At 39.0% G+C, this 125,337-nt stretch overlaps 2 protein-coding genes across 2 annotated transcripts; both read right to left on the bottom strand.

Annotated features, from left to right (window-relative positions):
• Positions 1 to 21,485: 21,485 nt before the first annotated feature.
• LOC306748830 (noelin-3) lies at positions 21,486 to 26,946 on the bottom strand (the record flags this gene model as incomplete). Its single annotated transcript, XM_079232056.1, has 4 exons — positions 26,791 to 26,946; positions 25,560 to 25,779; positions 23,319 to 23,425; positions 21,486 to 22,163 (listed from the first exon to the last, which is right to left on the bottom strand). The coding sequence occupies exons 1-4, from the start codon at positions 26,935 to 26,937 to the stop codon at positions 21,486 to 21,488; spliced, it is 1,152 nt and encodes a 383-aa protein (XP_079088182.1). The 5' UTR covers positions 26,938 to 26,946.
• Positions 26,947 to 39,626: 12,680 nt separating this feature from the next.
• col11a1b (collagen, type XI, alpha 1b) lies at positions 39,627 to 117,067 on the bottom strand (the record flags this gene model as incomplete). The annotated part of the gene is made up of 68 exons (XM_079218519.1): positions 39,627 to 41,001; positions 41,093 to 41,277; positions 41,920 to 42,153; positions 42,363 to 42,431; positions 42,591 to 42,703; positions 43,839 to 44,097; positions 44,421 to 44,474; positions 44,588 to 44,623; positions 44,704 to 44,757; positions 45,081 to 45,188; positions 45,925 to 45,978; positions 46,472 to 46,525; positions 46,758 to 46,865; positions 48,500 to 48,553; positions 50,434 to 50,487; positions 50,968 to 51,021; positions 51,293 to 51,346; positions 51,522 to 51,629; positions 52,850 to 52,903; positions 53,136 to 53,189; positions 53,322 to 53,375; positions 54,044 to 54,097; positions 57,278 to 57,385; positions 60,443 to 60,496; positions 60,822 to 60,875; positions 61,613 to 61,720; positions 61,824 to 61,931; positions 64,305 to 64,358; positions 66,506 to 66,595; positions 67,001 to 67,108; positions 67,346 to 67,399; positions 68,410 to 68,463; positions 68,607 to 68,660; positions 69,044 to 69,088; positions 69,420 to 69,473; positions 69,772 to 69,816; positions 71,206 to 71,259; positions 74,116 to 74,169; positions 75,196 to 75,303; positions 75,406 to 75,459; positions 76,300 to 76,344; positions 76,449 to 76,502; positions 77,503 to 77,547; positions 77,657 to 77,710; positions 78,074 to 78,118; positions 78,941 to 78,994; positions 80,279 to 80,323; positions 80,415 to 80,468; positions 81,220 to 81,264; positions 81,358 to 81,411; positions 82,104 to 82,157; positions 82,260 to 82,313; positions 82,690 to 82,743; positions 82,932 to 82,985; positions 83,643 to 83,699; positions 85,208 to 85,291; positions 85,824 to 85,898; positions 87,960 to 88,022; positions 88,406 to 88,447; positions 89,493 to 89,558; positions 90,699 to 90,995; positions 92,671 to 92,769; positions 92,869 to 92,958; positions 96,269 to 96,397; positions 106,750 to 106,912; positions 108,050 to 108,263; positions 110,404 to 110,568; positions 116,953 to 117,067. The coding sequence occupies 67 exons, from the start codon at positions 117,065 to 117,067 to the stop codon at positions 41,131 to 41,133; spliced, it is 5,460 nt and encodes a 1,819-aa protein (XP_079074645.1). The 3' UTR covers positions 39,627 to 41,001; positions 41,093 to 41,130.
• Between the last annotated feature and the right edge of the window lie 8,270 nt (positions 117,068 to 125,337).

Below are 125,337 nucleotides of genomic sequence, written 5' to 3'. Positions count from 1 at the left end.
AAAAGTAATTTAATCTTGGTTGTCTGTTTTTTTCCAAAACACATTTACTATTTATTTGTATGCCCTGTTTCATACATTGACATGTTATGCTGTTCTCCAGTGTCAGTACAAAATAGTGCAAAATATTCCTCTTGAAAGATCCAATTAGGGCAGGTATTTATATAAATATAGCTGTAGATAAAGAGGAATTATATTTTGTATCTGACCAAATAAAACTTAAACATGCTTTCTATTTTATGTTCTTGTCAAGCTGATTGTTACTGCATCATCATTCTCAAATAAAACCATCCAGAGTTTCCTAATGTAAAATGCATGTGTGCAGTATTTCTTGAATATATTCCTCAAATAATTAAGCCCTCTCTTGCTTCTCATAAAGCCACTGGATTCTACTGCATTTAGTGAGATGAAGAGTTGATGGCGTTTCACTCTCATGACCGGAAATAATTTCACTGCACTCCAATGAAAAGCTAAGAAAACTACTGCAGGCCAGTGGGGGGACTTTATGCTGAGGACGAGGCGCCACTTTGCTGAGTGGCTTGTCACAACCTGTATTTTTCTGACACACAGTCCAATTACTGTTGTCCTGCCGCAAGTGATGGTGTCATTGCCTCGGGCAGCCCACTAGCCTGAATCTCATTGGCCACCTCAAAGAAACAGAGGGGTGATGGCAGGGTGCAATTCAGAGCTGCTAATGAATTCTCTGGTGTGGATCTCATGCTCCTCTCTCTGCCCATATGGTCATCTGGATGAAGCTGATGAACATGAATAGTGCCGCTGTGGGAGAGCAAATGAGTCACACTGTAACAGGCTGTGAAATGTGACTATACTGGTGAATACTGAAAAGGACTAACTTGGAGCACAATGTTGTATCCATGTTATCAGGACCAAAACCTATTGAATTATTATTGTAAAGTGCACAAATATTAACACCATCCTGGTTTGATAAGGTGAAACACAAATATAAAATAAAGTGTGAATGACACAAACAAATACCAAGTGAGCAGATCTTTAATCACTTAAATGCAGTAAAGTAAGACTTCAAGTGAAAATAATGGGATATTGAAGTGCTTTTGTCTACAACGTACTAGTGGAGCTGAATCATGAAGTCAGTGCATGTACTCATTAATATCAATCACACAGCAATATATTAAATGTTTGCCACCATATACTCGTCACACCTGGCATGGTTACATACAAAGCTATAGATTAGTGGTTAATCTGAGTATATTGATTGAATTAAACAAGGTTGAATTTGGTTTCTTTCTCCCTTTGCTGGCATGCTATAAAGCCGGTAATAAAATAGTGTTTCTCGATTTCATGGTCAGGCTCACGTAGTGATGTGAAAGTGGGTAATCAATGTAGCAATACAACCTAAGTGATGCAAGTGTTCTAAGGAGAACAATATGAAAGGTGTTTTTGTTATAACAAAGCTCTCCGTCCGCATGTTACTTTATGAATCCAGACAGACAGAGTTCTTGCTGTCAAAGTGTGAGGCGTGGCTCCTCAGGAGGGTTGGGAGGCCGTCAGGGGTCGGCATAGGTGATGCAAGGTGTGGGACAAATCAGACAAACTACACTGCTGTTATCTTGATGTAGAGAGAAGAAAGAGTTCATCCTACAACACTGATCCCAAAGGACTTGACAGGACCACAGACTTAATTAACATTGCAGCCTCAGCTCACCCTCAGAATCACCCTCCATAGTACCTTCACCTCCTTATCACATACAGCTAATCCATCCATGACGCCCAGCTTTAGATCAATACACATGCAGTTGATTATTGGATCAACTGTGTTTATGGCTAAATCCATTCTACACAGCAGTGATTGCTGAATAAAACTGTCTTGTATCTGCCTCTCTTCCTGGGTCAATTTTTTAGGCTTCAAGTTAAATGTTCTAAAATGCTTTCATGTACATCACATTTAATCTGTATTAAATGTGAGCTATAAACATAACTGACATGACATAATACAGTATTGATTTCTGGTCATTGTTAACCTCATGGAGAACTCACCTACATTAATGTCTGTAGTAAAACGTGTTGTTATCAGTCTTCGTGTTTGCTGAGGGACGTCAACTTGGAGGGATTTTAAGACTCCATAAGACTCACCTGCATGTTTCCAGCTGGGGGAGCTTCCTTTTCTATATTAATGTGTTTCTTTTTCTTTTTTTTGAGCACCCACTGTTTTTCCCAGGCCTAATACATTTTAGCGTCCTTTTTAAAATAACCAATTTCATGGGCCTTTTTATAGGCCCATGTATAGTTTTACTCCATTTGTCAATAAAACATACTTTTAGTACGGTAGTCTCTGGCTCTAGAGATGATCTCAAACAGCCGTTTGATATGATGTAATGAGTGGCACACACGTGTTAAAGGTGCACCAATTACATGTACTAGTCACAAGGAGTACTTTTTAACCTGAGAAAACAATATAATGTTGTTGTTGCTTGGGGATGTGGAGTTGAAAGAAGAGGACATTTATTTTGCAGGGAGAGATTTACAAGAAAAAATGCTAGTGAGTTGCATTATGGGAGATTTACGATCTGGGGTTTTACCACAGTCTGCTCCCTTGATTTAGAATATTCTTTTCCAATGAATCTCTCAAAGGTCCCTCAACTGTATTGAAATACAAACATAAACTGCTGGAGTAATAACCCTTTAATGTTCGCAAGACACGGTTCCTGATTGTAAAGTGGCCTATAAATCCAGCTTTGGAAAAATTTGAGAGATCAGTACACTGTTTAAATGTTAGCTATGATAATGTTGGTGATATTAAATGCTCCATCATGTTCAATGATGTGAATTATTGTGAATTAGTGTATTTCATGCAGTGAAGAAATTAGAAGGTGGTCTGTTAGTTTGCATAGAAGTGTTGGTGCTGTTGTGAAAGTGATGGGTTGGTGGACTCTTTTCTGAGTCACATAATTTAATACTTTTTTAAATAATTTTTCTATTTTTACCTTGTAAGCCAGTGCAGCAGATATTTTGGGTCATACGTTTAATTGGGGCCATGGTTGAGGGATGGAGTCCAAAAAGGTTACTTGTGGGTTTAAACACAGAAAGCAGTCAAAGAATAAAGTTTTGGATGAGAGGCAAAGTTGCTGCCCAAGTTATGAGCCAAAACGAGGGAGATTGTGCATTGAGGTTGACGTGTGTGTTCTGTGAGAGAGTGAGACAGAGAAAGATAGATATAGATTCACATGCACAAGAAGGCCTTGATTGCATTGGACAAGCTGAATACACATTCGGCGGCATTCAATCACTTTACTATTCAGGTTCATAGATGACTCCAGCTTATCTGTATGTGTTGGTCTGTGGTCAGTGGTATTGTTTGAGTGTTTGAGACAAAGATGAAAAGCATGAAAGGAACACCTTGGAATTGCTTCTTTGTAATGTTTTTTCACTCATTTCTGCAAAGTATACTTTTCCTTTTCCTTTTTTCCTCTTTGTCTTATCCTGAATTGCAACATCTGAAACCAGTAAGGTACCAGCATACGGTTGCGAAACCTGGCTGGTTATCTGTGCCTGAAATGTCAGGTATACCCTCTCGCTGGAATCTCTGATACATTTCTTTTACTATTTTTGATTTATCCAACTCATCCATAAAACCGTGATAAAAATAAACTAGTTTAACACATGCAACTGTACTGGTATGATGACTGAATGTATTAAGATGAACTAATCTTTACAGCGAGCCATCTGAACCTTACAGGACAACAGTGTTGTAGAATCAGCTTGGAGAGGGACATGCCTGTCGATAAAGTCTGCACTGTACAAATGCTCAGCTGTTTCCGAAATGAACTCGATAATGCTGTTTTCCCTGAGAAGGCACGAATCATCACCCATTTGCTGGTAATTGATCAGTTAGTGCGCTGACCGAATCAAAGGACGTAGATGGTTCACAGTGAAAGAGCTGCACGGTCATCATTTTGTTTTCTGCCTGATCCAGTAGATGATGAGCACACTGAGAATTAGTCAAAGTTTTATGCTGTTGGTAAAATAATTCTGTCCTGCCTGTGACCCAGCAGCAACCACATGAGGGCAGCAGGTTTATGAAAGTACCCCGGTTATGTCTTTTGTCAACAAAGTAAGGTATCTCCGCATAGGCCTCCCTCTGTTATCTACTCACTTCTGTGCCTGTGACCTTCAGGAGGTGTGTTTGAAGTCTGAAGGATGTGCGGGCTCATAGAAGGAATTGCTGATCAGCGTGCTTTTAAAGTGCATCAGAACCGTGCAGCCAGCCTGCATCTTCTCGCCTCGTACGTGTGCGTTCTCGTCTCCACAGGAGCCACTCTTGAGAAATCTTGAACAAATATTTCTCTCTCTCCCTTCTCACACCCACACACCATTATTCATGCTACATAAAATGTTCTCCTGAAACTCCAAAAACATATAAAAGAAATATGCCGCTGGCTTTTTCACACTTCAGGTATCGCACTGGAGTTGATCAACAAGGGAAGAATAACATATACACGGGATTTTTATGGGAATTTGATCACAGTGCAAACATATCATTTTGTGGACTAACTACTCTAATTTCTTTATCAATATTAATATACTGTATCGCTTGTGAACACTTGTCTTTGACATCTTCGGTTGTGCTCTGTACTCGCCTGAATCCGAGACACTTGGTCATTTGCATTTTGAGTGCATACTGTAGATAAAAATGAAGTCACTTGGGACTTAATGGAAGAAGATGAAGTTCTGCTGCTGGTTTAGATTTGTGAGTGAAAAAAAAGGAAAGTAAAATAAAAAACTTCCTGGTGTTGTAATCAGTAACGACATCTCAACATAACTTGAGAGTAGACTGATATTGTTGGTCTGGATGTGTGGGCTCGTGTGGGCCTCAGGGACTGAAATATGCCGGTTCTAATCAATAGCAGAGTTGACTTATCATTAGTTTGCCATTCCTGCACACTTGCTGGTGTGAATTCCAACTTCCTAACTAATGTTCTCTCAAGCTGTCTCACCAGAAACAGAAGAAGAAGAAAAAATGAAACTGAATGCATTACATTTTCTGGAATCATGATTGCCATAAATCCCAAGCCAAGGTGCTGTGGTGATATAGTGAGCCATTAGAGATATGACAAATACATTCATTAGCTTCCTCGCAGCACCTCCGCTCCATGCTGTTACTCCCAGGGGGGAAGTGAGGATAACGTTGTTGCCTCAGTCTAAAGGCTGTGCTATCGACCCCAGGGGTAATGGAGGAAAAGATGATTGAGAAAGATTGATCGACATGGCTCACCTTCAACTGCTATTCTTGGTCTATTGATTATGATTATGAAAAATGGGTGACAGGAGGCAAAGGGTGGTTTTGGTCTCATTCAGGTCAGGGAAATAAAGAACAGCTAGTGTCATGGAAACCTGTGCCAGCTTGATTGCAATTTTACTGGATGTCTACAAAGTTGCCTCGGTAATAAACAGTCAGACTTTTGCAAACACTATGATAATTTTTTACTTTATCTGTCTTTGTTTTTATTTGATCAGTTCTAGAGATTTTGCTTTCTGGGTTTTGCCTTTTCTGTTGTGTTTTTCTTTGCCTCGTGTTATTAATTTAGTTTAGTTAATTTCCTGTTTTATTTTGTAAGTTCACTCCCAAGTTTCAAGTTGTTTAACTTCCTGCATTTGTGTTTTCTCATCTTTGTGATTGTCTGCCCTGCCCATTTGTTCCACTTGTTTCTAATTACCCCGCTCTCCTTGTGTAATTAGTCTGTGTTTCCCCCTGTTTTGTTGTCAGTGTCGCTCCTTATTAGTTGTGTTTCCTGCGTTTTTCCCCTTGTGATAGTTTTTCTCTGAATGTTTTGATATTCTAGTTCTATTCTACTGCATTCTTGGACTGTATGCTTTTCTTGTCATTAAATCATTGTAGTGTGCCTGCATGCTGCCTTCTCATCCTTATCTATATTTGGGTCCAGACCTGTTATTACAGAACGTGATAAATCAAAGAACCTGTATGTATTTAATAAAAGTCTAAGTCAGTGTGGACGATCCAGTCTGATTTATTGCCAAAAGAAATTATAATGTTAAAAGTCTGTGGTTACATCTCACACATTTGATCTCTCGAGAACTATATTATATATTCTGTATCAGCTTGTTTTAACTCCTCATAGTGAATACTTTTATTCAGATTTCCCCCAATCCATCACAACATATTTAATTATTTTGGAAACTGTGGGCTCTCCAGTAGAATTTTGAAAATATAGTGTTGTGTGTTTCAGTAGTGTTGCATCAGTTTGTGATGACTAGTCCATCTGTTAATTGCTCCATATTCATTCATCAGTGAAAGGCAACAAATCAAGCTAAAAGCACACGTTCATTCAGGAAGACTTGTAGTTTATTTTCTAAACATCTGCCTTTCACTCCTCTCACGCATGCTCAGTCTTAATTTTCTGGCTGTTTAGGGCTGTCAATCATTCTTCTCTCTAAGTTATACACTTAGTGTTAGCCTGGCATCTTGCTGCCATCTCTTTTTAAATATGATTGTGTCTCTACCTTCAGTACCTTCATGTTGCTGTTAAGCACCCCTCCACCTCCCCATTATTGCCAGGTCTTTGCAGATTCTTCATCTTCATCCGATTCATTATCTTCATTAATTCATCATTCTATCAGCCTCATCAGCCACCACCACGGTCTGGACTCCATGGGGGGATTTATCTGGCTGCTGCTCAGGGCAGAAGCCCTATATTACAAATCTCCTTGTAGAGTCAAAGCACAAAACCGTCAAGACTTTATCATCACATATCATCTGTTAATAATACAAAAATATAATTTTCTACATCTGACTTGGCTCTCCCAATTGAAATGCAGCTGTCACACAATCTTCTACCAGATATTACCCATCAAGCAAATCAAGACAGTGATGGTTAGTTGATGAGATTAGCTACCTAACACGCATATCTATCCTGTTTTAATATTATAATACAGTATAGGTCAGTCTTCGAGATTGTGTTGTTACCTGACACTGTATGAAATGTTCTAATATTGTAATATTGCAAGCCCCATTTGATAGATCAGGAAATGAAAAATAGATTAGCTGAACCATGAAGGCAATTGTGGAAACTGTGAATAGCTCCCTTTTAAAGGTCAGTCACACCTCATTTGCAGAATATAATTGAATAATTTGCCTGGCGAATGCATATCTCATGAATGTCTAATTGATTTCATTTTAGACCATGAGAAATGAGAAAGTCAAAACAAGAAAATGTGCACTTTTAAAAGCACTAGGTATACACACACATCCACTAAATCACATGAGTTGATTACCAACAGTTTTTGAGACAAAATCAGTCAGACAAAATATAGGATAGTTGCTGAGTGACAGATTGTATAAACAGCTGATCCACACATCTACAGCCTGCTTCAATCTGTCCTAATGCAGAGCAAGCTGACAGCAAACGTGTCTCTCCTAACCTGCTGCAGCAGCTGAGGGTAATGAAGGTGGTGCCATCCACACGACAAGCCCTTAATGTCGAACACAATAAGGTTGACTGCCTGCAGTTTATTGCAGGTCACTGTGAACTTCTACTGCATCTGTGACTTATACAAAGTGCTATTTTCCTGGTTGAATTAACAATGCTAGCAATGTCGTGATGAATGCTTGAAGAGAAAACTTGCACTGTTGACTCTGCAAAAAGAATAGTTACACATTTTGGAAAATAGGCTTTTTTTGGCCAGAGAAGTTACTGTCTGTCCAAAAATCTAAAATATCCCTTAAAACTACAAATTGTAGCTTTTACAGTTCTGTTTGTCTGAATTAGACAACTAAGATGCTTAGGGCCGGGTGTGGCTCAGTAGTAGTTCAGGGTCAACCTTTAATTGGAGGATCGGTGGTTCGATCACCAGCTCTACTCATCCATGTTGATGTGTCCTTGGGCAAGACACTTCACCCGAAATTGCTCCCACAGGCTGTACCTGATGTGTATGAATGGGCATGAAAGATGAAGGCCCCTGCCATCAGTGTATGAATATGGGTGTGAAGGATGACACATAGTGTTAAAGTGCTTTTAGGGGACGGAAGTCTAAGCGCTGTACAAGTTCAGTCCATTTACCATCACGTTGATTATTGAGCTTTAGAGGTGTTGGTAGGCGGACTTATGAACTTTGCAGAGAGCCAGGTTAGATGTTTCTCTCTGCCTACAGTCTTTATGCTAAGCTAAGCTATCCACTGCCAGCTTTAGCTGACTAGTGCACAGAGAAAGTGAATAAGAACATTTTTATGTCTGTCTGTCTGTCTGTCTGTCTGTCTCTCTCTCTCTCTCTCTATTTGTGTGTGTGTGTGTGTGTGTGTATGTGTGTGTGTGTGTGTGTGTGTGTGTGTGTGTGTATGAGCACATCCCTGACAAAGTGATTTCATAATAGTACCATATTTGTTTTATTGTGCTCTTTCTCTCTCAACCCTGGGAGCTCTTTCCTTTATCTAATATCTTCCAACACCCACACCATGGCCTCACCAGTCCTTGGAACAGATCAATCTCTGAGGCTTGAGCAGTAGAAAGTTAATCTGTAAGAGGGGCCTGTTTATTTATGCTTCGACATGTTCAGCTGTCAGTCAATGATCTCGGTGCATCTGTCCCGACAGCTGTGGAAGCTAACATCCTTAATGGCCCTCCCAGGACCTGTCGACCGCAACCTATTTATCATTTATCAACCTCATTTTACCAAAATTATTGAAAAAGGCTGAAAGTTGACCTAATAGGTGACAAGAATTACAATTTATATGACCAGGGATCGGCAACATTTTTGATACAATGTTCCATTTGTGCTTTTTCTTGTTAATCAGTTCAATTCAACATTAAGGTTAACATTACGTTTATTTATAACAAAAAAAAAACTCTCTTGCACACGTATTGCTAGTCTGCCATTGGTTAAGTTAGCTCAGGTTGCCCCATCCTGTTTTAAGAATTTAGTTTACACACATATCCTTGAGCAATTTACAGTCTACTGTAAATACAGCATGCGGGTTATGCCACAATTTACTTCGGTTCAACAGATATAACAGTTTATCTGTTTCCTGCTTTAGTGATCTCTCTTTTATATGTAGATAAAAGTAGTTTCTGACTTGGAGCAGAGGGTGGAGGACTTGACTGTACAACAACAAACATGGTGTGATGTGTGTATCTCTCCATAACGTTAGGTAGTGGTGTTTTTACTGAAGCAAAACTTATTGTTACTGTAATACAACAATATAACCAAACTGCATTGAAAATGGTCAGGCAATGAGACATTTCAGAAAGCAGTGACACTTTCACTGCAGTCCCAAACTCTCTAAATTATTAAAAAATAAACTAAATATAATAAAATAAGTACGAAGAAACAGAGTAAACCCTGAAATTGAGTAGTTGGAACGAAATATTTGTCAGTGTCCATAAAAAATTAAATCATTATCAAGATAGTTGCCATTCATTTTCTGTCATTCAACTAATAATCATTTCAACTCTAATTGTATATATTGTTTGGGATAGTAGTTTCATTTATAACAAAGTATCATATTGTATACGGTCTTCTATGTTTTGCATGTAGACATCTTAAAACTGAAAACCAGTACTACTGTGGCCTACCAGTGGAATAGAAGTATGTGGCATAAAAACAATGTATGACAAGCAAAGTACAAGTCATAATTTTTGTTTTGTTTTATAAATTCTAGTGAAGCTACACTGAGCAAGGCGGGTGGATAACGGATCAGTCTGCAACGGGCTGTCTATACACAGTACTATCGTCTGGACATAAGGAATCTGTGGGATATAGCTGTTGTATTAATCTATCTTGGATAATAGACAAGCAAATACATTTGAGAGTGACAACATTGTTTAATAATCTTTTGCTTCCAGTACATCTCGATCATGGATACGTTTTTTAAATAAACCGCTGCAATTGCACTGGTCTCAAGTATCTTGCGTGGCTGATGATTAGATGACAACCCTGCAGTAATAGACAATGACTCTGTTTGAAAATAATACAGCAGGGTACTGTTGTATTCATCAATTCAAAGTACTAAGAGCAACAACAACAACAACAACAACGGAGCAGAACAAATGTACTATATTAAGTGACTTTGTGTTTTAATGGTATTGTCATGTGTGGGGAGAACATCACATTGTAAATCTGTAGCCATATTGGAGCTAATAAAAAGGATGGATCACTGTAACCCGAGTCAATACATAGTCAACAAGTCTAGGCTGTGACAGGTTTATTGAGCCCATTCATTCAAAGGAGACACACCCTTAGCTGCTGTGCACACAGATAAGGGATGATTGCAGAGGAGTGCAGCCAAATACAGAAATGCAAACTTTGGAACAAGTGACATTCAAAATGAATACAAGTCGTGTGGAAGGACAAACAGCCTCCATCTATCTCTATCTATCAATGATAGAGTTTCTACCAAAGCTGTTGTCTTACGCAAAACCTGATGAATTCAGATAAAGTATTCTAGTTTATATTTTCACTACCCCACCATGAAATATCTAAGACAATCTCGGATGGTAACTCTTGCTTGTGGGTTCAGTAATTTGGTTTTGTGGGGCGACAGACCGGACTTGACAGTCTGTAACAGCTTAATAATCTGTAACAGCTTGAGGCGATGTGACATTTATGCTGCTCACGATTACAGTACATGGTATTTGTACAAGTTTTTCTATTTCTGAAGGAATGTTAGTCATGTTGTTCATGTGATGAGAAAGTGATGCCTTTTCTATTTGTTTGTTATTTGTTTAAGGAATGTGTATTCTATTGGTAAATACCTCAAGCTTTAGAGGCAGGCTAGTGATTTGATATCCACCGTGCCAAACCATGCATTCAAGTTGTACATTTTTCTCTGATAGAACTGTCTCCAACTGTTAAAATAAAAAAATATATATTTTTACCCTTTTAATCTTATCATTGTTTATACAAAGCTGATTGGCCTGCAGTTACAAAAGAAGAAACAGACAAAGCGTTGCCATTTTAAAGCAGTTTCTAGAGGTTGTTGACATGCTTGATCAACAGTTTGTAGGGATTAAGGGCATGCAATTCAAAGTTAAGGATTGTTGAAAAAGCAATGCTCCTCAGAGTGTAAATTGTAAACAAGGTCAACTGAGACATGGGCCCTATTTCTCGTACCTGGCTAAACAAAGTCAAGCAAATGTCCTAATCTCCATCTTAAATTAGCGAGATGATTGACATCAGGCTACCTGGGTTTCTTGACGGCTGATCCGCGCTGAATCGGTCTCGTTAATTCTAGCCAGACGTCAGTCATCTGGATAAATGCGCGCGCCCGCTCCTCTTCAGAAGGGATAATAATGGAGCACTGACACCACGATGTTCTAACAGTACAATGGCAAATAAACTCAGAGGAACCTCTTTTTATTTCTCTAATAAGAAGCAGGAGATCATCATGAAGGCATATGAGGAAGTCAATACCGTAGTCATTCACAGCAAACGCGTTGCGAATATTCCAACGTTTTTGCAACATTGTTACCGTGAACGCAACTTTAACAGCGACCCCGCTGCGAGACATAAGCGTCGCAAATATATCAGACAAGTTAAATGCGTCAGTGTTGAGAAAATGTATCGGCTAATTTGAAGTGGTTCATCACCCAAATCAATCAGATTATATTTACGAATAAATATATACTTATGAGGATATATGTACTGTATGCACGTATGAATCATGTACTATATATGTGTAAATGACTTTGAATATGTGTATGGGCGGATCAGTATGTATGTATTATTCATAATCAGAAATTCAATCAATTGAAGCAGTGAAAATAAATGATGTGTGATTCTCTGTATTCTCATCACGATCACCTTAATCATGTTCTACAATAATGATTTGTATGGTGTACTAATAACACTGTCATATAATTATGAGTGTTTTCAACACATCCATAAGTTTCTTAAGAGCTAAATAAACTTAAGAACAGCGCAGCATGCAGCGGCTGATAGTCTGTGTCTGAGTCGGGCGATCAGCTGCGCCTGTGGTGATCAATGTCCGCGGCTCGAGAAGCTCTCGTAAATAAATTATTTCTTGCCGGCAAAATCTATATCGCCGCGTACAGGAAGTCATGATAATGTAAAGGATGGATCCTGGCGATCTGAAAGAACTCTCTCCCTATAAAACTAATATAACTAATATCGCTCCTTCATCAATGAGGAAGGGAGCTGCCTTTTTTGTCCGTGGGAGTGTCCAGTTTATCCAGTGAAGTTCAGTAAGCCTGCCCGGGAGCAGGTTTACATTTTTGGATGTGTTGCTATGGTGATTAATCTAAACTTGCTTCGAGAAACCGAGAAAGCCTGACCTACGTCATCTTATCCTGACAATTAGCCTGCTAACTCAGTAAACCAGCTGCGAGAAATAGGGCCATGGTTAGAAATAAATACTTTAAAACAAAAACATTGTGGCTTGTGTGAAAATCTCTGTGAAACAACTATAATTCCCAAACCAAAATCCAATCACAAGGGTGTATCGAACAAGAGCAAGTAATCTCAGGTAAAGTAGGCGAAGGTTATTTAATTTTCAACCACTGCAAACACCTTACAGAAACCTGAGGAATTTGACCTATCTGAGTTTTACAAGTAGTGATATTTCATGTAGAGTCTCTCGTTTGTGTGAAATACACAATAAACCTTTATCCCAAGGAAGGAATATGCCAAATGAGATTTATCTTGGTGAGATTATCCTACTTAAAAACATTCTTCGTGAAAATTAGTGGGCTATATAAATAAAATCAACACAACCTGACACAGAGCCAAACCCTGTGCTCAATTATAGGGTGAGTGTATTACATTTGATCTTTTGGCAGAAAGGGAATATAATGGTTATATAAAGTATGTTTTCTTCAGAGTATAATCACAGAAGAATAAGAATCATTGCGCTTAGAATGGGCCATTTATATACATTATATGAAGAAAAAAAAGATGATTTATTTTAAGTTTATAGGTCCACCCAGGTCACATCTTATTCTGGCTCTTATAGTTCCTATTTAAATTGTATTCAGTTAACAGTTTTTTTGATATTGTTGTCTCCAGTGAGTGTGACATACAAAAGGAGGCCTTTGATGGAGGCTAAACTTTGTCTTGTTACAGTCCTTCAAATTTGAAGTCTAAGTGTTCCCTGCCACCAATAGCTGTTCACTTTAATGAGTTCAATCAAACACCTGACATGATTGAAACTGAATTGATGTTTGAAAGCAACTTCTTCATTCAGTTCGGTCGGAAATTAACACAAGAATTGAAAAACTGCTTTTGAAAAATACAATTTCTCAAGGAGGACATTTTATTAGTTTGTCTTTGTTCCCGATATTTTTGTCAACATAACGCCATCCATCTTAATGCTGATATGTCTGTTTCGCTGCTCTTTTCCCCTTTTCTGCATTTCCTGCCTGTGTTTGGTGCTTGTGTAAGACCAGCAAGGAATGTTTGAATCCCACTTTAACAGGGATGAGGTGATATGTCTGAGCTCTAGCTCACAGCTGTCAGAATGATTTGTAGCATCGCATGCTATAATCAAAATGATCAGAAATATACTATCAGCGAAAAGGATATTTCCAATTTCCCATTGTGCTGAACATATATCCTGAAACTGACAGCCAAAGTCATGCACATGATTGGTTCTCAGATTTGAGGTATTATACTATAACAATGACACATAAGGGTTACCAGTAGATACTCATTGGATGATCGTGGATAAGACCGTGTTCATCAGAATCAGAAACCGTTTATTTACCAGGAATGTTTACACAAACAAGGAATTGTTCTTCTCTGAAAGGTGCATAACATTAGACGAGACAATCAACAATCAACGACAACAACAGTGCAGTAGATATTAAATTAAGTATAAAAATAAAGTACTCCGACAAACAGCTAACAGTAATGTAAAGTCAATTGTATGTTAAAGTATACTGTTAAAGTGGCATGTGTATTTAAATATGAAGTGTGAAGGGATGTGCAGGGGAGTGACCGGTAAGAGGTAGTCAGTGGGGGACCCGGGCTCTGTTGATGAGCCCGACTGCCGACAAAAAGAAGCTGTTGGTGTGGCGTGAGGTCTTGATCCTGATGGACTGCAGTTCCCAATGGAAGCATGGAGACGAAAAAAAAAGAAAGGTGAACAAAAAGAAACGTGCGCGTTTAGCCCGATAAAATACAATTACACTACAACATTACGGGTAAAAGATGGAACATAAAAAATGAAGGAAGACATAGCAAGATGGAACTTAACTCCTTTCCTAAGTCTCACTGCGAGGATTGAATCCATTAAAATGAATGTACAGCCCAGACTATATATATATATATATATATATATATATATATATATATATATATATATATATATATATATATATATATATATGCATATTTTTTTTACATTCATCAAACATTTTGTTTTGACAAAAACAAATAAATAGATTATTTAAAATGACTTCTCATCTCGTGAAGAAGACGTTCAAATCAGTGAATAAAAAGTATAAAATAAATACAAAATTTGTTGCAGCAAAGTGCTGTCCCATTCATATTTACACCAGTTCAAGCCCTCACAGCCTCTCACACTCAGCCACTTAGCATCTGACGTCAGTAAGTCCCTGAGGGTTCAGGGTTTGAGGGTTCAGGGGGGACATTGAGATTGGGCCTTGGAGCTGATGTTCAGCTCCCACAGCGTCGACGGGGGAATCACACAGGGTTAGAGGGTAGGGTGGGGTTGCGTTCTTTCTGAAATCCACAACCATCTCCACTGTCTTCAGAGTGTTGAGCTCCAGGTCACCAGGTGGTCAGTCTCCCTCCTTTAGGGACTTGTCCCCACCAGAGATAAGTCCAATGAGGGTGGTGTCATCCGCAAACTTCAGGAGCTTGACAGACTAGTGACTGGAGGTGCAGCTGGTGTACAGCGAGAAGAGCAGAGGGGAAAGAAACCAGCCCTGGGGGGAACCGGTGCTGATGGTCCGAGAGCCTGAGACGTGTTTCCCCAGCCTCATGTGCTGCTTCCTGTTAGACAGGAAGTCTGTGATCCACCTGCAGGTGGAGTCGGGCACGTGCAGCTGGGAGAGCTTGTCATGCAGCAGAGACGGGATGATGGTGTTGAAAGCAGAGCTGAAGTCCACAAACAGGATCCTGACGTAGGTTCCTGGGGAATCCAGATGCTGGAGGATGTAGTGGAGGGCCATGTTGACAGCATCGTCTACAGACCTGTTGGCCGTGTAGGCAAACTGCAGGGGGTTCAGGAGTGGGTCAGTCAGGGTTTTGAGGTGGGACAGGACCAGGCGTTGAAAGGACTTCATGACCACAGAGGTCAGGGCGACGGGCCTATAGTCATTGAGTCCAGTGGTCCAGTGATTGAGTCTGTTTGGAGAGCCTAGAATCCTAGGCTCTCCAAACAGAAGCAGAGTCACTTGCTGAGAGCCGATGTTGCAGTTTCTCAGAGTACAGTCGTTTAGCATCTCTCAGCGCCTTGCTAAACCTGTATTTTTTACTTTTTCTTTTTTGGTTGTTGCTGGGCTGCCCTCCCAATTCAGCTGATTTGGAAATGGGGGGAAAAGACAAATGACATTGGACACTTTTCTAATCTGAGTTGCAGTTTGTTCAACTGTTGAGTGCAAAAACGCTACTGTATATTGTTTCATCACGATACGATCGATAAAAGAAAAATGTATAAATACAAAACAAGTTTAACACTTCTAAAATCTTTACTGTGTTTCATGACTTGGCATAAAGGAATACAAGTTATCTAAAATATATTAAGATCATGTTCAATACCTGTTCATAGCCAGATGGAGCTGTTCATTGGTAGTAGCGCTGTTAGTTTGTACAGAAGTTGATTCATTTTCTGTCTCGATTTAAGTGAAACCTGACATCTTCCTGTACAGCTGGGATGACTTGAAGTTAGTAATTCAAATATAGAATCCAGATTAAATGCATCTCAATGTTGTAAAATGTGCATGAGTTAATACATGGGGAGGTCTTTGACACTGGTGCACTCCAGGGATCAAAATGTCAGGAGATCCGTACTGTGTTTCTAAAAGACTGGAGTTACTGTGGCTGCTTTGACCTTTTAAGATGCTTCCTGTCTGACTGACCTGCATTGATCTGACCTGGAGGAGAGCACCGAGAGCACTGTTCTGTATGTGCGCACAGTTTGAAGAGATCCAACGCTAACAGTTACCCATCGGCATACAGCAGCTTGAGTGGCTAAAACATTCTTCACGGTCATGACAAACAAACACGCACTGTGCAATCACACTTCCTTGCCATACCAATATTTCCTAATGAGTCAACATACACATTTCAGTTGTTTTTGAATGGCAGCTCCCCAAAGATGTTTATTTCCATTAGCAGCTATGCTACACGGGTAACCAAACATATATATATATATATATAGCTTCTATATCCCTATATACTCTGTTACGGTAACTTAGATTAACTTAACATACCATCACATGTATGCAGCTACACAGTAAAGTTCCCCGTAACAGCCAAAGGCATCTGGTTAAATACAGCCTTCAATCAGTAAGATCTAGTTTGCGCCAGAAGTGCAGGTGAAACCATTTACTTCTTTACACATGTTAAGTTAGAAAAGCTATACTTCAATCCTTCACTTCAGGTAGAAACACTTTTAAATACTCTTAACATATGGTATACCTTGCAAACATGCATAACAAATCAGTATCAACCTAAACAAATACCTTTACAGAATCTGAGTGAGTTCTCACCAACTCTGTCTCAACATGCCTTAACACATCATTCAAACATCGTGACTTTGGAAGTCAATTGGAAATAAAAATTTACTTCAGGAGTCATTACTGCATTACATTTATTGGACATTTGCAAATGTTTTACACTGTAAAAAGATCTGCCGCCTTCATTAAGCTTACAAAATGCTTGCGTCAAATTTGGATGATGGAGAATTGCTTTTGTCTCATAATTAACTGCTATTCTTAGAGTTGTGAAAAATGTTATTTGAGAATCTCCAGATCTTATCTTCCTATCTCTTCATCGTACATTATTCTCATGTTTATTTTAGAACAGATAGAACAAGATATGGCGAGAGATAATTTATCGTGTCTGCACAGCACATGAACTGGTTTGATTTGACTTGAGCATTTCTAGAATCAAGTGAAAAACTGTTATTTTTCTTGTTCAAATTTCAGTTGGGGAGTTAAGAGGCTAGTCAGCCACCAACAAGGTATCTAAATACCTTGTTCTGTGTACATGCACACATATTTTATTATTTTAAAATGTATTCCACCTTTTACCACCTGCAAAATTAAGGGGATTTACACATTAATAGAGCAATGATATATTATACTATTAAATAGGTAATTCTTACTCATGATTGATTTTACTTAAGCTAAGCTTAAGCTAATCATTTTGTAATTTGACTGTACATTTTAAATGCACTATTTGTAACAGTATTTGTACATTATGGTATTGCTTATTTTACATAAATTAAAAGATCCGAGTAGGCACTGAAAATGTAATTATACCATGTAATTATTACCTTGATTATATGTGTAAATTCTACAATAAATTATTATTTCAGTCCTTTTAATTTAAAAGGTCACCTTTTATTTAATGTGTTACTTTGTGTTTGTTCGTAATTATAAATCCTTATTTTGAGTAAATGTGATCATTCACACCAAGTAATATTAAATAAACTACTGGAGTGACTGTACAACCTGACACAACAAAGTCAAATGTACTTGGGGAATACAAGTAAACCTGGCAATTAGGGCTGGGCGGTATGGCCAAACATTCATATCACTGTATTTTGTAAGATTCTGGCGGTTTCAACTATTTCGTATAAAAACATTCATTCATAGACGCCGCAAAGAACCACTGGTCAACTGAAAAGCTGTTGCAAGTGGTGAACAGCTGTTTTTACGTTGGTATATTTGGTGTTCGGAAGCTAAACCTGGAGAGACTTAGGACCCAGGGAGGCTCCGCCGCAGGAAGAGACAGACCGGAAGAGTCTGTCACTTCCTGCGATGTGAAAGCGGCAACTCTACCCATCATGCAGTTTGGCAGTGTAATTTGATAAATGTACAATTATTAGTATTACAAATTGTTTATCTGTCACAAACTGTTGTGTCGTGATGTTTTACCCTGTTAGTTGAGCGCTAGTTGTGGTTAATTAATTGTTGTTAGAAAGTTAGAAACCATGACTCAACCATGAGTTTCAATACATGTTATAAAACTAGCTTTGACCACGCCCGCAGCGGTGAGCTATGAAAAATACATGTTGCTGCCTGCTGAAGAGCGACAACTGCTGGTACCATGGACTGGACTCAATAAACGTCTAAAAATAAAAAATAAAAAAACTGTTGTTACGGCTATATGGCGGTATATGAAATCTTTATATATAAAGATTACTATCAAAGACTGAGTAAAGATTACTATCAAAGGCTGAGTAAATGTTATGTTTCAGGAAGTCATTTTCAAGTAAAATTTACTTGACCATTTTGGATGAAAAAACATTGTTATTAGTAAGTAAACTTAACTTAAAAATTGTCTGAGTAAAAATTTAGACTTAAACTTAGAATTTCTGTGTGGAAATTGTTACCAAGCTTTTTTTTTAAGTAAATGGCACTCCAAATTGTTTTCAGTGTACTTCCTCCGCCATGGACTGTAAGCAGTGTTGGGGTAGTTACTCAGAAAAAGTAACTAGTTACACGTTGCTAGTTACTTCTGAAAATTGTAACTAGATTACTTTACTAGCTACTGCATTTAAAAAGTAACTTCACTACTAGTGACTTTACTTTCCATTTGTTTAAGCAAATGTCCAAATTAACCGCAAAGATACATGGACAAACATCATGGCCCTTTCATCACTTTATTTTCAATTTTCAATAAAGGGCTTAGCCTTTCCACATAGTGTATTGTAATTGTAAACATGTAAAACAAAATGGCATATAGAACTCAGCCATTAACTTGAACGAACATTAACCCTGTTCACACTGTCTGACCAAAGAAAGAAATATGCCTCACTTTAAAATCCACAAACAACAGGATACAAGAGGTGGCATGGTGGGGACATTCAGGTCAGTCAAACAGCAGTAACACATTGAAAACAGGCCAAAAACAGGCTTTTGGAAACATGAGACCCCACTAAACCAAATGGGGGCCGACTCCTAAGAACAAAGCCAGCTTGTTATAGGAATCACTGTAGTGGTTTAAGAAAAATAGAAAAATAAATGGCACTTTTCCCCATAAAATAGAAACAGAAAATCCACTTCATCATTGCCTAAATAAACAGAAAGTGCACTATATCCTATGAAGTTTATCATTTTTCTCTATTCTTCAAAATAGCGATTGTATCGCATGAGTAAAAGTCTCTCGAATCTTTTATCCGACCGCCTGTTCCTCCTTGGGGTCAGAACAATACTGCCCAGGCTGAAAAGCCTTTCGACAGGTGAACTTGATGGTATTGGAGTGTTGTATTGCTTCACAATATCCTTAATCCTAGGCAACCTGGAGAGAACCTACCAGTTGGATCCGGGCACTCCGTCTCATCCATTCCCCGCTTCCCTCCTTCTACGCACCAGCAGCTTCGTCGCTCAAATCCCTCAGATCGGAGTTCTGTGATAGACTGTTCATGCAGGAAGTGTTGTGTGACTCGCGCGCCACTAAAAGAGAACTTTTCGGACTGGTACAAATGGCTTGGGTAATGTAGGAAAGCGCGTTCCTGAGGTCTAGTAAAGTAGTTACCAATATTTTGAGAGTAATGCGTTACTTTACTTCGTTACCTATAATAGTAATATCGTTACTGTAATCCGTTACTTTGTAACTCGTTACCCCCAACACTGACTGTAAGTAACCAGGAGAACAATATCTCTTAATGTAATTAAAGCTCTGACAAAGAGTTACAGCGACGTAAAATGAGAAAGGTAGTGCAGGAAATGAGAAATAACCTCAACCACTTTGTTCTTTTCAGAGGACAATGAAATACCATTTTTGGCAGAAAAGCATTGTAACTGTCAGGTCTATAATTTAAAGTGATGTCAGATTAAATCATAGTGCAGTCCGACTTCATGTTGGAAGCATTTCAGTGTTCCCTTTTGGGTCTCTTGAACAAATTCACTCAACACAAATACGCAGAACACTAACTTAATGAAAACAATATTTTTTATTTTGGTTATGTATAACTTCTTATTTACACAAATTAATGTATTAAAGTGATCTACTGCTGTCTGTATAAATGGACCATTAATACAGCTAGAGAAAAGGTGAATGGGATGTTGTTCAGATACAAAATACACAGGTCTACAGTTACAGTACAGTAAATGCTTTTAGGATAGCCAACATTCATGCACGAGAGCTGTTATCTGTAGGTTTACAGAACGTACTGCACTGAATAAGGCATACAAGCTGTTGCTGAAGTTACAAAAAAGCTAATTTCTCAATGTACTAAGTTAAGGGCAACCAGTTTTGCTGTTTGAAATACTTTGACTTAGCAAGACATCCTCTGAACTGGATGACTGAGAATCTTCATAGACACAAGAAAGCCAAGTACAGTAACTATACAGGTGCATTATGGTTCACCACATTTCTCATCGTCTTGTACAAGGTCAAGTGCAAAATGTTTTGAAAGGAAAAGTACAATGATAAATGCAAAGCCTATTGGAGGAAGTGAAAGGCAGGACTAAATTAGGACTAATAAATGGCAAGAAAAGAAAACAAACAATTACCGCAGTGAACTAGTCTCATTGCAATACTGAATGAGAAAACCAATATTAATATAAAGCTTTCATTTTAGAGAGAAAAGGGAACTGTAGAAATTACTGGATGTTCATTGTTCAGTGTTTCTAAAAGTTGCTGAATAAAAGTGCCATTATTAAATTGAAAATATGTTACCTGCATAATATGTTTCATAATGAACATTTAAATGTTTTCATTTTGTGCGGCCATTTATAATCTTCGCCAGGAGGATCATGCAATCAGTAGTGTGTGTGCATTAGTACCTAAGTATGCATGTGAGTCAGTCAGTGTGTGTGTGTGTGTGTGTGTGTGTGTGTGTGTGTGTGCACCTCTGTGTCTGTCCACGGCTAATCTTGCATTTTGGTGCAGCAAACTGCATACTATTTTGAGGGGCCCAGTTATGGCGCATGCTCAAAGACCTAATGTCTTATGCGATGAATTTGAGCTGATGCCTGTTTTTGAGTGTGAATGCGGTGTCTTACGACATCATAGTCCATTGGTGTCTAGACGGGCTAAACCAATTGTGAGTTTCATATTCATTCAATCACACAATACAACAGTGGTTGTTACAGATACACCTGGCGGAGATGCATTCTACTGAATAAAGTTTTTTCATTGAAACTGCTATGTTTCCACATTGGGAAGATCATAATTAGTTAACTCATCGTATGAAAGTAGCAAATTGTCGGATGTCTGTAAATACATTTTTATAAAATGCCCAAAACTAATCGGGGAAATTACATAAATATATAAATAAATACATTAATTAGAACATTCAAATGCAACCATCTATTGTCTCCATGATTTCCTATTTTCACGGCTTAAGAGTCGTCCTCAGTTTTGATGATGTGGAAAAGTGTAACATTAAAAAGGACCTGGTGGCCATTGTTCCAGCCGTAGAGTGCGCGATCCCTGGCATTGTAGTCCAACATAGACAAGTGGAAGTACTGGTTATGAAAGGGAATGTCTGTATACTCATATGTGGAGGTTTTAGTGGAGTAGGCATAGTACACCTTAGCACCGGTCAGGTGGGAGTTGGTGATGTAGAGCGTCCCACAGATCATAAAAGACTCGCCGGCATTCCTCTTTGAGTATTCTGTGTTCCATGTGTTGAGGATCTGGAGCGTGTCCGGGTTCAGCTGGCTGATGACTATGTTCCCAGCGTTTTGGTTGGTGGCGTACACAGCCCACAGGCCCAGCTCGTCCGCCATCAGGTCGATGTCAGAGAAGCCTCCCCACGTGTAGGGGTAAACATTATGGAAGCCCGCTGACTCCAGAGCCCTCTGGATGACCACACGGCCCGTCTCGAAGCTGTACCTCACGATGATGTTGCTCTGCATCTTGTTGTAGTACAGAGAGCCGTTGTACACCACATGGTCTGTTCCAGCCCATTTGAAAGGCAGATTGTAGGTTCTCGACTCGACTCCTGCCACAAAATCAGCTATGGATTTATACTCTTTCACTATCTTGTTGTTGGTGTAGCTGTCCATGTACCAGACCTGAGGACAAAGAAGTACAGACAACGTTCCTGTGAAATAATAACCACCTGTACAACAAAAAACGTTATCTATAGATGTCAATGAAAAAGTATACGAGATGGAGCTTTCTCTAAATAGAGGATGAAAGAATTCAGGCGCTCCATAAAAGTGGAAATAAAAAGACCCAGACATTTGTTGTAGGCCAGAAGTTCAATTATTTAAATTTGTATTGATAAGGTCAAATTGGAAACCAATAGAGCGCAACTTTAGCTACGCTAGGAAACAGGCTTTTTGGAGTTATAATCTCAGAATACTGCATCCAATTTAATATTTTAGTATTTGAGAGTTTAAATGTTTTAAAAAAGTGTTTCAATATTTAAAAAAAGTAATTGTTATGTTTGTATGTGTCCGTTTGTAGATTAAATTTTTTCCTGCATACGTTTATTTTCAAGCAGGCAGGTGACCCAATGCAAATTCCTGCTACATGCCATTACAATAATTAACAGTTGATGGCAGGAACAGCCAAGATGCCAGCAAAGTTTCAGCAAAAGCAAGAGTTGGTGAGACACATGGATGTCAAGAAATATATTTTTTTAAAGCAAGCAAAGAAAATAGTGAAACACCTTTACTTTGTTGAGCATGCAGTGTTATGCCTGACTCAAAAACATCCTCTTCCTTTCTGTGACCCTTTTTTAACTTGAAGAGTAACTTGACCCTGATTACCAAAAGTAAACGCTTGCCCTCTGCTCTCTCATATCTCTGACTTTATTCTGCTTGCTTGAGTAAGTAACAGTTAATTGTGTACTATTTTTAAATGTTAAGGTTTAAGTTGCAGCATCCGTCAAAAGCTGGCCATTAATGCGTCTAGTGCTCAGTGGATAATTGACAAAGTATGTAAAGGCTGTACTTTTACTTCTTTTGTTGAACACACTTATGAAGGCCCTGTGCCAAAATGCATATAGGGAATGACGTGGATACAAAAGAAATTTCATTTAAAAGAATGTCTAGAGAGGGACATCAACATTTATGTTTGATCCGAGCAATTAAAGTGAGTATGATATTAAAACAACGGCTCTCCCAAGTGAACAGGAGGGAAGCAGTTGTATGTAGATTATTAAATCCCGTGTTTACTTTAAAGGCTTGCAACATACAGTGAAGAACATTAACTCGGTTCACCCTGTTGTTTTTGGGAGTCGCCTGTGGGTCGGTCATCCAGGCTCCAAACCTGGTCCCTGAAGTTTTCACAGTCAGCGGCCCAGTGATCTTCATTAGCTTGCCACATGCTGCGGACACATCACACAGTACAAACTGCTACAGCTCCACAAGAAAAAACTACAGCCAATGGTATAATGGTAATACTGGAATAAATACAATATGTGGCTAACGGATAAACAACAAAGATCTGGACTGTTGCATGTTCAGCATCTGGACTCTGCTATTAGAAACAAAGAGGATAACCAGAGAAGCTGCCACACAGAAACTAGAAAAACTTTACTTGGTGACCATTTATTCCACATACTTACATATTTTAATCTGTTGAATCTGAATCTGAATCTGAAGACACTTTCATTGTACCAAATGACAGTATTCCCTATTAGTATTTAACCGCTATCAATCAAAGCTTCACACACTATGAATGCTGAAGTAATCATCTCGAGCTCAGGCAGATTTCCAGCCACATATCATTAGCATTCACATGTTAGCTATTCACGTTGACACTTTGACAGGCTCCATCAGTGTTGAAAACATGGCAGTTGGCAAATTGGAGTTTAGTTGTGCAAACCACTATCAGAGGCAAAGCTGCTCTGAAGGCAGAATTAAATGAGCACACACTGCTCATTTAATTCTTAGGGCTGTCAAAAATTACCAAAGAAAACTTTGAATATTAATTTATTTAAAACGCAAAGTTTCGACCAATTCAAATATCTTCTTTCGCGCATTATGTCCATGGCATCATGTCCTAAACGTCTTTTGGTCAGACGTCGTGTTTCTATTTTCTCCTGTTGTTCGATTTGAAAGCGCTAAAATAGACTAATATTACAATTATAATTATTAGGGGTACTAAATTAGTTAAATAGTGAAACGTTATAATCGCTCAGTCATGTTGAGCTTACGGAATTATAAAAATATAACAATCTTTTTTTTTAAATGTAGTCCATCATTTCTCTTCTCACAAGGGTTTACAGTACTTTAGCCATTTAAATGTATTAAATCGGACCTGTGGTTGATGATCTAGAAGCGTTTGAGTTTTTTAAAACTCATTTTCGAAAAAAAGGTTAATTGCGCACTGATATGGAACGCTCTAAATGTAAACAGGCTGTACAGTACTTTATGGCTGAATAAAATACCCCCCGTGACTCACTCTCAACCAATCAGAATGCTTGATTTGATCTACCTGTATTATAATGTAGAATATGTACATTTCAGTTTATGAATTTACACTTTATTTTATTGAATATTTATTAACTAAAAATTTTAAAGGATTTCTTAATGGACGCTCATTTTTTCACATACCCCCATTTGAGAACCACTGATACGATACCTCCTCCTTCACTACACAAACCTAAATAATATGGCAGCTAGCTGGAGGGAGGCCGACAGGGAGCTGAACATCTCCTACTTGCTGTTGACTGTATTGTCATTCCCAGTAAGTATCACAATAATTTGTTGGGGTGTTTTCTATTTTAAAAAGTAGAAATGTCAGAATATGGTACTACTCACCCATCTAGGTTACGCACAGCTCATGCGGTAGTACATGACATAATGTAACGCTTGCTGGTAGGACAGGGTGTCTCTCTTTCAATCAATTTCCAATCAATTCATCAATGCACTGTTGATTTGAAAACTATATTGGCTCAGTAAATGTCTGCCTGTCTGTCAGGAAGGTTAGCAAGCCGCTGCCAGTTGGGATTCCCAGTAAAATGTTACGTTAAATTACATTTTCAATTAATGAAAGTGACGTTGTTGACTCCCGTCATGCAGTGCATTTGGTGTACGTGAGCCAAACAGTTGCGTTGGTGCTGCTGGCCCACTGGTTGAGTATAGCCGAGTTATACATCAATGAGTGAAGCAAAGGAACTGCAGCTTCAAAAACCTCAAACTTCAAACAACAAAGAAGGAACCAGAAGGATTCAAAATAAAAAATAGACATTTACTTGTTGCACTGTATAAGCCTTTATTGCACTAGTTTTATTTATCAGCCTTAGCTTCCTGATGCTACCATCTTTAGCTGGGGAAATTGTTTCTTTGAGGATTGCTCAAGATGATTTCTGCCTCCAGTAGCAGTTCTACTGTCCCCTGCTCTTTATCTAAAATGCCAATCTGATGATTGCTGCAAGAAATGTGCTTATGATTTCTTTGCCATCAAATAATCTGGACTCACCATGCCTAAATCGGCTTGTTCTGCGATGGACTTACTGAGTTTACTCATGCAGTTGCGGAGCCGATTTTCCAGGTTTAGGACCCTCTGTTGCAGCTCCTCGTAGTCGTACGCTCCCATTTCCTCCTGGATGCCCATCAGCACGGCAGACAGGTTCTTGATCTCCTCTTTGAAATGGGAGATGAGCTTGGCATCTGTCTTGTATTGCTCCAGGACAGGTATCAGCGGTTGCAGGGACTCCATCTTTCCCTTTAGCTCCTAGAAAACAGCAAGAATAGACCACTGCAAAGTACCTGCAAGTCTTTGCAAATCTCTCAATCAGAGGACACTTAACTTGGTTTCTAATGCATCTTACAATACATCTTTAACCAAGGCAGAACATGATTCAAGAAAATTGAAGCAAATTTTCTCCTTACTTTGTTTCGCTTGTTTTCAATTGTTTCTGAAATTATGATTTTTAAACTTGATATGTAAAGATGGACATATTATTGCGGAATTGATTTGGTACTATGATCTTTTACTGCATCTTCTTATATTAGTGGGTACATTCTCTGTTTTGTACAACATGCAGAGTCTTCTTACTGATTCATTATTATGGAAAACCTTGTTTCAGAGAAAACAATTCTGTAATAATTGCAGGAAAGATTGTCTGTATCAGGAGGAGGGGGGTAATAATCATTATAGTAAGCTCTCTGATCATTACTGTTATGTAATGTCAGGGTAAATTATACACAGTCAAAGTAAATGCTAATCCTCTCTTTTCTGTGAAAATACAAAGTTCTTCTCCATGAGGTATGAGTATTGGAGATTTGTACCTTGCTAGTAATTGTTAAAAACTTGATTTACTTCTGCCAATTTTTTTTTTTACAGTTGTGTTACAAGTGTTCACAGGAAGAGGCTGCAGCATGTATAACATAATGCAACAGATGTGCTTATGAAAGTTAAAAAACTAAAAAACTAAAATATTGTACTTGATCACTGCTGTAAAAAGTACATTACTCTTTGCCTACATGTTTTTTTAATAATTTTAAATACAATTTAAATGCTTTATGTAACCATCAGGACCGTGTCACTCTTACTGACTAAAGAGTTTTAAGAATCCATGCTGGATGCTTTCTTTCCTTTCATTTTGTCCTTAGCCAGGCATGTATTGATCAGGATTTAAAGTTAATCTATTTCAATGCTTCTGAGGTGTATATATAGAATAGATCCTTTCACAGCCTCTCCTGTGATGTTTCTCACAAAGTTAAACCTCAAACAAAAATATACCTGAAAGTTTTTGTTGACGAGCGTCTTCCTGTCCGATTCGATCTGTCGAAACTTTGACCGCAATCCTTTGATCTGGCTCTCCATCCTCATGATATACTGAAAGTCCCTCTGCGTCCGCAGGTTCAGAACCTCAATTGACTGCGACATGTTCTGCACCTTTTTATAAAAGAATGAAACAGTGCAGCATTGATTTTTCCCTCCACTGTCAGATCAAAATGTCCTCCATGTTCAGCTGTTCGGTAGCCTGCAATGCTCTAACTTCCCAAGGAACAAATCAACATTTTAACCTCCAACGGGATTGTCTTTTAACCATCTATGTGTAAACTGAAAAGAACTGTTACATGGCAACATTCTTGCTCTGTTTTCTCTGATATTTTAAACATATATTCCACACATCAGTTACAATTGCCTGTTTTTTAAGTGGGCATGATAACATGTTTCAGAGCAGAGATTTGACAAAAGCTCAGTTGGTTTTTGGGTCATGTGAACAAGAATAAATGCGGGCCTGTCTCTCTTTTCTCTTTGGCTCTAATTTTAACCAACCAACACTACTGGAGCGCATCACTAGCAAAGTGGCACTACACTCATGCATTGTGTTCTGCATACTTTTCTGGCTCTGGTAGAGGGATCCTGAAATGGCCTCACTGAAGCCCTGAGGCAGCTTAGTACATTAGTATCAAAGGCCCCAGTGAATGACAGAAAACACCCTTTGGCTTACAACATTACAATGTAGGCTAGACCAATGTTTCCTTCTAAGTTATAGTGATTGAGGAAAGTGCAATTTAAAAAAATAATATTTCATTTGGAATTAAAAGTCATGTTTCTATTCAATTCACAGCGTTGATTATTCCGAGCTGCTTTTGTGTGATTAATTCAAAATCCATACTTTTAAAAAGGAAATCGTGCTGGATGGTAACCAATTATATTAACTCTTTCGAAGATTTTTGGATTAGTCCACTTTCTGATAGAAATAATGTTCCTAATCAAAAGCTTAAAGCCTGATAATAATCAACCAATAGCCTTGAATGGATGCTAGCGAAAAAATGGGAACACCTCAGTTCTGTTTAGGCGGTTTGGAGAGCAGCCATTCAGCGGATGTCTTCCATGTAATATATGCAGAAGTGGAAAGTAGGGTTATGGACCTGGCTGGTGCAATCTCTCTGAGGATTAGTGCAATAAAGAAGCATGAATAAAGATAGAAATCCATGTGATGTGTCAGATGAATTTAGGTGTGCTGGTTGCTTACAGTAAAGTGTGTGTTTAAAGAGAGTGCATTGTCGCAGAAGCAGAACATGTGTGTGGCCATGTGCACAAACCTTCTCTAGGAGCTGGCGGAGCTGTCTCCCTTTGGCATCTCTGGAGCACAGATTCTGTTCAGGTGCCACCACTGTGCAGATACAACGCCCATCTGCATCTTGAGCTGAGCTGTACACCTGCCACCCCTCTTTTGGCCTGATGGTCTGCATGCAGAAACACAGGTACAGTTGTAAATGCAAAGCACACACATCTACAGGCAGATACACTAAAGAGATTTAACCCTGACACTATCATAACATGATGGGTCATCCATTCTTCTTCCTTATGCCCGCAAAGCTTTAACAGCAACCAATTCCACTGACTTATAAAAAGTATGGGCTTTGCAGGGATGCATTGCTTTTGTTTTAACACATCCCTCCACAGTATATGGTCACCAGTGAATTTCTTCTTCAACAATAAATAGTGTTTCCTGGCCTTGATGAATAACCCAAGTGCAGATTACTCTGTTTCTTCTCACTAGGCCTTAACTGAAAGTCCTGCTGGGAGACTCAGATATCTTCATTACATTCAATATGTTCCAAAGCACGAGAGTAAGAAGCTTAAAAAACAAAGTTATGCATCATCAGCCAATGCAGCATATTTTAAATGCACCACCATCAACTGATGTGTACACAATAAAAAAATAGTTGTCTAAGCACTAAGTTGTCCTGAAAGGTTGGAAAAGTTGATGGCTATCAAACACACAAACAGCATCAGTATTATTGGAACAATACTGCTGTTTATTGTCGGCATGGGAAATTAACACAGCATCCAGCCAAATATTGGCACCCTTTGACTGCGGATAGTAAATTTGTCCGCACTACAAGTGTCCTTGGCAGACAATCATTATTTGGATTTTGTTCTGCTTTCTAAAACTCAGTCTGGCTGAAGAATAACATGTGAAACATGAACTTTGGCCTCAGCAAGCCTTTGAAACTTGTGGCTATAAAAGAGAAGTTCCCTGTTTTCATAGAGCAAGCGTCCTTTCCCTTCTCTCATTCATCCTTACCTGTCAGCCTGAGCAGTTTAAAGGGTGTTTGGTCTCATCCATGAAAGATCATGGCCCCTCTGAGCAGGCAAGGATGTCAGACAAAGGAAAAAGCTCAGACTTTGACTCATCATGATCACTTTGTAGTTCTACTGTATTACAGCCATAGAACAGTCCTGTGTTTTAATAATGGAATGACTGATCAAGCCATGGATAGGTAATTTATGTTATTCATATATAATCTCTAATTTAGGGTTTAACACCGCCTGTGCCACATCTTTTTGCTTTCTTATCTTGAAGTAAAAAAATAAAATACCTTCTGCATTATCGATCTCCTGAGCTCATCTCTCTTAGCATGCTACATTGCTCCTTATATGATTGTGAGATAAAAGGCATGAAGGTAGAATATCATAGTCTCACCAGTGCAATTTTTATTTTTTACATTATGTGCCACCTCTGAACTCATGCTCAACAATAGTGACATTGCATTGAAATATCTGGAGGTCATGTGTGGTACGTTGCAGTAGTGAGAGAGATGCTGGACGGCTTGGTGCACCATGACTGGAACTGCAATCTGCCTCGCTCACAGCATCACAGCTGGATGGAATAAAAGAGGGAGAACAAAAATACCCTCAGCTCTTCTTTTCCTTACTTTCTTTTGAAAGGCTCCTAAAAAGAAGCCAGTTTCACTACTATGTTAAAATGGTCTTTTTCTCCACCGTCTCTTGAGTGACGTACATCCCCCCCTTCTCATTATCACATTTCCTCATTTTAAAATGAATTTGAAGCTCAGCCAAGCCAGATGCACTCTACAACTCTGCACGAAGAGTTTTTTCTTATTCAGACAGCTGGTTCTTTTTATTGTTTTGTCTGTTCATTTAGACTTTCTGACAGACGTTCTCTATTCAGTTGTCAGTAACCTGTACACATTTCCTGTTTGTGTGAACAATTTAGTCGCATTAATTCTGCACACCACTTCCAATCATGGCAAGGTGATATAGTATGTGAGGACCCTGCTTTGCAATCAAGACTCTGGCACAGGGATTGTACTCTGCATGGTGGGATGAGCCTAATAGACCATTGTTCTCGCCCAAATGGCGTGGTGATCTACAAGCTGCTCTTCCCAATTTGTTATGATGCTCCCAAATGCATTTCCATTTCGTAAAGCACAGGATAGATTTCCCTATCAAGCATCGCATTTGAAAAAAAGAGAGTAAGGTAGCACAAAAAAATACATAACGCAACACACAACATTTCAGTGAAAGTAAGAATATTCCGGTATCAAGATGTTTAGTGCAGCTTCCTCTGCCTGGGAGGGAATTTAGATATAATTCACAGCAGCATATGTTTTATGTATTTATTTACGTTTACAATGATTTAACTCTCCCTTAAATGTGAGTTATATGCCTGGCAGTACTCCAGGATCAATATCAATGCTATTTGGTTGATGTAGGCAATACACATCAGTGCTGTGAGGCTGCGTCTTGTTCTACCAACACTTTATTTTGATCTTTGTTATTTCAGATTTTTTTTACCCAAACATTTCTGTCATGTTCTTGTTAATTACTGCCAATGCTGGAGTCCATACAGGCAACAGCGACTACAGCAAAGAAGCAGCCACACATGCAAAAATGCCATGGGGCCAGAAATGACTCATTTTCTCTGTGGTTGGTCATTCACCAACCATTGTGCAATGCTCCACCCTAATTATTCAACGGTACTTTTAAACAAGGAGTTTACGTGGCATTATTATCTCGTGTTTAAGTTTTTTTTTTTAGAGAAATGTGAAGGCAGGAAACTCACCACTGAAGGGCAGTATCCGATCAGCAGCAGAAACAGCAGCGGGTTCAGGACCACGGACAGTGACCACATTCTGTCGGACGCTTCAGTGTTTCCCTCCTCACCTCCTCCGCGACGGGTATAACAGTTTTCGCGCAGGTTTCTGACCATGGGCTCGCGCCACCTCGTCCACTACGCGCTGGTAAAAAACAGGGCTTCCTGGGGAGGAGGAGGGCACGTCCAACCACTCGTCCCCGTCACGCGTGCCATGTGGGCAGCGGGGAGAAACATCGGTACTGCAAGAAAGTGAAAAAGTTTGTGGGCATGCATGCAGCGAAAATCCGAGCTGCGTTTAGGTTACAGGGACCCTTCTTCACGGATATGACATCATCCAACTGCCTCTCTCTTGACTTTGAATGAATCCAGCGCGTATGTGTGTGTGCGCGTGTGCGTATTTGTGTGTGCCTAGTCTAGAGGAGGAACCACCGCCAGCTGTGTGGTGACAAAAGTTGCAGCTGGCAGTATTCACCAGTAAATAGGAGAGAAACGCGAGATCAGAGCTGCTGCTGCGTTGTGTGCAAGACTGCACGGAAACGAGAGAGAGAGCGCGAAGGGATAATATGACCGCAACAAAATAGCAACATCTACTTTTATATGGCAAGGAATACTATTATTTCATTTTGATGAACTACTTTAGGTGCAAATGTGGCTCAGTTCACCGAAATTACCCTAACATATTTCCAAGCTTACTTCTAATGGTATAGGTCAATAATATGGCAGCTACGTCAAAACAAATGCATGAATTAAAACAATATACCCAAAATTTGAGATACGTATTAACTATGTCAAAATCAATTGAAGTTTAACCCAAACCACAGCTGTAGCTCCGAATGGCTACCTGCTCTGTGTTAACCAGAGCCAATCAGAGCTCCTTCTTTGTCTTTGTGGGTAGGATTTTATTTTAAGTAGCAGGCTGATTACAGCTTTAAATTGAAGCAATCATGAAATGGCAGGCAGCAATAAGTCAATGAAATAACAAAAAAAGCTAAATCTTAAAATAATTTGTGATCTCATGATTTTTTTATTTTTGTAATAGAACACTTTTTTAAACTTTCTTTCTAATATTGGTCGTTTTTTCCCTGGCATAAAATGAGCTTTTCTATATCTGGCCACGCAAAGACCTTGTTGTTTTTATTGTAACTGTTCAATAAGGTCTGTGGAGGTCAGAGGGACACTGTGTCTGCAAATAAAGAGTTTCCAGTTATTTTTTTATCTGACAATTTCCAATGCTCCCTGTGACCACTGCAAACTAAATCTTTTTTTTTTGTATTTTGAAAGAACCAACCATTTACAGAGGAAACACTCCTGATTACTCAAACCTCATTTCCAATCTAAAATCTGTCATATGACTGAAACAAATAACACAAAGGTTTCTGTGGTGTAGTGCTGTTATAATGTTCCTCACCGGCCAAAGCCATTAGTCACACTTGTATGGCACAATACTTTCAGTGCTTAAAATAATTGCGACAAGGTATTAAATAATGCGTGGAGTGCTCATTATGAATGCAAATAGCATTCAGATTGTGCAGGGGTGATGCACAGTTGTTTATTCAGCTTTGGAGCTCAAGGTGTACTTCAGTTAAGATCTACTACAATAGACTACTGGCAATATTACATAAACATAAACCATTTTCCGTTTTTTTGTAGTAAGACTGGAAACGTGTTTGGTAAAAAGTGTCTTATTTCTTCGTACCGGTGTACCCACAGTTGTTCCAGAATGTTTTCTGCAGCATTTGAAGAAATGGCTTTAATTATACTGAGGACAAACCATCAGCGTCCTATAGGTTTACATTTCATGGTGATGAAATGATCCCATCTGTAAAAACAGCATTGCATCGACTAAGAGTCTTAAACGCATTCATCATCAGTTTAGACATGGTGCTAAAATAGTCAAGTAATAGCATGTTATAGCCTTTTTTAAATGGATATTTAATTTGTTTACAACATTCTTGATTGGTATAGATAGATTTAATCTGGTCTCTAATATATGCCCGGAACATTATTCACCTAAAGAGCTCTTTACATGGCTAAACTTTGATTGCCATTCATACCTTCCCCTCCGAGGATGCACTCACAGGCTGCAGCAAGAGCCCGTCCTTGACAGCAAGAGTCACCTTCACCCTGATTAGGAGCCTTTTCACTTTAGTTTACTAATCAATGTTTCCCCTTTTCTAAGGAAATTGACACATTGTTCATCTTTTCTCTGTTTAGACAATGGAAAGGCAGCAAATGAGAGAGGAGGATGCAAAGCTCTGTCAGGTTAGCGGTACAAATTTGATTTCCAACATTTTATCCTTCTCTGGGCATGTCAGGTAATGCTAATGTGAGTATAAACCGTAGATCTAAGGAGTAGGGGTGTCTCTGAGCACTCTCCCAATAGGAATCAGCAGCAGGTTGGATGAGGTGATGCTTTGGGCAATGACTCACAGTGCTGTTGGAGTGTTTCCCAGTGAAACTGTTTGAACAGGGAATACTTGAACTCAAGAAGTGTCTGACAGGAGGAGAACAAAGTTTTTTTGGCGCACTTGAACAAAGGTTTTTTTCATAAGCCATGGCCTGCATTCTTGATGAGATTCTCTCCAGCGATAACAGGGGCTGCTGCTTGATTTATGTCTCAATCCAATTCTAATTAGTTATGACACATGATGAGCCAGAGGTATCTTTTACAGTTTAAATACACTTTCAATATTGTTGCAGCATGTATTCACTGAAAAAGGAACAAAAATAAACCACTGAGACCACTGGAATATTTTCATAAAACAAGCAGATTTATTGTCTGTAGGAATTCAATAAATAACGAGCAATTATAAAAAGAGACACTGTCGATACAGGCTTGTATGGTGTTCCTCTCAAAACAGCTGAAAATTACACGGTTTTGGCAATTTTAAACAATTCATTTTCTTTCATCCAGGAAAATGTGCATTTGCTCTTTTCGTTTGTTTGCTTCAGTTGCGTACTCTTTCACCCAGTATCTCTCCAGTACAACAGAAGTGTTTTACTCATTAAGCGCTTCATCTGCTGAAGTCGTTGGAGGGAAAAGGCTTTGCTCAATAGTAGCTTGATGAGTTGGCTTCCTAGATGTTGGCCCCGTCTGTCCAGGTATTTAAACCGACAGTCCACACAGCACACAATTTGCAGAGTTAAAGTAACAGTGTAAAAGTTAAGGATAAAGGACCTCCTTAACTAGTTTACTCAATTTCTGGATGTTATAAAGCGATAATCATCACTCCACATTTCATTTAATGTAAATGTTTCTTAAATGTAACTCTGTTACTTCACTGTCTCTTAGCTTTTAGTTTCTTTTAACTTGTCTTGTTTGTGTTTTCTGTCTGTAACTATATGTGTTTTATGCTGCTGCCTGTCTTGGCCAATTGGACTCTCCTGGTTAAATAAATATCTATATCTATATCTATATCTATATCTATATCTATATATATATATATATATATATATATATAGATATATATATATCTATATATATCTATATAGATATATATATATATCGATATATATCTATATATAGATATATATATAGATATATATATATCTATATATATATAGATATATATATATCTATATATATATATATATATCTATATATATATATATATTATTAAACAAAACCAGCCAGGCTGAACGTTTTTACTAAAATATTGCTTGTGTTGAAATTCCAAAATATTGGTTTAATAGGTGATTCAGAGGCACTTTACCATGCTATGCATTCAGGCGAAGATAATGCAAATTAGGTATATCAGGATAGCACAGGAAAGTATAGATTTCTTCTTTTTTTTTTTGGGACACTGAAGAATAATAACAAAATAGGTGTGCTGTGGTGGCTCAGTCTTTCCTTTGTTTGTTGTTTTGTTTTGTGGGCTTCTTTTGGTGGTTCTTTCGATTTAACTAAGATGAAACAGAAACTCTGAATTGTCCGTTACCTTAGATGTGATTGTCTGTCTCTCCATGTTAGTCCTCAGACAAAGAGGCAACTTTCCAGGGTGCTTTCTTGTCCTCTGGCTTGATTCACGCTGTGGTCGGGCTCAGCCCTCCATGACATGTCGTGTTGGGTAGAGAGAATGTGAATAGTGGAATAAAGATTTAACAGTTCCACTTGTCCTTCTCCTTTCTTTAAAAACTGACTCATCAGATATGACTCCAAACCACGACGGCTCTGGAATTTTGATAGTAATTTTGGCATGTTGACTAAACTGGGTGTCTTAACAGATCGGCTGTGACTAGCTTGGTTTAGGCATGAGTTTGGAGTGGATATGTTTAGAGTAATCAAGCAGCAACTTGCCATTGCAAACATCCTCTAATTTTTGGGATTCTGCATCCATCTTCACCCAACAGGAAACCATGTCAGTATGCCTTCAGAGATGAAAAACAGGTGAACCTGTATTAATAAAACAATGTAACTCACTTAGAGCCATATGTGCATCCACTGATGTACTTGTGAAAATAATAATGTGTTTTACCTATAATGTTGAGAGCACTGATTTGATCCAAAGTCTAATAATCCATGGTGTAATACTGCATAAATGAACACAATTTAAATGCTTTTTATGGCTATAACGTGATTGTGCCGCTGCTTTCAAATTGCTTTGTTTGAAATTGACTGTTGTAAGGACACCTGCTCTGACAAGGGGATTATTAACCAAGGGGACATAAATATTTCATGGCCGGCAGCAACAGTATTTTGTTAAGTTCAACACTATAATGACACTTCATTGCTAAAGCCTGCCATGCTATGTTTATGGAGTTGTTGAGAGTGTAATTATGAGATTTTTAGAGTGTATCGGACATTGTTAATCCAATATTGGTCATAAACATTTAAAAGGTGTTTGAGCATTAGACCAAGCCTTTTTAGCATTAGAGGTATTTAGAGGTCATAGTCAGAGGTCATAGTTGTGTCATTGTTGTTGAAAGCCATCATTATGATGCTCATTTGGAATATTTTCTAACCAAATGCAAACTTTAATTTACAGATTTGCCTCTTTATTATTAATTACTTTTAAAACCTTGTAAAACTTAAAAAAAATAATAAATGAAATAGACACACCCAAGAATTAAACCAGATATTTTAGTTGTTACTGTTGACAGAAAATCATCTTTTTGTAAAATCTATCCTATATCCCTCATAAATCAAATCTGTTACTTCATACTCTCAACTGCCAAAATGACAAACACATACGGAGAGAAAATATAATTACCGTCAATTTGCATACAGCACAGGCATAACCTGCCATAGTTAAATCAACATATGATTATGTTGTTATGGCATGTGATGCAGCAACTCATTTGAATGTGAAGAATTGATATTAAAATATGACATAACATATCTACTGTTGTTTGATATACATATGAATTGATTGGTGCTGTCTCAGAAAAGTGAATGTTTTTGGTGGTTGTTTTTTTTGGTCTCTCACTCACAGGTAAAGGTCTGTAGTCACGCAAACCCCCTTAACGAATATTATTAACAATGTATGATAACTGGGCTGAAAAGCTGGACGTTAAATCCAATTTTCCTTTTACTAAACTGTGAAGATCTTTTGTATGACGTGGTCTGACTGTATTTTCTACAGCCAGTGGTGCAATTAGGAAGATTAATCTGCCTGGGGACTGTTTTTGTTATCTTGTGTTGGCTCATAAGATCTCAGCATGCAATGTGTGACCATGCATTTTGTCTTGATACAGCGGTTCTACGGACTCACTGATATAAATAAATATAGGATCATCTGTTAGTGAATGCAAAAGATTGCGGTGCGTATTTAACAAACCACAGAGTATTTATTTCATTTGTACATCGGTTGTCAACATACTGTAATTATTATTATTATGTATTATTATTAATTACACAGATTTGAAAGTGGTTCTGAAGTCTATAGCTTTAAGTTAAAGAGTTGGAGATCAGATCAGAGCAGATCTTGATTAAAGAGTCAGAGAAATAAAGTAGCAGAGCTCACAGCAACTGAGCTCAGCAGAATAACATTCAAAACGCTTTTTTTCCGGAATCCAGTTTTATTATTTTTGGCACATGAAACCATTTAGTCCATTGTTACAAATATATCAACCTGGCTTTCTTGTCTATTAAGAAAATGTTAAACAAACTAACGTAACATTTTCTTTGGTAAATTAGCCACCACAAATATTGTTCAATATTGATTGTGTTAGATATAAACACAGTTAAAGACAAGCGAAATATCGTCACATTTTTTTAAATAAATTGAGGTATATAACATCTGGTTGAATGAAAGGAAGGAAAAATAGGCCCTTTCTTACAATATTCACATTATTACCTAATTTCTATTGCCCATCACTGTGCTGAAATAGACATGCTTCAGCTGTGGACACAGAATACATAGTTATTTAGTAAGGTGTTGCAGTACTGTTCACAACATCTTTTAGGTGACTTTTATTAAAAATAATTCAAAAAATCGTGTTTGTTAAGTTTCAGATTTTTCTGAAAATCCTAGAGTTGCAGTTGCAGTTTACATACATGTCTTTCAAGACCTGTATGATATATGTAGTGAAGACATTTGATAAAAGATATCACATTCATTATTTTGGCAAAATTGGAAGTTATCACGATATTGACATATAAACTATTTTACAGAGGATTGATAGAGCTTTATCACATGGTGCAACGGCAATCACATGAAGCTTAAATTATCAGCAAAACTAAATTCCAAATCCTGGATGCAGGCTCAAGGACTTCAACAGCTTTAACATCCCACCTGATGAAGACCCTGGAGAGGTTGGTCCTTGTACATCTCCGCCACCAGGTGAGCGCCTGTTGAGCCACTTCAGTTCGCCTACCAATCTGACATCGGGGTGGATGACGCTGTCATCTACCTGCTACAAAGATGCCTCTCTCACCTGGAATGTTTTTATTCTCCAGTGCCTTCAACACCATCCAGCCTTTGCTTCTGAGATAAGCTGGAGCAGACCGGAGGTGGACCACCACCTCACTGCATGTATCTTGGGTTACCTCACCAACCGTCAACAGTATGTGCGGATACGGGAGTGTGAGTTAGATCGGGTGTCCTGCAGCAAGGGGCCCCACAAGGAACCGTTCTGGCTCCATTCCTCTTCTCCATATACACCTCGGATTTTAAACACAACTCTGATAACTGCCACCTGCATTAGTTCTCTGACGACTCTGCAATCGTCGGCCTCATTTCCACTGGTGATGACAGGGAATACAAGGAACTGAAGGTCAGGAGACTGAGGTCTTTTGGAGTGCAGGGAGACCTCCTGAGGACCTTTTTCGACTCTCTGGTGGTATCAGCCATCTTGTATGGAGTGGTCTTCTGGAGCAGCAGCGTCACGACAGCTGACAGGAAGAGACTGAACAAACTGGATACAGTGGAAGTGATGGGAGGATGATGGCGAAGCTATCACCCCTGATGGACAACACCTCCCACCCCATGCAGGACACTGCGGCAGCTCCTTCAGCCATCGGCTGCTTCCCCGCCGGTGTTTGAAGGTGAGGTACTGCAAGTCCTTCCTTCCTGCCGCTGTCAGGGAGCATAACCAGCTGTGTTCCTAGTAGACCACCAATCTTTTTTTAAATCTATGCAATAGAAAAATGTATTCTGTCTATACATATAATATTTGTAGTTATATTTGAGTTTTTGTGGATTTAAAAAAAAACATATTTACTTAGTTAATATTCATTACTGTTAATTACTTATTTAGAATACTTGTTTTGATTTATTGTACTATGTCTCTTGTTGCACTTTTCGGTATGCTGCTGTAATCCTGTAAATTTCCCTGCTGTGGCACTAATAAAGGATTATCTTATTTTATCTTCATAGTATGTTGAAAAATGCCATGAAAAAAAAACATAGTAGAGTATGTTAAAAGATGCTAATGTTAAAGTCACTTTAAAAATTACGATTACAGTCTAAATGGTCGGACATTGTATGTCAATAAATATCATGAACAAAGTAATTGTATAGTTTGTCAAAAAATGTAATAAACAGTCATAGAATAGTATGGCAAAAAAAAGGTAATGAAAAAGGCATATTATGTTGAAATTTCATGTGAAGAAGATTTCGTCAGAAGTTTTGATATTATATATAGCATGTCAAAAGAAAGTCAAGTATAAAGTCATAGTATAGTATGTCAATTAAATATTAAATATACATGCTATCAAACATTTTTAAGAAAAGTCACAACAAAAATCATAGCATTGGATGTCATAGAAAGAGTACAGTATGTTAGAATCAATCCATATGTTTGACACCTGTAAGTTTCTCTCTCACCTTGAAGAATATGAATCAAGAGATCGTCGCTCCTGAGCGTCTGTAAGTGAAGTGAACTGAACCCTCTGGCATGACACAGTAAGTTCATTCGATCTCAGAAAGGTTCATGTTGTGCTTTAATGCTTACAGGGTTTCTCATATTCACAGGGAGTTTTTTTCTGCAGTAACTCAAAACCCCTTACCAAATATCAACAATGTAAATAGATAACTGGGCTGAAAAAAAAAAAACAGTATTTTCATTTTACTCAATTTCTTTGTCTGTCATGTGCTTTTTCTACAAAGCCAGCGGTGCCATTTGAAAGCCTTATCCGCCTGTGGAGTGTTTTCATCACACACATAAGAGCTCTGCGTGACCATGCCTTACGTCTTGATGCAGTGTTTTTATGTACTCAATTTGAAAAAAAAAAATATATATATATATAGGATAATCTGTCAGTGAATGCAAACAATTGCAGTGTGCATTTGGCCAAGCACCAAATATTTATTTCCATTGTACATAGTTTGTAAACATACTGTCATTACACAGGTTTGAAAGCGGCTCTGAAGTCTATGCTAATATAGCTTTCAGCTAAAGAGGTGGAGATGCAAACAGATCTTGATCAAAGTAAAATCTGAGTCAGAGAAAGAAAGTGGAAGAGATCACAGCATCTGTGCGCCGCAGAATCAGTCACATGAACCCAAACACTTCAGCTAATCTTAAATTATCACGGGGTAGGAAGGTGATATGTTGAAGGCAGGGCAGAATCACAAAAGAGCACCAATTATTTCTGCAATCAAATACAGACATTCAACCCGCCATTTTTCAGAATCCAGTTTTAATATTTTTTAATGAACAATTCAAGGCACATGGAAACACTTTGTTCAATTTTACAAATAAGAAAATCGACAGGACTTTTTTGGGGGGGTATCTTTAAAAACAAACAAACAGTTGGACAAATGAACCTCCAAAAAATAGGTATTTTCTTTGTAAGTTAGCCACTAAAAAATAATGTTCAAACTTGATTGTGTTATCAAGATATAAGCTCAGTTGAAGACAAGCCAAATATGTCCACCTTTTTTTTTAAATAGAAGCTGAGGTACAATATAACATCTGGAGTAATTTTTTAAGGAATAAGCCTCTACAATATTTATATTAGTATCTTATTTTATTATGGCTTAATATCCTGATGGACATACAAACTGGTGTGTCATGAAAAAAACCCAAAATGCTTTTAGTTTTAAATGTTATGTTCGAGTTAGGATATCTCTCATAAAAATCAATGAAAGTCATATTATTTACACTTACTTACTTACAAATTGGAATGTTTTCAAAAGACATATTTCTTGGCAATTTAGTTTTTAACACACATCCAAAATATTCATTGGATTTATTTCTATATAGTTTACCAAATATGTATTTAAACTCTAAGAGCTGGGGCACATGCAAGTTTTTAGAGTGGATTCGGAAAGGAACAATATTATACACAATAATAATAATAATTACAGTTTTATCAAAAAGCACTTTTTGTAGCACCTTGAGTGTTTTGTGATTCTGCACAAAAGCACCTCTGTGGTTGAATTCAGAGCAGCACCTGGAGCATCCAGAGAGGGAGGCGAAGGACGAGGGAGGATGGGGCTTGGGTTTAGTGGATCCTCTCTTTGTTGCTTAAAGTGCGCAGCTGTCCGCCACGGCATCAAATGTCCTTTTCCTGATGTCACTCCCATTACTGCATGTAAGATAAAGTCATGTGATTCTGGCCCTACAAGGGCGAGGAGTAGTTTCCCCTGGTCAGCGACTTCATGACAGGGCCTAAAGGCACTCTTCTTCTCCGGGCTTGAGTGGATCTTCTCGGCAACAAAAGAAAACACAGGTTTTTTGCTTCGCAGGGAGAGAAGTTAGGATGTTGGATCTCCGCATGTGGGTGTTAATATTTACCCTCTGACCCTGTCCTTCAGCGGGGAGTAAGTGTGTGTCTAGCCTAGGAAACAGACAGGGCCGACCTCAAAGCCAAACCTCTGGTTGGATTCCCCAAAGTCATTCAGCATGACGTCAATGATTGGCAACTGGTCGATGCGGGGAGTGTTGATCTCCATCACCGTCTTTGAATAGCCCTGCTTCAGCTGAGAACAAAGGGGACACACAGGTATTTAGTAAGGTGGTGCAGTATGACTCACAATCTTTAAAAGGGGACTTGTATAATAATCAATCAAAGAAAAAAAGTTTGTTTTCAGATTTGTCTGTAAAAAAGCAAACAGGGGACCATAATCACATTGAAAAAGAACATACAGAAAATGGATGAATTTCTGATGAGATTATATTTATTTTACGGACAATTAACCAACAACAGTTTGGATAATAAGCTTCTGAAATGAAAAAGGAATTAGTCATTAAAAGACATAGTAGAGTGTGACAAGAGAAAGAAAATTTCATAATATAGTAAATTAAAAAGTCATGGTATAAAAACAAAAAGGCATAGCATGCCATAAAAGTAAATGAGTATGTGGTAATAAAGTCATAAAAAAAACGTGAAAGACAGATGAAGAGCTATATAGTGTGTGTGCTACACTGCATGAACTGTATCTGAAAATTTTACAAAGAAGAACTACATGTGGAATTGCATGTTTTTTCTTAACCAATATCAGACTCTCCACTGTACAAACATTGTTGTTGACAGTCAGTCTGTTTGTGAGGATATGTGGGATTTCATGGAATTCAGGGAAAAAATGTTTTCCCAAACTGAAAGTGAGATTATGGGTATTTACCGAGCAGCCGTCCATCAGAGGCTTGATGAAGGGATTATTGTCATAAGACATCTCCTCATCGTTGGAGCCCAGGAAGCGCAGTGCCTTGTCATAGTTGTCAGCTTTGGCGTCGTACCAGGCCGCAGACTGATGGCAGATGTAGGTGAAGTTCTGCCGTGCCGAGGAGCTCAGCAGCTTCAGGAAGGTCATCTGCACTGTGTTAATGGTGTTTTCTGCCATGTCAACGTAGCTCAACTGGGGACAGAGAGAAAGGACAGGAGAGGTAAAGAAAAGTAGGAGAGGAGGTAAATAGGATGAGAAAGGTGAGGGAGGGAGTGGTGGGAAGAGTTACAGTAATTGAGACAAAGAGAGAAAGAAGAAACATTGAAAAACGGACGTGATCATCTGCAGGTAGGTATTAGAAAATAATATAAGACATTTTTAAGTCATGTGGGGTGACTCACAATTTTGCCACGTTTAAATTCACTGAACCATGAACCTGGAGACTCCTTGGGCCAGTTGGATATTCTAACCTTTAGTAAAAGAAAAAGTTAAACGACAATTAGAGGACTTCAAAATGTTTCACTGCAAACAGACTGAAAAAAAACTGCAAATAGCTCCGACATGTTTTTTTTACTCAACACACCATTTGTTTCAGGTCTGTATTTAACAGACGTTAACCCGTTACTTACTCCTGTGGATTTCTTATCTGGGTGTATGCACGTTTCTCCGCCTGCTGTGAAGTTGCAGAACACTTTAATGGAGTCTCCGATACAGCCCTGGTTTGGATCAATCCAGTAATCACCTGAGAGAGAAACAGAGCCATGAGACAGAGCCATGAGTGTGAATACTACGGCTGTTATTTAATGTCCACATCATCACAGCTCAACTATTTAAAAATACACTCATGTTTTATGAATGTCAGGTTTTGTGAGCTTGTCCACCAGGTTCTAAACTGTTGAATGCTGCAATAAATCAATCAGAATGAATCAATCAGAAAATGTTTTTATAATGTATTAATCGTTTAAGTAGTTATTCAGTCAAACAGTTCATTCTTGTTGGGTCTTAAATTGATTATTTACTATAAATATTAAATATTGTTAGTGTTGCCGTAATAAATTAGAGAGAGTTCACCAAATCATATCATAATAACATAAGGCTACAAATTGTGTTCTGGTAACGCAGTTATGCAGCGTTACTTGGGTTGATAACTTTAATATAATAACTGTTTTGGAAACTTCTAACACACTAACTACATGAATACAATTTCTGCATTCAATCCAGCAAATAACATAATGAAATTATTTGCTATAAGAAAATGTAAAAACCTGTATTATTTCAGCATTAATACTTACAGTCAAATTTAGTTCCCCTAATAGTGACCTAAAACTTTACAATGTTTTATATTTACTACATAGAGCTTTGTCTGTTGCTGTTTTATCTTTGATTTATGCTAGTGTGTTTTAAAAAAATATTCATTACAAATGAAGCAAATGCATATTTTTTTTGCGAAAAATACATGGACAAAAATATTTTTTTTCAACCCTGAGTATTACCTGCAGTCTTCCATTCATACATCCTCAACAACCTTCAGAATTAAGTACCCTGAGAGGTGACACCCAGGACCCAAAAGAACTTTAAAAATCACTTGCAGCTGCTTATAAAGGTGACAAGACAAGTATGTCAAACAATTTGATCATCTCCACTTCCCTCTTTTCCAGATTTTGGCAGCTACACAGTAAGAGGGTGTTTAAAGAGATTCAAATAAAAAAAATATGATTTAATTAAACTAAATTGAACTCAAACCGTTGAAGTAGAGAATAGAATACATGTTGTGCCACTGTACTGGATGTTAACTTGTTTCCACTACAGACCAAGTTCTACTACTGATGAATTTTGTCTCATGGCTGATACCAATATAAAAACTGTTTCTGCCCTACCATCTGCATAGTCCGGCTGGCTGAGGTGCAGGTCGTTGCAGGTCCTGGCAGGATTGTCTTGGGTGCCCATGGGGAACTTCATGCGCTCAATGTCCTGTTTGAGATTGTTGAGGGATCCGAAGACATCCTCCATTCCCTCCATACCGACGCCATCTACGCTGTAGTCTGCCATCGCCTCGTCTCCCTGCATCTCAGCATGCCGCCTGGTCTTTCTGGACTGCTGGATGGGCAGCGGCTGAATGACATCGCCGGGTGGACCCTGAAACACAGAGGTGAAGGTCAAGCCCATTATTGCTATTAATATACACAGTAGGTCAGGGGTTGGTTTCCAAAGCATGTGCAGTCTTTATCAACTTAAACAATGGCTGTTTAATAAGTTATTTTCATGATTTCTTGTTTAGTCAAAAATAGTGAGAAAAAAAATGCCTCAAATCTTCCCAAGGCCATCGATAGAACTAATTGTTTCTATTCTAGTGAGTGCAGTGTTCAATCATATTACACATTTAGAGCATTTTAGGAGTATAATGTGCATCATGAATGCTTGGTTGGATCTATCTAAAGACAATACACTGGGCAACTTACAGGTTGTCCAGGTGGTCCAATCAGTCCAGTGTCTCCCTTCTGACCGGTTGAACCCTGACAGAAGACAAAGTATCGTGGTCATTATGTAAAAAGGAAAACATTCTCATAACACACACAACAGGCAAAGAAAGGCGTAAAACACTGAAAAGAATGAAAACAGAACTTACGCCTGATCCCTTTGAACCTTTCTGTCCTTGAGGGCCCTGTTGGAAATAAAATATTAAGAGATGAGCAACGGCCATGATGGAAAAATATTTTGATCGAAGAAAAAAAAGTAACTTACAGAAATGCCAGGGGGACCAGGAGGGCCGAGAGGACCGTGGGAACCACCAGAACCCTTATGACAGATAATAGATCACATTAGTCCGAATGCAATATAGAGAAGTCTCGTTTAAGATACGATACTTGATGAACATATTTGTCCAAACACCCAGCCCTAATTACAGTGCTAAATAATCTAAACAATAATCTAAATGCAATATTTGTTTTTGTTCTGGATCCCCTTTCACTGTATAGTGGTAATGTGGGAATAAAACCTTGAAGTCTCAGAAAGCCACACATTTAAGAATACATGTATGTAGCGCTATGACTTTGTTAGATTCACATTCCAGTGGAGACGATGAATATATTTTAATAAAGCATACTCCGCCTGACACTTACAGCATCACCCTTGCCACCGCCAGTACCCTGAAGTCCAGGCAATCCTCGGTCTCCCTTCTCTCCAGACTCACCAGGTGGTCCAATTAGACCGATAAGACCCGGGTGACCCTGCGGCAGGCAGAGACAAAAATAAAGAACAAAAAAGGAAGACAACGGCTTAGAAATACGTTTAGAGAACAAAACAATATTTCAACTAATTACGTCATTTATAATACACCTGGAACATTATCCATTCAATATTTGCACTCTCCACCTACTGTATTATTGTTTAACCTATAGACATTGCATGTTTTGGTTCCTTGTTGTATTTTCTTTTTTTACATATGTATTGCCTGTCACCTACTTGTACGTACATTACGGATAAATGTTAAAGTTTAATTTCTGGTCATTCATCATCTGCAGAAAATCAAAGCAGTTTTTCAAAGCAAAGCTAAAATGCACATTTTAAATACCTTAAATACCTTAAAGTTCATGTGTAATGTCTGGCCAGATGACCACAGTTTTACTCTTATTTATGGCTATAAACTGTTAGTGTGTTTATAGTGGTTGTCATATTTAACAATGGTGGTCTGTCTCGGCACCTGCTGCTAGGCATAGTTATGGTCTCCTGCATCCGAATACTGCATGCTGGCATTTAACCAACCAATAATATTATTAGACTTATACATATTCATTCACTGCATTAAATCACTGTGTGCAAGCACAGAGCAGAAGACTCAACTAAGAGATAGAGGCAATGGGCCCAGCCGTTTGCTTACTTTGGAAGCTACAGATAAGGTGCATTAGAAGATATGAGAAATACACAATAAAGCAATTTGAGATTAGCATCGTAATAATATCTTACCTTCTCTCCCTTCCATCCAGAATCACCTTTCATACCAGGAAGTCCAGTGGGGCCCTGGGGAGGGAAAGAGTGAGTATATGAAGCATAACTGGTAGTGAAATGAATACACATAATTTTACAGTGACAGCCATTACAGATCTCTGCATTGCCTCTCCATTCAGCCTGCAGAGGCACTGCAACACTTTCAGAGAGCAACCAAAGATTATTTACACAATTAATACATCTTATTTTGCTCATGAAATGCCAGAAAATAGTTAAAATCAACTGTATAACATCAAATGTAATGCCTTGTCTAACCAACAGTTAAAGAATCCAAAGCTATTCAGCTGACTCATTCAATTGTTGAAATAGTTGCTGATTATTTTTCTCAGAATCGACTAATTGATAAAACACTTCAGCTATACAATAGTGTAATGTTATAATCTGGCATATTGTACCATTAAACAATTAAAAATAATTCACCAGATGACCAATTTCCTTTTAAAGGCTAAATAGCAACATAAGACCTTTTTCACAAGGAGTGAACAGGTGGGAGAACATGTCTTACTAAAGGTCCAGGAGGGCCGTCTTGACCAGAAGCACCAGGCAGTCCTTGTTCACCCTGAAAATAAAGACAAATTAATAACATGAAAATAATCAAAATAATAGATTTAAAACATACTAAACTGTATTTTATGAAGCAATACATGTTTGTTAAAAACATACATTTTCAACTATGCAATTTAGTTCATACACATGAATTCAATAAAATCAAAGTGTCATTTCAAACAGGTTGTAATGTGAAACCTGTGGCATACAAAAAAAGTTGCAGATCTTTGGCAAAATGTACTCACAACAGGACCAGGAATTCCACGCAGTCCTTCAGGACCAGACTTTCCAGCAGGCCCCTGAGGTCCCACGGGTCCGGTTTTCCCAACAGGCCCCTCAGCACCAGTTTCTCCCTGTAAAACATCAGCACAAAATAACAATGAGTCTGGGCACTGAAAGGTATTATTTGGTTCCAGTTGTTAGTAACAAACATGTTGAATGCATTTTCAAAAAATAAAGAGTATGTCTTTGTGCTAAAGACACAAACAAAACCACTGAAACACTTTGTTTCTCTAATGGTCACATGTCTCTTCACTGATGACAACAATAACTTTACCTAACTTAACAATTAAAGCTAGCCTGCAAACAGAAGCCACATTGTTCAATATTTTGCAATGTTTTCCTTCCACTCGGATTGGAAAGATTCAAGGATTTGAAACATTCCAAACAGATCAAATGTTACCAGATCTCGTCTATTATGAGCAGGAAAAGAGACTTTTTATGCATTGAAGTTCCAGAGATGTCATATGGACTCGGGTGAGAGGAGGAAGGGATTATATTGCTGTAACAACCAATTAGGCCTGGATTTGGAACTCTAGAATCACCACGCAGGCTATATCTTGTCTCCATCAAACTAACTCTAATCCTGTAATTGGATGTGGACAGAAAGTGCACGTTGTATACGTGTGTATGTGCATGAGGGATGGAGGACGACAAAGAAGAAAGCTACGTCTGACATTTATCAGGCTTTCTGTCAGTGCTTTTCTTTGAACCAACTGATTTACAGACAAACAATGTATTTAAGGCGTACAAAGACATTTTGTATTTGATGCTCTTCAACAAAGCAAACACGAGCAAAGCAATCACATCTGATATTAGCCTCAAGAAAAATCACTGCTTCTTCGGTGAGACAAATTCTTACATTTTTACAACTCTACAGGATCTGATGTGAACACATACATGTACACATAAGCAGGATATTATTGGAAAGGTTGTACATGTTGTTACTATGCCTTTTATAATCATCTATTGGACATATATCTTTTCAGGCATTTCATGGGAGGAAAGAAAGGCAACGTAAAGGTTCCCTGTGGAGTTTTAGACCTCTAGTATAGCTGTAGAGCTGTTTTTTGTTTTTTATGAATGGGTCCCCGTTTTGTGGCTCTCGTCCATAAGGACATACATGCACACAATAGACTGCAAGCTGGTGAACATGGATATAAAGAATGCTGGGTTCAAAATAGTTTAAAATACTTAAAATGTTTAATGTGGAAGAAAAAACATTCACTATGCTTGTTTAACCTTAAGGATACACGATGCATTTTGGTGAGTAACACTGAAAATAAACGTAACTGTGGTTGCTTGTTTACAAGAACACTCCACAGTCCCCCTTTAAGCATTAATGGTAACATTTTGCAATTAGGTATCAATGTTGAATTGTAAATACAAATAAGTCAAATATTTTTAAATGACCAGTTGGCTGGGACCAAATTCAATATAGCTATGCTAAATGTTGTACACTTACATTTGTGAAAGTTTAAATAAATCACATACGTACATAGTTTGAGATTGATGGTTTTCAAAGTTTTTCAAAAATGTTAAATATTCAGTAATAATGACTTCAATTTGTATTTATTTTTTTCAGTTGCTTGCAAGATTAAAAGTAAGCTATTTCTGTGCCTCCATAATTGATCTAACCCTGATCCCTGCATGTACAACTTAAACAGTTGATTGTAATTTGTAAAAGTCAAGACGGTTGAACTCTTACCTTTGATCCCTTTTCTCCTTGTCTGCCCTCCTGACCTGCTGATCCAAGAGGGCCCTGAGGAAAACAACCATACAATGCAATAATAGTTACATACATTAAAAACATAAAACCCCTTCACATTAACACAATGGATAATTATTCTCGAAAAAGGAAATGTTCCAACATTTGACTGAGAGGTAATTGTTTCATGTACATACTAATTGTTCAGCTGATGCATGCTCTGACCTTGAATTTTTTTAAAGAGAGAGGGTTATGCAGGACCAGGCAACATCAGTGCGAGCAAATTGCCCTACATTCCAAACATACTGGGCTAAAAGCACATCAGTATTTTCACCAAACAGCCCGTGGTCAAAACCTTGTAAGTGGACTGTCATTTGCCATTAAACCATAATCAAATAGACCAAACAAAAGCCACTGTTCTTCAATGTAGGTTATGAGCCCTGGCAACTGTGTCTGTGCATTAGTGAAAGTGCATATGTGTGTGTGTGTGTGTGTGTGTGTGTGTGTGTGTGTGTGTGTGTGTGTGTGTGTGTGTGTGTGTGTGAACCCGGGCGTGCATATGTGCTAATGTAGTCAAGCAGCCACATGCATCAATGAACACCAAACCTGAGTCAATTTCGAAGAGATATTGGGATGAAAAATCAAATTGCAAAGTCCATTAATATGTTCTGTAGCCTCTGTCACCTGGATAGTATCTCTTGGAATATAAATTGGAGGTCTAAAATGTGCTGACCGTAGCAACGTTTTTAATATGTATGATGAACAGTCCATGCCAGCATTTTAATTCCAGCCACCGAATTGCATGAAAACAAGCAAACTAATGTGGCTAATGCTTATATTTTTTACCATTTAATGACAAATAATGTCACTGTACTTTATCTACCCGATGATCATCTTCTCTGCAGTACGATGCAGTATCTTACCATGAGCAGTGGTAGTGACAAGCTTGAGAAATCAATGTGTTTCAGCCACAACAGGCAATATTTCGATTATATTTTGAAATCTCCAAAGTTAAAAAAATCACAATGTTGATCATTTCAAAACATGACTTATCTTCTTGTTTACTGGGGTTGAAGAAGTACTCAGATCATTGACTGAAGTAAAATTTTCAGTCAAAAGTATCTTTTATCTTTGCTTTTTGTGAAATATTGGATAATTGTACCAATTTGGACCTAAAACTGTTATTTCAGAAAAAAACATCTGAAAGGTTTAGGAGGGAAATCTTTCTTTGATGTGACAGTTAACAATTGTTGAAATTGACCACAGACCCAAAAAGTTGTGAATCCCTGGTTTAATCTTTAGTGTGTAAGCGTATATATAAATGGCAGCTGGTTGATACGGATACTCTGGAGGACACATTTACTGAGCATCATCTCTGCTAAAGTTCAACCAACTAAATTCATTTTCTTTAAATATCAAAGTTTATATTCACTCGTGCCATATTGTGTCAGCCTTTCATACACTACATAAATGGCATGTTTTATTGTTAATTGCAAAAACATTATTACAGTAAATAGATTGCATTGTAAAAAATGCCATGCTCGAGAAATTAAATAATGTTACCTCATGTCTGATGTGGCAGAAAGGGCATAGAGAGCCAGCAATTAAAGTGGCAGCAGCGACTTTACGACTTTACGCTGGCAGCAGCAGGCGTCTTACTGCTTTTACATTACTGCAAGTCAAACTCACAATACATCAATATTCTCTGCTATTCCAGACACTCTCATACGCAAAACTAATGGGCTTATTTAACCTATCAAACTAAAACCTGAAATCCAAACATACAATATAATGCTGTCATAAATGTTTATCACCCTACAGTGGGTAAAAATAGCTTGCAAGCCAGGAAGAGCATGGTCAATTCTAAAAATAGAGAACATCTCAAGAGTGTAGCAGAAGTTTTGTCTCATGCATTATTTTGGAAATGTACTCACCCTTTTGCCTGGAGGTCCTGGTACTCCAGCCTCACCAGATGGACCTGGAGGGCCCTAACATATAGTAGATAGAACATGTAAATACACTTCACAAAGACTGAAGAATTTAGTTTAATAAAGACATTTTGAAAAAAATATTGAAAATATAGTTTTTGGTATTTTTTACACGCGTTTCGCCATATTGTTGCTACATATGTCTATTAGCGTGATAAAGTGCATTCCAACACAACTGAATTTAAAATAAACAAACTGCAACATGATATAAACTGCTGCTGCTAGTTTTATTTTCATAAATTCTCTTCATGTACACATTTTCTGGATTTTGAATGTTTAAGAAGACCCATAATTAAATTATTAGTAGATACTCAAAATGCTGCCATTTAAAGCTCCTCTGTATTCTCAGAATACTTCACACATTAAATAATACATTTAGCTGTATTCCTGCATGTCATTGTGCACATGGGAAATCCATTTTAGTGATCATTTCAATTTTACTTGGCAAGTTTTCACAATTTCAGATCAGGTAAGACTTACAGGTTGCCCAGCATCTCCATCGTCTCCTTTGTCACCCGATAAACCGTCAAGACCCTAAAACAAAATACACACATAACAACATTTGTCAGCTCTTGTACTATACTGTATGTAGTGAACGCTATTTCACATCAGATCTGGGTCTACATTAATGGCACATTCAAGATATTGACATACAAACAATAACAAAAACATCCTTTACAAAATGGGAATATCAAGAATGTCACACATTAAAGAACTTCTGGGTAATAAAGGAATGAATTGCTACTCACTAATTGGTACAATATAGTAAATATACGATTGAATGAGGGATAAATGCAGCACTTACAGCAGTACCAGGCTCTCCAGGGGGACCATGGTCTCCTGGGAAGCCAACAGGACCCTGCAGACAGATTGAGACACTGAGAAGACTGAGCTTGACTCAGATATTTGACATTGCCTTAACAACTTGTCTGACATCAGACAGCTTGACTGACTAATATGACAGTGATTCTACAGCTGACAGCTTGAATAATGCATCAGTCATGGCTGTGTGTGTGACAGCGGAGGGGACATACAGGGTTTCCCTTGGGACCGTCATCTCCAGGGGGTCCGCGGGCACCGGCGGGTCCAGCAGCTCCTGGTGGGCCAGTTTCTCCCTTCTCACCAGTCTCTCCTCTGGGTCCCTGAGGAAAAATGCATCACAAGCTTGTTACCATGAAGACCACGTAAGGGCTATTCACACTTCTTAAGGCACGAAACATATGTGTTATCAAATCTGTCACTCCATCTGGCATTACAACAAAGAACTCAAAGTATTCTTCTTTAAGCTGAAAAAAAAGAAACCAAATAGTTCACAAACAGTCCACGCTAAATAGCCGTATCATCTTTTGTTTTACTCTAGTTATAGCAGTGCCTTTAAGTGTTGGCTCTGACTAAGAGCTGCAATTGGAGCATAATTACAAACCAACAATCGTTAGTTGGCCCATTAGAGCAAAGAGCTTCTCAAGTCGATGCCAGCATGGCACCTTTGAAATTGACCTTGATGTGAAATGTAACACTGGCTCGATCTGTCACCGTAAACAGATACGCGGCAGCAGGCGGATACATCAATACAACTTGATGGACTGAGACTCAGGGATTGTGATTGGCGCATACCTATAACTAAGGTGAGGCCTTTCTGGTCTACAATCAGTGCTTAGGCTGGATCAATGGCACTGCTCTGAATACCTTATCATGATTCATACAACTAGAAAGTAAAAAGCAGAGGTACTTTTGCAGGCATAAACCATATGCTGCATTCGAAAATTGATGTTGTGCATATCATGTGGATTGATGCAGGAGATGTACGTGTAAATTAATGTTGAATGCAATATGAAAAAGTGGACATCCTGTCATCTAGCACTCATTTTGGTGACATGAAACACCAAACAGTTATTATGAATTGTGACGCTTTTGTCAAACAAAATAACAAAATAATAATACTGCCGTATTCTGACTTTTGCCTCTAATAAAAGCCTTGGACAGGAGGTTAGATTGGTGACAACGCCAACAATGGAGGTGTTCAAATCTGGCAGAGCTAAATATTTGCTACACATCAGCCTGCATACATTCGGAGTAAGATACTTAGAGGTGGAACAGCGGAAATGTCAAATAATAGACATAACATAATAAGCTGCACTCACAGGTATTCTATTCACAAACAGATTGTTTGAAAAGTCACAATTACACACTTTAAATGATGAATAGTACACTAGGTCAAACTGCTGTATTGATTGTGGTGCTACTGGTCATGCATTATGAGTGCTGCTTTCACATGTATAAACTATCAGTCATCTTTTATAAAAAATAAATTAAAAAAACCTCTCTAAAAATACATCATGAATATTTCAGTATGTGTACTTACTCCGATACCAGGCTCTCCAGATGGTCCTGGGTTGCCAGCTTCACCGTTTTCTCCCTATTACATGACAGTGAAAAAGTGGATTATCACACCAGATAGTGTTATCAGCTGGCTAACTTTTACTTTGTATCTTCTACTTTAATGTCAAACACGCAAACTGTGCATGGAAGTAAAATGGCTGTTTATTTCAGGAGCACAAAGAGAAACAGTTAACTAAAGACATACTAAAAGAAATGAAAGGAATGTACTTTTAGGAGTTGAAAATGACTTAACAATCAGTTGCTCTTACCTTCTCACCAACACCACCCATCGCACCGATACCACCGGAAGGACCTTGAGCACCCTGTAGATAAATCATAATGAGGATACTTATAACAGAAGTGTGTGTGTGTTTTTTTTTGACAACATTATTTTTTTAATTATAAGAATAACTGATGCCTTTTAAACAAACATACAAATCAACAATCAAACTTACATTGGCTCCGCTTGAACCCTGAGGACCTCTGGGACCAGGAGGACCAGGTGGACCCTGTCAGCGAAAGTTATGTGCAGTATAGTAGTATTGACAACAATTGTTTTGTTTATGTTGCAGAAGGCAAGCTTAACATATGCTGAAAATTACACGTTAAAAAATAACCAATATAAAATAATATCTTCGTGCTTCAGTATACGTGGTTCTTGTTTTTTTAATTGGGTATCAGAACCTGAATCAGAATTGGATTTCATTCACCAATTACTTGTGTGTAAAATATTTGTGTAAAACACTGATAAATACATATACACATTCTATGCTGGATTTACAATATGCTATTGCAGAATACAACTAAACATATGGGAAATATGCATCCCCTGAACCAAATCTGGACATCATACTTGTTTTTTCAACTTAACTCACTACCCTTTAGTGAGCATCTTTATTGTAGTCTATCTGTAGTAAAAAAATATATAAATGCTGGTAGATAAAAAAAAAAACATACTGCAAGGAAATAGAGCATGCAAAGCTTTCACCAGTAGAAATGTTTTTATCAGTACTTCTTCCACAGACATAAAGGAATCGGCCAAGTGGCTCGAGGAGTCGCCAAACTCAGCCACGAGCCAAAACTTCAGAACAACCAGCACAATGTTCCCACCTCTCCGGGTTCTATATGAACACAATGTGAATCGTTGCAACAAAGTTACTGGCAGAGCCGCACTCACCATTGCTCCAACGTCTCCATTCTCTCCCTTCTCACCAGGAGGGCCGGGCAATCCCTGCAAAGAAGACAAATATTCTTCAGAACAATGAAGTGTCATGTGAGGCGGCAACATTTTTTGTTCATTAACATGGACTAACAGATGATGTGTATTTAATAGTGAGCTTTAGGATGGAATGTGATGGAAAATACATTAATACAAGCAGAAGAACCCCTGAGTGTAAACACACAATTAGTCAAAAACGACACCTATTGTAATTAAAGGGTGTGGGAGGCTTGGGGATAATCAGCCTGTGTAAATTGCAGGGTGGGAGCTCCATCCATCTATGTCCGCTGGAAAGTGGAAACAAAGAGGACGCTGCAGGTGGTATGTATTATCCAGTTTGGGGATTAAATCATGTTTGACTAAAACGTTTTGAAAACAACTTGGGAAGCAGCTCTCATTTGTAGCTTATTGTGTATCTGCATAATTGTAGTTATTATGTGTTGTGTTAGATAAGCTGCAATGATGGAGCATGCATAATCAATAGGTGGGTGGAAAGCCGCGGTTAGGATAAATTACCATGATACTGAGATGACATGGATATCGATCATCGAGATCACATTTGTGTAGTTTCAGCCTATTTAGTTTGATTTAATGTACCTCTGGAATGGCAGCGGAGGCTAATCTATAACAGATTCTGACTGGGACTTTAGTCACAGTCATACAGCAGGGTTTTAAGAATGAAAAAATAAAGTAGCAAACTATTTCATGCATTATGTTTGGATGTGGATGCATTCTCTTTTTTACTCTATTTCATTCTATTTAAAAAAAGAAGAAGAGGTGTATTGTGAGTACAATTAGCACACACACACACACACACACACACACACACACACACACACACACACACACACACACACACACACACACACACACACACACACACACACACACACACAAAACTACTCTTATTTGCTCATATATCAGAGCAAACAAAAAATGAACTATAAGGACACACTGGTGTAATCAAATCTGATAATAACTCTCCTCTTCATCCACATCTTAACCTCTTAATCTGAAATATTCATCCGCTCAGTGAGGACTCCATTATTCCACGGCAAACACAGCCCTAAATGATGGAAGCCTTTCAAAGCAAAGCCATTCATTCCCCATAGTCAAAAATCATTAATGCTACAGATAATTGAATTGAAGAGCTGAGCTCGCAGTGGCTGCTGCCATCTATTGAAGGGCAGCTTAGCCAAACATAATTATAAGAGTGGAGATGGAGTGCATTATGCCCAATTAGAAGCCAATTGCACTTACTAACAGCGCTATCTGGCCCTATTGACCAGCAGGGCTTCACTCTAATTTCATTCTCCACAAGTCCTTGAATAATTGACTTCTAGATATTCAAAAATGTGCCGTTTCTATATTCATTGCCACCAATGTAAGTTTATTTAACTTCAGCTCATTGGTTTAAATGAGCCAATGCTTTGCCCTGTTGCTCTTTTTCCCCCTCTTTTGCAGTTTTGAGGAATAGGGAGCTTAACAGAGCCAAGTAGAGTGGAGCAGTAGTCACGTTAAGCTTCCTCTTCATCTCAGTATTACATCTTTATGAATATACTGTATAATGTTTAGTTATTTTCCTAAAGTGAGACTAAATCACTTGCTCAGCTGTACAGCTGTCCTTACAAAGTATGCACTTTTGCATGCAGTATTTATTCAATTGGGACATACTACTTCATCATAACATTGTACCTTGAACTTTGAACTTCTTGCTCAAATATCCACAGCGGATATATGTGTGGGTCGGAATAGCCAGAAAAGCATGCAGGCAAAATGTGCCTGGATGCAGTAGGACATCCTGGTATTTTTGTCAATAGTATGGTAGTATGGGTATTGGAGCTCACAGTATATAACTTTTGCTTCATGGCAATAGACAGTTACACTATATTATAGCTGGCATTTATTCACTATTATCTTGCACAACACGAAAAGTGTGTGAAGTCAGTGAAATGACTCAGCAATGTCAGTTACACAGTAATATCTTTTGTCTGACATTAGCTAACATTAGATACCGGTTATATCACACACTAAGTTAGGTTTTATCTGAAAAACCTGGGACATTATTGAGTTGAGGATGGGTGCATTTTATTTGTTATTACTTTAAAAGTAAGAATGTGATATTTCTTCTCTCAGAAGTAACATACCGGTATTATCATTTTAATACCAAATATGGCTGCTAATACTAGAAAACCACTTTCTACAAATCAATGAACTTCTACCATTAAAAAATAAGATAAATCGCAACAGATCAATGTTTGTTGAAGTGGAAAATATAACTGTGGCTTATTTATTGATAAAAGCCCTAAAATATCACTCTTCTGCAAAGCATTTAATATGCATAGTTTGTTTGTGTAGGCAGGGTGTAATGGTGGCGAGACAGACATTTTTTAGGGTCACAGGTTTGATACCTGACAAAGCATATGTGTCCATCCAAGTATACAAAGCATCTTGATTGCCAACCTGCTTCAGAGTTGCTGCCTCTTTTCTCTAAACCCTCTCGGAAATAAATATTGTATGAGTATTGTCACCATCTATTATGAGAAATATTTTCAAAAGATGAATTAAGTCATACTATACATTGATTAAAATATCTGATTGAATGCAAGCTACCACAGAGGATGGTCTCTTATTTTTCCTGGCTGGGAGCACTGCAAGGAAGTGGTTTACTGCATGATGATGTGATGTAGCCTGAGTGGAAAACCAACGGCAGTCTCCACTCCACCATTAATAGAGCGGCAAAATGCCAAATGCCAAATGTTAGCAGTGGTGATGGATTTTGAGCACTGCGTTTGCTATCCTTGAGGGGGGGAGCATTGTTTGCCCAGGAGCAATGCAGTGTTATTAGGAGCAGAGGCTGCATTAATAAATTATGCTCTGTTTTGATGTAATGTAAATGATGTAAGGATAGGTGAAATGTTGGCGGTTTAAGGGGTGTTGAGGGACTCATTCTACTCCGCTTGGCTCTCAAAGAGGGAAATCAGTGTGCTAGGCAATCAACACGTGTGTGTGTGTGTGTGTGTGTGTGTGTGTGTGTGTGTGTGTGTGTGTGAGAGTGTGCGTGTGAGAGTGTGCGTGTGTATGTGTGTGTGTGTGTGTGTGTGTGTGTGTGTGTGTGAGAGTGTGCGTGTGAGAGTGTGCGTGGGTATGTGTGTGTGTGTGTGTGTGTGTGTATGCAAGATGTAGACTTACCTGCAGACCAAGGGGTCCTGGTACACCGGGGAATCCTCTGGCTCCCTCGTCTCCTTTCTGGCCAAACATACCCTGCTGTCCTCTCGGACCGGACTCACCATCAGTGCCCTGTGGGAGGTCATAGCTCATTAAATCTAAACATCTTCATACTGATCTTCCATTAGCCAAAGCTTTGGCAAATGTAAGTCCACAAATACTGGTATCTAAGTGGAATTTCTCTTCTGGGATTTCTTTGCCCTTTTAATCCTTTTCAAGGTTATGGAGTTATAGCCATGCTCACATTGGAGAAGGTGGGTCGATGCCCGTATTCACACACAGATTGGGACAGACAGTGAACCTTAATGCCTTTTCTGAAGGTCATTTATGGCAATTTCACCCATCCATCAAATCTCTACACCCACATATTCTTGCTCAGAGTTATGAGGGGGTGGAACTTTTCCCAGCATGCACCCTGGACAGGCCAAGGCACTCAGGGCTTACGCATGGCCAAGCATTTGCAGTGACAGGTCATTTAGAGTTTGAGTCAACCTGATTATTCTTTAAGCAGGGAAGGCGATATTTGAGCATTCGGAGGGCCATGCAAACTCAAAACAATAATGACATGGGTGATGCAACAGTTCTAGCCACGGATCCGCTATAGCTCTGGGCATCAGCCAGAGTACCAAACTCTTCAGCAGAGAATGCACGATACAGGAAACTATAGCCATAGGGTTACGGTAAACAGTGTATGTGAAAGATGCTGACTTCATCTGGGAAGTCAGAGGTGCATACGGCTACAGAGGATAGGAAGGGGAGACTACAGGGAAGGAGCGAAGTGCTGACAAACTGAGAGTTTTCAGTTCAAACGCATGTCAGCACTTTAAAGTGCTTGTGGAGCTCTTGCTGAGCTCTGGGACATGTAGGCAGCCTCAGGCACTGGTACTGAATGCAGAGCGGTTAAGAAGGAAATGTGAGGTGATTACAGGTAACGCAGGTACAGCTTTGAACTGATGAGTCAGAGACAAGGTGGACTAAAGTTGAGCGACTTCAACAAAAAAGAATATCAAAAATTAGACTGCCCCGACAGCTCTCCAGGGAGATCAGAATCAGGAATGAGTGTTCATGTAGAGTGTTTGAACTTAAATGCTGAATAATTTGTCATTCATTGTAGCAACTTTCACCACTATTTTTGTTGAAGCAGTGGAGCTCTTTGATCGATGGAATTGGATGGAACTGCCAAAACAACATTGAAGAAAGCCCCAAGCAGTTTTCATCACCAAAATGAAAAGTTTGGTTTGTGTATCTTGCTTCTAACTTAATCTAATGAAGGAAGGAAGACAAAAGTCTCCAGGACTGACAAATTATATTCTGAATTACAGCTGTAAAGGAGTAGCAACCACAAAAGTATGTGCATTCAACACACACAGACGTTCTTATTAGGAAACTGCTTTCTTTGGGGTTTTAATCATCATAAATCAAAGTATAATAACTTGTACTAAAACTGTGAATGTTTCATTTTCTGGACTCCGGCCTAATTTTTAAATGGGTCTATCTAAAATGTGAAGTGTAGTTGCAATTTAATGCGATACCTGTGGGTATAAGACATACTTAGACCAGGAAGCATCACACACATGCTGAGGGAGGTGTAATTTATGACTCACCTGAAGTGCATCTAAGTGGCTATTTAAGGGTTTTTGTTTGCCTCATGTTATGTTAGAAACAAAGGTTTTCATCACAACATTGTGTTTTCCCACTGCCAAGGGACATTTAAAAAAAAAATCTTCTACATTTATGTCTTTGTATTAGATTGAATAAAAAAACACAATTGATTTATAGAAACGGATGTTTACCACATCCTGATGAAGATCAATAGTCTTTCATTCCAACTACTACCTCAGTTGTAGCTTAAAGACAATACCGGTGAATGAGCAGTTGTGCACCTCGTTCAGTCTTAGCTGAAAAGAAAATTGGATCATTCATTTTCCCTGCAAACACCAACATTTTTACAGGATTGAGAGGTGGGGTAGATAGTGTAATCAACATTGATAACAGCAACACGACTTGCAATAATAAAAGTAGGGCAGATAATGGTGAAATTACACAGCACGAGTCAGGTCTCAGTTGTGAAGGTATGAATACACATGAGCAGACTGACTCACCAGGATAAACAACTGTTAAATAATTTGTTATTCAGCTTGGGTGCACTACCTGCTTGCGGCAATCCGTCTCACCCGGTCTATTCTAGCCCCCACAGAGCCCTGCAGATGCTGAATTTCTGCTAGAATGGTTGTTAAGGCCTGATAATTTATAACAATGAGATCTCAGTTGCCCTCAGGCCATGAGCTATTGTAGAAACAGGACTTTTTCTTGTCGTGTTAATGAGATAGATAAGTAGAGGTTGTTCTGCAGCATTCAAGGCAGCATTCTCAGCTAAAACGGAGTACCATAAGAGGTAATACAGAGAAAAGATGTTTCGCAAAGCAAAACAAATATTCCAAATTTGAAACTGCAGCGAAATTGATTACTGGGTGCTCAAACGGTCTGAAGGGCAAGCTGTTAACGACTGTGATGTCAAAGATCGTGATTGTAATGAAACTTTTAAATATTAAAAGGATGGGAATTCTTAAATAAATGGGAACTGAAGCCAGATTTTTGGACTGCAAAGGTGACATTAGAAAGCAATGCTGCTTGCATAATGTAACCTGGCTGGAACAGAACTTCAAGGAATACTTCAGAGTGGGTAATTGACACAAATGGTCATTTTGTGGGTGAAGTCGTCCTTTAGAGTCAAGTGTTCACTTTTCCGATGTATTTAAGAATTGTTAAAGCACATTTAATTGTCAATCACACATTTAGTCAGAAACGGTTAAAAGTCAAAATAAAAACCTGCATAGAATACAAATTGCTCTTGTTGGAACATGGGTGGGAACTACATATTAATGTTGTTTAGTCAAAACCCAACACGTCATTATCTGCAATTTTGGAAACAAAGGAATTACAAACTAATTCCAAAGATTTTAAGTAAATATTGGTGTGCAGTGGTTACCAGGTGGTAATTTGCTGCTCTCTTTTCATTTGATATTTAATTCCTGAATATGACCTCCATTAATAAATGTGAACCAAATGTGTAATATGATGTCATTGGGGACAAGTTGACATTAGATGGCTGGAGGAAGCCATACTCACAGCTGGACCAGGAGCTCCGACCACACCCTGAAGACCGCTAGGGCCTGGTGGACCCTAAAAACAGAAAGAGCAATGACACGTTGTTTATTGGTTACTGGGATCCCCTGCTACTTGTTTGCATGCACTATTTACACAGTAAGCAATACCCATAAATGAAACACAGCAGCAACTCAAATACTAGTTTATATGCTGAAGATTGGCAAGATAACCTTAGATGATAACCTTAGTTTGTCATTGTAAAGTAACCTGAGTTCATATGACAAGTCAGAAACTAAAAGTTGTGTTCTTTGTTCAAGTAACATGGATTATCATTCACAACTCATTCCCTTAAAAAAATAAATGAAGTAGAAGTAATAGAGAGAAAAAATGAAAGACTCACAAGTTCACCGTTGTCTCCTTTGCTTCCCTTCTGTCCAGGTCCACCAACTTCTCCCTGAGGTGCAAAACAAACAACAGAGCTCAAATCTCTCTCATCCATCTTAAAAGACTCTTGCCTCTCATGTTTAGTTAAAGTCCAATATCTTAAAGTGTCACCTCTAGTAAATATTTCTCAAGAGATTCTAATTTGATTGGCCCACAAAGACCTTTGGCGAGTGTTTGCAATTCATTGATTGGCTCCCTGTCTCACTCAATTGGCACTATGATTGACAAAATGGTGTGATGGAAGACGTGACTGGGAACAGAGAGGCCTGATGGTTACAAATGCAAAGATAGAGATCTGTGGTCCAGTGTGGGTGTGGGATTTACTGGTCTGAAGGTATATTGGGTATGTACACATATTTGTCTGATTGTGTTCATAAATGTTTTAATACATCCATAGTGTGCTTATTTTGTTTACTGAATGCAATGATTTAATATTATTTTCTGTAATGTTAGGCTTGAGGCCAACCAGAGTGATGGAAAACAAATGTGTTTACATGCAGTATGTGTGTTTTTGCACTGTATATTAAGACATTTGTGGTAGAGACAGAAGTATAAACGTACCAAAAACTGCACTTCTATGACATCTTCACAATTCTAGACACATCTATAAGATTCCAACAGCAGACATGTTTTGTACTCTTTGATGTTATCATTGTATTATTATCTTTGTCGTTGAATTCCATTCTTCTGATCTTATTAGGAAGGAGCTGCTGGTTACAGATGGTGAAGTGAACATTTTTACTCCACCTTGTCACCGTCCTCTCCAGGGGGACCCTGAGGACCAGCGGGACCAGGAAGACCAACAGGACCTTGAATGCCATCACGGCCAGCAGGACCCACGGGACCTTTCTCTCCCTAAACACATTACAGAAGTGTCACATTATCTTCAGTCAAACCCAAAAAGTTTCTCAAACTGGACAGTTACTTGACTGAGGGATATTTAGATAGAAATACTCACAGGGCCTCCTTTTTCTCCAGCAGGGCCAGGTGGTCCTTGGGGGCCATTGCGTCCTGTCAGACCAATGGGACCTCCGGGGCCAGCAGCGCCTCTCTCTCCAGGAGAACCCTGTCACCAAATAACAAAGACCCATCAGTCACTGCTGCATCATGTGGCAGTCCATTTCCGGCAGAACAATGATTAAACAGCTGAATGTCACAAAAAGTGTTAAAGCATGACTTCATAGGAAGGCTGCATTAATTACAGACACATTTTCTAAGACCACCTTTTCCACTATAATGTGAAGTGTCCTTAATATAGTTGAATGAATAAGCCTGATTGTTTTTATCTGTTTTTCAATTTTTCACAGAACAATATTGAGAATCAAAAAGGTTACCCTCAACAGAAGGACGCTTAAATGTAAAGTAAAAGTCTTTCTTTTGCAATAGGCACATATTAGAATAGGAACAATGAAACCTTGTTATTTCTTTACTTTTGAGAAGCAATAATAATAATGTAACAATCAATACAAAGATCATTTTAATAAAAGTATATTGACCCTACTGCAAGCCTCAAAGCTTCACAAGGACGAGACCTGTGCTGATGAACAAAATCTTAACTAATAGGATTCAGCTGCTCTCCTTGTGGAAGGTCTTTCATTCTTTCCCACATACACACACATGTATTATTACCACACTTTTCACTGTGCTCAGGTGGGTGCTCATCACTAAGTGACCCACATCACATAAACTGTGACTACATCTTTGATCAGCAGTTTATTACGGCATTCACCTTCTTAGGTAAGGTCTCTGTCTGTTTTCAAATACAACTTGCACGTGTTCAAGCCAAAGATTCACCCCAATGCGTGCGCGCACACACACACACACACACACACACACACACACACACACACACACACACACACACACACACACACAGTGATTCAGCTGCTGATGGGAGCTGCCATCTGGCACTCGTATACCTGGCTCATTTCTTGACAGACATTGCTGGTGACACACACACAGCACCAAACTGTCACCCCCAGCCTGCCAACCTGCCCGCCAGCACACACATACAGTCACTCACACACATTTCTTTGACTCATACAACTCAGCATTCTTTCTTTCTTTCGTCCGCTCTTTTAAAACATGTTTTTCTCTGGCTTGAAATCAAAACTGAAACAGAAAAACTTTGTGTTTTGTGACTCAACTTGTTGTATTCAGTCTTTCATTTAATTTTTTCATCTTGGTATGTCTCTTTAACACACACACACACACACACACACACACACACACACACACACCTCTGAAAGGACTGTGAAATAGCAACACACAGCACTCAGACTTTCCCACAGCGCAGCAGCAGCTCAATCTCTGGCAGGAAATCGATGGAGGAAAATATCAGATCTCTTGTGTGCGTGGGCATTGCACAACGGCCTCCTTTTCAAGGAGTTTTTTTGTCAAACACAATCAGAACACATCACATGTTTTCATCCAACGGCTCACTTTCAAGCCAATTTAAGGAAGCTATCTATTTCGCAGTAGGAATGGTTTCACTCATTCAGAGAACGCTCATCTTCTTGGCTTTCATCCTCTTTTCATACGTGCTCTGCATATCCGCTGTCATCTAATCTGGTGGTGCTCTGTCGCTGGTGAGCAGGGGCAATTACCGAGAGCCTGCGTTTAACGCTTGAACAAAATGTCAGACAGTTCAAAGCTGCCTGTCAGTCAGCTTTCTGTTCAGTTTCACCACTGGAGCTCACAAGGCTTTTCATTACATATATCCTTAACTGCTCGGAGACAAAGGCAGGAAAAAGAGTGCCCTCCTTATTTATGGGTTGCAGTGCCACTCCTGCTCCTTTTCACAGTCTTAAACTATGTAACAGCAACAGCACAGTTTATGAATGCAGCTACAGCTACATCTCAGAGGAGGTCTCTTAGGGTGATTAAGGGCACATCATTGATGAGTAACACAAGTATCCATGAATCACAGAGAAAAACACCCTCATTTTATTGAGAGTGATCAAAACTGAGTGAAAAGTTTCTCTCAATGTGGTGGTCATATGAAAATGAAAAAACAAGACACGTTCTCCGTAACAACTAAATGCGAGAGGAACACATCTAAGATCAAGTGGCTGGTATGAAACTACTGGAGTTGTTAAATTGGGCAACTAAGCAATGATTAGGCCATGCTTTAAGGGGATGTTGTTGATAACTCTTGTAAATTTCATCCCTATAAGAATATCTCTTAACTGTTCTTAAAACACTATAAATTAATCAGCACATTGTTTTTATCAAACCATAAGATGCACATTTATAGCCCTATGAATTTGAACTGCTTACGTTCTCCTGTGCATTATAACAGTAAAGCACAATATACATCAGTATAAGAGGGGATTTACAAATAATAGCGCTACAAAAACAGATGTGAAAGCACAAGTCACTTTTTACTGTAATCTCCATGGCAGGAGAGATGAGGTAACCATAGTGACGGGCTACTTACGAATGGGCCGGGGGGACCCTGAGGCCCTTCTCCTCCCTTTAAGCCAGCTGGACCCTGAAAGCAGAGGACAGGAGATGGTTAGATCAATGCCATTCATAGAGCAGTGATCACAGCGTGAAGATATGTGTGCATATGTATGTGCATGTGTGTGTGTGTGTGTGGAGGGCTTAGCTCCAGAAAGGCATACAGGAACTAGCAATGTGTGTCCTATATTAAGAAACAGGACATATTTTAGTAGTTACAGTAATTATAGGAGCAACTATTTTTGTATATTAGTGATGATGTTATCATTACCAGAAGATATAATCAAAGTTGATAAAAGTTTCTTGCTTTGACTCTAAAGTAAAGTTTTCTAACAGTCCAGATTTGATGTAAGTAAAAGCAAAGGGCAAATAGACCATGTGCATTCTTTGACTTTGCACTCACAAATCCCTGTTCAGGGATCAGCTCCCAATCTACTGAGGCAGCAGGCCATTAAATGGTCAGTTCAGCCAAAATTGGGAGAATCAAGCTTTTAAGCAGCTGGGTGTGTTTTTGCATTGAGTTCAGTCATTGGATTTATTCTGATTCACCAAACTCAGAAAATAAATAATAGAATTTCTACAATTTTGTGTCACCGACATCCTAATGACGTAACAAGATCACATAACATTTATAGACTGCAGCAGAGAAAAGAAAGAATATTACTAAATATCTTTTGATATACTGTATCCTGATCTGTGGGCATATTTATTTTATCAATGCAAAACGAGTCCTGAAATGAGCTTCAAAGGAAATGAAAAAGGGAAGACAAAGTTCTGAAGCCTGGGGTGGGCCACAAGTTGAAGTCCAGTCCATCTATCTCTGGACCCCTGTCATCTCCTCTGTATCCCAAGCTTTGAATGGCAATGCCTGTGCTGCTGACTAATAGCACCAGGAGGCTGAGATTGCATATGGAAAACAGGATTCACCATAGGCAGTAAAGACTTTCATTACAATAACTAATTCACAAACTCCGACAGAGCCAAGGGGGAGCAGACGCTGCCAAGCAGGCTCTCAGTCTCTCTACCTCCCTTGGTTGCATATTGCAGCATGCTGCATTAGAAGACTGGAAAGATCTTTCTTTGCCACACACAAAAAAAAATATTTATTGTCTCATATATTGCTACTGTGCCTTTCCTCAAGAGTGAGTGATGGGATGAAGAGTGTGTGTATGTGTCTGCATGAATCTGGTTTCTTCTTTTTTGGAGCGGTATAAACTGCGTTTTGCATCTCCACTCTCTCAACAAACAAACAAATTATTAACTTTAAACATACTTGCTCATACAACAGGGTTACACGTTTGTGTTTACGCCTGTGTGTGTCTGGACTTTAAGAAAGAGTGGAAGGCTCTATTTGCATGTGTTGACTTTGTGTGTATGCGTGTGTGTGCGTGTGCATGTGTGTGTGTGTGTGTGTGTGTGTGTGTGTGTGTGTGTGTGTGTGTGTGTGTGTGTGTGTGTGTGTGCGCGTGCTGCTTTTATGAAGAGAAAGCAATCCCTCTGCACACATGGCACAAATATAACGCTGATAATAAGTCTGGGCTCTGTTGTTGAATAGTCTCTTAATGGTCAGCTTTGAAATGAGCTCCAGCCTCATTCCCTCAAGCTGATCCTCAGTCAGCCTCTAACAGCCATCCGCCTCACCTTGAACTTTTTCTCACCCAGACCTACTTCTTTTGGGAATTAATTTGAGGTTGCTCAGCAGGCTATAGGGTTCATGTGGTATACTCTCAAAGTCGTGGGTGTGAACCAGAATCAGAGGGCTTTGACTCATCCTACACAAGACAAGAATTCCTTAAAGAAAATGATCTGCAACTAATGTAGCTCCAAATGTGGAAGTAAATGCCTCTGAAATGCATAGACAACAGCAGATCACAGACATTTTATTGGTTAAAATGCTTTGTCGAAGCCGCATTTACAACACAATACATCCTACTTCAACCTTGCTGAGATTAATGATGATACAATTTGTCAATATGTCTGGCTCAGTCCTCTTATATGAGCCAGTTCTGCACCTTTCCATCAGGTCTACTGCCAAGCTTGACGTTTGGTTTAACAGCAGGTAGTTAGCCTGATAATTGGGGTTTTGAGCTAGATTCAACCGGGTGTGTGCGCTCCGAATGGGATGACATGCATGTGTCTATTTGCATGAGTGTGTTAATGGGTGCGTCTGTTTGTTACCATGGCCCCTGGAAGACCTCTAGTGCCTTGGAAGCCCCTCAAGCCAGCAGGTCCTGCCTTGCCACCAGGACCCTGAGAACCTGGATCACCCTACAGAAGGAGAACAAATAGCACACACTTATACTGTTAGGTAATTATGCAGCAAAGTTGCTTTAGGTGAAAATAATGAGCAGTGCTGAATCTGTGAGAGTGGCAGAGGGAATGCTTAGAAAACAATGAAAGTGATTGATCTGTTTGATAAAAGTTGAAATTATACGTTATTATGTGGGAACAACAGCAAGTGATTAAGTGAAGGATGAAGAAAGACAAACAACCATCAAGGGGATTGTTAATCTTTTGAACCCATCAATTTTCAACAAAAATAGTGCACTAATGTTAGAACGGCATACAATCTTAAAGAGAAAAGGCATTTTTAAAACAAGTTCCTATTCTGTTGTGAGTTGTTAAAAAGAACAATTTTGCTTTTGTAGCATTCAAAATCCATCATTAATTTACCTTTCCACCCTCTTTCCCAGCAGCTCCAGGTAGACCTTGCTCACCAGGTGGCCCAGGAGAGCCTGGATGTCCCCGCTCCCCGCTGGGTCCTGTCTCTCCAGTTGGGCCCTGTCAGGGACAACAGAGAGACGTGTTAAGGTCAATGTGCTATACCAATGTGTCTTTACCTGTGTCCTCAAGGATATATGATATTGACAGAGGAGTGGTAGAGTACATAAGATGCTTAGGATATCTCACAAGGATATTTCACTTCCAAACATTTTGGTGTTTCATAATTCTTCAAGAACAAGCAAAAGAATAAGTGAGGAGGTGGAACTGTAGTGGAGTACTGTGCTGTATATCTACCTGTGGTCCAACCACCCCTCCAGGTCCTGGAGGTCCTGTCTTTCCTTGGAAGCCCTGAAGGGGAAAACAGAGACAATGTTAGCTGTCTACATGCAGCGCTATGTGACAGTAAAAGTTGTAAGTATCTTTACATACTATTAGCAAAAATGTATGTACCTTTTGTTGGTCACAAATAAACTAATTCTGATCATATCTGAAAACACTGCAATATTGTTTGCTATGCTAAGCAATTTGCATTGTTCTGAATGTATGCTGTGAAAAACAATCATATTATAATATGTCATTTGGTCTCATAATCCACCTGTAAGAATTACTTAGGAGGATTATGAGACCAAAAGAGATATTATAAAAAGATAGTTTTTCACAGCATACATTCAGAACAATGCAAGAAAGATCAGTTCATCCAAAAAGCTGTTTCCCTTGTCTCGGGTATTTTACTTCCAGTGGTAGAAGAAGTACTCATTTCCTTCAATTAAAAGCAACAATACTATAATACAAAATACTCCATAACAAGTCCTGCAAAAGTATCAGGTAAAAGTACTCATTATGCAAGTGGATGATCCCTTCCAGAGTGCATTATTATGTATGTATATTATATATAATTACTGATAAATTCATGTATAAGCAGCATTTCATCGTGATGGGTCAAAGTGTAGCTAATTTGAAAAAGATAAATCTTGAGCAATGCAAGCATACAAATTAACTAATAAAGACTAAAGCTCTCAAATAATTAGATAGCATATAGCTGTATATACAGTGAGAGGATATCATCAAAGTCACCAATGGTGTCATGATCAGTGATCAAATACTCTTTGTTGAAAGAATTGACCATTAACTGTTGTTATGATGTTCTGAAACAAGCTCAGCTGTATCACAGTGCGCTTTACTCCACCCAAAGAACACAATCTGTATGTCGACTGAGTTATCTTCCTCCTTGCTATATTTTTTGTACAACCTATCTGAGACAGTGGAAGACCATGTTGGGAGTGAGTGGGCGCTGATGCATGATGCTCAGGGTCAAATGGCACAGCACAAAGCATTCATGGGCCAAACCACCCACTCACCGTCTCTCCTCTCTGTCCAGGATGACCGGGCAGCCCATCTTTTCCTGGTGGACCCTGGGAGTGAACAGGTAGATAGTTCAAAAGAAATCATGACATCAGATCGGAGGAGGGTATTAATATTTGAAAAGCTAATGTGAAAAGTGTCAACATGGACTTGTTGTTGCAAACTCAGAGACAGTTTGACAGCAGCTACTTACATTGGGTCCCTTAGGTCCGGGGAAACCGACGGGTCCCTGAGGTCCTTGAGGTCCCTTAGATGAAAAGAAAGTGAATCGAGTGAGTAGAGAGCAGAATGGATCACACATACAATACAACTTGAAATGGTTCAAATATTTACATTATTATGCCATTGTTTCAGCTTGATGGAGAGCGAAGTACACAGAATTGGGTCTCTTCAGGGAATTACACATACATTTATAATTTGAAGTTGGTAATCAGCTATTGTAGAGCACACGCACACCTGTTTCATTCATTTGATTTGACAAATAAGCTTTATTTTTTAACTTTATTATTTTTTAACTTTATTATTTCACTTTGAGTTAAGATTAAACCACGAAACACCTGGTGTACTTTTTTTAATCTAACTAAGTGCACAAAACTTCAGGCACTAATGAAAAATAGATCTCGTACTAACCCTCTCTCCTGGTGGACCCCCTGGTCCATCATTCCCGGAGGTGCCCTGAGGAGAAAGAAAGGGCAAAGAGAAACATTGTCAAAGAATGAAGTGCGGGGAATAAAATCATGCAAAACATTGACACTGAGGTTGTATAGCAAGCCTGTTTGCTCATGCACATTTATGTTTCTACCTGAGTTGGTGAATGAATGTGCATGTGAGCAAATTAACCTGTTCATTGCCATTATTTTATTTTTCTATTGCAGGTAAAAGTTATATTCTGCATTTGTTCATGGTGTTCACGTTATTGTACTTTCTCTATTCAGTTTGAAACATGCAGACACATTTATTATCACTGGCCGCACCATTATGACTCTGAAATGGCCGTGGCTCTCACCTTTGCACCTGGCTTTCCTGTTGGTCCTCTAGCACCACGGCCACCACGTGGACCCTACAAACAATAAGGTAATCATAGGGGGAAAAAATGCATTTTCAGTATTTTGCTCACTATTAGAAGACCTAAAACAAATTATAAATACCAAAACACAGAAAGTAATTGTATAAACGGCATATCGTCAGTGCCTTCCCTGCCAATCTCTACAATTCCCCACCCAGTGCATATCCCCTTTAAAAGACAGCAAAATAAAGCCCATACACAACTACACTAAGGGAAGGTATTTTCATTTGAACGCAATAAATCAATTATGTGCAGGGCTCGAGCTGACTTGGCAGACAGATGAATTGCCTACCGTTGGACCACGTTGCCCTCTAGGGCCTGCTTTGCCGGCAATTCCCTGGGAAAGAAAAACAAAAGCTTTGATTAAAGAGAAAACCCTTTCTTGTACCAGTATATATAATATAAGTGCTTTTTGATCTCTCTTTTTTTCTTTAACGAAAGCATCCACAAATACACTCAAATATGAGACAGACATAAATACTGAGGATATTGGAGTGAGGGGTCCAATAGAAACATCTGAGCATCTTTGGAAAAAAATAAATAATCAAATTGCAGAGGTAAGTGGTTACCCAGAGGCTCCTGACAGCTTGAACTACCTGTCAGTTTTAGCACGGCGGGGCCATTGGTGTCTGCGTCTCAATGTCTGTCTGGGAGCAGACACAAGCTTGTCTCTTCAATTATAACCCTTCCCACCATGTTGCAACTCCCGATCTCATCCCTTCATCTCTGGTGCTTTTCAACCGCTCTATGCTTACACACTTGTGAACCCCTGTTTCTCAGTCAGTCAGTTTGGCTCTGGCTGATTTTTGTGATTTGGGTTCGGCTCCTTTGTCCCAATCAAGGGAACTCTTAATGTGACAGCATATGACGATAATTTCGGCAATTGTGTGTCTCCAACTTTGACTGTGCTTCATGGAGCTTTGACCTCAAACCCATCCAACACCTTTAGGACAAACCGGAAGGTCTGGCCTTATCGCCTAATATCATTCAATGACCTCACTAATACTCTGGTGGCTGAATAGGAAGGAGCAAATGCCTGCAGCGAAATTCCCAAATCTCCTAAATGAGCAGCATAATAATGCCAGTGCTTTTGGAATAAAATATTTAGCAATCGCACGTTCGGGTGGAGACATACTTTGGTTTGGCAGTTTACATATTTACTAGTGCAGTTGTTACATAGTTGGGATATAAAAACAGTGAAATACACTTTCTACATCCAGACAGACCTATTAGAATATTATTAACAAACTCATTTGCTGACACTTGATTCTCAAACTATTGTACACGCAACATCTATTAGTTGTCTGTTGCTCTTTTGTAGTCGTTAAAAGGCTTTTTGGGTAGTTTTTCATTTCTGTTGAAAGGCTAGAGGGTGTTCTGGCTCCTGAGAAAAATTGAGGATTCATAGTTTTGGGCTATATAATTAAAAACTGACTGGACATGATATTGATTGTGTGTAACTATGGTACAATACATGCAAACAAGTTATTTTGCAGTTCAGATGAATGACACTACGTAGGTTTTAAATTTAACCTAATTAAAAAAATTGCCTTGTTTTGCCTTTCTTCATCACAGACTGTTCTTCTTAGTAACCTTGTGGTCAAAGACACATTGACCATCCCCTGTTTCAGTGTTCTAACCCATCTATTGTCAATGCATCTGCTACACAGAACAAACATTATACATGTTTTTAATAGGAGAGAGAATGATGAATTATGTGGCTCACCCTTGCTCCCTTCTCGCCATTTGCCCCGGGGAATCCATTGAAGCCGTTGGAGCCCTGCAAGACAAGTACATAAAAAGGAAAGAAAGAAGTAACAGAGAGGGGAAATATATTAGATATTTGTAGTGTATAAAATAAGGGATAGCATAGTCTGTGTCAAGTAAAAATGTGACAGAGGCTGAAGAGAAAGTAGGCCTATTCCTTCATGCTTTACTGACTAAGCTAATTAATAGAGAAACTGTGAGGTCCTAACATAAGTATCGCCACACAATTCAGCAGATTTTTATCATAAGACCACGGTTCAAAGGCTGTGAGTTCCCATAGATAAATGAGGACCTTATTCTAATACAAGAGGAACCCAAAGAGAAAAGTCTCCTCCTCGCCACTTTTGACAATTTCTGTGCTGTTAGGTTGTTAGCGAAGCAAAATAGGAAGATAAAAAAGGCGTGAGAGCAAATAAAGACAAAGGAATGGGAAACAGCAGATCCCCCTTGATACCCATCAGCAATTTAGTTATTGGACTTTCGCAGACTGTGCCCTCTGATAGCAGCGATGGTTCCAGTCAAACAAATACTAGGAGGGCAACCACTGTGGGATGAATACAAGGAGTACCAAGCAGCCTACCAATATAGCCGCACTTTATTGAGCATTAGGTAGAAAAAATGTGTATTCAACCAATTTAGGTAAAACAAAAAACAAAACTTTGTTTCAGCAGCACTACAAGGTCAAAACTATGCCTGGTTGTTTTGAGTTTAAAACATACTTTGATGCAATGCACATCTATAGTGCTCATTACTGTTCACATGCATATGTATATGAGGCATAATATTGTTCAGCATAAGCAAGGGCACTACACCAAGGCAGCGTGGGCAGAATTGCAAGAGGTAAACAGCCCAACATTGTGGAGACAGCAAGAAGGGGGATCTATGCTGCTTAATTTGTTTTTCACAGAGGTGCAGTTATGGTAAACTGAAAGGAGAGCTGGTGCTGGACAAGCCTGACTTGCGCCACAGAGATAAGACAGTCCACTGAAGCTATTGCAAATGGCATCCAGAATTAACGGTGGGAGAAAGCTGTTAACAGAGAGTGATGGGGTGCAGCAGCCAAAAACAAAGCCAATGGAGGGTTTGGTGCACAGGCTGATCGAGGGGGATAAAGGCTGCAAACAGACTCAGACTGTGACCCTGAACGTACTCTTGAGGACGATGGGACATTTGTATCACATTGATGATACTGTGCATTGGGAACGTGGGAGTTTTTATTTTCTTTCTCAAACGAGCAACCAGCACATGATATCTTAAATTCAAAAAAGAAGGATTTTTTATTGTTAATGTAAAGGTTAATTTCAAATATAAAGTAACGGATCTATAAAATAATAGAGGATTTGATTTATAAAAGCATCCTCGTTTTAAGTTCTTAAAGACAGCTTTATAGGTTGTTTTAAGTTAGAGTGGCTGTCACAATCTTCAATGCTTCTCTAGAAGGATAAAACTCTTCAAATGAGGGCTTTAGAGAGGAAACAATGTCATTGTTTATACCATGTGAATATCAGGATGCCTTTATTGTCTCTCCAGAAGCGTTTTTTTAAGCATAAAAGTCGAAAAAGATCATTTGATCCTGGCCTCCACTGGGAACCTTTGTGGGCAGCCTTTGTTTAAAACCATTTATGAATACAAACAAAGGAATATCCTTGGTGTTTTGTCATTATTGTATACAATATCCAGTAATTAAAAGTACTTGCAAATTACTGGAGAGAATACTCTTTACTGGACTAGTAATTCTTATTTTCTCCGTGTCTCTCCCACTTTGTGTAATTTGTCCAGGTCTCTTTTTCATTTGTGTGCCACGCTCAGCTCAGATCCCGCTGACATTAACAGACAGGATGTTGTGAGAGTAGGTGTATCTGACCCATCATATCAGTGCCAAGCTGTCAGTGCAGACAACAGCAGAGAGGAAGCAGCTGCAGCAGCACATCTAGATAGTGGAGCAATGGCACAGTGGTCAGCGCTACAGTGCAAGGAATGCCAGACTGTTAGATAATGCCTGCAAGAGTTTACGGAGGGAGGACAGCTGATGACTCCAGCAGATGACCATGCCACTTAGGCTTCCTTTAAGAGTCACGGCAAGAGTACAGTAAGTGTCTGCTTATGTTTGTGTGAGTTAAGGTTAGTCAGCAAGTCTTTAGAAAGGCACATGAGAACAAGTTTAGATATGAATGGATGCTGATCAGACAGTAATCGTGAAAGGTGATGCAGTCACTGGGAGAATCAATACACATGTACAGTAAACGTTCACATATGTATACACATGCACACATTCACATTATGTGCCCACACAAGCATAGTAGCTTCACACCGGTTCCTCTCTGCTGCTGTCAGCACTGCCAGCTTGGTACTGATAAATGGTCTTTTCACAGAGCTTACTTCCGACACCATCAACATGTTTCAGCTTGCACAAAATGCAGCTGCTAGAGTTCTTACTAACACCAAGAGAACCGGCCACATTACTGTGATATGCGAGTCCTGAAGTCACAGAATTGACTGTTTAGAAATCACAAAAATGGAGCAGGGTGTTTTAGCAGACCACTCCTGTTTAAGATTACTGGAGAGTAATCTGTTGATAATAGCTACCGTCAGAACTAAACATGGTAAAGCAGCTTTTTGCTGACATGCTGCTCAGCTCTGGAACCAACTTCCTGATTGAAAGTGCACTAACTGCCCTCAGCTTCAAATCTAGACTTGAAACCCGACTGGTCTCAGATTCCTTTTGTTAACTGATTGAATGCACTCTACATGTTATGTTCTTTTAGTTGATATATGCACTCTTGCTTTTTAATGCTTAATTTGCATGTGTTCTTCTTCAAATGTTCACATTACTAAGTTGGCAAAGTGCATTATTACTCTCATCACACACCTTGGAGCCTTGTCGACCAGGGTACCCAGGCAATCCAGGGACGCCAAGTTTTCCCTAAAAAGGAGTAAAAACAAAACAAAGATGAGGAATTCTCATTGTGTCACCAGAGATATTGTTGAGAGACTGCGAAAAGAAACAAACTTATACCCATAAAGTTTTACTTTTATCGTGGGAAATATTGTAATACCATGTTTAGTAACATGACATCATCCGTGCAGAGGTAATTTACCTTGGTTCATATAAGAGGTACACGGAATCTGATTTAACTATAGCATGTGCTTTTAATAAGGTAAAGTATGTTTTGTTTGTTTTTGATGCTGCTTATTCCTACTTTTACTGCACTGTTGCATTAATTTTAAGAAAATTAGGATGAGTTCTAGCATTATTGATATAGAATAGTTTAGAAGGACAAAACATGTGCTAATGAAATATGGAGACACAGTTCTCCTTTTTTGTTCTTTCCATCATTTCCAATTATTTTCAAGCATATCATACCGGGTTGCTTTAATCACAATCTCCTGTCTGAGATCATTACTGTTTTACAATTATGCAATTTAGATCACAAAGCCTGTCTAAGTCCATTGTATTAGAAAACAATTAATTGATCAGAAATCTTAAGCAATTATAAACTATTATTTCTCTTCAAATTCGGCAAATACTGCAGCACCATGAAGCAAAAATACAGCAAGATCAAAGCTCCATGAGAAATGTTGGCAACATAGGCCAATTAAATGGGACTGTTGTCGAGCTGAAGGGAGCAGGAGAAAATCTAAACTTTCGATATGATCAGGACTGCTACAAAACTATAGTACACAACTATCTTCGAAATGCTTTTTATCAGTTCATTAAATACATCTGTATTAAGCCGCTGTAAATGTCAGAGCAGTCTGAACTCTGGTCTGCTTTTTGAATCGGAACCGCTCTGAAACCGACTTTGTATTCCTAGATCTATTCCTATACTATATGAGAATTTTTACCATTTTTAATTCCATTTGCATGTAGTTATTCTCAGCAATTAAACTTTAACTTACAATCAAATCAATTGAAATAAAAATCCTTTTGCAGGTATTGATTATTTACCTTCTCTCCAGCTGATCCCAAAGGACCAATTTCCCCATTGGGTCCCGATTTGCCCTTAGGGCCCTCGGGGCCATCCTCTCCTCTGGGTCCGAATACACCGTTTTCACCCTTGATGCAAAGAAAACAAATACAAAGCGTTACTATCTTTACGAACCCTATCACTCTCTGCAGCTGCAAACATCAGTATTCTCTTCAGGGATGATGATTCACCTTGTCACCCTTGAGACCCATGTCACCTTTGAAGCCAGGGAATCCATCCTCTCCCTGAAGATGAAAGAGATAAAAAGCTGATCAGAGCTGAGTGTATTATTATGTATCACAGAGGCAAAACTGATACAGTCCAGTTGCATAGTTCACACGGAAGATACTTTAAATAGCAAAAAAGACGAAACACTACTAGTTCACCACTTAAGTGATGCAATTATAGTGAGTGCATCATGGCAGACTTATAGTATTATTGGTAAAAGTATAAAGGTGCCTAAGGATAGTTTAATACTGACACCTAGTGGTCACTTAAATGAAGCATTCGCGAAAGCTGTTTTGAAGCCACGGTCTCGCTGTCTCTGTTATTCTACTGACATCTGCTGGTTAAAATTCAGAATGCCGTTTTCCATCTATTCCAAGTCACTGCAATCATCAATTCACGACGAGTTACTGTTGACAATTTTCTGACATATTTTCATCCACGAAAACCCTCATACCGTAATAAAACATGAAAAGCATATAGCCTTATGTGTGAGCTTTTTACATGTTCAGTGTTCTTAAGTAATCTCTGAAAAGCTTTATTTTCCTGACAATAGAGTGGCAAATATATCTAATACACTGAGGTAGCAACAGACTATGTTCAACCGCAGCAACCCAGGTAAACAATGGCAACAGATCAATCTCCACTGAAACAGCCTCAATCTAGTTTAATGTGCCACACTCCATTTCAGCTCAGTGGCATGAGGACTTAACTGACAGCTTAATGGGTCCTTAATAGTCTTTTTTTTCCACTTGCTAGATTGCAAAGACGCTTTATAAAAAAAAAGGGATTGCAACTGTGGATCCATTTTTGACATCTGTCAATCATGCTGAGGACGAAGACAACAGTGGAGGGTTTACCTTTTCTCCTTTGCCACCTTTAAGGCCTCTAATTCCCTCGGCACCCTGGGAAGAGAGGACAATAGAGTCAGGATAAAATTCAGGGAAAATGGAAATTATTATTATAAAATATTAAGGCAGGTTGGTATTGCATAACTGAGAACGCTTACTTTCACACCGCGAGGCCCAGGGTAGCCGATGGACCCCAGAGGACCAGTAAAACCCTAAAAGATGCAAAGAGTGTCTTGTGAGTGGTGATATAACATTGCATTAGTGTGCATCAAACTGCCCTGTAATGTGTGTCTGCTGTATTAGATTACTAGATATACTGTTTTTCCATTGATTTTCAATGATTCCCCATTGTTTTTATCCAACAGTGAACCTTTAATAATTAAAATAAGAAAAAGAAAAAGAAATTCATCAATTAATATCAAGTAGTGAAAAATAAAACAACAATTAACGAGTGAACTTGTAAAAAGCTCAATGATTACTTGAATCGAGCCTTAGTCTATTTTAAAAACTAAAATGAATTAACTCTATCATATTTCTGGTATTGAGCAGTTTTTTTCATTGATGCTGTAGTGTGCATCTCTTATTTACTATGAGAGGGAAGTTTAGATAAACTACCAAATGGATTGCTGAAGACTGAAATTGAGACTTTTATAAATACATAGTATGAACACCTCAAGTCCAGCTTCCTCTGTAGAAATGGATTAAACTTCAATGCAGCCGAATTGTCTTGTAGAAATGTCTTGATTTTATGGTGTTTTCTCATATATCTATTGTTAGAATAACTTTATGATCCCCATGTCATAAAATTACCTAATTTCTTTTATCATTCTTTCTCAATACTGACTATGTACAAGGCATGAAATACATGTCATGGTTTAATTTATATTGCCCTTTTATTTGGTGTTTACCATATACAACATTAAGACAATCACAGAACCTCACAAGATTAGCCAATCCCATTAAAGTAAGAATAGCCAGTTTTATTGTATTCTATTTCTAAAGCATGTTACAAGATACAATCTGAATTGTATGGTTATATTAAACCTCACTCTACTGTAACACTATGGTTGCTAAACATATGCTAGATTTAAAATTTCCCTGCTGCGTTACGAATAAAGGATTATCTGTGCATTTGATCAATCCTTAAGAACAACTGTAATTACATACTTTCCTGTCAAATCCAGTTTAACAGCTCAACTACATTATACTTACAACTGTTCCTTTCTCGCCTGCGGGACCTTCTTTTCCTGGGTGACCCTACAAAAGAAGTCCAAGAGATTGAGTTTGTCAACAGTTGATCACTTTGTCAGTTGGTATTCTGACTGAATGATGTAAAAATGAAATATGCGTCAGGTGTGTCTCTTACAGGAGGGCCATCAGCACCAGTAAGGCCGCCCAGACCTTGTTTCCCTTGAGGTCCCTATAAAAAGAAAGCAATAAATAGGAAGTTCACAGACACACAGTAGACGGATGAGTGCACACCTCACCATCTCTGACAGTATTATGAAGACTGGCTTCATAATACTGCTTGAAATCTCATTAAATATACTCAAAACCACAAATAATAATACTAAGTGCTTATGCAGGAGTCTGATGGTTATATGTATATTGTGTGTGTGTCCATCCTGGTGTGTGTTATGGCATTCAGAGAAGTCATCAAAGGCCTATCGCCCACACAGCAGCGTATCTGCAGGATCACTTATGAGGCCATGAATGACACATTCACTTATCGGGAGTTGTGGTGGGAGGACTGAAGAGGGGGCCGGGTTCCTTGTTCACTTACCTTTTCACCAGGAGGCCCGATCGGGCCTTGAGGTCCAACAAGACCCTGAAAGACAATCGAGAGATGCCTGTTATTAGAACAGTCGGAAAACAATTGGGTTTACACATCTTGAAGAGCAGTAAAATAAAATGGCATGCAGTAAAAATAAAAAATAAAAAATAAAAATATTATTAGCAGTTAAAATAAGTGAGCTGTGTTATATTTTTAAAGGCCAATGCTTTCCCTGAAGGCGTTAATCTGCCTCTAGCCAGGGTTTACTAAAAGGAAGTTATTTATTCAACCTGTGTAACCATCAGGATAGGTCCCTACTAATACTTTCCAGAGGAGTGACGCCATCCTGCCCAGGCTGTGAGTGTCAGCATGACTGAAAATCTTACCTGGCAGTGGTCATTTATCGCTGGCTACAATATTGGATGCACTGCTTTGTATTAAAGATGGATTAAGTGCTATCAAATTAATACAATATGTTATCTAAAATGAGCTTAGCAGGACAGAGAGGATGTTTAACTTCTTCAAGGCTGCAGAAATCAAAAAAACACTAGTGACGTTTTTTGTCAGTTTTGTGGAAATACAACTTGAGGAATGAAGGAAAAAGAGAAAGTAGACCAAAATAAAATGATATCTTAGAACATTTGATGAACGCAACAGGATGGCAAGTGATCATCACTCTCCGTTGCACAATTGATATAACAGTGAGGATGGAGAATGACAAGGGCAGACTCAGGCAGAGAACACTGGGAAGAAGACAGATGAAGAAAACGGGAATTAAGAAATTGAGCAATAGAGGAGAGATAGGGTAAAGCACAGGAGAGATGAAGTGATCAGACTAGAATGGAAAAAAGAGATACAGAGAGGAAAGAAACTTACATGTGGGCCAGTCATACCCTGTTGCCCTGAAGGCCCCGGCTCTCCTTGTGGACCCTGTGCATTAAAAGCAAAAGAGCGGAAGTCATTCATATTTCCATTCGCTGCAAGTGCTGCCATTCCATCTATTCAATTGTATGCTTTTAATCTTCACAATTACAGAAACAATACTGCCAATAATTTCAGAAAATGTATATAAATACAGTCAAAGACAAAGCAATGAGGGGCAAAACCTGAAGTCATTGGGTGCTATGTGTCTTTTGTAGTTTTCCCACATCAAAACTGCAGTACAGGGTGAGGTGAACGCTTTGGTTGACCTTGCTTGGATACTTATTTGAATTGGTTTTATCGGATCTATTTCAAGAATGTGAAACAAAAAGGTGCAAATGGCGAGAAGAAATATGATACACTGGCTCTAGCCTGTTCTCCAACCTTACTCAAAGTTATGTTTAGTTTTTATCAGAGCCAATCCTGAAATCAGGTGGCTGGTCAGAATCTGAGTCTGGATATGAAATACAGCTGTCTTTAAATACACACTGTGGGGCTACAGAGCCATCTGGCTATGGATTGAGGCTAATGAAACACACAGGAATGGTAGGTTGTTTGGTTTACCTGCTGAAAATTGGTGTGTCACAAACCAAAAATATACAAAAACAGACAAGACCTTTGTGAATCAGTCTTCTCCAGCTGTTACTACAAACACTTCATACAAAAGCTGGATTCAGAAAAGTTTAGGGTGCATGACTGAGATTGTTGTCAGGGCTTTGAGTGCAAAATGCAATGCTGGGCTTTTGTCTAAGATTCAGATGTAGTGAGTACACACATTTGAGTTCTTTACTTGTAGAGGATGTCTTAAAACAGCCATGTGTTAGAGGCTGGGTTAAGCATCATAATGGTGTATAAACCCTTTGGGAAGCTGTACTACTGTGGATACAGCTTATCCAGCTGTCTTGACCAATTGATGTGTTCCCATCCCACTGAGAGCCTCCTAGAAGCTGAATGCATGATGGGACCAGGCACAGACAAGCTTTTCTGTTTCATCCCTTGCTTGAGCTTAGGGGCTCCCTATCGCGGCCTATCAAGTCAGCAGACTTTGTAGTTCATTGGAAAAAAAAGATAGCCCCTAATCTCAATCTATCATCTCTAATCAGCAACTGACCAATGACCCCTCTAACACAGGAGGAAAACGTCTCTGACCTACAACTGGCCACAAGCAAACCAAATTGCATACTGATTGCTTAGGTGATCTTTACAAATGTGTGTCGGAAACGTACCTTTCTAACAACCAGATTTTAAACTCTCACAGGTAAATATTAGAAATTAGAAATACATCATTCTCACCAGGTTTCCTTTGGGACCAGCTTGCCCATCAAGTCCAGGAAGACCCTAAAGAGATTGGACATTAGACAATGAAAGTTGATCTAGAAAACAAACGATGAGCAGTATGAGAATGAAGTGATATAGGAGATGTACTTACTCGCTGTCCTCCAGGACCTTGAGACCCTCTGGGGCCAAGCAAACCTCGAGGACCCTGTACATCGGAAAAAGAAACCACAGGTTTGTAAATACTTGAACACATAGTTATTCATGTTGATTTGTGTTGTAGTTAGGAATAGGCAGGCGATAAAAACTTGCATATTATACAGAACACCTGAAATCCTTAAAACTGATTTGACTGTATGATGTGTGTAAAATACTGACTCCTTGTGGTCATATCTGATAATGGCATGTATATTTGGAGGTGTGAACATGAAAGTTTCTTAGCTCAACATCTTAAGTCATGCACTTAAAATCATTGCACTTATTGCTCTTTCACCACATTGACAGAGTGTGTGATAGACTGCGTTGCAACTATTTATTTAAAAGGACAACTGGGCTGTTTCGAGTATGACAGGGAACAGCCATTTCTCATTCAACTGTTACTAATGCAATTCAACGTACGGCCCATTTGAACTGAACCAGACAGAATGTGTCAGTTTCTCATAATGACAGAACAATTCATTTCCTCGTTCTATTTTCTGATCTGTTATCCAGAGCCAGTCGGTCTCGACAAACAAAATTGCCCTTGCAGACAGGAATGTCATTACAGTTGCGATACGAGAGGAGGGTGAGGCTGTATGTTTTAGTAATTACCTACATTAATGTAGAAGAAGGAATGATGGGACCTGTAGTAGCAAAGGCATCGACCCTATATGTATCATATTATCATCGTTGTCCTGATGAACTATGATTGAGTTTAACAATCCGGTCCAAACGTGTCATCAGATAAGAACAACACTTACACTCTCTCCAGCCACACCTCTCTGTCCAACCTGGCCATCTTCACCCTTTGGATAGAAAGAGAAAGAGTGTGTTACGAAGGAATGCAGAGTACTTTTGAGAACAAGCATATGTTATGTGGTGATTGATGTACTACTTACTCTTGGGCCATCCTCTCCTGGAGATCCTGGAGGACCTGAGGAACCGTATTCTCCCTGGAGAGAAAAGGAATATCAACTAAGAGCAGGAGGTAACAAGAGAGTCCACAAGCTTGATCTCTGTAGCTAAGAGAGAAAAAAAAACTCCTAATTTTTACTGAAAACATAGAGAAGAGATGTTGAAACAAGAGCAAAAAAAAAGAAAGGCAACACAACTGCTTATGATCTACAGTACACCAAAATTGGCATAGAGCTATATGGTTTCCACTATTCATAGCGCACTATAAGAACTGGCCCACTTCTGATGGCCCTGTAATTACTCAGTATAGGATAAGGCATGAAAGCCTGAAATACCCCTCTGTGATCTCCATCCTCTCTTTTTAGTGTCTCTATGCAAGCCCAAATTTCACAAACACCAAACTCAGAACTCCTCATTCGACTCCAGGCCTGGTTAAATGCACCCCAAGTGGTTCTGGAGTTGGTCCCACCCCTCATAAGTGGGTCAAAAGCCCAAATGAGGTCTACTGGTTAAAAATGTATATCTGTCAACACTGGGGTTTACATGAGATAGAGGGAAGGTGTGGCCTTTGAGCCACCAATCAGCCCTGATTCCTCTGTAAGGACAGGTTACGGAGCAGCGAAATAAGAGACTGCAGGATCTTATTTTTGGAGACAGATAGAAGTCTTTAATGTGGTTTGTCCTCTGATCTTCATTCACCAAACCATGAATTCTCTTTCCTCATACTTACTCTATGCCCTTTTTCTCCTGGAAGACCAGGAAGGCCGTCAAAACCTCTGTCACCCTGAAACAGTACAGTAACAAATGGTTAGCTGTATCAATCACTTTTCAAAAGGCATCCCACAGACACTCACTGGATTATTGGATAACCTTGTGTGCGCTTTACCTTGGACCCTCCCTCTCCTGGCATTCCTCGAGCACCATCGGCTCCATTACGACCCTGGGGGACACGCACAAATCATGTCAGGTCACATAGAAATCCCATTAGAGAATATCTAATTATCTTTAATGGTTCTGAAGAACAGACTGGGGAAAAGCCATCATATCTTCATACTAGTTTATAGTTAAATAAACATGGCTTTTTTGAATTTACACAACATGCAGAGACAATTATTAAGTGCAGCTGACTTATTTGAAATAAGGCCATGTTTGAAAATTGACAGGCTCTTCTCTTTGGGCACTGTAGCACTGATCGTTGCACTCTTGATGGCATGACATATTAGAAATTTGGCAATTTAAACTCGATATTCAGTTGCAACACAGTGTTGTTCGAGAGGAGAGGAAGAAAAAAAACATGCTGGTTTGTAAAAACTTACCCTCTTTCCTGCTTTCCCTGAGGGACCAATTGTTCCCTGAAGACCTCTGGGTCCCTATGTGTTAAGCATATGAATGTTTTAAATACAACTTTAACATTTAAAACTTTATTTATGTTACAATAACTGTGACTAACTACAATCATGTTGACATGCATAAAGGTGAATAAACGCTTACAAATCAACTTACTGTTAAACAAAATGATAATAGGACCTTTGTACTGAAAGAAAGATATTCATCTCACCTGTGGCCCGGAGTCGCCACTGTCACCTTTAAGTCCAGAAGAACCAGGACCTCCCTATTCAAAATGAATAACACAGACACACACATTTAATGAATAAACATGTCTGCACTGCAGCCAAATATTCATTCATCATTTTGCTAGCAAACTAGAATAATCTCGGTTGCACTCGAATCAAATGCAAAGCCAAACACACATAAAGTATGATTTTAAACTTGGAATGGGGATGTACAACAGAAAGACTTCCCGGAGCATCTTTGCATGTGAACAACACCGTTCTGGTATTAAAGAGTTACATTCATGTGTTGCTTGAGAAAGGAATAAAGGCACTGGTCGCGTGGAAGACACAACCAATACAAAAGAAAGGCTTTGGCTATTGTCCGTTTTCATGAAATGCTTCATAGATGATCCTGTAGATATCACAAATAATTATTTATAAGTAAAATGTTTAATAATTCAAGCAAGATATCAGATGTCGATGGAATAAATCAAATCTGCTCATAGACAGTTAGGGAAGAGGGTGGCGTGTGAATACATTTGTGTTTATGCATAAAGGAGTGCATGTTAGGAAATGAGTTTTGCGCTGAATCCTCGGCAGGAAGAAGAGCTTATCACCTAATGTGTTATTCATTAACTGTGAAGCAAATGGAACTTAAGTAGATCAATGGTGTGCATGTGTTTGCATGTTCACAGTTTTCAAAAGTCAACACTCACCACAGGACCAGATCTTCCTGTCATGCCTGCTGGCCCTGGAGGACCTTTCTGTGCCAGCTGTGGATCAGACAGAAACAACTCATAATCCATGGCTCGATTAACAATGTCGACACTCTTGTATTTATACCTGTCTACGCCAAATGAATGGATCAAAAAGCAATATTTTCTTTCCTAGGTTTGTTTTGCATTAGAAGTGCAGCCATGTCCACATATTGTAAGGTTCTCTTTGCAATCAGTTTATTAGCATCCTGAACATCTGCTCTTAGTCTTTTTGTTTTAAAGTATTTTGGGGGCATTTTCCCTTTATTTGACAGCGTACAGACACCGACTGGAAATGGGGAGAGAGAGAGAAGTGAATGACGGGCAACAAAGGTCCCAAGGCTGCAATCTAAGCAGGAACTTTGTGGTTATGTGGCATGCGCTGTGACCAATCGTTTAGGAAGGCACTTGGTCTGATGGAGAAACTTTAAATAGATAAAAGCCTCTGAAAATAAGTGGCCGCTATCTTAATGTTTTAATCTCAAAAAGTAGACCATAATGCACAGATTCTTGTTTCTTTATGGGATTATTCTAATTTTGCTCAATGAATGTGGGATGGATGTTAAAATGACAAATAGGAATTTTTCATATTGAAATTGATGCAACATTCATTCAACTAATCGAGCATTACACTAAAAGCCATAAAGAATAAAGAAAATAAAACACTGATACAACGACAGAATAGCCGCTGTAGAGCTTATGCAAACTTTACTTTGTTCCTGTTCATAGTTTGACCACAGTCTTGAACTACCAAATAAATTGTCTGATATTAATTTGCAGCCTGATTACTGAATTAGCAAATTTGCTAATTCGAAGGAAAGCGATTAATGCCTTACTCTACACTAAAGGCCAACTCACACATATTAGTTAGCATGTTTACATTGTGGTAGGTTTAAGGTATCATTTTCGTTGCGAATAGGTCAAAGAGAATTCAACAAGTTCAACAATTTGTTCCTTCAAGTCTCTTTACATTTTGAAGGACTAACAACTCCTGCCATGTTTTTTTCTTGTTCCTGTCTGGCATAAAAGACAAATATAGAAAGTGCTTTACTAAATACTGTTTCACCAGTTTTTTGCCCTCCCACTTCATAGAATGTTTAGAATGTGTGAATATTTAGTGTTTGTACAACATTTAATGATCTCCATGTGTTCTATAGATCACGCCTTGCTTACCTCCGCATAATGCAGGCTGTTTTTCAACAGTGCTATGTTTACTAGGACCCCTGAGGGAGTGTGAACATCTGGTGTGGCTTTATGTACGACATAATCTGACACAGGTTCATATTTAGGAATTTGGACAATTTATAGGATGTGTGACTTCTCCTTTCATTATTTAAGACACTTTGTGGGCCATTTGAAATGTTTCTTTAAGTTTGAATGTTTCGGAAGTTTAAAAAATTATTATTTGGACCACAGTATTTCAATCGAATGAAGTTAAATGGCAGCTAATGAGAGTACATTGAGGCACAGAAAGCCAAAGTAGAGTTACCTCTAAACTGAGAAGGGTGCACTGATCTTTTACTTACTCGAGCCTGAGAAAGAATGGCCTGAGCCTGAGCTTCCTGGGCTGAAACCACAGGTCCCTTGTGTGACTCACCGCCAGCACGGAACTATCAACCACAAAACAAAAAAGAAACACAGTTAAAAACAATTTTACATGTCTCCTTTTACAAAGAGATCTGTCTAATGGTCTCACATCTTGAGTGTGTGTCCAAATTAAATAATTTTTTTTGTTAAACTAGGCTGTAAAGCTGTCACCAGGCCCCACCCGGCCCACCACACACTTACATATGCTGGCAATACAAGCACAGGCAGCTCACCCTCACACACACACACACACACACGCACACGCACACGCACACGCACACACACACACACACACACACACAAATATGTGTCGCCAAGCCTTTCAAAGGCTCAGTCACTGGTTCCACTCCATTGCACTAGCTGACATTTACAAGGTAAGTGATTTGTAACCCAAAGAAAATAAGGTTGCAATCCTTTGGCCTACCGGTGATGCTATGAGGTAAACTTACTAAATGAAGTGTGTTCACGGGCTGGTGCCTGAGATGAAGGGTGTATAGTATGTGAGAGTAATAAGACAGAAAGCCCAGTGGGCATGTGAAAAATGGCAGGACTTACTGGAAGCATCAGAATGGTACCTGGAGGCCCAGGGACACCGTCCGAACCCGGAATACCAGAACGCCCTGGAGGACCCTGGAGAGCCAGAGGAAGGAGAGAGCTTTTGGATATTGTGTCTCATTGTAAATGTGTAATGCAATTGAAGTCAATACCCAAACCCAAGTATATGAAATCCACATCAAATGCAATACGGCTATTTAAACGTATTGTTGTAACAAACACATCCTGAAAGTATTGAATTTAAAATATCAACTATTGTTTTGTTGACTTATATACCAACGTAACGTTGCTAGGAACAATTAATTAGCTGTGTTAATAAGTAAGCCATGTATTTATGTAAGATAAGATGATTATTTTGCTATTTATAATCCCCTGAAGGTGCTTGCCAATTGAACATAAGAAAAAAATATCAGCACTAAAAGAAAACGGTAATACAGTAATAGTGCAGAGACTGAATAACTAATCTGTTCACAGCACACCCCTTCTTTATCTACAACAATTTCAGTGGGAAGGTACTTTGCTGCATTGTTGTTGCTTATTCCAAATGGATAATTCACTAATCCTACCGAGAGGAGTAAGACAGGGGATTCAATCACGGGTAAATTAAAAGAATGTGTTTTCATTAAGCTGGTCTGGGGATATTGTCTGCAGAGGAACACCGACTTTAAAACAAGGCTAGAAATGGGGCTATACTGCTCATCGCATGTAAACAACAAATTTTAGAAATGGAAAGTCTAGGCTGAGGCTTAAGACAATCTCAATTGGGACAGTTGAAATAGCATCTTAGTGTGCCAGAGGAAAAGTCTGGGGGTCACCAACGTATTCAGGATTCATCTTCGTGGCACATGCAAGTCTGTACCAAATTTTATGGCAATCTCTTATAAAAGCAAAATAATTGTATAAAAGTTGCTCATCCTGAATTATGACAGTACAAATAAACAGCTAAATTATACTGGAGAGCAGTTGATTTAATAAAGAAAAAAACGAATTTTATGGATCATGGCTAAGCAGGACCCAATGTTTCAAGAGAGATCACGATCTATTTAGCAGTCCTGTCATGTGCAGCAATCTCAGAGTTTCTAAATTGATGCCATATGTTCCCATCTGCCTTTTTCCCTGAGGTGGTAAATACTCTCCATCCATTGCTGTTATAGTAAGCATAGCAGCTAGTGTAAATGCTGGCCCCACATGGCTGGGAAAGTGGGGTTTGGGTGGAAAGGAGGGAGAAGGTGATCATGAGAAGAACTAGCCGACCAAAAGTTAATTCCAGGCAGATACTGCGCAACGGAAAACCACAAGACTAAAGAAACGAGTCACTTTTAATGCCCATGTCAGCAAGACTGTTTCTCATGAGAGGAAATGAAGGGAGGGGGAGAGACTTTTGGACCAACACAATATTTTCTGATCACTCTGACCCTGTGGAACAATAAGCCTTTTGTACAGGCAATGTCTGCTGGTCATACTGGAGGAGGCGTGTTGGGGTATTATTTTTTTTGTGAGCAATTAAAAGGTTAACCTCCAGAGACAGAATAGACTTGCGAAAAGAGCGATGAAAGAGGGGTGTGGGCCAATTATCACATTTGTGAAAAACAAGCTGAGATCTAGCCTTGTGGAGGGGACAAGCATATATTCTGTGTCATCCAATCAATCAAATAAATGAGCGGAATCCCACGTTGCTGGGAAAGTTGGAGCTTCGACACATTTCATAGCACACTTCTTGGGGTTCTCACAAGTCCAGCGGCATACAGAGACAGCTGTTTCTCCCTTTTCTTTGCTGGTATATTGACAATTTATGGGCATCTCATTTCCCTGCACTACTCCTTGCTAATCCCCCTTACTGCTGCAGTAGTAAAATGTGTCCGATTGGTCATTCCATGACATGGAGACTTTACTTCACAGCTTTCCAATAAAGAAGACAACAAATGAAGGGGTGTATATATACACATATGTACATATGTACATATCTACATATCTACACGTACGATGGATGGCTAAGGTTAAAGTTGCTATTTCAGTAGATTTTATTCTTTTTTTTAAAAAATGTTTAGCTAAATGTAAATGTTCATGATGTGTGGGTGACGGACCTTGTCAGAAACATCTGTAATCAGCTGTAAATTGAGGCCAGTCTTTACTCACCCTCTCACCGGGATCTCCTAGGGGACCTGGAGGACCCTGCAATCCTGGGGTACCAGGAAGACCCTGAGACACACACACAGAACCACATTCCCTTAAGCACATTGTATCCCAAACTGCTGCTGACCAGCATTTCCACCACAGTCAGTCTATCCAGTACTTCATATGCATAGGCCAACAAAGACAGAGGCAGACATTGGTTCAGAAAGGAATAAGCTTAAGAAATAAAATAGCCCCAAACCCCCCTTCTTTCTCTCTCTTGTACTCACTCACACAGAGACACACGTGTACACACATTCATGCACAAATACACATTTTGACTGTCTCTCTCAACTCAAGCTTCACTGGCGATCAGGGCTGATGCTCTTTCCATAAAGACATTTTTTCCCTCTTTAGCTGTTCTCCATCTGTGGAAGGCAGACAGGAGTGTGGGATAACGTGATACTCACTGCTTGGCCGGAGGCTCCTTGGGGTCCTTCTATAAGCATCCCCTGAAAAAGGAAAAAGTGGATACAGTAGCATTATAGGGCAGCCTGTAAATCCACAGGCAATGGAGAATGGGGGTTGGAAATTAGAGCCAGGGGGTGCTTTGGGTTTGAGGTTGAGGAGTTTACTTTGAGCTGTAAGCTCAAGACGTTAGCAATACTTTAGCTATTTGAAGCTATCTATTCTTTAGCATGCGTGTGCGTAGTCAAAGATTTGGTTAGGAGCCTGTGGTGGTACAGATGGCAGGGGAGGATGTTAACTGCAGCTGCTATTTCAGTCAATGTTTAGCCTATCGTGGTAAATTGTATAGGATGGTTCTAGAAAGAAGGCATGTACTTTGCCATTTTGCATGGAAAGCGGTTGTTTTTGGTCTGTGACCAAAGATGTGTTAAATCTCATCAGGATACAAGTCTTGGTTTTAAGTGCTTTCGGAAAATAAACTTGAAACTGCATTGAAACCACACAAAGATTATCAAACATATGTGGATGTAAACCAGATATAAAAGAGATATATGGTCAGAACATATATATATATATATGTATATATATATACGTATATATATACATATATATACGTATATATGTATGTATATATATACATATATACACATACATATATATATATATATATATATATATATATATATATATATATATATATATATATATATATATATATATATATATATATAAATATACACATTCCCCCAGAAAATAAGCAGAAAATTAAGATTTAGGACTTTTATGGACATTTTATGGAACTCTGCTAGCTAGATAGCTATTAGCTAGGTGGACACAGACTAACAAATTAGCTGTCATTTACAGACAAAAGATTAAATAACAGTATGGGGGCTCGCTATTTAGCAAAGTTTACATTTTATAGTTAACGCAGGCCGGACAAAATTCCATTATTTGAAAGCCTGAACTTTTTTTCTCACACATTTAGCTTTTTAATTTGTGAGAGTGACATTCAATATTTGAATATTAGCCATTTAACGTGGGACACACAAGTTAAGTTTAGTATCATATTTAAAATTAAGTTATACTTACAGGTTCAATGACGGCAGGTTCACCCTTCTCTCCTTTTTCTCCGAGGTAACTTTGACCTCCACCCACCTGACATAAGACAGACCAGGTGAGCGTTTTACAAGGTAACAGGCCACACATTCACATGTAAGGGAAGAGCACCAATGATATGAAAGTCAAAAATGGAAATTCTGCGGCAGCAACAGATGCCCTATCCTCTTGGATGTCTCCTCTTTTATAGAAGTTACTTCAAATACCAACAAAACTGCTAAGAAAAGCTCATTAAATGCTGACTAGTGTTCTGCATGCTTCATATAATTTGGGTAGTTCTCAAGACAAAAAGCTATTTTTGTTCTCCTTTTTTCTTCCGCCGGTTGAAAAAATACATCCCAATAATTATTTTAGCAAGAAGCTACAATTTAGACTTTGGTCTGACTCCTATTTATTGAGATTCCTGAAAGCCAGGAACTGCAAAAAGACCCCAACTGTGCACAAATGCAGAGGTTGATACCTGACCCTATCCATACAATGACTTCACAAGAGAAGAATTTCCAAACCACCTACAGCAGTGTGTCAAAAAAACCACTAAATTGTACAGTTGGTCAGAAGAGAAAAAACTCATGACAGTGTTGTCCTGAGAGTGGAAGGCACTAATAGAGCGGTTCAGATTAACCCAAGGCAGACAGATCTCAAGCCAACATACAGACAGGGACCATGTCACTTCCTGCCTCTGAGAATCTGGATCTCGAGAGAAGGAAGGGGGCTGGAATCAAGCCATTATAGACACTAGCTCAGCAAAGATTTCAGTCTGGTTTTGAATACTGATCTACTTGGATTTAATGAATAAACATGTGCAAAGACTTAGTTTGTCATCAGGCAATCCCAGCACATCATTGTTGTGATTACCAGGGAAGAGCATGTCTTTGATAAACAGCAAAGGTCACGGATGCCAAAGGTTATGGAGGGTGTGTCTGTGCTAACAGCTGGGTCGACATCTGTTTATCTGTGGGAGACTTAGATAGACACCGTGTGTGTTGGTGCTTGCTGGTGTATTTGTGTTGTGCATGTGCATGCGGAATGCTCCAAGCTATAACCCGATACCATTAGAAACAACAATCAAAAAAGCACAGCAAACAAATGCTTCTCTATCTTTGCACATTCCTGAACACCACCACCGTCTTTCTCCCATCCCACCATCCCCAAATCACTCCCAAGTACTCCAGCACTTACGTTGCTCTCTCTGATGTCCGTCTCCGCTGGAACACCAGGACCAAACTCGTCCTCAGATGTAGGCTCGGCATCAGTGGGGCCATAATCGCCATAATCACCATATTCGTATGGCTTCTCTACAATCTCTTTGTGGTCATATTCCTTCAGGTCGTATTCTTTAAACTCATACACATCAGTGGCAGGGTCCACCTTCTCCTGGGGGTCCACTGGGGCAGCGGTTTCCACAGCAATGGTGGGATCCACCCCGACCTGTTCCACACCGGTGATGTAATCATCCACAATTTCCCCATCATAGTTCTGGGATCAATCAAGGCATCGCAAAAAGGGGGAAAGGGTTGATGAGAACATGGAGGTTTGGTTAGTAAAATGAAACCATGTGAACAGCTTCCATAATTCACATATTCGTCATAACATGATTCATAGTCAAGGCATTAGTAATTAGCACTTTACTTCACTGAAATGATTGAGTACCAACTGAGTGAGTGAAACTCTTCAAAATAATTTTCAACTTAGTTGTGCACAAATCCATGTTTATAATTTAGGACAGCATCCAAAACTCAAAATATTTGAAACTCAGGCACCGTTATTAACATTACATCTATATATTTATATTTGATGTTAACAATCGGTTCTCTGCAAATAAATAGAATGTGAGATTTCCCAAATTATTTCCACATTGATGTTTTCAAGTAAAATGAGTATAAATACAAAAAGGAGAGAAAATGTTTAACCCTCTCATGCAAATTTCATTTTGTAAGCATCCTTTTGTCGTTGCTTTTTAATTGCTGTAAAAAAAACTTGCATTTGAGGACATTGCCAAAACTCCTTTCATGGGATCTTATCATAGTCCAACCTTTCTTAGGTGGAATCATAAGTGGTTAATTTTTTTTAAGAGTGCTTCAATGTTTTAAGGTTTTTAGGATTTACAGACACACAATTTTTAATTCACCAGTCTAATTACCTGTATTGTAAGCTTCAATCACTCAAAAATAATCTCTGATCGTGTTTATTACACAGTGTATATCATTATCAAAAAGTGAATAAAAACACTGGGCATCTAACGAAACACAATCCATGGCTAGATCTAAGTGAGACTTAAGCAGCAATACAGAGAGACACACGGTACAAAAATCCCTAAACGAAGGCACAAATGCATGTGCAGGTGTCAGGTTAGGGGCTTCAGCCATCCACTGACAATAAAATACTGCAACACACTTACATTAAAAGCATCCAACAATAGTATGTTGTTTATTGTGTTTTGTCTATGGGTGGTATGACAAGGGTTATCCAGTGCGTCACAGTCCTCAGGAATCAGACAAGTGTTCCAACATGGGACAGCGTAAGTTTAGTTTCCGTGGTTCGCCCTCTGCCCTGTCAGTTCAAATGAATGTATTCTCAAGCTGACTGGAGCTGCGTTATCCACCTTAAGGTGCATCAAAATGCAATCGGCACACATTTGGCTGGCGGAGCACACATCCGTATTGTTTTAGTTTAACCCCCAAATGTTCCTCATTATGTTGTGTTTTATTTGATGGTTTTGCACAAATTAAAACAAGATCTAGAAAATTCCGGATACAGCAGAAACAGAGGGAATGTCTACTGATTTTCCATTGGTCACGGTTCATTAAATGACAACGTTTTCCTGTTTCGGCTTGTATCCAGACTCTGTTTGATGGCGGTTTCTCATGGAATCAAGGAGTAGCATGAGCAGTTTGATCTCGGCAAGGCCTTTTTGGTTTCAAACTCCAGAGACGATAATAAAAAATATACTTTGTTGTTTGTCATACCGAAGCAGTTTTATTGAAATTTAACTTTAAACCAGTAATTATATAATTAAGAATGTGGATTGTAATTGGATGAATGGATGATAAGTGTCAGTGACGCACAGAACATTTACTACCGTGATTTCACAAATGTCAAGAATACAAATATGTCTACATTATAATACCAAAATGAGGTTGTGAAAAAATACCTGGCCTTGACTTGTGGTATCAGTTGGGGTTTCAGGCTGACTTCCGTCCACTGTGGTGTAGTCATACTCACCCGGGTAGTAATCTCCGCCCACATTTGTCTGAAATCAGGCATATTTAGCAAAAGTTAAATAATCTATTAAAACTTGCAAGTATCAAGACTAACGCTAAATAAAGCTACACACTACACTAAGTGTTACCTCAGTCTTGGGTCCTTCAGTTGGGGGAGCATCAGTGGCGACTGCTCCTTCATTGTAGTCATAGAACTCACCATATTCATAGTTAGTGTACTGTAAGGAAAAAGGGACGTGCGAAATGAATTAAATTGGGTAATCATGTAAATAAGGCAGCACAATGTCTCAGTTTAAGAAAATCAAAATATTTGTTGTCATGTAATTTAGGAAATAACATGTTCAAATGTAGTAAAATAAATATCACATCCATGTTAGAAAACTGAAAAATGTTGCATATGGATGACAGCGGCAATCCTTGCTTCCATTTCCACCCAAACGCCATGGATTCGCATGACGCTATTGAAAGGTTCATGTCTGTAACCAAGCAAACAGCAATTAAGATTCTTGCTTGCTTCCTACAAGATGTTAGAGGGTTGTTGTGATGCTAGCAAAAACCCATCTGCCGCTTAATTCTATATGCCAACAATGGCCCAGCGGTTTCATTAATGGGCCTTTTAAAACAGAAACCGTGAGCTGTCCTGATTCACCACATGTAGGTGAATTATGAGGAACATACAGAATGCAGTCGCAGGGCGTAAACCCACCGCTGAACCATTCTCTGTGACAACAACATGTGTTCAGAATATATTTTTGGGGTTCTCCAAAGCATTCCATATTTAAATTTGAGAATGACTTTCAGCTTAAGTGGCTTACTTTAAAATATTAGTTCAACATTTGGAGAAATACCCTCATTCACTTTCTTCACAAAGGTTAGAGCAGGGGTGTCAAACTTATTTTAGTTAAGGGGCCACATACTGCCCATTTTGATCTCAAATGGGCCAGACCAGTAAAATCAAAAAATGGAGGCAGGAGACAGCTAGCTTAGATATATAGATCCGTTTATGTATATAAGAATTTAAGAATTGTATATTTAGGTATATATATATTCTAATCAAACTCTTTGCAAGAACGCTGATAAGTAGATTCCCCAAAATGTCAGACCATTCCTTTGAGTCACCGATGTTAATGAGCATTTACACTAGACAATAGTATGCAATTTAGTCAATGTCAAAGAATTCTTCTTATCTGCCATTTATTTTATTTTTACAACGATGTTAAAAAAAAAGAGGCAGAAGCAGAGGCAGAAAAAGTTAACAGCCCAGACGCTGCTCTATCAGCACAGGGACAAATATTAGTCCCTGAACGGCTGCTGACCTCATAAAGATAATACAAGATCCACGGCCTGCTGCAATGTTGGTCTGGCCTCCAGTCAGCAGCCCAGAGAGAGAGAGAGAGAGAGAGAGAGAGAGAGAGAGAGAGAGAGAGAGAGAGAGAGAGAGAGAGAGAAAGACAGGTCACACAAGAGAAAAGCCTTGGCCAGACCAACTAAACTGACAGACAGGGTCAGGGAGAAATATAGAGAAATATAGAGAACGTAGGAAGGATTTATAAAGATTTATGATGTCGAAGTGCTTGGCTAAGCTTAAGGCCTTCACCACAGGCTTGGATGAAAGGCGTAAATACTGAAGTGGGCTCATAAAAAGAATCTCCCCCTTCCTTTTTTTTTTGCATCACTCCCTCTTCCTCTTTCAAACTGGCTGCAGAAATGTGGCTGTCTGACGACTGCAAAGGCAGTTTGCCTCAGGTCAAGCAGCGCCTTCAGAGGCTAAGGTCAAAGCTATTGCTCTGTGCTTTTGGCGAATTGTAGAGGTTTGGTTTAAGAAATACTGAGGGATGATTCATAAAGTTCAGACATCAACAAAGATTTTTTACATTTTAAAAAACTGGTGCGTTGCGAGTTTTGAAATTATACATCAGTGATTTGTCCTCCCGATTAAATATTTTCAGTGTTTCAGTTTTTCAGTTTTCAGTCAGGAATGTAGGAAAAACATTCCTGTTATAGCTGCAACAATGAATAAACCACATGTACAATGTTCTTCAAACAAAACTGCTCCCTGCTGTCTATTTAGAATTGAAATTGTCCTGGCGTTGAAGAGTAACTTGATGATGAAGGCTATATTTTCCGAGACACGGTACCCACTGTACAGCCAATATTTTCAAACAGAGAACCGGTTCCTGATCCTTTTTTCTTAAACCAGGGATTCTAAAGTCTATTTTTCCAGGTACTGGGGAGTCTAGCTGGGGAAGGAAAAGCTTAAATTTCCCTGGGAGTCTGGGCAGAGCCTGCAGAACTCGTTAGTGATATAAATCACCGGGCCACTCCAAAGTGGGCTCAGACTTCGTGGCAGGGAAAAAGGAAAAGTTTCCAGTGTGAGCTCATCAGTTATTTAGTGGAATACTAAAGGAAAATGTCAGCCGACAAAAAGGCTTAAACCAGCAGAATAACAAAAACTGAAGATGAAAAAGAAAGACGAGGCCCTGTTAATTAAGATATTTGGCTAAAGATATTTGGCTGATGAGGCTACAAACATTTTAACTGTAGAAGATGAGCTCAGACTCAGCAATATATTCTCGATATGTCAGCATGTTTCCACCATTAAAACACAGTAAAAAAAAAAGTAGCCATATTAGAGTTGATATAGAAACTCATACAAGTCTGTCTCTGTCAAAGTACTTTTGCCTGAAGGAATGTTTGTAAAAATGTTTTAAGATCTCATAATTTGCTGAAAAAATGCACTGGTTTGAATCATCCTGAATATTATCTAGTATTGGGGACTTGTATCTGAAATTACAACCCAACCCCGAATCTTTCCTTCTGTGAAATGTAATTTATCTTTTGCAAATAAAGAATCAGAAAATATGGTGGGTTTTTTTTAAAAATTATTTTTGCTAACACTATGAAACACTACAGTGTGTGTGTGTGTGTGTGTGTGTGTGTGTGTGTGTGTGTGCGTGTGTGTGTGCGTGTGTGTGTGTGTGGGGGGGTGGGGGGCGCAGTCAGTAGCTCGCCACCAAAGTTGACAGCACATCTCCTAGCAACAACGGCCCTTAATTGTCAGTGAACCGTTGCCATGGGAAACAGAGACCTGCAGGCTTAAAGCTAAGACTTTGCTTCCACAATTGTGTTGAATGACAGATCTATCCTCTTTTGAAAACCATGCACATAAGGAATTAACAATCTAGCTTGTATTTCGTCACACTAAAAGTGAAGAGAATTACAATTTGTGTTTCACTTTAAGTCATCCCAACTTTCAAATTGATCTACTTCATTTTAATGCATATAAGCTTCCTAGTTTATTCTCTTGCTTCATCTTTTACTAACAACCCCCAAGTGGAGGGCCTCTTTCCAAATTCCTGTTAACATCCTTACTAGCTCCCATATTTTCTCCCTCTGGGATTCCCTCCTGCCTTTCCTCGCTCCCTCCTCTCTTTTCCCTCTTTCTCCCTCTTTCTCCCTCCTCTCTTTTCCCTCTTTCTCCCTCCGGCCAACTCCTCCTCCCCTCAGCCCCCCTCTCCAGATACTGACCTCGTCCTCAGGTTGTTGAGCCTGGGGGGTGTCGTGGTGGTTGGGGGTTTCACAGTCTGGGCTGTAGTGTTCACAGTAATCATGGGCTGCTCTGGGGTCTGCCACTATCAGCAGCTGCTGGATGTCACCCTGAAAGAGAATAAGAAAAGAAGCATCTCAGGATCTGAAGCTATGTCAACAAATTTCACAGGCCCAAGTGTAAATTCCTATGTCAGAGTTTTCTTTTATCCTCGGTGTTTCTAAACTTTCTACTATAGGTTTATGTTATGCCCTTAAATTGAGTTAAGTTTCCAGTGTGGTTTGGCAAATGGCACCAAATACTACAATACAGAGGAGCCTGAGGCCCTGTTGCTATTGAGTAGAAGTCAGTCAGAGGCATGAAAAAGAGTTGTAGCCAATACGGAAAGATTGGTCATTGCAATTGGGGGAAAAAAAACAAGGTACAGTAGTTTGAGTGAATTTCATCCAAACTTGATCCAGAATCCAAAAGTGAATGGCTTGACACTGTTTTTATGAATGGTAGTCTTTAGTGTCACACCAGCGGCAACACCTACGTAACAAGATTTTACATTCTGTGATGTGATTGGAGTCGCTACTTAGAGACTATAGTTTACTGCTCTACTTGCATTTTTAAAAGGGTTTGGCTTTTATTATTTGATCAAAGAAAGAGATATTTTCTTACATGGTTGTTAATCTTTTGCACCGATTCAACTTGAATGTCCTGCCCATTAAAGCCTTGGAACTTGGAATTGCTTCAACTGCTAACCAGTTAACATTAAATTTGCAGAAATTTAACATGACTTTTCTAAGCCCCGACACCCCAAAATAACTCAATATTTTTTCATGACAAATAAAAAACAAATGTTAATACCCATAAAGTATACACCTATTCCTCCTCGCTTGATTGCCTCAGCTTTGCACGAATGTGGTGAGAATAAATTATGACAATAAAACAACAAAGCAAATGTTCTGCAGTACCAAAGGAAGTGGTGGCTTGACTATTAATTACATATTACTTTATGGAATAAATCAAAGCTGTAAAGGGAGTCTGTAAGCATTTAGAAAAGAACTGTTGTACAGTCCCCCCCCCCCACTCAGCCATTAGGGACGGCAAGTCTCCTTACACAGCAGATACATAACCAAGGTCTGTACTTATCTGAGGCTGTCTGTTTTTCATGAGCTTTTGGAAAAGGAAATTAGATATCTTTCCATCAGCCAAAGGCTCTTTTTCCATGACCGTCTCCTAAGGAATTTCTAAAACCAGGAACTGCTATGCCACGGATGTGGAGAATGTTTTCTATACCCATCAACCACATGGGCAACAAAGCGGACCTTTTTTTCAGAATTCCACCGGAATAAGTAACAAAGAGGACCAAAACAACAGGGAAAATAACCTATGTGCCGTGTAAAGGTGAAAGAAGGGCGCAGTCAGGGTGGCCCCTAAAGAGGAAGCCCATGCATGCAGATTGCATTACATTACAGAAGGATACATCTGTACAAACTTAGACCTCTGGAACACATTAGATATTCATCGCCCCATGCTCGCATCATACATGATCAGTAAATCCCAAACAAGGTATCGAACAACACAAACAACAAACAGAAGATATTCAATTCTACTAATTGACTAATGCCGACTGTTGTCATTTGTTGTGCCATTACTGCTTATGTTTGGTTATCATTCAGTTATGAGAAAAGACATAACACACGTAATTAACGGTATATAATGTCTGCAGTTTACAGGATCTTGGAATTAAAATGTAGCTTTTACTCACATTAGGAAAGAAAATATTAATACAAAGAGACAAAACGGCATACCGGTACTTGTTTTAAACAGTCACACACAAGATATCGACATTTCAACCCTTGTCTGTATCAGATTTGTAGCTGGGAAGTAATCCAGAAGAACTGTAAAAATAAGAATTGTAATTTTTTGTTTTATATATACAGTCAGGACCATAAATATTTGGACATTGACACATTTTTCATAATTTTGGCTCTGTACACCACAACAATGGAGTTGAAATGAAAAGATGTGCCTTAAGTGCAGACTTTCAGCTTTAATTTGAGGGTATTTACATCCAAATCAGGTGAACGGTGTAGGAACTACAACAAATTCAAATGTGGCCACCCTCTTTTTAAGGGACCAAAAGTAACTGGACAATTGGCTGCTCAGCTGTTCCAAGGTCAGGTGTGTGTAATTCCCTCGTTTTTTCATTTACAAGGAGTAGATCTAGGTCAAAGGAGTAGGTCTAGAGTTCATTTCAGGTGTGGTATTTGTGTTTGGAATCTGTTGTGGTCACTATCAATATGAAGTCCAAAAAACTGTCAGTATCAGTGAAGCAAGCCATCATTAGGATGAAAAATCGAAACAAAACCATCAGAGAGATAGCAAACACATTAGGTGGCCAAAACAGTTGGTACATTCTTAAGAAGAAAGAACACACTGGTGAGCTCAGCAACACCAAAAGACCCGGAAGACCACGGAAGACAACTGTGTTGGATGACAGAAGAATCATTTTCCTGGTGAAGAAAAACCCCTTCACAACATTTGGCCAGATCAAGAACACTCTCCAGGAGGTAGGTGTATCTGTGTCAAAGTCGACAATCAAGAAAAGACTTCACCAGACTAAATACAGAGGGTTCACCACAATATATAAACCATTGGTGAGCCTCAAAAACAGGAAGACCAGATTAGAGTTTGCCAAAAAACATCTAAAAGAGCCTGTACAGTTCTGGAAGAACATCCTATGGACAGATGAGACAAAGATGAACTTGTACCAGAATGATGGGAAGAGAAGACTATGGAGAAGGAAAGGAACTGCTCATGATCCAAAGCATACCACCTCATCAGTGAAGCATGGTGGAGGTAGTGTTATGGCGTGGGCATGTATGGCTGCCAATGGAACTGGTTCCCTTGTATTTATTGATAATGTGACTGCTGACAAAAGCAGCAGGATGAATTCGGAAATGTTTCGGGCAATATTATCTGCTCATATTCAGCCAAATGCTTCAGAACTCATTGGACGGCGCTTCATAGTGCAGATGGACAATGACCCGAAGCATACTGCGAAAGCAACCAAGGAGGTTTTTTAAGGCAAAGAAGTGGAATGTTCTGCAATAGCCAAGTCAATCACCTGACCTGAATCCAATTGAGCATGCATTTCACTTGCTGAAGACAAAACTGAAGGGACAATGCCCCAAGAACCAGCAGGAACTGAAGACGGTTGAAGTAGAGGCCTGGCAGAGCATCACCAGGGACGAAACCCAGCGTCTGGTGATGTCTATAGAATCCAGACTTCAGGCTGTCATTGACTGCAAAGGATTTTCAACAAAGTATTAAAAGTAACAATTAGATTTAGGATTATATTAATTTGTCCAATTACCGTTGGTCCCTTAAAAAGAGGGTGGCCACATTTGAATTTGTTGTAGTTCCTACACCGTTCACCTGATTTGGATGTAAATACCCTCAAATTAAAGTTGAAAGTCTGCACTTAAAGCACATCTTGATTGTTTCATTTCAACTCCATTGTTGTGGTGTACAGAGCCAAAATAATGAAAAATGTGTCAATGTCCAAATATTTATCGACCTGACTGTATATATATATATATATATATATATATATATATATATATATATATATATATGTGTATTCTAAAAGCAAACAGAGAAGTACAGTACATTGAATTTAAATGGTCCTTTCCACTAGTCCACGTCCACAGAACCTTAGAATAAAAGTGGGCAGCAGTGGCCAAAAGCAAATATGTGTGACCAAAGAGCAAGAATGCAATGCCCAAATGTGGCCAACAGATTAAACTGAGGTTGTACTCGGCAGCTTCCAGGTGTGATTGTGTGCAACTGAGTGTGGAGCAGGGCATTTCTGCTAAAAGGAGAATTTGTGCTTTATGTAAAAGAAATAATTAAAAAAAGGGCAACATAACCTGCTCACAATAGTTCTGCCTGCACCTTCTGAACTTCTACAACTAAAACTATCAGTGAAAAGCATAAAGTCACAAATGTATGACAGTCATTCAGCCACTACACACTGCATGTCACTGAAACAGAGAGGGAAGGTAAAAACATAGACACATTGCGATTGTCGATGTATCTGTATCTATACCTCTTGTCTATGTCTGCCTGTGTGCAGCGTTTTATGGGTGTTCGGTCTCACTTTTTGCTTTGTTTTATGTATATTTACTAAGAAAGCACAGGTACATGACATGAACTACAACAGGAAAACAAACATGTGGTGGAAATCTGCAGAAGAGCCCAAAACGTCATGCAGGGCTTCTCAAGAGACCACACACAGACTTAAAAAGTGTTTCAATCACTCCCATACTCCACAACTGGCTTCTCCCTCACACTTCCCCCTCTCTCCTTTTACTCTGTGTGTCTCCTTTGTCTGCATCTCGGTGCTTTTGTTGATGTTACTGTCTCGATTGTCTTGCACACTTCTTGAGCATCTGTTGAGGTTCCTCCTAAGAATTCCAGGAATGATCTACAGCAATGCCCTGGCTCAGAGCTTAGAGCTGGCACAGACACAATTGGATAAATCATCAGTCTAGGCTACACTACAGTCAATCTATTAATGGGTGTGCGTACAATGTGCATGTGGGGGTAAATGCAACACGCCATTCAATTACCGAACTGCTTATCCTATTTGGGGTCCCGGGGCGTTGGAGTCGATCCCAGCTGACGTTGGGCGAAGGCAGGGTTCACCCTGGACAATTCGCCAGTCTATTGCAGGGCACATATATAGACAGACAACCATTCACACCTACGGACAATTTAGAGTCCAATTAACCTGAGCTGCATGTCTTTGGATGCTGCCACGGGGAGAGAGTGCAAACTCCACACAGAAGGAGTGCCCAGACCAGGAACCGAACCGGGCCCCTCTTGCTGTGAGGTAAAACTGCTAGCCACTACACCACCGTGCAGCTCCGTGTGGATACATGTTAACGTTCAATGTGCACTGTAACAACAACCATGTGACGGGGAAAAGTACATAACGATGAGACTGAAAGATCAAAGTTAAGAGAAGAGACTTCAATCATAATTCAATCCTCCATCCATCTAAATTTCACCTACAGGCACCATCAGAATGACTGGGATTTCCCTCAAGCATTCACATTTCACATCTGATGTTAAGCGAAGAAATGTAAAACAGCAAACAGGCACCACTTGATTCTTCCCTTGAGTAGGTGACCTTGCCATGAAGAGTATCCCTCCCAACACACAGCCTAAACCCACCAGGAACAGAAGTCACTTCAGGAAAACCACCAGCTGATGGATAATTGCAATTACAAGTGAGCAGTTTATGCCTGGTCTCACCCGTGAGCATAAATCACATGACCAACCTCAACAATCAAGACACAACTTTGATTAGATGCAGATAGCTCCCGCTGGCACCGGATCAGAGATCACAGGAGGCACAGGGGTTTTCCCATCTTGCATTTGTTGGGACTAATTTGAAGGCATAAACAAAGATGTAGTTTGTATTTGACTTCACAAAATTGAGACCATACTTGAATTAGAAAATTCATCAACATTAGCGTGTCAATAGGATAGCAACCTCATGGCTGGTAAAACCCGACAACCATCCACGCTCCTGGTGTCGCGATAATTTATATTTTGATATAATATTAAAATAAACATATGATAATATAGAGCAAATAATCCAGCGCCTCTTAAATTGTTTCCATTTCTTTCTACCCTTTGTCTCCTTCCCCCAACGCCCCACACACATAGTGTATAGTATAATTGTTCCCATACGCTTTTGTACAGTTATGGTTCTAGGCGCTCTCTCTACCTCCCTACACTCGTATTTTGAGTGTAATAATTTGCAAGAAAATACCACACAATAAAAAAAACTAACTATAAACACAGTTAAAGGTTAATTTGACATTCTACTGTGACTGTTTAATCCAACTCTGCCACCCTACTCTACACTATTAAAAAAATAACCCGTAGTTTCCACTGACGGCTACAAAACATGTAAGTACTTAATTAGGTGGTTGAAAGATTGTTGTCTGTGTCCAGGTGCAACAGTCAATTTGCCTGTAAGTAACAGCTAGGGGATATTAATGCATTGGAGAGACAGCACCCGTACATGGCACCAGGATTTTAGCTGGGCTTAAAAGGTTACTGTATGGGCTTTCAACATTAATGAAGGAATGAAAGGACAGTCCTCATTACTGCAACTTTGTTCAACCCTTAAGATGCCATTAGAGGTGTATTATTACATATTAATTTTCCAGAGGTAATGCCCCAACTTTTGGCCTTTTATTGGAACTACTTTCTGTTAGAAAAATAGTCCAAATTAAACCTTTATGGATGTCAGTGTAACCTGCCTGTCACGTTGAACCATCCTCACCAGCTCACAGGCCATGCAGAATACCGCTCCTCTAATAAACAGTCTTTTGCAGATGTTTCCGTTTTTAAAATGCATATCGTGCAAACATGCAATATCTTTTGTAGCCTTAACTTACTTCTGTATTTTCTTTACTTTATCTAAAAAGCCTGCTTTTCCAGACTCTGGGAGGGGAACAGATCTCGAAAGAACAAATAGACAGATGGAATTTCAACACTGTACAAGGACAACAATTAACCAAGGAACAGAGAAGAGGAAAAATGGATAAAACTTTCCTAATCCTTCCCAGCATTTTATCAAATGCAGCCTTTGTGGTCAGCCCAAGGATAAAGTTTCTTTTCAAGCAGTGGAGGCATACAAATGTCCTGCACCCTTCAAATATTAAACATTTCGTCTGCCAGTAGCTCACAAAACTGTTGAACTGTTTGAACCATCTGCTTGCTTGTCTGCCTGCCTTTTCTTCACCTCTCTCTCTCTCTCGCTCTCTCGCTCTCTCTGCTCTTTTCCATCACCAAACGTTTTCAAGAAGCACCTTGGCTCCACTACTTCCTGGCTGTTCTGGGACCAGTTAGTGAGGGTTAAAAACAAGGGACATGAAGATCAGATAAAGGTACACTTTGACAAAGACACTTTGTTGACTTCTGTTTCTTCATATAAACACATGTTGAAAATATCAGTGACTGACGAACCTCTCAGTAACAGTGACACTCGTGCAAATATGAATCAATTACTGTATTATATGACACAACCCTAACCAAAACATTTTGTGATAAGTACTGGAGGGTGACAAGTGACAGAGGCAGATGAGAAACAGTCAGACCGTTTCTACTCCTGCCAAGTCAACCATAAACAATGATTCACTTGAAGGTTTTGGAGCCTTGTTAGATTCCTTTGCCAAAGACTGTCATGCTTGAGGGACAGCATTTTGGAACAATCTCCAGTCATGACAGACACATAAACAAACTATCTTTGCCTCCTCACAGACACACACATTTTTATCCATGCGTGCACGTATTAAACAACGCACGCGTAAACACACACTGACAGAAGGCACACAAATAAAATATCCCGCCCTATCCTTTAAAGTCTGAACACTACATTTACATAAAAATGAGAGCTTAGTCAAATACCGTGTGGCTTTCATTTAAAAAGAGAGAAAGGCAGAAGAAGGGGGAAAAAAACATTTGGAGACCTGGTTAGTGAGAATATCTTTTAAACAGCTGTGCAATCTGAGCCAAGACTAAGCACACACTGATCATATTTTCCCCAAGCTTTCACTATCCCCTGTGCTTCCAACTTTGACACCTGCTTATGCAATCTACTGCAGTAAGGTAGCCATGTGCTCACAGCTCGAAGCAGTTTTACTGGGAAAGCTCCCAGCCAACCTCCGTAATTAAACTGAAGAATCGCTCCAACGTTGGGAAGCTCAGGTTTGATATGCAAAAGGCAAACATTTTTAATAATTGTTTTCATGACTATAAATTTTAACAGATGGAAGACAAGCAGCAGCAAATGTTTAACTTTTGTTTTATCAATTTAGGTACAGACCTCGATATGGGTATGTTTCTATGTAACAAAGATAACTGTGATCCTTTGGTTAGGGTTGGAAATGGTGGAAATGGTCAGGGTTAGGTAAGGTTATTTTTCAAGGAATGGACTTCTATCTGTCCACAGCTACAGTAGGGTCCATAAGACATGTCAGGAGATCATGAAAGCCATTACCATTGTCACTAACATGTTGTATCTTGTTATCAGAGCCGGCTCTGACAAATTTGGTGCCCAAGGCAAGATTTTAGCTGGTGCCCCTTTGAATCGCAGCCAATTCCACCACCAATCATTGTGTTCAACCACTCACATGGAAATGTTTAGCTTCATATCTTATGGAATAACCTACAACAAAAATAAAGTCTTTCCAACTTTCCCTAATGAATTCTAGGTGAGAGTAACAGACAATATGCTTTTTTTTTTTTTATCTTTAGACAAAAAATGCATTAAAATAGTATAATAAAAAATGTGTAAAAGTTATAATTTCTTCTCTCATTTGGGGCACCCCATAAATGGATGACGCACGTATTATTTGCATATACCGCTTGTAAACATTATACAGCAGAGCTTCATTTTTGATGAATCCATAGTTTTGCATGTATCTGCAAGTTTTGAATAAATCCATTACAGTCAAGACCTTGGAATAACTGGACTCTGATTGCAGGAACATTTCAAATGTTCACATTTTATTTATCTATAGTTGATATTGCAGCTAGCAGTGATCCAAAAGTTTCCATAGCCTCCAAGGTATTATGATTGTAGTATACGAGCTGTAGAAAGGACGCCAAAGTATAATCTTTGGAACAAATCTGACTCAAACACTTGGCTTACATCTACTTTACAAACCTGCTTTTATCTATAGGAGAAAACCCAGGCCAGTACAAATGTTTGCTTTTATCTGTGCAGTGTGTCTACAAGTAGCCAGTTTGCAATCAACAAATCTAGGGTTATCAAACTAAACGTGAAAATTATTACAGTTTAAGATATGGCTGCATTTCGAGCTGGGCCACCACAACATTGCTATTGTGTGATACACTGATTAAAACCACCTTGGAACACACAAAAAAAACTAACTTGGAACAAAAAGAATAATTTCTTCTTCTCCAGGTTGTTTAAAAGTGAAAAATTGTAATTCAACACCATTTAGTTTAATATAAATGTGCAAACAAAGAGCACTCACAAAAGTCAAATGGCTGGTCTTAAATCACCATTAAAGATAGAAAAGGCTTGGTGAAGTGCTAGGCTACTTTCACCCCACCTAACTCTCAATTACCGTAATTACAACCACAACACTATTCACTTTGGCTTTCTGACGTTCTAATTTACTATGGTTGTGCTCATTATATATTTAATAATGTCAATTGTACAAATATGTTAGGCCATACTTCATATCATGGCCTACACTTGTCTGTACGTTTAACCTAGCAATGTGAACGCTTGCCAAAACCCTATCACTGAAAAAGGGTGGAATCAGTGGCTCCTCTGTGGAAAGTCCTGTTTGACCTGGAGGCCAACATTTTGCAAGCTGTTCTACTTAGCAAGCATTCCACATGCAGACATCAAAGAGAGGCTATTGTGTTCGGATGTAGCATTCAGCTCACATTTTCCACTCAACTCACAACTACCTGTGCTAAACCTGGTAGCTAGTACCTCCTTTTCACAATCGCCACCTCAGTAACCATACACTAATTCTGAGGGTGCGCTCAGGCACAGTTATTGAGGCAATAATGTAAAATCCTCTCACAAATACTGTGTTCTTTGAGCTGCATGTATTTTGCCACTGTCATATATGACATAGACTATTCAAACTAATCCAAACCAGCGTTGAGAGAAAAAAGCCCTTTGAACAACAGTGTGCAAGTAGCCTTTCCACAGATATTGCCCACCATAACTCTTGCCAAGTATACAAAGCCAATATTGTTGTTCTGGACAATAAAATTCACCATTTACTGAATGAACAAGTAAATGAAATAAACATAAAATTCTCTGGCCTTAAAGTATTGTACTTAAAGTATAAGACACTCAAAAGTCCCTTTTCACAATGGTAAATGAGATTCATTGAGAGTAAGATTCCCAATATGTTTTCAATTATATCTTGGCACTTTGTCAGCTTTCCAAACTCCCTCAAAACATAATCACTTTATATTCCTGAAAGACACTCCTGTGGAGAGAATGGAGACATATTGTAGCAGACTATTGATGAATTGTGTTATATCTTTCCAAGACAGCAAGAACTACGCAAGGGAATAATAAAGGTAATGTAGCAATTGACATTAATCGTTCTTAAGAACTGTGCACCGATACAACAAAGGGAGGCATTTAAGGAATATGGAAAGCACACTTATAAACTTTCTTACAGACATTTGAATGAGTAGATTGTTACCTCTCTAATGTGTGTGCATACGTATGGAACTGGAACAAGAAGCGATTATCTTGGGTTAGCATAAAGACTGAGCTGGCATTTACCAAATTGTTAAACCATTAATTTAAACACATTCACAGCATAGTCATCACAACACAGCTAGCTTAATCTGGGTGAATAGGGATTCAATATGTCCGCCTTACCTCAAAGACTTCTTCATCCAGAATTCTGGTGCCAAAGACAGTAATGCCTTCTGTGTTGATAGCGGCCTGGTCGCTTCTGCCGAGGGGCCTGGTCACCTTCTTCTTACAGTCCACGATGATGGTGACACTTTTCTTTTCTACACTGATAGCTACACGATGCCATCTGTGCAGCAGGGGAGAAGGTAGGTCAGAAATTCTTCTGGAATACTTTTTAGAATATTTTTTTCCAGAGAGTTAGATGAAAAGATCCATACAACTCTTGATATTTGTGTGCTATTAACTCTAGCCACATTAGCCTAGCTTGGTCTAACTTAAAGACTGGACGCCACTGGAAAAAGCTAGCCAAACTCCACCGAATGGATCTAAAGCTCAGATATTAACACAATAAACCTAATTTTAAAAACTTTAATTTTCTCCACCTTTGTTTTAGACTTAGCCGTGTTAGCAGTTTTCCCCTTCTTCTGTTTTCCAACATGTCTGCCTTTTCCTTTAAACGTATACAGGTTCCTTTGAGTATGCAGGGAAATATATTTAGACTTGGTAACACAGTCAGAGAGAATAAAAAAAAAAGCTTTTAAACCCAATTAACTTAAGAATCTCTTATCATTGCTTTTGCCTGGGTTTGTTCATAAATACAGACGCAGCTTTGTTAGTATAAAAAGGGTAAAAATAAATAAACTTTACACCACAGCAAGCTACATATATATGTCCTATATCAAAATTGTAAATGATGTAGTTTATTTACACTGCAATGTTTTTTTCTGATATCAGACAAACAGCCATGCATGTAATCGCTTCTTAGTATTTGTGCAAATGACTGATGGCAACTTTAACAGTGATTTGTATCAGCGTTATTTGGCAGCTCTGCAATTTAGAAATATCCTGCCTATTACTGCACATCATTATTCAAAGGCTGCAACTAATCTGGAAAAGAAAAGCATATCATCAAATTGCTGCAAGCAATTTATTTGCCATTACTGTCTGACTTGTTCCATATGGAAAGACTGAACAAACATACTTAGACCATGAATCCTCAGAGCTGTTTAGCAGGCTAGGAGTGTTAACTATGTTCTGAGAGCCTGAGAAAATATTTTTAGCACATTAGTTTTATTTAGCATAAAATATAACCTATACATATTGATTAAGTGCTCAAGATGAGCATCAACTTGTGCTTTCCACAAAAGCTTCACAACAACTTGATGTTTTTGAAAATGGGACACAAAAGATACAAGGGACTAAATAACCCCACATCTGACCCAACATATGTTCAAGCCCTCTTGGGAAGCAGTCAGTCACTTACTTGCCGTCAGCAAGGTTGATGGAGCGGAACAGGGGGTACTCTTCCGGGGCAGGCTTGCCATGCTGGTCCTCATACAGGAAGACTGGGGCACGGCCCACCTCCACGCCGAGCTGCTGGATGCCTTGCTGATTGTACACAGACAGCAGGAAGGACTGGAGGCCAGCCTTTGGCTTGATGGTAAACAGGATGGAGAAATCTTCAGGGAAAACTCCTCCTGAATGTTGAACAAGCAAAAGGCACGTAGTTTGGTATGTTAAAGGCCAACGCATACTTAGTTACAAAATCTGCATAACTGCACATTTATGTCAGAATAATTTCTGAGGTTGTTGCAGAGAAGGTTTTCTGCCTCCCTTCCTTCTTCCAGTTTGAACAATACCGATGTTAGGGTACAATGCATCTTCTTGATGATATTAGATGGGAAGATGATACCCCTCTTTTTCAGTGTACAATGAATACAAAGCACAAATAAATGGATGCAGATTCCATTTCACACTTCATGTCCTGTCATTTACAGATCTGTCTTCTACATATATTATTACAAAGGCAATTGTATTGTAATAACACAATTGAATAATGACAAGTGTATTAGCTCTCTGACTTTCTCTCCTCCCATTAAACCCCAATGTCTAGAGAACTGGACCTGGAGCAGTGTTTATTAAGGAAGCTGAAAGAAACCATGGCATCCCTGAAAGGACTCTAGAGTGCCGATGTAGCCACAATCATTTTAGGAGGGTAGTAAACACCCAAACAAATGCCATATTTTTTAACCATTGTTCAACACCATTATTCTGATTGAGGACATTTTGACACTTTGCTTCCATAGGACCTTCAACGTCTCACCTTTCAAGCTTAATTATAGTCTTCAAATTTCCATTACTGAAAGTGTCAAATATGCTGTCAGTTAAGGCCAAAAATCACAGAAATTGAGTTCATACCTCACACTATTTTTTTATTTATTTTTTTATTCTGCGACATTAAGCCAAACTGAAAAAACAACACATACTGCACTGATTGGGACAATTTATTCCACAGCACTCAGGAATATATTTCTAAACACCTTCTACCCAAGTTAGTGTTGACTAAGTAAGCAAGTGGGGGCTTTTTATACACTTTCCCCAGTAATAAATACATAAATAACAGGCTTCCAGTGGCTGTGAATTATATTGTTGTATTATATTGTGTTGTATATATGCTTAAATGTGACGCATTTCATATTTCAGCTGCAAAAAAGCAACTGGCAGGATTGAAAATTGACAACTAACAAATTTACATCTGTCACTCATTGGTTTCCTACAGCCATCGGTAATGACAAGTATTGCTCTTTACAGTTCATTATTACATTTTCAGATAAGTTTATGAGTAGCAATGAGTGTAAGAAAGTAGCAAACCAATGGTTACGCAGTCAAATGGCTTTTTATTTATCTGAGTGGACTCCTTCCTAATAAAATAAGTATGGCTTTATTGCTCACAAACAGCTGGGCAGTAGACTTCGAGTCAGGCAATACGCACCAAGTATGAAAACCTAGCTAGATGAAAACCTAGCTAAAAATGTTCCTCTCATTGAGTTGCTGTAATACATTGTGGGTTTTGGTTCCTCAAAATATCAAACAACACAAATCTGCTGTTGCTCCTCATACCTAAGTCATATGTTGACATGACATTTCATACACCATGTGCTGAGCCCTTTGGACTCTTGGGTCCTACTGAAACATCAACACATTCAACCCATCTTCCAGAAAAGTACTGCTCAAAGTCTGCACTGCATTTTAGAGGGTAGGTGTTGAGGGGTTTCATTTCACTCATTACAGAATAATTTGCTATTTTATTGGACAATTGGAATATGTTGAAAATGTTTCTATTTTGCCACCAGTAAGTGGTTCAAGACAGTAAACAAAAGCATCTGTTTCACTTTCATCATGTTTCATCATGTTTCACTAGGCATAACACTTATAGATCGATTGATGGCAGTGTTGTTTGTTTCTCTTCCTCGACTTCCTAAACTAAGATAGTTAACATAGTAAACTCTTTATAAGTAATTATACTTTCTCAACATCATTTGGAGTATGTTAGCATACCAATGCTGGCATTTAGCTTCAAGCATCGCAAGCATGGCTGCATAATTAGTCCCCTTTATAAGGCTGGATAGCTCATTGAGGTTGTGCAAGTGTCCCTGTGTCAAAGCTGCTTTTGCAAGGTGTTACGCAAAAACTTACCATACATCAGAAAATATGTGGTTGCGATGTGTATTTTGCTCACCCCTGAACCGTGGGGAAGTTATCCTCAAGATCCTCAAATTCTGCTTACAGCATCAGTGTAAATGCACACAATCGGTGGGAGGGAAAAAGTGGGGTTACCTGGGAAAAGCTGTTTGGTTGGAGCGCTGATTTGAGCCTGTTTTCCCACTCTGTAAGCGATGTCGGGTTTGGATCCTCTCCGGACTGTGCAGAAGCCTGTTGTTTTCCGTACTCCTTCAGGAGAGCTCTGGAAGTCGAGAGCCTTCAGTACATCTACTTGATCAACTGAGGAGGCATAACAAATACTTGATTACATTACCTAATGATACATTGTCAGCAAACATTTCATAACATTTGCATAGCAATAAGCTATTTGGGGGAATGCATTTTTCCAACGTGCTGAGACAGTGTTCCCTATCTGGGTGTGGACACTTTGTATTTTTGGATGTATATAAGTGTACATTGTTTAAAAAGTGTCATATAATGATGTATCCATGTGAAGTTGTTTAGATTGAAAATTATGACTTTCCTAAACATGAATCAGCTTGTACATGTGATGTGTTTTCAGTCAGCTGGAAACTCAGAGGACATCATGTGCACGGAAAATGAACATTTAACTGAGTGCTAAAGGCTCACTCTCTACATATACTGCAACAATATGATATAAACTAATTGAATTTAATAGAAATCTGCTAGAACGAATTAAGTGTACACATTTTGTCAAAGCTGCATGTCATTTTACATAACACTGTACACAGCATCTTTCAACAGTGAACAGTAAATCTAATCTAATGGGAGCTGGTATTTTTGATTATACATCAACATGTACATCCCTTGCTTGTTGGTCAAATATGTCTGTTTGACCAGTTGTCAATTTATGAGCTACTTTGTCAGAGGAGCAGTACAATGTTGTTAATCGCTCAGAAGACATAATTACCCCCCTCTTCACCACTACTGTTACCCCCACAGCCAACAGTAACTATGGAATGATAAAACTCTTTGCTGCTGATCACTGGGTCCTTGGAATAAGGAGAGCGCAGAGGGCGGCAGCTTTACGAGCTTCTTAACACTACTAAACAGTTTTCTATCAATGGACCTGGTGCTCAGGGGTTAGACTACTGTGCAGTGCAGTCATAAACACTGTTGCTCAGTAATTGTCTAACTCGTTACTCTCAGTGTCTCTCTCTGTCTTATTCTGTAAATATGTGTCTCTCCTATCCCGAGCCATGCCTAATAAGGTATTTTTCAAGGCTAGGTTATAAACAGGGGTGTTGACGTACAGCACAACGTCATTCCTTATTAAACACACGTGTGACTGAGGTTAAGTGTATTTAAAAATATACAAAAAGAGGAAGCTGTTAATTCAAGGTTGTATTTATAACATAATTTGAATCTGACTTGTGTTAGGTAATTGTGACATTGTAGCTCTAACAGTAAGTTATTACTTGAATTTTTTTCTTTGTTTTTTTGGTGATGTGACCAATATGCAAACAGAGCTGGACATATTACAGCTAACAAATATACTTGTCAGTGCTGTCTGGTGAACAAATAGCAGGCACTAAGACTCTAAATTACCTCAAACAATAGTTTGGTATTTTGTTACGGGAATTTTAGCGATAGATTATCCAATTATCGATCTAGCTTGAGTGTCTTTCAAACCCAAATTTTCAAAGCAAGTACATGTCTAACTTTGGCTGATCACCAGCCACTTGAGCCACAACTACAGGATAAAGGAAAATGCTGGAAAATGCTAAAATGTAGTGCCATAATACTTGCAGAGAAGAGACATGAAGACAAATCACTGACAGTGTAATGACCTAGAAGTAGGTATTTAAATGTTTCTAACAATAGCAACCATAAACTCAATCCCACTTTTAATTAAGGCTGTGTATTGGCAAGCAACTCACGATGCGATACGTATCGCAATACACATGTCGCAATACGAGATATCGCGATATATTGCGATACGACACATATTGCAATATATTGCAATAGTCTTTTTATACGAAAATATGAAAATAGAGCTGAAAATACACTGATACGATAGTCTAATAAGTACATCACCTATCGATAACTCAGCGGACAAATTGCTTTCAAACTACCTCAAGAAATTTCTCCAGGTTCAGTTTTTAAAAATTCCGCAATATTACTGTACGGCTCTCATGTCGTGGTGTCGTAATGTGGTGTGACTGAATCGTAACATACGACTTGGCCATCGTCTATTATCGCATGTCAGGTCTACTCTTTCTCTGCAGCATATGCTCAGGGATGGTGTCACTTAGAAGTCAGTAGGCAGCGACATCTAGCAGTACAGGAGCGGAGGAGGAGGTTGTTTGACACACACAGGGATCCAAGGCAAGTTAAGGACATTTGAAATCCCTTTAAAACTGCAGATTGTTTTATTTGTATGTATTGATATTAGTCGCAAACATATCGAAACAATATTTGTTGAAAAGATTATCGCGATAGTAAGCTCTATCAACGTTTTTATGTATTGATATTAGTCGTAAACATATCGATACACTTCCGTTTAAAAGATTATCGCGATAGTAAGCTATATCGATAGTATTGCACAATACTCATACAAAAATCATTTTGTATTGGACCTGATGAAAAATCTTATCTACAAACCGCCTGGAATGTTTTGTTTTTACCAAACTAAAACAGGAATATTACTAGATACAGGAACAATGTAGAGAATAAAATGACTAAGTTTCACCCCAAACCTCCAAACTTTGTGTCAGCAATGTATTAAACAATGCTTGTTGTACTGTTACAAAAGACACAGCAGCAAAAAAAAAAACAGCACAGACAGTCATGCTTTTCTAAATGAGTCAAGAGGCAGGATGTGTCCTCTTCAAAAGACCCAGCAATGATAAACAATGTCTGCATGGTTAGCTCAAAATCTCTCCAGAAAGATAAGGCCTTTAAGGAATGGCAGATAACGGGCTTAATGTGAAATCTCCCTTCCTTGGAAAAAAATGTGAGATTCATGTGTTTGATATTGGCTTGAGCGATTGGTGGGGAAATAATTTAAAGGGATCAGACAAAAGACTGAGATTCACATTGGAGGAAATCTCCTCATCCGCCTTAAAACTGAATGAAACAGAAAGAATGCTTGGTTAAGAGACACAGATTACCAATGACAGGCTAATCAATTGAAAAACCATATGTTCTTTCTTTTCATGCAAAAGGTAGACTCCAAACTGCCTGTAGTTTGACCACCGATTATTGCCTCTGAATTAAATATTTTAACATCTATCTATAGTAAAAGCCAAAGGAATTTTATTATAAAAATATACGCTTAATTACATTTTCCGTTTTTGTAAATCATGTGGCACGTGAAGCCAGGAAGTGCTGATTATGCAGTTCCTGTTCGCTTTTAGTGGATTTAGTGGGTCTGATGGGTGGAGCTATAAGTCCACATGTTGAACCCATTATGGTAGTGGCACCATTCCCTACACCCCCCAACTAAAACATACATGAGACTAAACGGAGAAGGCCCCATCCCTGTAGCTACTTCTCCTGTGACCAGAAAAATAACAGCTTGAGTGGTGAATCCAACTTGCTTGATTTGAGCATATGCTCAGGGATGGTGTCTTGACTTTTGGCTCATTTGAAGTTGCGCAGACCTGCTCATTATTAATTAAGCGACGACTGGAGTTATTTATGCTGATATGGGTCCAGATCATCTGATGCCGCATAGCATGCATTTAAATTGTTAAGAGCATAAGCATAAAGAAAGCTGCACTTGTGCAAAATCAAGCAAAACACAGAGAGAGAGATAGATTAAAACAGGCTTTATGACTGACACTGCACACAGAGCAAGTTAACAGACACAGGGCTTGTTTTGTCCTAAGAATACTAACAGGCTGACTTCTGACTTCGACACAGACAGAATAAAATATGGGTACCAAACGCCAAGTTGAAAACCTCACACCAAATGCCTCATGAAAAAGAAAATAGTCTGTGGCTCTTCTGAATATTGTCCCAAGTACAGAGCTACTGGTTCTTGAAAAAAAAGAAAGCTTGGACTAAAGGTCTCTTTGTGAGTTTCAGAATGCCTTTCTGCATTACTGCATACCTCAAGGCCTCATATATTCCAGATGTGCTGAATTGGCCAGTAACCCCCCAAACACACACACACACACACACACACACACACACACACACACACACACACACACACACACACACGCACACAGACACACACTATCCCGCATCCCTAACTCTTCATTCCCTCTACCTTCCACAACCGTCGCTTCACAGAAGTCCTGAAAAACAGGCTATATCCCCAACCATTAAAGACCCCAAATGAATAAGCATAGCCTTTTAAAGGCTTTTGAGCTTTGTATGAGCCAGCATGCAATATACTCAGCACATCCTGAGAAAAAGGCACAAACCCTTAAAAAAGAATGAACTGTATTCTAGTGATAAGGATGAAAACCACAAGAGAGAGGAGACAGTTCTCTCATGCTAAAGGTACTAAAGCAGCTTCAGCCTAGCCACAGTCTTGTCTGAGGGGTAATCGCCAGTCTCAGATTTTTAATGACACATCTTCCTGTCTGCTGACAGGGACTTGTGCTATACTATCTGCCATGTTAACAAGCTACTAACATGACAACGGCGTGTGATGTCCTCTGAAGCAGAGAGGCATGTAGAAACCTGTAAAAATCATTAAAGCAATTTCACCAGCAGACCCTCACATTAAAATACCATTTTCAGCTGTATAGTCAAAATTACCCATAACTCATCAGAGCCATACAGTTTTATGTTTTAGGGTTAGACTTGTGATTAACTACTCGATCCGTGACATTCTGGCTTAGTGTCTCTGTGGTCGTGCAGAAGCATCTTGGGATGTCTTGTCTGTCTTTTTTTGTGTCACTGGATTCTACTGAGAGTTGGCAGCAATAGGCAGCAATTAAAGTGCATTGGAAAGCCTGTAAATGTTTGCTAGCACATCATGCAATTATGGTTAGTTTAAATACCAGTCAGAGTGGAGGAAGATGAGCAAGCCATGCCACTGTGGTGTTTCCTTGTATGATCTTTTCATTTTGGGGGCGCCCTCTGCTGACTGAATGTTTATGTTTAATAAGAATTGTACAGCAAAAACAATGGTTCAAAACAGGGTGGGACTTAAGACAGGAAATTATTAGACAGGATGCAATACATTACACATATCACTAACCATTTAAAAAAAAACCTCTTTTTGTAATTCAATTTAAATATTAACTTTTTAAATAACTATTCTACCAGTACTATGACTTTGAAAGTTTTTTTAATCAGTGATCTGATGTCAAAACCACAAATATTAAAAAGCAACATGAATCCAATTTGACAGATAAATGTCTCCTGGCTAACTAAGCCACATTAGTAATGTATCTCAGGCTTCACAGACAGTGGGAATATGACATAATTAGTTAATGTGGCCCACATATGTGTTTTTAAAGCAAAGAGAATTCTCCATATTTTTTTCCATTAACGCCCCTTCTTGGATTTAGTGGGAGCCCAGATAATGTGGAAAGATGGTGATCCTTCAGGCCAGAATCTGAATTTCACTTCCATCATTCCACAGTGTTGTGCACCAGTGTATTAAATACACTTTAATGCACTTTTTAAATATTCATCACAATACACCTATATATGTTTAAAGTTGCACTGTGCAACAATACACTCAAAATGGCAGCTGACACCTCATTAGACAAGATAAACAACATTTTGTGCAAATTGTATGACTTTTGTGAATTTGATTCAAGGATTAAGCTCTTACTTCACTAATATTTTAGAACCTCGTAATGCACTCACGATATGTGGGGTACTAGTTACAACACCAAACGTAGTGCGTAAAAGTCGTGCGTAAAACCTTAAGGGTTTCCAGTAGTACTGCCAAGTAGTGAAGAGGAACACAAAGACACAAATATGGTTTTCTTTATTTTAAATATCTTCCAAAATTATACAGCAGAACCTAAATTATAGTATCTTCATCGCTAATAAGCAGGACAATTGCTTACTTGTAATTTTAGGAACACCTTTTACCACCACCAGAGTATTTGCGACCCCGTCAGCCTCTCCTCACTGACCACACCTGGATGGCAGACTAAGATTACTAAAATACTCAGAGGGAACTACGAGGGAGCAGCTGCGTCGGCTTGTGCCAAGAAGAAACCTTACATCACAAACAATCCAACGAAAATCTCGACACATAGAAACCATGTCGGTGGCCTGTATAGTTCAAGTTCACGCCACGTATAACTTTAAATAAACAAAGCTTCGAAACAACTGCGGTGATACAGCAGACCCCTTTTGATAAAGTTACTGGACACTTGGATGCAGGTGTCGTGTAATATGGGCTCAAAAAACAAACAACGAAATGCAGTCACCGTCATGAGATAAAGTTCCTCTAATATAAACACACACACACAGTATGATCAAATATGTTGGATAAGGTGGAAACGGCTAATGTGCAGCTGTAAAGGTTTATAAACTGAGAAAATCGGACTTTCCTGGCAGATTGGCAGTCTACTAAATTAAATGGCGGAACGCTTGCTGCCCCGTAAACCCACTATCACCTATGGGCTGGCCGCCAGCCTATTGGAAGCCCTCAAGCTGTTCGGGATGCCCTGGAGTTGGCAATGTGACTGTGACGTGGTGTAACAAGCAGCCTCTTACCTGCTCTGACATTGGCAGCTTGTAGAATTAAAATTAATGTGACCGCAGCGACTAGCGTTGAATCCCATAGCCATCTTTTCGTTTTCCACCTGGTGGTCCACCTTTGCATCTCCATGATGAAGCCCGCAGAAGTACAGAAAACGGGCGACTTTTGATCAAATTCGGTCCTTTCCACAATCCACAAAAGTGTTGTTATACTAAAATGCCATGTGTGCAAGTCTAATGGCGTCTCTCACAGCCAGATTGGGCCCTTCAGATCCGCTCTACCTTAAGCCCAGCTCTCAGACTGATGCTAAAGGACTTTCATGGAAAAAAACGCAAACCCACTCGGTTCCCTGAGAGTTGCGCACCGTCAGGAGGCTGGACAACCGCCGCAACACTGAACCTGAACCGACTGTAGGATATGGACACTGGAAAATCCTCCTTTCATCAAATCACCAGTCGGGACAGTCGTCTCCGGACCCGCCCCCTTTGCTACAGCATCAAGCGGAGCATCATCCCAGCGGAGCCTAATTACAGGACACAGTGCAGCATCCTAGATGCGTACTCTCCTAGAAGTGCTCCAGCGCATGTTTCTTTTACAATCTCTTAAAAAGATCTAAATGAAAATATAACAAAAAAATAAAGAAAAGTGGCCCAATTTCCCATCAATAAATAAGCTTATAATAATGGGCATGGGGCAGTTTAGCAGTAGAGGTACGAAACAACAACAAAATGCGACATAAATGCAAATAAATTGGTGGGGTGGAGCTGTGAAAAGCATCTACATGGGCCAATGGCGATAGTGAAAGCCTCAATGTACAAAAATAAGTGTTTCCAGACTAGGAGTTTCCTTGAGGAGCCTTTAGATTTTTTTCTTCTTCTTCCTTTTGGGACAGCAGGGCTGCCGAGGCCTGAAAATAATTAATGAGATGGCAGGAACAAAGAATGGAAGCAGAGGTGGTAGCTATAGAGTCCACTCCCTGATTTAGTTTTCCTTATGTACTGATGAAAGACAGATTTAATAGTGCAATGACAGCCATTGTCACACAAACCCAAACCACATTTCGTAAAAGAAAGAGTCTGTGTTTACTTACTTTATCACAAGGTAGAAATTAGAAACATACATGGGCTTAGCAGATATTTAGTATGTGTTGGTGTGGCAAATTAAATACTATAGTTTGACAATGAATACTGATTCAGTATTTAAAAAATGCAGAATAAAGGATATGTCTGCACTTCCTTTTAAAATGAGGTCAAATGCTGGTGTGCGTGTAAGTGTGGCTATGCTTTATTTTAAACTCCAGGGTGTGCCGGACTCGTGGTCTGATGCATTAAGACCATGGACATTTGAAACATTTGTTTAACTAGGGACATTTGCTGAACATATTAAATTCAAAACACATTCACATATGGTCCCAACTTTGTTCAATCACAGTTTTTCTACTGTTAGCCAGGATGTAAACTGGTAGCTTTCATTTTCATAGCTGACAGCTCTCTCTGCACCTGAGTAGTGATTACAATACAAATATGTGATCAAGAAAAATGTACAAAATCTATGGCTTGAAAATTGACTGGTAGCATTGATCAAGACTAAAGATCTAAAGCTATGCTAGCAGAGAAACGGAGAGCTAAATGCTAATGTCGGTGTGCTAACGTTGACGATCCATTTAGTGAAATGCTCATTCGGTTCATCATTTAGCATGATAATATTTTGTTTATTAGCCCTAACCATAAAGTACAGCTGAGGTCGAGTCTGATTAGCTTTGCAGGTGTTTAGTCACAATCCAAATAACAATACGAACATACACATCTGACCTGAGGAAAATTAAAGGGATCACCAACATTATTACAATTCGGCCTGAAGGCGCCAGCAATGCTTGTGCCGAATTGCATTGCAATCCATCCAACAGTTTTGCAAGAGGAAAAATCAGAGTATCACCAAAGTCATGAGGACACTTTGTATATATCGTTACAAAATGTGTAGATGTCGCGATATTTTATAAAATAGGTGAAACATTGCCTGCTGGTGACACTGGAGGAAAAGTCAGGGAACGTTTAGATAAGAGTTTTGAGCAAAATTCAATCATTTTTTGGCTAGAAATACAGTAAGTAAAAACAGAGTATCAATGGATTGAAAAAAATGACTGCTAATGTTTGATTCTCCCTTTTGGAACAAATGCTCACTAAATGGAAAGCTCTTCTTTTTGTTACAATCGGACTCAAAAAGGAAATATGAGCAGAAAAGGGTCGCTGTTCAAAATGTTAGGTGGGATGGAATGAGCTCTGTAGCTAATTGTGTGATGTTGGACTGTTTGAACTGCTGTATTTGAATGTATCTATTAATTTATGTGATGAACTTGTGCTTGCTCAGCAGAAAACAAAACAAAACCTTTCTTCAACAGATCCTGGTTCCGCTTATTGCTTTTCTGGCAGATGGTTGGCCATTTTTTGTCATTTGGTTCAATGTTTTTTGGCAGAAATTGTTAGAACCTCTTGTTCATGTTCTTTCCTGGGACATCTGCCCAACATGTTTGGTTACATTTGACGAGCCTGCCTGCATTGGCAGAGAGGAGATCTGAACAACCGAAAATAAAATCTTCAGTTTTCCTTTCAAACAGGACTTGGACAGCCCACAGGCGTCCAGCAGCTCCTTATAGATTCTTGTCTCCTGGGACAGTGTACAATTTTCAGGAAGACTCGACTTTAGAGCTGCCCTCTTTGTAGTTGGAAGCATATGATTACAACTGATGCATTTACTGCCAATGTGTTCAGAGATGACATTGTATAATTATTCTATAATAAGTCTCTACTTTCTGTGTATGGTTCAGCCCAGAGCAGCTATAAAAACAAAAATGTCTTGAAAATGTTGCCCAGTGGCTGCGTTCTTCTTTTGGAGGCAGCTTTTAATTTGAGTACTTTCATGTTTCAGAATAAAATTATTCTCGCTGCTTGTAGACTGACACACCTCTCTGCAGATGTGAGGTCACTTAAGTTCAGGAGTGTAAGACTAAAAGTTATCTCAAATGCACGACGAACATAGTCTCTATATATACACATTAATTGTGATTTGTGATGTTTATGAAACAACATACAGTGTAGTAGTAGTATGTGTTTTATTCAGTCAATCATTACATACAATACAATATGTAAAGCCACAATCGAATATACCAAAAAGAAAGACTGAAAAGATATAGTTAGCATAATGCTTATATATTCCTATCCTAAATTATTATTAATTAAATCAGATAATTCATTCGATATAAAGAAGAAGAAGAAAAAAGAAAACATATATACATACATTTCATTAACACTTGTAACCCTAAAAAAATGTTTTATAAGCAATCTTTTTCAAAACCAAAAATTAGTTCATACATTCATCTTAGCGTTGTTCCATAATTGAACTCATACAATAAAAATACATATTCTTTTAATCCCTTTTTTTTTTTTAGCTTTTTGTACAGTAAACTTACAAACATCTTTCCAGGAAACACATTTTTATTCAATGTACATCTTAATAATGACTCTTTTAATTTGCTTCCACCACTTTGCAGTCAGCAAGGTGCTCTTCACCTGAATACCAGTGAGCACTTAAACCCATGCCTCAAGGTGAGTGATTCCCTTCATCAATATGCCTAAACAGCTGCAGCAAGAACAAAGTTGAACCGTGTCCTCTGATCTCAAATGTCCTCGACCAGATCACAAGTCCATGTAACCTCAAGAGCTCCTCGTTACTATGAATTAGAAAGCTAGAAGGCAGTGTTTGATGTGGGGGTGGAGAGGGATGCATACTAGACACTGCAGACCGCATAACTACTGAGTGGAATGTATGTTTGTCTGGGCATGCTTGTTATAGGTGCATGTGTTACCCAGACAGCCTCAGTTAGTAGGGGTTTGCGTGGGAAGGCGTGCTTTCACTTTCGAATGTCACCTGATCACCTAGTCTTATCTTACAAAGTCATCTCTTGCTGTTCTACTCACTGACATGACGCACAGGCGAAAAGAAACAGCCGACACAACAGCAGAGGAGACAGCATTGTTGGCACCTGTGTCGATCCAACCATGTTGCAGAATAAGCAAATTCATGAAACAATCAGCCCAATATCTCCAAGACATCAGACCGTATTCCACTTTACAATACAGGACTCTTTTCAACACCGCAGCACACTGCCTAATCTTTCTATTAGAGTTAACACAGACTCTGACAGTGTGTCAGTGTGTCATCCTCTAAAATAAATACAGACTACTGGACAAGGTATGAGTCTTTAACACTCCAATAATGAATAACAAAACTAAAGGTGTGGTCCAATACCCAAATTACCATATTATTAGCAAGCCTGAAAACAATATAGTATATCCCCAATACATATATGTCAAATGCAGTACGCCAAAAATACCAGGATGTTCTACTGCATCCGGCCGCATTAGGCAGTATGCAAGCCAGCATGATTTCCTGGTTATTCAAACCCACAGTCCCCTGCACAGTGGAAGATACGTCTCATCGACTACATAGCACAGACAGACCACAACCTAATGACAGCTCATTGAAATGTTGTGCCTTCCACTGAAACAGATTTCTGAGCAAGAGGATCAAAGTCCAATGTGCAATGATATGACAAAGTAGTCTGCCCTAATTGTAAGCTTACTGCGTGGAACAGCGCATACTTTGTAAGGGCAGCTGATTAAAAATGATTAACTTTATTAAAAGTAAAAAGAAAAGGTTTGCGATTTGGAAAGCAGCTGAAGAATTTTCAGCCATGCTAGTAAATGTATTAGGCTGTGTTTCAACACAGCACGGCTTTCTAGCAATATAGCTAACATCAGCCCAATATGTTGCTTACAATGCTAACGTACACGTATGTTTAGCAGGTATAATGTTTCCCATGTTCACCATCTTAGTTTAGGGTGTTAGCATAACAACACCTGATAATTAGCACTAAACAAAATATACATCTGAGGCTGACTTGAATGCCTTCTGAGGGGGACATGAATGCCAGTATCAAATTTCATCCAATAATTGTTGAAACATTTTACTAAAGATATTTCAGTTGAGCTCAAAATGGATGACGGACATGCCACTGGCATTGCAAAAACAAATCCCAAATACACACATATTGAGAGATTCTACACTAGATTGGGTTTGGGTTCTAAACACGCTGACATTGAAAATATATAAACAATTAAACTGAAAGTAAAAAATTAAAAGTCATATAGAATAATCTATATGACAGGAACAAATTTGCATGATGAATGTGCAATTTGTTAAAATAGAGGGAAGTCTGTATAGTTCAACAAGTAGATATCAGATATCACAGCGATCAACCTCCAAGTGTATTAGAGGAGTGACATAGATGAAGAGAGGCCATCCTATTTTCATGTTTCTTGTCAAGTCAGTGTGATGAATTTTTCAGCAGAAAACTGAGTGTTATGCAGAGTTAAGTGGAGAGGTCTGTGATAATCTAAACATGCCCCAAGCATCTCGTATTTCATGAGCCAAAGTCTCCTTGAGCCCTGTCTCCAGCCGTCAGCAGTAAAAACTGATGGAGGCGAGGGACTCACTATGGATGCTTACAAACACAGCTAGGCCCAGACAAAACCTATCGCTTAGTCATGTCCTGTTATCATACTTGGGGAGAGAGAGGGGGGAATTAAGGATGTCAAATAACCCAGTTTAGTTACTGACTTTGGGTCTTTAATCTAGAACAACAAATAAGTGAGATAAGGTCTAAAAGAAACAGGAAATATATTGCGAAGATGGGATAAAAAAGCAAGACAAAGACAAAGCTGAGAACTTGGCAGGTGAGGGCACATGGCTTATTCTCTGAAGATGCTTGAACTCATGAACCTCATTGGATTTAGAGCACTTTGGTATTTGCTGTTTTTACAGGCCATGAATGTTCCTCATTACTCTTGTTTGTTGTGGTAAAGCATCATTTTCTGTGTCATCTTTGATGCTCTGCACAAAAACTTCTATTCAGAGAATTTAGTTTCACTCTGACATTTTAAACAATAGCAATTGTTTTGAATGAGACTATTCTTACAACATTTTTTGAGTGTGCAGATGAAGATCAATCTTTAGAAGGCGACGGGGTCTGGGAATTAGGCAAAGTTTGAGGTGGTAAACTGTAAATCCAAAAGAATCTGTTAAATCACCACATGTGAATGTAGCTCACCAACATCCATTGTTACTAAAAGCTGCATTAATGTGGATTTATTTCATTCAATCCAAACAACGACTATGATTTATCAACAAACTTTAAAGGTTCTCTTTGGTGTCTTAGCATATTGTTTTGGTTTTCATAACCTGCCAGCTCTGATAAACCCATATTCTAATTGCAGAAAATGAAAGACACCACTGAAACATACAGTAATATATTGTTAGCAAGTGGCTGGTGAAGTTAATCAAACACCAAATGGTTTTCAGTAGTTGGTGGAGACCAACCAAAAGGATAAAGGAAATTGTGAGCTACTCATCAAAACGTTGCTCGATAGCATTAATGGTAATCAGAAACAACACAGAGAACCGTAAAGATAAACTTGTAACAAATAAAATAGAAAGTGCCCTGAAATGCTGTTCAAGGTTGGTGGGAATATTTTGACATTCAGGCAGAGGGTAATTATTTCTACTGTGTTTTAAGGGCTGTCCAGATATTCAAACAGGAGTGGGAGTTTATGCCGGAGTTAAAAGCCATTGCTCACAGTTTAGTGACGAAGCAAATGTCTGCTGCCTACGCTTTTACTGCAACAGGTATATTCCTTTAGACATCTTAATGAGTGGGCATGCAGGCGGGATTTCCAGTCATAAAAACAGCCACTGGGGAGACTCCTCTTCCGACCTGCCATCACCCTTTTTACGATAACAGTTTCACACAAATACATAAAGGCACGTTTACTAAACCCAATAGTGTGCTGAGCTGCATTTTTGTATTCAGCTGATTAGTTTGTTTTTAGCAGTCCTTGAAGCTGTCTGGACTGGTTTGGACACGATCTAGTAATAATGTGAGTTCTAGGTATCTTTTCAGCCTGAAACCTGCTTGGCTTATTATTCTCATGAATGGATAGCCATGGTTTCAATTATGTGAATGAATGAGAGGAAAGTATGATGTCAGTGAATTCAACTAAGAATACAAACACAGCTTCAACTAATAAATCAACATCTGAATTGTCAGCAAAACTGGCACAATGTGGACTATTTATCAAAGAATTGGTATGATACTGCAAATCAAAACATGGTTTACCCAAGAGAAAAGGGACTCTGAGTGAAACTATAATACAAGCAATTAAGAGATGATTAATAAGGAGCACTGTGTTGTAATACTGTTTTTACTGGTCCTGCTGGCACTGACAAACTGACTTGGCAATGTCACTTTGCCTGTGGGCCGGTCCACCACTTTGGTCTAGACTGAAATAACTCAACAACAATTGGGGGGATTGCAGATACAGATTAATATTCCACAGAGGAATAATTGCAATGATTTTGGTTACCCGTTTTCATCTAGCACAGGGGTGCCCAATACGTCGATCGCGGAGCTATTGAGGGTAGATCGCATGCCATTAAAAAAAACAAAAAAAACTTTATTGACAAAACCCAGCTCCCAGTATGAAAATGAATGTTAAGTGCACGGAAGACAATGCTTTCCGAGACTTCCTTAATTACCACTGCATAATACACTAACAAGCATTATGCGCTACAATGCTAAACATGAAAGAGATCACGGATGTGGTAACGAAGATCGTCTATTCGAGTGAGAGCTCTTCAAAGACGGATGTTGCGTGCTCATCTGGAGAAGTACTACGGCCACTCTGACTTCCTGCTGCACACTGATGTGAGATGGCTGATAGAGCTCTGTCCGGAGATGAAGGAGTTTCTCCATGTGGTTAAACATGCAGAATACAATCAACTAAGAGTATGTCAATATGCTCACGTTTCTGCATTACAATTTAAAACGTGTGTACATTGTGTGTTCCCCTGAAGGAGGGAGCAGCAAGACGTGGGACTGCAATAAGTCATTTTGATTTACTTTTAAACCCTTGCACTTTAATTTTCAGATAGGATGGATACTTTTTTTAAACTTTTGGACTTTGAATGTCACTTGCAGCCCAGTTATTCTTTAGTTATTTTGCACTTTCAGATGCTTGATTGCTATTTTGAGTTACTTTTAAAGCTTTATATGTACTTTTTCTATACTTTTAAAGCATATTTGCAATTTGTATTACTATTTAATGTATTTGTTATGATGATGTTCTGATGTTCAGATCTTGTTACTCAAATACATTTGAAGTTCAAATTCCAACATTTTGAGTCGTTATTTTTAATTTGCTACGGGAAATATTAGTCGATTAATCGAAAAAATTGACGATAAATTAGTCGATTATGAAAATAATCGTTATTTGCCGCCCTAGAGT

This window comes from Taurulus bubalis (genome assembly GCF_910589615.1).
Source record: "Taurulus bubalis genome assembly, chromosome: 1".
Taxonomy (NCBI): Eukaryota; Metazoa; Chordata; class Actinopteri; order Perciformes; family Cottidae; genus Taurulus; species Taurulus bubalis.
Note: the sequence above shows the minus strand (reverse complement) of the source record. Positions and strands in the feature narration are given on the sequence as shown.